At 47.4% G+C, this 144,179-nt stretch overlaps 1 long non-coding RNA gene across 1 annotated transcript; it reads left to right on the top strand.

Annotated features, from left to right (window-relative positions):
• Positions 1-31,351: 31,351 nt before the first annotated feature.
• Positions 31,352-115,648, top strand: LOC138249204 (uncharacterized). The gene is made up of 4 exons (XR_011194780.1): positions 31,352-31,450; positions 33,921-33,996; positions 114,277-114,346; positions 115,282-115,648. It is a non-coding gene; the product is annotated as an uncharacterized lncRNA (long non-coding RNA).
• Positions 115,649-144,179: the final 28,531 nt, after the last annotated feature.

Consider the following 144,179-nt stretch of genomic DNA (forward strand, 5'->3'; position numbering starts at 1 on the left):
GCCCGTAAAAGGCGCATACCGCCGTGCAGAAGACCGGCAATACACCGCCGGGGCCGCGGAATTCCGCCACAGCTATTATGACACACATCTCGGAATCCGCCGAAATTCAGACACCCACACAAGTCCGCCACACCAAAGGTCACTGTTAAACTGGCGAAAACAAAACCTTCACCTCCACGCCAACAGAAACACGCCCATGCTATTACAACCCACGAATCCACGCGGCGGTCTTTCAACCGCGGTATTCCATTGACGGTACACACCGCCGTGCTCAAAATACACACACATCTCCAAAACACTGCCACATTGGACAATTCCAAATACACACACTTGATACACATACACATACCACTCCCACACACCCAATGCAATATAAAACACACACCCACATCACCCACAAACCTCTACGACCAAAATTCATGACCGAAGGCCAGAGAGACAGAGAGCACAGCAACTGAGAACCCCATCACACACAGGCACACAACACCATCACCCATACAACATTACACTCACAATACACCACACACCACTACACATCACCACACACATCAACACTGACACCACCCCACACATCACCCACACCACCCCATGTCACGCCAAAGACACCCCCGGTTTTCCGAAGAGGAGCTCCGGGTCATGGTGGAGGAAATCCTATGGGTAGAGGCACAGCTATTTGGCTCACAGGTGCAGCACACATCCATAACCAGGAAGATGGAGCTATGGCGCAGAATAGTGGACAGGGTCAACGCTGTGGGACAGCATCCAAGAAATCAGGAGGACATCAGGAAGGGGTGGAATGACCTACGGGGGAAGGTGGGTTCAGCGGTCTCCAGGCACAACATTGCAGTTCAGCGGACTGGCGGCGGACCCCCATCTCCTCCCCCACAACTAACAACATGGGAGGAGCAAGTCTTGACCATCATGCATCCTGAGGGCCTCAGAGGAGTTGTTGTTGGAATGGACACTGGTAAGTCAAATCTTAACTATCATATCCCCCACCCTACCTGCATGGTATCACACCCCCCCACCCTCACCCCCTCCCCATCACTCAAACTCCTCACTAATGTACTAATAACACAAACCACCCATCCCAACACCAAGCCCTGCATGACACAACTAAGAATGGTCACCCCTCACTAAAGCATGCTCACTGCACATACCCATAACAACCCCCTAACCATCATCACACAAACCCACACACAGGAATGCTTGCACTGGGGTACACGGTGAGCCACCCATTGCACACCATGACACACACACATGCAATAATCATGCTCTTATGCCCCTGCAGGATCACGAAGGACTGTCACCACACCGGAGGGTCCAGACAACTCCACTCCACCCACAGAAGAGGCCCACAGTGACAATAGCAGCTCTGCCCTACTGGATCCTGAGGACCAGCCCGGACCATCGTAGGCCTCGGGACGGCCGGTTCCCCTTGCACAGGCACAGCCCAACACTGACCTTCCACCCTCTGGTAACACCAGCACAGCACCTACCCAGCGGGCCCATACCTCCGTACCCAGGACACGTCAATCAGCGGTGTGTCCACCACTACAGGGAACCCAGGAGAACCCACCACCCCACGAAAATCAGGGACCTGGGGCAGTGGTAGTGGGTACATGGTCCAGGGGATGGAGGCACAGGAACACAGGGGAACTGGGAGGACTGCTGTGCGACAGGGGGGGACAGGCCAAGAGAACCCACTCTCCACGAGGCCCTATCCTCCATCATGGGAGCATACCACCACTCCCAGGAGACGATGGCCACGGTCCTGGACAAGTTTCAGGAGATCCAGCGCCTGCAGGAGGAGCAGTATTTGGGGTTCAGGGAGGAGCTCAGGACCATCAGCTCCGCCCTGGGCACCATCGTAGGGGTGCTGAAGGACATACAGCAGACCTTGAGGGACACCGTGGCACTCCAAGGGGCCCTTGACACTAGCCTGGACGATGAACTGCCCACCACCTCCGCCGGCGCTAGTGGACAGGCCGCCCTGCCACAGGACCACCACACCAGCACCCCGCCCCCTGCAGACGGACAACCACCACGCAAGCGGTCCCTGAGATCCAAGAACAGGACAGAGCAAGATGGCAAGACCACGCCAGGAAATGAGACCACCCTGATTGTCCTCCCACTGTCCCACTTTGTTACCCTGTCCATACTTTAACTGCCCCAGCTCCACTTCCTATGCCCATATGGCCAGTGCACCTGGTGACCAATGGACTGGACTCTGCCATGGACATTCCTCCACCGTCCCCCATCACCATATTACAACCCCCCTCCATTTTTGAGCACTTCAATAAACACCCTTGAACCACAAAACAATCTGGAGTCAGTCTGTGATTTGGTAAATATGTATTATCAATGACAGTGTCATAATGCGTTTCCAATAGTAAAGCCAACATACCTATGTCACACATCACAAGTCCTTGAAGGATACAAGCAGATGACACACGTTGGTAACCACACCTGTGAAACCGTAATGGACAGGTACAACTCAGTTACCAAATACTGCTATGAGATGGCACACAGGATAGAGAAAGACGTGTGAAAGTGAATGTAATGGTAAAAATGAAAATGTTCTCACCTGTGTGTCACTGGAAATATTGCTGTATGACTGACTCCCTGTTGTCTATGTCTTCTTCCTCAGCTTCCTCCTCATCACTGTCCACAGGGTCCACAGGCTCCACAGCTGCCACAACACCGTCATCTGGACCATCCTCCTGCAGAAAAGGCACCTGGCGTCTCAAAGCAAGATTGTGAAGCATTGAGCAGGCGATGATGATCTGGCACACCTTCTTCGGTGAGTAGAATAGGGAACTACCTGTCATATGGAGGCACCTGAACCTGGCCTCCAGGAGGCCGAAGGTGCGTTCGATCACCCTCCTAGTCCACCCATGGGCCTCATTGAAGCGTTCCTCTGCCCTGGTCCTGGGATTCCTCACTGGGGTCAATAGCCAGGACAGGTTGGGGTAACCAGAGTCCCCTAATAGCCACACACTGTGCCTCTGGAGTTGACCCATCATATAAGGGATGCTGCTATTCCGCAGGATGTAGGCGTCATGCACTGAGCCAAGGAACATAGCATTTACCTGAGATATGTACTGGTCTGCCAAACATACCATCTGTACATTCATGGAATGATAACTCTTCCGGTTCCTGTACACCTGTTCACTCCTGTGGGGGGGGACCAGAGCTACATGGGTCCAATCAATGGCACCTATGATGTTGGGGATATGTCCAAGGGCATAGAAGCCACCTTTCACTGTAGCCAAATCCTACACCTCAGGGAAAATGATGTATCTCCTTACGTGTTTCAGCAGGGCAGCCAACACTCTGGACAACACGTTGCAAAACATAGGCTGGGACATCCCTGATGCCATGGCCACTGTTGTCTGAAAAGACCCACTTGCAAGGAAATGGAGCACTGACAGCACCTGCACGTCAGGGTGGATTCCAGTGGAATGGCGGATTGGTGACATCAGGTCTGGCTCCAACTGGGTACATAGTTCTTGGATAGTGGCACAGTCAAACCTGTAGGTCATGATTAAATGTCGCTCCTCCATTGTCAACAGGTCCACCAGTGGTCGGTACACCGGAGGAGTCCGCCATCTTCTCAATTGTCCCAGCTGACGGTGCCTAGGAAGGACAACAGCGACCACAGAGTCAACTGATTTCCAGGTATGTACCCACAGATACACAGAACACGACACCAAACACAAAACCCTTCCTGTATGTGTGTTGAGTGTAGGCCTAGCTATGTGTGACGCAGTAGTAAATAAAGCCATGTGGGCCCCTGAAATGGCGGCTGCCTGACCTCTAAACTGGGACAATGGGAATGTGAGGTCACTGCGCTGGCGTTGTACCCCGTCGTGGTAGGCGGTCGTAGACCGCGGCACAATGCTGCATTGGTTAACATTGGACCCTATGGGTCCCAGGAGCCAATGAGTGTGCTGGCGGTGATGATACACACCGCCGCGGACGTGACCGCCGCGGACATGACCGCCATTTTCTATCTGTTCAATCACTCAATACCTGATCTTCGACAGGAGAGGGCCTACACTGCAAGTGCTGCTGTGACCTCGGTCTGGAAGCGACGATGGCTGCTGCGTCTGGGGAAAGGGCCCCTGCCTTCACTGCTCAGGAGTTGGAGAAACTAGTAGACGGGGTCCTCCCCCAGTACACGCTACTCTACGGTCCTCCAGACCAACAGGTAAGTACACAGGGAGCATGTTGTATGGGCTATGACTGGGTGGAGAGAGCTGGTTGTAAGAGGGAAGGGGGCAGAGTTCAGGGAACATGAATGCATGTGAATGCATGTGCCACATGGCAAGGGTAGGGATGGGGGCCACTCACATCGACTGTGCAGTTGGTAATGACTTCTCTTTTTCCCTTGTGCATGTCATGTAGGTCAGCGCCCACCAGAAGAAGGACATTTGGCGTGCCATCGCCAAGGAAGTCCGGACCCTGGGGTTCCACCAGAGACGGGGCACCCACTGCCGGAAAAGATGGGAGGACATTCGCCGCTGGAGCAAGAAGACGGCGGAGGCTCAGCTGAGAATGGCCTCCCAACGTGGGAGGGGTGCCCGTCGCACCATGACCCCCCTGATGTTCCGGATCCTGGCGGTGGCCTACCCGGAGTTGGATGGGCGCTTGAGGGCATCACAGCAGACACAAGGGGGTGAGTACAACCTCATTCTGGATACTTGGCGCGCAGGTGAGGGGTCTGGCTGGGGGAGGAGGGCTGTGGGTGTACCTAGGCCAGGCAGAAATACGTAGGCTAGGCCCCTCCGTAATTCAGGGCATGTGGCACTCCACCCCACCTCAGTAGTGGGCCAAGTACAGGTATAGATGCCCCTGTGGCATCCATGTGTGCAGATGTCCACCATAGGCATGTAGGCCATATCCCAGCGATTGCATCTGTAGAGGCCAAGAGCACGGCATAGTGCAGGGGGCTGCTGTGCCTGTATTGTCCGTCAACGGTAGCAGTAAGCCATGCACTCAACCTGTCTTTCTTCTGTCGTCCCCTCCCCCTTTTTCTGCTCTCCCTGTTCTTTTGTGCATCAGCATCATCAGGCGGAGGTACAGTGGCACCGGGGCACGAGGGAGCTGCATCCCACATGGCCATGGAGGGCCACACCACGGACTCAGAATGCACCAGTGGGACGGAGGGCGAGGGGAGCTACACATCGGTCACCGGATCACCAACCAGTGACACAGACTCGTCCGCCGATGGGAGCTTCCTTGTGGTGGCGACACCATCTGTGCCCCCCACTTCTACAGGTACAGCCGCCACCTCCCCATTGTAGATTGTTTATGTGCAGGAAGGGATACTTTTCTGCACATAAACAATCACTCCCCTCAGTGCAGACACCCTTGCACTATTGTGCAAGGATGCCTGCTTTGGCGCAGGCAGCGTAATTTAGCGCTGGCGTAGGGGGAAACGTATATGATATGAATAAGGTGCAGCGCTGCATTTCAAAGCTGGCGCAGTGCGGCACTGCTGATTTTGGCACAGCACCGCGCTGCACCAGTTTCTTGTAAATCTGGCCCATTGGGCCTCATTTACAAGCCCCTAGCGGCACACTGTGCCACAGTGCATCATTTTTTTCACACTCCCGTGGCACAGTCTGTCAGCCCATATTTATAAGGCTGTGCAAAGCCACCTTGCATGGCTTTTCATGGCCTTGTAAATATGCTCCCCTTTCACGAATAATTCTGCGCTAAAGCTACATTCCATGGGTGTTAATGTGAGTGTTCCCATGCAACACCCATGGAATAGGACGTGTTCCCAGATTTACAAAGCTGGGAACGCATCAGGTTCCTATGCCACTTCAGAGGTGGCGTTAAAGTGGCAGCAAATAACATTATTTCTACCTGTTTTTCCTGTTTCTATGTGTACTGTATTCTGCAGCACACATAGAAAGAGGAAACACAATTAATGGTTGTTTATGTTCAGGAAGGTGTCCCTTCCAGCACATAAGCAATCATCTCTGCAACGCAGACACCCTTGCACCATGGCCCAAGGGTGCCTGCGCTGGTGCTAGGCAGCAGTTTCTGCACCACAGCAGAGGAAAGTACAGGGATGCGTTGCATTTCTGTAAATACGACACATCCCTGCAGTTTCAAAATGAAGCACAGTGCAACAAGTTGGCTTGTAGTGCCACACTGCATCATTTCTTTGTAGCTTGACCCAAGGGTAGGTCGCTCCCCCTGCCGCTGCAGCTCCTCCAAGTTCCAGAGTTCCTGTGTTCCTGAGACCCACCTAACTGTAAGTACCCCCCTCCTCCCAGCCCCTCGCCCTGCCCCGCGCCACTCACCTTCTCTCCTGCTCCTGCTTCTTTTCCTCCTCTCTGTCTCTTCCTCCTCGCCCCCCCTCTGCAATCTTCTTCTGTGTTCTTCTGTTCTTCTCTTCTGTTCTTCTGTTCTTCCCTTCTGTTCTTCTGTGTTCTTCCGGTCTTCTGTGTTCTTCTTCTCTGTTCTTCTCGGTGCTTCTGTGTTCTTCTTCTCGGTTCTTCTGTGTTCTTCTGTGTTCTTCTCTGTTCTTCTGTGTTCTTCTCTGTTCTTCTCTGTTCTTCTGCTCTTCCGATCTTCTGTGCTTCTGTCTTCTGTTCTTCTGCTCTTCCGGTCTTCTGTTCTTCTGTTCTTCTGTTCTTCTGTTCTTCTGTTCTTCTGCTCTACCGGTCTTCTGTTCTTCTGTTCTTCTGTTCTTCTGTTCTTCTGTCTTCTGCTCTTCCGGTCTTCTGTTCTTCTGTCTTCTGCTCTCCTGTCTTCGGCTCTTCTACCTCCTCCGTCTTCTTCCCCCGAGCCTGCCCTCCTGCTCCTTCCTCATCCCCCTCCCTCACTCGCCTCCCCCTCTCTCACCCCTAGCTAACCCGTTCGCTATCTACCTCCCTCACTCCTCCTATCTTCCTATCTCTCTAGCTCCCTATCTCACTATCTAACTCCCCCACTCTCCACCTCCTCCTACCTACCTATCTGTCTATCTATCTATTTCCCTATCTATCGACTTCTCTATCTATTTTCTCTATCTATTTCTCTATCTCTCCCCCCCTCCCGCCACCCCCTCTACTACCTATCTCCCTATCCTCTCACTCTACCTCTCTCCCTCACCCACCTCTACAACCCCCCCTCCCCTATCTTCACAACCCTACTCCTATCTCTCTCCCTAATCTCCAAACCTCCTAACACTCACCCTCCTCCACCCTAAACCCCCTCCCCCAGCTCCTCTCACTCTACCTGTCCCCCCCTCCCTCGCGCTTTCCCGCCGCGACCTCCTGCACGCCCCCGCCCCCCAGCTCCCATTCGCCCCCAGCTGACCCCTCCCCCCCCTTCCTACCTCTTATGGCGGCCGCTGCGCCCGTCTGCGCCCGTCTGCGCCCGTCCGCGCCTGGCCCGCACCCAGCGCCACGACCCCTGGTCCCCAGCTCCCCCAAGCCCCGCTGATCCGCTACGACCCCACCACCCTCCACGCCCTCAACCCAGGGCGCTCCAAAACCTGCTTCCTAGCTCACCCCAAACGCACCCATGGTCCCTTCGCGTGCAACTCCTGCAAACGCATCTTCCACCACGCAACTACCACGACCACAAGCCCACGCGCCATCAACCACCTCAAGTGCATCCTGATCAACGCTCGTTCCGTCCACAAGCACGCCGTTGAACTTTGGGACCTCCTGGACTCCACAGCCCCGGACGTCGCCTTCATCACGGAGACATGGATGAACGCCTCCTCTGCTCCAGACATCGCTACCCGCCATCCCCGAAGGCTACAAGATCTCCAGAAAAGACCGCACCAACCAAGTAGGAGGAGGTGTCGCCATCATCTTCAAAGACTCCATCAGCGTCACCACCTCCACCGAAGACCCCCCCCTCGCCGCTGAACACCTGCATTTTCAGATTCGCACCGACCCAAGGACCACCCTCAGAGGATCCCTCGTCTACCGTCCTCCCGGACCTCGCGCCTCTTTCAGCGACGCCATCGCCGACTTCATCTCCCCGCACGCCCTCGCCTCACCGGACTACATCCTCCTAGGCGACCTCAACTTCCATCTGGAACAAAACAACGACCCCAACACCACCACCCTGCTCGACAACCTCGCCAACCTCGGCCTCAAACAACTGGTGAACACCGCCACCCACATCGCCGGACACACGCTCGACCCTATCTTCTCCGCCAGCAAACACGTCTTCTTCAGCCACACCTCTGCCCTACACTGGACCGACCACAGCTGCGTCCACTTCACATTCCGACGCGAGACCTCCCACCTCCGCACTCAACCCATCCCTCATCGACAGTGGAACAAGATCCCTGAAGAGCAACTCTTCTCCGCTCTCGCCGCCAACCAACCCACCCTCACCACCGACCCCAACGACGCAGCTCTCAACCTCACAAACTGGATCTCCAACTGCGCTGACAACCTTGCTCCCCTCAAACGCACGCATCGACAGACCAACACCAAAAAACCTCTCTGGTTCTCTGACACCCTCAAAGAATCAAAGAAAACTTGTCGTGCCCTTGAGAAGGCCTGGCGCAAGGACCACACCGCTGACAACATGACCGCCCTCAAGAACGCTACACGCGAACACCACCACCTGATCCGCACTGCCAAAAGGAACTTTTTCACCGACAGACTAGACAAAAACAGCCACAACAGCAGAGAACTCTTCAGCATCGTCAAAGAGTTCTCCAACCCCAGCGCCAGCGCCAACGCCGTCACGCCCTCACAGGATTTGTGCGAATCCCTCGCCACTTTCTTCCATCGCAAGATCAGCGACCTCCACGACAGCTTCGGACACCAGACCCAACCATACACCACTGAACCCGCTTCCCCGGACATCACCCTCAACAACTGGACCCACATCAACACGGAAGAAACCAAATCCATCATGAACTCTATCCACTCCGGCGCCCCTTCGGACCCCTGCCCGCACTTCATCTTTAACAAAGCCGACGACATCATCGCCCCGCACCTCCAGACCGTCATCAACTCTTCTTTTTCTTCTGCTACCTTCCCCGAATGCTGGAAGCACGCTGAAGTCAACGCCCTACTAAAGAAACCTACGGCTGACCCAAGCGACCTGAAAAACTTCCGCCCCATCTCTCTTCTACCTTTCCCAGCCAAGGTAATAGAAAAGACCGTCAACAAACAGCTGACCACCTTCCTGGAAGACAACAACCTGCTCGACCCTTCACAAACCGGATTCCGAACCAACCACAGCACGGAAACCGCCCTCATCTCAGTCACAGACGACATCAGAACCCTGATGGACAACGGTGAAACAGTCGCCCTCATTCTCCTCGACCTCTCGGCTGCCTTTGACACCGTCTGTCACCGCACCCTAATCACCCGCCTACGCTCCACCGGGATCCAAGGCCAGGCCCTGGACTGGATCGCCTCCTTCCTCGCTAACCGCTCCCAAAGAGTTTACCTCCCTCCGTTTCGCTCAGAACCCACCAAGATCATCTGCGGCGTACCTCAAGGCTCATCGCTCAGCCCGACACTCTTCAATGTCTACATGAGCCCCCTCGCCGACATCGTACGCAAGCATGACATCATCATCACCTCCTACGCCGACGACACCCAACTTGTACTCTCCCTCACCAAGGACCCCGCCAGCGCCAAGACCAACCTACAAGAGGGTATGAAGGACGTCGCAGATTGGATGAGGCTCAGCCGCCTAAAGCTGAACTCTGAAAAAACGGAAGTCCTCATCCTCGGCAACACCCCGTCCGCCTGGGACGACTCCTGGTGGCCCACGGCCCTCGGCACCGCACCGACCCCCGCAGACCACGCCCGCAACCTCGGCTTCATCTTGGACCCTCTTCTCACCATGACCAAGCAAGTCAACGCCGTGTCCTCCGCCTGCTTCCTCACTCTCCGCATGCTCCGTAAGATCTTCCGCTGGATCCCCGCCGACACCAGAAAAACCGTGACCCACGCCCTCGTCACGAGCCGCCTGGACTACGGCAACACCCTCTACGCCGGGACCACAGCCAAACTCCAAAACCGCCTGCAACGCATCCAAAACGCCTCGGCCCGCCTCATCCTCGACGTACCCCGCAACAGCCACATCTCCGCACACCTGAGACACCTGCATTGGCTCCCAGTCAGCAAAAGGATCACCTTCCGTCTTCTCACCCACGCACACAAAGCCCTCCACAACAAGGGACCGGAATACCTCAACAGACGCCTCAGCTTCTACGTCCCCACCCGCCCCCTCCGCTCCGCTGGCCTCGCACTTGCTGCCGTCCCTCGCACCCGCCGCTCCACGGCAGGTGGGAGATCTTTCTCCTTCCTGGCGGCCAAGACCTGGAACTCCCTCCCCACCAGCCTCAGGACCACCCAGGACCACTCCGCTTTCCGGAGACTCCTAAAGACTTGGCTGTTCGAGCAGCGATAACCCCCCCTCTCCCCCCTAGCGCCTTGAGACCCGCACGGGTGAGTAGCGCGCTTTATAAATGTTAATGATTTGATTATATGAGAAGCAGAGGGTGCTTAAGGGGCAGTGGAAAGAGAGGAATGCAATTGTTAGGGGTACTTAAACAATATTTTTCAAACAAATCAACATTTTTCAATGCCTTCAAAACATGGACAAAACAGCATGTGTTTTTGGCAGTTTGGGCATGTAAAAATCCGACATACACTTCACATCACCGGACTGAAAGCACTTGTACCCAACTATTTACTGCAGAATACATTTTTAGGAGTTGGAACACCCCACAAACGCCCCTCTGGAGCTACTTCTCTAGGGAGAGAGTGTCACAGAACAATATCTACTATGAAGTAGCGCTGCTGCTCTTTTACCCAGCAAAAGGAACACAAGTAAAATGCCTATCCCCACAAACTAACCACAAAGGGCTTGATTTCCTAGAATTTTCAGGAGGGGAAAGGGAGCTGATGGAAAACAAAAAGGTTCTAAAATGGACTTCACATCCTGTCGTCGTTTAACAATGTTGATGTACCACAAAACCTTGCAAATTCAGCTTTACACATTGCATAACTGATTTTTTGGAAACACATTTAGCAGGAGTTTTGACAGGGGTGGCATATTTTTGGTTTTGCATTTACATGGCAGGAATCTCATGGCCTCACTTACCAAACTGTGCATGGAAGTACCACCATCTTGTGTTATGGCACTGGTGTTGTGCATGCCGGGTTTCTTTTAGGGTGACCACCCATCTCTAATTTTCATGACTCTTCGTGAATTAACCCTAATGTTCATTGTCCGTGATTGAGATTGCAACAGATGGCATTAGTCCATGATTCTAGCCTGAATCTAGCCAGACCAATGCTAAGGTTTAATGCCTCGGCTGAAAATGAAAGGTCTCCTGTGCTCTAATCGCAACGAATCATCAGACACACAAACAAGAAATGTGCCTTCTCACCTGGGTGCCAGCTGCCTGGAAAGAAATGTAGATATGTGCAGTTAATCTGTAAGTGTAAAAGCTGCTTGGGATTCAGTAGAGGTGGTGTTAATTTCTGCAGACATTTTAAGATTCCTGAAGGCAAAGTTTTATTCTTTTTGAGAGGTATTGTAGGGGTGTTCCAAGCTGAGGTGTGGAGTGTGTGGACATTTGTAAAACTGTTTTCATTTTACTAAAATCCACATTTTTGTCACGTGTTTTGTCTTTAACCTACATATATGTCCACATTTTGTGGCAGCCTTTATTATACTGTGTGTAATGCAAATTTAAAATAATGACTTACACATTCACAACGCCTTGTGTGATGGGCAGGGCCCTGCTAGCACAAAAAATACACAAGTCACTATTCACTGCTGAACCAAACATAAAAACAAACAAAGTTCTGTGTGCTTTTGGTTGCACACACATACATCTGCAGTAATCACAGTAATCAAAAGAAGTTTCATCAAATAAAATTGTGTATTTGCCACTGTTTTTTTTAACTTGCATTTATTTTCATTTAAGGTGAGCATTATCTTATATGCAGTTACCTGATGGTGAAAGATAGAAAAATAGTCACAAAAAGTATTTTTACATACGGTTTTGATTCCACCTCCATGCTCACTCTCCCCATCCCCATTGCACTCGGGGTCACAGTATCCATACTTTTTAAAATCCTTCCTCCACTGGGAAAGCCAGTGATGTTACCATATGGTGTCCTGCAGTCCTTCCCCTTCAATATGTACCTTTTTTAGGCCCTGTGTCAAATTAAAGTGTGACCTGTATTGACTTAACACAGTATACTATTCATCTTACAGAATTGTACAAAATACTGCCCTATGGTGATAAGAAAAGTCAGTTGCTTAAATGTACTATATGTTACCAGGACAACTGTGTTCAAGTCTCAGCTCACCCACATGACTGAATTGTGTGATTTAAATTGTCAAGTTACTTCATGTGTCTAGTTTACTTGATAGTAACATTTCAGAGCACATTCAAGTAATTGAGTTCAAGATGGACCCTGTGTAAAAACCTCACAGGTAAATGCTTTCATGGCCTGTATTATTCCACCATCCATAAAAATAATAGTGGCCATGACATAAGGGACATCTGACAATTTGTACGCTTTGTTCACTCATGTCTTTGTCAGGTGGGAGGGTCAGTAAATGTTTTAGGGTTCTTGCTTAGAAACTTCAAATTCACATAAATTTCAGTACAATGTAGCGATCTAACATATTAAATTGAAACACGTCCGTGTGTTAAAGAAACACACTTACATTTTAAAGTATTTATCATGGTCTTATATTTTGTTTGTTTTGTAATTTGCATAAATCAAATCAAATCAAATCATTAACATTTATAAAGCGCGCTACTCACCCGTGCGGGTCTCAAGGCGCTAGGGGGAAGGGGGTTACTGCTGCTCGAAGAGCCAGGTCTTGAGGAGTCTCCAGAATGCGGAGTGGTCCTGGGTGGTCCTGAGGCTGGTGGGGAGGGTGTTCCAGGTCTTGGCTGCCAGGTAGGAGAAAGACCTCCCACCCGCCGTGGAGCGGCGGATGCGAGGGACGGCAGCGAGCGCGAGGCCGGTGGAACGGAGGAGACGGGTGGGGGCGTAGAAGCTGAGGCGTCGGTTGAGGTATTCAGGTACCTTGTCGTGGAGGGCTTTGTGTGCGTGGGTGAGCAGTCGGAAGGTGATCCTTTTGCTGACTGGGAGCCAATGCAGGTGTCTCAGGTGTGCGGAGATGTGGCTGTTGCGGGGTACGTCGAGGATGAGGCGGGCGGAGGCGTTTTGAGTACGTTGCAGACGTTTTTGGAGTTTTGCAGTGGTCCCAGCATAAAGGGTGTTGCCGTAGTCCAGGCGGCTAGTGACTAGGGCGTGGGTCACAATTTTTCTAGTGTCAATGGGGATCCAGCGGAAGATCTTGCGGAGCATGCGGAGGGTGAGGAAGCAGGAGGAGGACACGGCGTTGACTTGTTTGGTCATGGTGAGAAGAGGGACCAAGATGAAGCCGAGGTTGCGGGCGTGGTCTGAGGGGGTCGGTGCGGTGCCAAGGGCCGTGGGCCACCAGGAGTCGTCCCATGCGGTCAGGGTGTTGCCGAGGATGAGGACTTCCGTTTTGTCTGAGTTCAGTTTTAGACGGCTGAGCCTCATCCAATCTGCGACGTCCTTCATGCCATCTTGAAGGTTGGTCTTAGCGCTGGCGGGGTCCTTGGTGAGGAAAAGTATAAGTTGAGTGTTGTCGGCGTAGGAGGTGATGAGGATGTTGTGATTGCGTACGATGTCGCCGAGGGGGCTCATGTAGACATTGAAGAGTGTCGAGCTGAGCGAGGAGCCTTGAGGGATGCCGCAGATGATCTCGTGGGGTCTGAGCGAAAAGGTGGGAGGTAGACTTTTTGAGAGCGGTTGGAGAGGAAGGAGTCGATCCAGTCCAGGGCCTGGCCTTGGATCCCGGTGGAGCAGAGGCGGGTTATTAGGGTGCGGTGACAGACGGTGTCGAAGGCAGCCGAGAGGTTGAGGAGGATGAGGGCGACTGTTTCACCGTTGTCCATCAGGGTTCTGATGTCGTCTGTGACTGAGATGAGGGCAGTTTCAGTGCTGTGGTTGGTTCGGAATCCGGATTGTGAAGGGTCAAGAAGGTTGTTGTCTTCCAGGAAGTTGCTAAGCTGTTTGTTGATGGTCTTCTCTATTACCTTGGCAGGGAAGGGGAGGAGCGTGATGGGGTGGAAGTTCTTCAGGTCGGTTGGGTCAGCCGTAGGTTTCTTTAGTAGGGTGTTGACTTCGGCGTGTTTCCAGCTTTCGGGGAAGGTAGCAGAGGAAAATGAGGAGTTGATGATGGTCTGGAGGTGCGGGGCGATGATGTCGTCGGCTTTATTGAAGATGAAGTGAGGGCAGGGGTCCGAGGGGGCGCCGGAGTGGATAGGGTTCATGGTGGTTTTGGTCTCTTCAGTGTTGATATGGGTCCAGGCGTTGAGGGTGATGGCAGGGGGTGTGGGTTCGGTGTTGCTTGGCTGTGTCTGGTGTCCGAAGCTGTCGTGGAGGTCGGTGATCTTGCGATGGAAGAAGGTGGCGAGGGAGTTGCACAGGTCTTGTGAGGGCGTGATGGCGTTGGCGTTGGGGTTGGAGAACTCTTTAACGATGCTGAAGAGTTCTCTGCTGTTGTGGCTGTTTTTGTCCAGTCTGTCGGTGAAGAAATTCCTTTTGGCTGCGCGGATCAGGTGGTGGTGTTCGCGGGTCGCGTTCTTGAGGGCGGTCATGTTGTCAGCGGTGTGGTCCTTGCGCCAGGCTTTCTCGAGGGCGTGACAGGTTTTCTTCGATTCCTTAAGGGTGTCAGAGAACCAGAGAGGTTTTTTGGTGTTGGCCTGTCGATGCGTGCGTCTGAGGGGAGCAAGGTTGTCTGCGCAGTTGGTGATCCAGTTCGTGAGGCTGAGGGCTGCGTCGTTGGGGTCGGTGGTGAGGGTAGGTTGGTTGACGGTGAGCGTGGAGAAGAGCTGTTCTTCGGGGATTTTGTTCCATTGTCGACGAGGGATGGGTTGAGTGCGGAGGTGGCGGGTCTAGCATCGGAATGAGAAGTGGACACAGCTGTGGTCGGTCCAGTGTAGAGCGGAGGCGTGGCTGATGGAGACGTGTTTGCTGGCGGAGAAGATGGGGTCAAGCATGTGTCCGGCGATGTGGGTGGGGGTGTTCACCAGTTGCTTGAGGCCGAGGTTGGCGAGGTTGTCGAGCAGGGCGGTGGTGTTGGGGTCGTTGTTGTGTTCCAGATGGAAGTTCAGGTCGCCTAGGAGGATGTAGTCTGGCGAGACGAAGTCGGTGATGGAGTCGCTGAAAGGGGCGCGCGGTCTGGGGGGACGGTAGATGAGGGATCCTCTGAGGGTGGTCCTGGGGTCAGTGCGAATCTGGAAATGCAGGTGTTCTGCGGCGAGGGGGGTGTCTTCGGTGGAGGTGGTGACGCTGATGGAGTCTTTGAAGACGATGGCGATTCCTCCTCCTACTTGGTTGGTGCGGTCTTTCCTGGAAATCTTGTAGCCTTCGGGGATGGCTATGGCGATGTCTGGGGCCGAAGAGGCGTTCATCCAGGTCTCCGTGATGAAGGCGACGTCCGGTGCTGTGGAGTCCAGGAGGTCCAAGAGTTCAATGGCGTGCTTGTGGACGGATCGAGCGTTGACCAGGATGCATTTGAGGTGGTTGATGGCGCGTGGGCTGGTGGTCATGGTAGTTGCGTGGTGGAAGATACGTTTGCAGGAGTGACAGGCGAAAGGTCCATGGGTATGTTTTGGGTTAGCTTGGAAGCAGGTGTTGGAGCGTCCTGGGTTGAGGGCATGGAGGGTGGTGGGGTCGTAGCGGAGCAGAGGTGTTTGGGAGTGCTGAGGACCAGGGGTCGTGGCGCTGGGCGCGGGCCAGGCGCAGACAGGCGCAGACGGGCTTGCTTCTGGCGTGCCTTCGGCGCGCCAGCGGCGCGGTCGCGCAGCTGCCACCATAAGAGCGAGGGGCTGGGAGGTGGGGGGGTACTTACTGCGAGGTAGCTGGGCTTGCTGGGAGGTCTCAGGAACCTGGGCTGGAGGAGCTGCAGCGGCAGGGGGAGCGACCTACCCTTGGGCTACCCCCATCTCTATCTACCTATCTCTCTATCTCTCTCTCTGTCTCCCTCACTCACCACCTCCTCCTATCTACCTATCTCCCTATCTTTCCCCCCCACTCGCCACCCCCTCTGTTACCACCACTATCTTCCTATCCTTTCACTCTACCTCTCACCCTCACCCACCTCAAAAACTCCCCCTCCCCTATCTTCCCAACCTTACTCCTATCTCTCTCCCTAAACTCGTAAACTTCCTAAAACTCACACCCCACCACCGTTAACCCCCCTCCCCCAGCTCTTCTCCCCTCTACCTGTCCCCCCCTCCCTCCGCTTTCCCGCCGCCACCTCCTGCACGCCCCCGCCCCCCAGCTCCCATTCGCCCCCACCTGACCCCTCCCCCCTCTTATGGCGGCCGATGCGCGACAGTGGTAGGAGCCCTTGACCCAAGGGTAGGTCGCTCCCCCTGTCGCTGCAGCTCCTCCAACTCCTCCAGCCCAGGTTCCTGAGACCTCTCAGCAAGCCCAGCTACCTCGCAGTAAGTACCCCCCCACCTCCCAGCCCCTCGCCCTGCCCCGCGCTACTCACCCTCTCTCCTGCTTCTTTTCTTCTTCTCTGTTCTTCCTCTGCGCTCTCCTTCTGTAGTCTTCTTCTGTACTCTTCTCCCCCTCCTGCTCCCCGTCTTCTCTCTTCATCTGTGTGCTTCTCTCCCTCTCCTCTGCACCGCGACCCGCGTGTGCCTCCTCTTCTCTGTCCCTCTTCTTGGCTCCTTCCTCTGCTGCTCGCCGCTCCTCTTCTTCTTCACCTTCATCTGTATTCTTCTGTCTTCTGTGCTCCTCTTCTTCACCTTCATCTGTATTCTTCTGTATTCTGCGCTCCTCTTCTTCACCTTCATCTGTACTTTTCTGTTCTCTACGCTCCTCTTCTTCTGTAGCTTCTTCTGTGGCCTTCTGTCTTCTGTGTATTCGGCTCCTCTTCTTCAGTGGTCTTCTGTCTTCTGTTCTTCGGCTCCTCTTCTTCTGTGGTCTTCTGTCTTCTGTTCTTCGGCTCTTCGGTCTTCTGTTCTTCTTCTGTGGTCTTCTGTCTTCTGTCTTCTGTTCTTCTGTCTTCTGTTCCTCCTGTTCTCTTCTTTCCCTCCTGCTCCCCGCTCCTCTTCCTCTGTTAGCTCTGTTTCCCAACAGAGCTAACTGCTACCTACTCCCTGGTTCTTCCCGCTCCTGACTCGTCTCTCCCCCGCTCTTGTCCCCTCTACCTGTCCCCCCTCCCTCCATTTCCCGCTGCCACCTTCTGCACTCCCCCCAGCTCCCATTCGCCCCCAGCTGACCCCTCCCCCCCCTCCTCCCTCTTATGGCGGCCGCTGCGCGACAGTGGTAGCGACGCTTGACCCAACGGTGGGTCGCTCCCCCTGCAGCTCCTCCAGCTCCTCCAGCCCAGGTTCCTGAGACCTCCCAGCAAGCAGAGCTACCTCGCAGTAAGTACCCCCCACCTCCCAGCCCCTCGCCCTGCCCCGCGCTACTCACCCTCTCTCCTGCTTCTTTTCTTCTTCTCTGTTCTTCCTCTGCGCTCTCCTTCTGTAGTCTTCTTCTGTACTCTTCTTTCCCTCCTGCTCCCCCACCTTCTCTCTTCATCTGTGTGCTTCTCTCCCTCTCCTCTGCACAGCGACCCGCGTGTGCCTCCTTTTCTCTGTCCCTCTTCTTGGCTCCTTCCTCTGCTGCTCGCCGCTCCTCTTCTTCTTCACCTTCATCTGTATTCTTCTGTCTTCTGTGCTCCTCTTCTTCACCTTCATCTGTATTCTTCTGTCTTCTGCGCTCCTCTTCTTCACCTTCATCTGTACTTTTCTGTCCTCTGCGCTCCTCTTCTTCTGTAGCTTCTTCTGTGGCCTTCTGTCTTCTGTGTATTCGGCTCCTCTTCTTCTGTGGTCTTCTGTTCTTCGGCTCCTCTTCTTCTGTGGTCTTCTGTCTTCTGTTCTTCGGCTCTTCTGTCTTCTGTTCTTTTTCTGTGGTCTTCTGTCTTCTGTTCTTCTGTCTTCTGTTCCTCCTGTTCTCTTCTTTCCCTCTTGCTCCCCGCTCCTCTTCCTCTGTTAGCTCTATTTCCCAAAAGAGCTAACTGCTACCTACTCCCTGGTTCTTCCCGCTCCTGACTTGTCTCTCCCCCTCTCTATCACCCCTATCTAACCCCATCTCTATCTACCTATTTCTCTATCTCTCTCTCTGTCTCCCTCACTCACCACCTCCTCCTATCTACCTATCTCTCTATCTTCCCCCCCACTCGCCACCCCCTCTGTTACCACCCCTATCTTCCTATCCTTTCACTCTACCTCTCACCCTCACCCACCTCTACAACCCCCCCTCCCCTATCTTCCCTATCTTCCCAACCTTACTCCTTTCTCTCTCCCTAAGCTCCTAAACTTCCTAAAACTCACCCTGCACCACCCTTAACCCCCCTCCCCCAGCTCTTCTCCCCTCTACCTGTCCCCCCCTCCCTCCGCTTTCCCGCCGCCACCTCCTGCACGCCCCCGCCCCCCAGCTCCCATTCGCCCCCAGCTGACCCCTCCCCCCCCTCCTCCCTCTTATGGCGGCCGCTGCGCGACAGTGGTAGCGACCCTTGGCCCAAGGGTGGGTCGCTCCCCCTGCCGCTGCAGCTCCTCCAGCTGCTCCAGCCCAAGTTCCTGAGACCTCCCAGCAAGCCCAGCTACCTCGCAGTAAGTACCCCCCCCACCTCCCAGCCCCTTGCCCTGCCCCGCGCTACTCACCCTCTCTCCTGCTTCTTTTCTTCATCTCTGTTCTTCCTCTGCGCTCTCCTTCTGTAGTCTTCTTCCGTACTCTTCTTTCCCTCCTGCTCCCCGTCTTCTCTCTTCATCTGTGTGCTTCTCTCCCTCTCCTCTGCACCGCGACCCACGTGTGCCTCCTCTTCTCTGTCCCTCTTCTTGGCTCCTTCCTCTGCTGCTCGCCGCCCTTCTTCTTCTTCACCTTCATCTGTATTCTTCTGTCTTCTGTGCTCCTCTTCTTCACCTTCATCTGTATTCTTCTGTATTCTTCTGTCTTCTGTGCTCCTCTTCTTCACCTTCATCTGTACTTTTCTGTCCTCTGCGCTCCTCTTCTTCTGTAGCTTCTTCTGTTGCCTTCTGTCTTCTGTGTATTCGGCTCCTCTTCTTCTGTGGTCTTCTGTCTTCTGTTCTTCGGCTCCTCTTCTTCTGTGGTCTTCTGTCTTCTGTTCTTCGGCTCTTCGGTCTTCTGTTCTTCTTCTGTGGTCTTCTGTTTTCTGTCTTCTGTTCTTCTGTCTTCTGTTCCTCCTGTTCTCTTCTTTCCCTCCTGCTCCCCGCTCCTCCTCCTCTGTTAGCTCTGTTTCCCAACAGAGCTAACTGCTACCTACTCCCTGGTTCTTCCCGCTCCTGACTCGTCTCTCCCCCTCTCTATCACCCCTATTTACCCCCATCTCTATCTACCTTTCTCTCTATCTCTGTCTCCCTCACTCACCACCTCCTCCTATCTACCTATCTCTCTATCTTTCCCCCCCACTCGCCACCCCCTCTGTTACCACCCCTATCTTCCTATCCATTCAGTCTACCTCTCACCCTCACCCACCTCTACAACCCCCCTCCCCTATCTTCCCAACCTTACTCCTATCTCTCTCCCTAAACTCCTAAACTTCCTAAAACTCACCCCCCACCACCGTTAACCCCCCCTCCCCCAGCTCTTCTCCCCTCTACCTGTCCCCCCCTCCCTCCGCTTTCCCGCCGCCACCTCCTGCACGCCCCCCAGCTCCCATTCGCCCCCAGCTGACCCCTCCCCCTCCTCCCTCTTATGGCGGCCGCTGCGCGACAGTGGTAGGAGCCCTTGACCCAAGGGTAGGTCGCTGCCGCTGCAGCTCCTCCAACTCCTCCAGCCCAGGTTCCTGAGACCTCCCAGCAAGCCCAGCTACCTCGCAGTAAGTACCCCCCCACCTCCCAGCCCCTCGCCCTGCCCCGCGCTACTCACCCTCTCTCCTGCTTCTTTTCTTCTTCTCTGTTCTTCCTCTGCGCTCTCCTTCTGTAGTCTTCTTCTGTACTCTTCTTTCCCTCCTGCTTCCCGTCTTCTCTCTTCATCTGTGTGCTTCTCTCCCTCTCCTCTGCACCGCGACCCGCGTGTGCCTCCTCTTCTCTGTCCCTCTTCTTGGCTCCTTCCTCTGCTGCTCGCCGCTCCTCTTCTTCTTCACCTTCATCTGTATTCTTCTGTCTTCTGTGCTCCTCTTCTTCACCTTCATCTGTATTCTTCTGTCTTCTGTGCTCCTCTTCTTCACCTTCATCTGTACTATTCTGTCCTCTGCGCTCCTCTTCTTCTGTAGCTTCTTCTGTGGCCTTCTGTCTTCTGTGTATTCGGCTCCTCTTCTTCTGTGGTCTTCTGTCTTCTGTTCTTCGGCTCCTCTTCTTCTGTGGTCTTCTGTCTTCTGTTCTTCGGCTCTTCGGTCTTCTGTTCTTCTTCTGTGGTCTTCTGTCTTCTGTCTTCTGTTCTTCTGTCTTCTGTTCCTCCTGTTCTCTTCTTTCCCTCCTGCTCCCCGCTCCGCTTCCTCTGTTAGCTCTGTTTCCCAACAGAGCTAACTGCTACTTACTCCCTGGTTCTTCCCGCTCCTGACTCATCTCTCCCCCTCTCTATCACCCCTATCTACCCCCATCTCTATCTACCTATCTCTCTATCTCTCTCTCTGTCTCCCTCACTCACCACCTCCTCCTATCTACCTATCTCTCTATCTTCCCCCCCACTCACCACCCCCTCTGTTACCACCCCTATCTTCCTATCCTTTCACTCTACCTCTCACCCTCACCCACCTCTACAACCCCCCCTCCCCTATCTTCCCTATCTTCCCAACCTTACTCCTTTCTCTCTCCCTAAACTCCTAAACTTCCTAAAACTCACCCTGCACCACCCTTAACCCCCCTCCCCCAGCTCTTCTCCCCTCTACCTGTCCCCCTCCCTCCGCTTTCCCGCCGCCACCTCCTGCACGCCCCCGCCCCCCAGCTCCCATTCGCCCCCAGCTGACCCCTCCCCCCCTCCTCCCTCTTATGGCGGCCGCTGCGCGACAGTGGTACCGACCCTTGACCCAAGGGTGGGTCGCTCCCCCTGCCGCTGCAGCTCCTCCAGCTCCTCCAGCCCAGGTTCCTGAGACCTCCCAGCAAGCCCAGCTACCTCGCAGTAAGTACCCCCCCACCTCCCAGCCCCTCGCCCTGCCCCGTGCTACTCACCCTCTCTCCTGCTTCTTTTCTTCTTCTCTGTTCTTTCTCTGCGCTCTCCTTCTGTACTCTTCTTCTGTACTCTTCTTTCCCTCCTCCTCCCTGTCTTCTCTCTTCATCTGTGTGCTTCTCTCCCTCTCCTCTGCACCGCGACCCGCGTGTGCCTCCTCTTCTCTGTCCCTCTTCTTGGCTCCTTCCTCTGCTGCTCGCCGCTCCTCTTCTTCTTCACCTTCATCTGTATTCTTCTGTCTTCTGTGCTCCTCTTCTTCACCTTCATCTGTATTCTTCTGTCTTCTGCGCTCCTCTTCTTCACCTTCATCTGTACTTTTCTGTCCTCTGCGCTCCTCTTCTTCTGTGGCCTTCTGTCTTCTGTGTATTCGGCTCCTCTTCTTCTGTGGTCTTCTGTTCTTCTGTTCTTCGGCTCCTCTTCTTCTGTGGTCTTCTGTCTTCTGTTCTTCGGCTCTTCGGTCTTCTGTTCTTCTTCTGTGGTCTTCTGCTTTCTGTCTTCTGTCTTCTGTTCCTCCTGTTCTCTTCTTTCCCTCCTGCTCCCCGCTCCTCTTCCTCTGTTAGCTCTGTTTCCCAACAGAGCTAACTGCTTCCTACTCCCTGGTTCTTCCCGCTCCTGACTCCTCTCTCCCCCTCTCTATCACCCCTATCTACCCCATCTCTATCTACCTATCTCTCTATCTCTGTCTCCCTCACTCACCACCTCCTCCTATCTACCTATCTCTCTATCTTTCCCCCCCATTCGCCACCACCTCTGTTACCACCCCTATCTTCCTATCCTTTCACTCTACCTCTCACCCTCACCCACCTCTACAACCCCCCCTCCCCTATCTTCCCAACCTTACTCCTATCTCTCTCCCTAAACTCCTAAAAACTTCCTAAAACTCACCCCCACCACCCTTAACCCCCCCTCCCCCAGCTCTTCTCCCCTCTACCTGTCCCCCCTCCCTCCGCTTTCCCGCCCCCCAGCTCCCATTCGCCTCCAGCTGACCCCTCCCCCCCTCCTCCCTCTTATGGCGGCCGCTGCGCGACAGTGGTAGGAGCCCTTGACCCAAGGGTAGGTCGCTCCCCCTGCCGCTGCAGCTCCTCCAACTCCTCCAGCCAAGGTTCCTGAGACCTCCCAGCAAGCCCAGCTACCTCGCAGTAAGTACCCCCCCACCTCCCAGCCCCTCGCCCTGCCCCGCGCTACTCACCCTCTCTCCTGCTTCTTTTCTTCTTCTCTGTTCTTCCTCTGCGCTCTCCTTCTGTAGTCTTCTTCTGTAGTCTTCTTCTGTAGTCTTCTTTCCCTCCTGCTCCCCGTCTTCTCTCTTCATCTGTGTGCTTCTCTCCCTCTCCTCTGCACCGCGACCCGCGTGTGCCTCCTCTTCTCTGTCCCTCTTCTTGGCTCCTTCCTCTGCTGCTCGCCGCCCCTCTTCTTCTTCACCTTCATCTGTATTCTTCTGTCTTCTGTGCTCCTCTTCTTCACCTTCATCTGTATTCTTCTGTCTTCTGCGCTCCTCTTCTTCACCTTCATCTGTACTTTTCTGTCCTCTGCGCCCCTCTTCTTCTGTAGCTTCTTCTGTGGCCTTCTGTCTTCTGTGTATTCGGCTCCTCTTCTTCTGTGGTCTTCTGTCTTCTGTTCTTCGGCTCCTCTTCTTCTGTGGTCTTCTGTCTTCTGTTCTTCGGCTCTTCGGCCTTCTGTTCTTCTTCTGTGGTCTTCTGTCTTCTGTTCTTCTGTCTTCTGTTCCTCCTGTTCTCTTCTTTCCCTCCTGCTCCCCGCTCCTCTTCCTCTGTTAGCTCTGTTTCCCAACAGAGCTAACTGCTACCTACTCCCTGGTTCTTCCCGCTCCTGACTCGTCTCTCCCCCTCTCTATCACCCCTATCTACCCCCATCTCTATCTACCTATCTCTCTATCTCTCTCTCTGTCTCCCTCACTCACCACCTCCTCCTATCTACCAATCTCTCTATCTTCCCCCCCACTCGCCACCCCCTCTGTTACCACCCCATCTTCCTATCCTTTCACTCTACCTCTCACCCTCCACCACCTCTACAACCCCCCCATCTTCCCAACCTTACTCCTATCTCTCTCCCTAACCTTCCTAAAACTCACCCCCACCACCCTTAACCCCCCTCCCCGAGCTCTTCTCCCCTCTACCTGTCCCCCGTCCCTCCGCTTTCCCGCCACCACCTCCTGCACGCCCCGCCCCCCAGCTCCCATTCGCCCCCAGCTGACCCCTCCCCCCCCTCCTCCCTCTTATGGCGGCCGCTGCGCAACAGTGGTAGCGACCCTTGACCCAAGGGTGGGTTGCTCCCCCTGCCGCTGCAGCTCCTCCAGCTCCTCCAGCCCAGGTTCCTGAGACCTCCCAGCAAGCCCAGCTACCTCGCAGTAAGTACCCCCCCACCTCCCAGCCCCTCGCCCTGCCCCGCGCTACTCACCCTCTCTCCTGCTTCTTTTCTTCTTCTCTGTTCTTCCTCTGCGCTCTCCTTCTGTAGTCTTCTTCTGTACTCTTCTTTCCCTCCTGCTCCCCGTCTTCTCTCTTCATCTGTGTGCTTCTCTCCCTCTCCTCTACACCGCGATCCGCGTGTGCCTCCTCTTCTCTGTCCCTCTTCTTGGCTCCTTCCTCTGCTGCTCGCCGCCCTTCTTCTTCTTCACCTTCATCTGTATTCTTCTGTCTTCTGTGCTCCTCTTCTTCACCTTCATCTGTATTCTTCTGTATTCTTCTGTCTTCTGCGCTCCTCTTCTTCACCTTCATCTGTACTTTTCTGTCCTCTGCGCTCCTCTTCTTCTGTTCTTCTTCTGTGGTCTTCTGTCTTCTGTCTTCTGTTCTTCTGTCTTCTGTTCCTCCTCTTCTCTTCTTTCCCTCCTGCTCCCCGCTCCTCTTCCTCTGTTAGCTCTGTTTCCCAACAGAGCTAACTGCTACCTACTCCCTGGTTCTTCCCGCTCCTGACTCGTCTCTCCCCCTCTCTATCACCCCTATCTACCCCCATCTCTATCTACCTATCTCTCTATCTCTCTCTCTGTCTCCCTCACTCACCACCTCCTTCTATCTACCTATCTCTCTATCTTCCCCCCCACTCGCCACCCCCTCTGTTACCACCCCTATCTTCCTATCCTTTCACTCTACCTCTCACCCTCACCCACCTCTACAACCCCCCCTCCCCTATCTTCCCTATCTACCCAACCTTACTCCTTTCTCTCTCCCTAAACTCCTAAACTTCCTAAAACTCACCCTGCACCACCCTTAACCCCTCTCCCCCAGCTCTTCTGCCCTCTACCTGTCCCCCCTCCCTCCGCTTTCCCGCCACCACCTCCTGCACGCCCCCGCCCCCCAGCTCCCATTCGCCCCCAGCTGACCCCTCCCCCCCCTCCTCCCTCTTATGGCGGCCGCTGCGCGACAGTGGTAGTGACCCTTGACCCAAGGGTGGGTCGCTCCCCCTGCCGCTGCAGCTCCTCCAGCTCCTCCAGCCCAGGTTCCTGAGACCTCCCAGCAAGCCCAGCTACCTCGCAGTAAGTACCCCCCCACCTCCCAGCCCCTCGCCCTGCCCCGCGCTACTCACCCTCTCTCCTGCTTCTTTTCTTCTTCTCTGTTCTTCCTCTGCGCTCTCCTTCTGTAGTCTTCTTCTGTACTCTTGTTTCCCTCCTGCTCCCCGTCTTCTCTCTTCATCTGTGTGCTTCTCTCCCTCTCCTCTGCACCGCGACCCGCGTGTGCCTCCTCTTCTCTGTCCCTCTTCTTGGCTCCTTCCTCTGCTGCTCGCCGCCCTTCTTCTTCTTCACCTTCATCTGTATTCTTCTGTCTTCTGTGCTCCTCTTCTTCACCTTCATCTGTATTCTTCTGTATTCTTCTGTCTTCTGCGCTCCTCTTCTTCACCTTCATCTGTACTTTTCTGTCCTCTGCGCTCCTCTTCTTCTGTAGCTTCTTCTGTGGCCTTCTGTCTTCTGTGTATTCGGCTCCTCTTCTTCTGTGGTCTTCTGTCTTCTGTTCTTCGGCTCCTCTTCTTCTGTGGTCTTCTGTCTTCTGTTCTTCGGCTCTTCGGTCTTCTGTTCTTCTTCCGTGGTCTTCTGTTTTCTGTCTTCTGTTCTTCTGTCTTCTGTTCCTCCTGTTCCTCCTGTTCTCTTCTTTCCCTCCTGCTCCCCGCTCCTCTTCCTCTGTTAGCTCTGTTTCCCAACAGAGCTAACTGCTACCTACTCCCTGGTTCTTCCCGCTCCTGACTCCTCTCTCCCCCTCTCTATCACCCCTATCTACACCATCTCTATCTACCTATCTCTCTATCTCTGTCTCCCTCACTCACCACCTCCTCCTATCTACCTATCTCTCTATCTTTCCCCCCCATTCGCCACCCCCTCTGTTACCACCCCTATCTTCCTATCCTTTCACTCTACCTCTCACCCTCACCCACCTCTACAACCCCCCCTCCCCTATCTTCCCAACCTTACTCCTATCTCTCTCCCTAAACTCCTAAAAACTTCCTAAAACTCACCCCCACCACCCTTAACCTCCCTCCCCCAGCTCTTCTCCCCTCTACCTGTCCACCCTCCCTCCGCTTTCCCGCCGCCACCTCCTGCACACCCCCGCCCCCCAGCTCCCATTCGCCCCCAGCTGACCCCTCCCCCCCTCCTCCCTCTTATGGCGGCCGCTGCGCGACAGTGGTAGGAGCCCTTGACCCAAGGGTAGGTCGCTCCCCCTGCCGCTGCAGCTCCTCCAACTCCTCCAGCCCAGGTTCCTGAGACCTCCCAGCAAGCCCAGCTACCTCGCAGTAAGTACCCCCCCCACCTCCCAGCCCCTCGCCCTGCCCCGCGCTACTCACCCTCTCTCCTGCTTCTTTTCTTCTTCTCTGTTCTTCCTCTGCGCTCTCCTTCTGTAGTCTCCTTCTGTAGTCTTCTTTCCCTCCTGCTCCCCGTCTTCTCTCTTCATCTGTGTGCTTCTCTCCCTCTCCTCTGCACCGCGACCCGCGTGTGCCTCCTCTTCTCTGTCCCTCTTCTTGGCTCCTTCCTCTGCTGCTCGCCGCCCCTCTTCTTCTTCACCTTCATCTGTATTCTTCTGTATTCTGTGCTCCTCTTCTTCACCTTCATCTGTATTCTTCTGTCTTCTGTATGTATGTATGTATGTATTGCGTATTTATAAAGCGCATTCCAACCCGTGGGCATCGAAGCGCTGACTGAGGTGGGGCAGAATCCATGTACCAAGGGACTCCCCAGTTATTGCGGGAAGAGCCACGTTTTAACCAATCTCCTAAATCTTAAATGGTTATGTTCTTGCCTCAAATTCAACGGGAGTGAATTCCAGATCTTGGCGGCCGCAATGGTAAACGCTTTATCTCCCCATTTCGCCTTCTTAGTACGGAAGGTTTGAATTCGATAGGCAGAAGCAGATCGCAGCGGCCTATTAGGCCTATAGAATTGTAGCTTGGAGGTCAAAGCGTTGGGCCCAATCCCATGGACAGCTTTATGAGTGATGCAGAGTGCCTTGAAGGAAAGCCGCTGGGCTACCGGAAGCCAATGAAGGCTTCTGAGGGAGCTCTTAGCAGAGGCCCCACGAGGTAACTTCAATACAAGCCTAGCCGCGGTGTTCTGCATCACCTGTAACTTGTTGAGGGATGCTTTATCCAGGTTAAGCAGCAGCGCATTTCCATAGTCCAGTCTAGAAATGACTAGAGCCAGAGTAGCGGCAATTTTGCAGGAGGGTGGAATAAAAGGGAAAACTTTCTTTAATTTCTTCAGCATCCACATACAGGACTTAACTATCAGATTAACCTGTGGTTTAAATGACAGTTGGTCATCAAACAGTAACCCTAAGTTTTTCGAGGTGGATCCTGGCTCCGGGAGGGTGCCGCATTCTTTCGGCCACCACATGGAAGACCAGAGATCCCTTTTCACCCCGAAACACAGGATTTCCGTTTTTTCACAATTGAGTTTTAGCCAATTGGCTCTCATCCAATTGTTTACTGCAATCATACAAGCATTAAAGCGGGTAGCCACTTTCTCCAAATCATTATCGATGGGGATGATGATCTGAGTGTCATCAGCATACAAGGTGGGAATGAAGCCGAAAGTACGAATTAATTCTGCCAGCGGTGCCACGTACACATTAAACAGCGTAGGGCTGAGTGACGAGCCCTGAGGGACCCCACACGGCAGCAGATAAGCTGGGGATCTGAAATCACCACTACTAACCGTAGCCCACCTGTCGGACAGAAAGGATTCAATCAGTTTGAGAGCTTGATCTCTTACACCAGCCTGGTGCAGACGATCTAATAGAATATGGGGGGCGATGGTATCGAATGCTGCAGACAAATCTAGCAAAACCAAAAAGACCCCTTGGCCCTCATCAACCAATCTGCGTATGGTGTCGGAAGATGCAATGAGAGCCGATTCCGTGCTATGCAATTTCCGAAAACCATGTTGCGCACTGTCTAAGCCCTTAGTGGCTGACAGGAAATCAACTAATCCTTTATTGAGATGTTTTTCTAACATTTTAGCCGCAAAGGGAAGAAGGGCTATAGGGCGTAGATTAGTCAAATCGTCAGGTTTGCCAGTTTCCTTCTTTTTTAAAGGAAGGATCGTAGTTTCTTTCCATGCCTTGGGGTACACACCTGTTATAAGAACTTCCTGAAAAATAGGGGTCAACATAGGTACCACTAAGTCGGGTACAAGTCGCAGGATAGCAGGAGGACAAGGATCCGTAGGGGAGCCAGATTTGCATTCAAGTAAAAGCTTGTACATGTCCTCTTTAGATGGCAATTTAAACCTAGATAATAAATGAGGCTCATCCAGCGACCCATGGGGTGTCAATCCCTGGCATGGGGGCACAATTGACCGTAAAGATAGGTTAACATATTCATCGTCCGATTCAAAACTAGAGTAGATGTTATGAATTTTACGTTCGAAAAAATTGGCCACTTTGTTGCAAAAGTCTTGGGAATTTTCACCTTTAGAAGTATCTAGGGGGGTGGTGAGGGCAGTGATAGTTTTAAATAGTTCCTTAGAGGAATTGGCCGCCTCACTAATTTTAAGTGTGAAATAATCCGATTTAGCTGTCAAACAAGCTTCTTTGTAAATTTTTAGAGCTGATTTAAGTTTCGCTCTCTCCTCATCTGCGCTCCTCTTCTTCACCTTCATCTGTACTTTTCTGTCCTCTGCGCCCCTCTTCTTCTGTAGCTTCTTCTGTGGCCTTCTGTCTTCTGTGTATTCGGCTCCTCTTCTTCTGTGGTCTTCTGTCTTCTGTTCTTCGGCTCCTCTTCTTCTGTGGTCTTCTGTCTTCTGTTCTTCGGCTCTTCGGCCTTCTGTTCTTCTTCTGTGGTCTTCTGTCTTCTGTTCTTCTGTCTTCTGTTCCTCCTGTTCTCTTCTTTCCCTCCTGCTCCCCGCTCCTCTTCCTCTGTTAGCTCTGTTTCCCAACAGAGCTAACTGCTACCTACTCCCTGGTTCTTCCCGCTCCTGACTCGTCTCTCCCCCTCTCTATCACCCCTATCTACCTCCATCTCTATCTACCTATCTCTCTATCTCTCTCTCTGTCTCCCTCACTCACCACCTCCTCCTATCTACTAATCTCTCTATCTTCCCCCCCACTCGCCACCCCCTCTGTTACCACCCCTATCTTCCTATCCTTTCACTCTACCTCTCACCCTCACCCACCTCTACAACACCCCCTATCTTCCCAACCTTACTCCTATCTCTCTCCCTAACCTTCCTAAAACTCACCCCCACCACCCTTAACCCCCCTCCCCCAGCTCTTCTCCCCTCTACCTGTCCCCCCTCCCTCCGCTTTCCCGCCGCCACCTCCTGCACGCCCCCACCCCCCAGCTCCTATTCGCCCCCAGCTGACCCCTCCCCCCCTCCCTCTTATGGCGGCCGCTGCACGACAGTGGTAGCGACCCTTGACCCAAGGGTAGGTCTCTCCCCCTGCCGCTGCAGCTCCTCCAGCTCCTCCAGCTAAGGTTCCTGAGACCTCCCAGCAAGCCCAGCTACCTCGCAGTAAGTACCTCCCCACCTCCCAGCCCCTCGCCCTGCCCCGCCCTACTCACCCTCTCTCCTGCTTCTTTTCTTCTTCTCTGTTCTTCCTCTGCGCTCTCCTTCTGCAGTCTTCTTCTGTACTCTTCTTTCCCTCCTGCTCCCCGTCTTCTCTCTTCATCTGTGTGCTTCTCTCCCTCTCCTCTGCACTGCGACCCGCGTGTGCCTCCTCTTCTCTGTCCCTCTTCTTGGCTCCTTCCTCTGCTGCTCGCCGCCCCTCTTCTTCTTCACCTTCATCTGTATTCTTCTGTCTTCTGTGCTCCTCTTCTTCACCTTCATCTGTATTCTTCTGTCTTCTGCGCTCCTCTTCTTCACCTTCATCTGTACTTTTCTGTCCTCTGCGCTCCTCCTCTTCTGTAGCTTCTTCTGTGGCCTTCTGTCTTCTGTGTATTCAGCTCCTCTTCTTCTGTGGTCTTCTGTCTTCTGTTCTTCGGCTCTTCGGTCTTCTGTTCTTCTTCTGTGGTCTTCTGTCTTCTGTTCTTCTGTTTTCTGTTCCTCCTGTTCTCTTCTTTCCCTCCTGCTCCCGCTCCTCTTCCTCTGTTAGCTCTGTTTCCCAACAGAGCTAACTGCTACCTACTCCCTGGTTCTTCCCGCTCCTGACTCATCTCTTCCCCTCTCTATCACCCCTATCACCCCTATCAGCATACCAACATTTTGGAATGCTCTGTGTATTTCTTCACATTTAGGGATGAGCCAGACCACTGGTTCAGGGTTGGCTTGCTGCAGTGCCATTTTGAGACAAGGACAGAGAGCAGAGAGGGAAAGTACCCAGGCCCCAACATTCCAAGCGGTCCAGGACCCAATCGCCCTCCAAAAGTACTACCAATGAACTATTGCACTGGCACAGTTTTCCAGGGTGCTGTCTATTCAACCTCTCGACAGTGCCTCTTCTGTTTCTGGCATCTTTTCTGAGACTAGTCGCTAAGTACACAGTATTTTCCAGTACTCATGGAAGGCATCTCTGATATTAGTTGTCCTACATTGTTCTGCTCTTTCTTAGTTGTTCGGTTCTTATCAATGACCCTTTGAATCAGTTGCTGGGAATGTCCCATCTGATCTTGACTTCATCCTGCTCCTTAATTCTCTGTCTGTATGGTGGACAAGCTCCCAGTTCTGAGATAAATAGTCTGTGACGCACACTCTAATCGAGCAGTCTGGCTTTCTTGGTGCTGTGAGAATACAGAAAAGTTGTATGTACCTAAAATTCTGACATTTGATTTGAGACTGTCACCCACACCATCTGCTCTGCCTCATTATTTTTTTTAAGTTTGAAGTCTAGTGGAGAGTCAGGTGAGACCGATGTGTTTGTTCAACTTGTCTAAACTAGCAGAATGTGAATATGTCACTTAACTTAATGTTTCTGAAACTGTTTGCCATAGGTATTGAAATGTTTAGAAACATAATCAAAATGTTACTGTTGCTTTCTCTTTAAGAAAAATTGGGTATATCTGGGCAGGAGTGATGCCATTGACACCGTGCTCAAGGGCATCAATTTAGTATTGAACAAGGACATAATGCACCATCATAACGTAGCATACCTAGAGGCAGTCTCATACACTGCACAGTGAATAAATAGTGCAATGTAAAAAATAGTAAATACATGGATCGATAAACCAGTGGGGTATGACCTCTCCTCCTTTTGTCCTGATTTTAAGTCTTGTAGTTTGCCCCTTTGGCCTTACTTTTTACTGTCTCATCCTGAAGTTGCCTCCATGCCAGGTGGTCACCCTAGCTTCTTTGCTTTCTCTTATTTTGAAGGTTTGCTTTTCTCATAATACGTCACTCCAATAGATTAGAACTGATGCTGCTGATTACAGTGCAAGCAGTTGTTCCAGTAAATTTTATGATTTGTTTGGGATTACGATGATGTGTATTTTATATGTTAAAATTTAAAACCAAACAAAGGGCTATTTGAAAAGCAATTGCTTTTTGTTTTTAATCTGGGCAGAACTACTTGGGTTCGGGTCTCTATCAATAGTTTTGTAGATCATAAACCGTAACCTAGGTGTCAGATTACCAAAGGGCTCATGGTCAAGAATGCTGGGGGGGGGGGGGGGACAGGCCTGTGCTTGTCTTTTACGCAGTTCTCAGGCTGAATTGAGTCAGCTGAAGCTAATTAGGTTTGCAAACTCCAGAATGCATTAGACTATTAAACAAAAACCCAGGACTGGAGTCCCACATTTTCCTTTTGCGAGAATCATCTGGCAGGTTTACCTAGGTGGTGTCATATCACTACACATTAGAGAGATCGCAGGGGTTTACAAAACACGGCAAAACAAAGGTAAGGTTCCTCCTTAGTCAGTGCCATTAAGTAGGGTGAAAGAATAATCGTACTTTGTCGTATACATAGCTTAAAAAGGCAGTTGTAAAATGAAGTGCTATAGCACTTCCTTTTTATTATTATTAAAGTTTTACCTCATAGTTTCATGTTCTGCGTTTTCATTTTTGAATTGCTGCAGTTTGTGTTTTACGGAGAACGAATATTTACTTCATGGCTATATTATCATATGTACTTGTTTTTAGTGGACATGGCATTTAAAATAGTTTGAAGCCAGTTTTACAAACCTTCTCCTCAGCGCGCAGCGTGCGAGATAAAATACATTGTTCTCGGCGATTTCATTACGATTACGTGCTAAATAAATGTAGTTTGGGGCATAAGGAGAAAGGTTAGAAGTCGGGTGGTTTTACATATTTTATGGCAAGTAATTTAGTGGAAAAAGGGTAGATAAAAAAACGTTGTTTTGATAATACTTTTAATGTTTATGAGTTTCCAAGCCTACCACATCTGCGCAACACATGAACAATTAAACGAATTAAATCGCTCATTATCAAAGGAGTGAATTCAAATGTGTTACGCTGAGGCCATCTTCTGGCAGGTTTTAAAATCTACATCTAAAATTCTGTGTAACACACTTAAATCACGCCCAAACGAATCATTCACCTCTAATGCCATTACATTCGTTGAATCTTGTTCCCTTGTAGTCTCTTAAGATCCTCTCAATCGTTTTCAGATGTTTGATGGGAGACAATCTAATGGATACTAATGGCCGAAATAAGTGTATTAGGAAAGGCCAGATCAAGGAGCCCCAAAAGACAAGCCAGATTTCTAACAGCATAATTTTACCCTGCTTGATGCCGTTGTCTCCAAAAAGTGTGACTTATTTGAAGACTTGAAGAAGAACTTTATTGTCTAATATTTGTCCAGCAATGCATCTCCTTTAACATGCACATATATGTATGTGATTAGTCTATATTTCAAATCTACCCACAATCTAGCGGGGCGCTGTAGAGAGTGTGAACGCTGAATTTTTACTAATAAATATTCATGTATTCTGAATGTTGAATCTGCATAGAAAATGAATTAATATAGAAAATAATGCACAACTTGAAAGATGTGCATACTCGAGTGGCCTCCAGTAATCATGAAGTGTCCTTATTAATTGTTTATTAATATGAAATGACGTGCTCCTGTTTAGATTAATGTAGTAGTATGTTATATTAATGATTACGTATTATGTATTTGCTGTATTAATTGTAGGCCTTAAGTTAGCGAGTTCATGGGCTTAGTTGCACAGCCTCATGTTAAGTTGCACTGTTTAAATAATTCACATAAAATGGTTGGTTAGAGAAATTAATACTTGTATTATTCCACTGCGTTGACCAAATACTAGTAAGTAAATGCTCCCTTTTTTCTTGAGAACTACTTACTAGAAAATGCTGTTTTAGCTATCGTTACAATGTAGAGTTTAGTGTGTGTGAAAGCGATGTTCCCAGGAGCTAACAATGGATGCACTGATTGACGGAAATAGAGATAAAAAATTGTTACCTGACGAGTCTGACGATGGGAACAGGAGAAGAGGAGCCAATCATTGACATGTGAAAGACAGTTTAGTTGTATCTTAGATTTGAAGTTCTACTTTCGTTGGACTAAGTGTAAACGTACGATTCTTTGACCAAGAGCAACGTGTGAAGAGTCTTGGAGGATTTTAACTTATCCTGACTGCATGTAAAACCCACATCGCGATGCCCAATTTCTAGTTTGCGAGTCGGTAACCTGGTTACCGACTCGCAAATGGGACTGCGAGTCGCAATTAGGAAGGGGTGTTCCCCTTCCTAATTGCGAGTCGCAGCGCGATGCTGCATTGCTTTGTGACCGCGAATGCCGTTGCAAAGCAATTGCATTTACCACCAGTGTCACACCAGTGGTAACCCATTCGCAAAAGGGAAGGGGGACTCCTTCCCCTTTGTGAATGGCATGGAAATTTTTTTTTCAGAGCAGGCAGTGGTCCTATGGACCACTGCCTGCTCTGAAAAAATGAAACAAAAACATTACATTTTTTTGTTTTGTATTGCATCTCATTTTTCTTTAAGGAAAACGAGCTGCATTAAAAAAAAAAACTGCTTTATTTAAAAGCAGTCACAGACATGGTGGTCTGCTGTCTCCAGCAGGCCACCATCCTTGTGAGTGCTGCAAGTCGCAAGGGGGTTGCAAATGGCGACCCACCTCATTAATATTAATGAGGTAGGCCTTTGCGACACCCTTGTCAGGGACACCATCCTGCATCCTGAATTGCGACTCGCAAATTGCGAGTCTCTCTGACACGCAATTTGCGAGTCACAATTCAGGATTTTCCTACATCTGGACCTCAATTTGGTTAGATTTTTGATGCTGAATGCTGATCCTTAAACTATGCTTTACCAATTGTTCGATAGCTTAGAGTCCCCTGTTCTGAACCATTCTCCTTTCTTAGCCCGATGCTGATGCTGACTGAATAGATGTCCAATTGACGAAGACAGTCGCAGCTTGCTTATCCATACGGAGGAGAGGTACTAATCAAATGTTATTGTTTGATGTAATTTGTCTTTTGTTTTCTAGGTAGCCACCGCTAATTTTGATAGAGCTATAGCTAGATGTTTTTCCAAATTGGTGTTGACTAAATTGTTTTGCATGAAGCCCAAAAATGGTGTTCTAATCAGAAGGTTTGCTAGGATACTCACAGAAATGTTTGCTAATTATTAACAACAGTTGATGTTTCTTTGCTGAAATCTAAATGTATGCTATTTCTATTGCGCAGTTATTTTTGCTATTGATTTGCACTGTGATTCTAGAGTGCATAACAATATATGCTTTGAATACATTGAGATTCTCTAGGGGATTTGGTCAACCAGTGTTTTTTCTGTATGTTTATTATTTGATTTTGAGATTAAGTTATGTGATATTAGCATTGTTAATAGAGGGAAAAAAGCTCTTACCTAAACGTGTGGCTATTCATGGCCAAAGTGGTGTGGAAATTACTGATTCCCAAGATTATTGATTTTGTTATTGATTGGTATTGAAATTGAGTCCTATCGTGGGATTTACTCTAAGTGCAGTCAAAAGGTCCATCAAACCTCTAAGGTATCCCCTTATAAATTATAGATAAGAAACCAAATAATGTCAGACGCGCTAACAGAGAGTCAAAGAAAAAAAAAAGAGAACGAGTGATAGGAATGGGAGCTGGTTCATAAATTAGTAATACATTGTGATGTAGATTTCTTAGAGAGTGCGTCTTCAAGACTTTCCTGAATTGGAGAAGGGCAGGGGTGGACCTGCTGGATGTAGAGTTGTTGTTTAGGAGCCTGTGTTTATGGTCTGCAGTCTGAGGGCATCCTGACTGTGAGTGTGCAGTGAACATCCGGAGATGGTGTTTCTCTGCAAGATAAGTAGAGGTGCTGTTTGTGATGGCTTTGTAGATGATGCAGCTAGTTTTGAAGATGGTACAGGCTAGCAAGAACAGCCAATCTGATACCTCCAGGATGATGTTTTCATGTTTCTACAGGTCCTGCATAAGACAAGCTATGGCATGAAGAGTATCCTAAATGGTGCCAGTGTAGAGTTTAGAGGTTGCCCCAACATGTCTCTCTGTTGCATGTGACAATGCCCTATAGGAGGTCAACAAATGATTTCAGTCATCCGGAGGTAAGAGGCAAATTTGGGCACAGAAAAACTTTTCACAAAACAACAAACATTATTCAATTCAGTATGACCTATGTGTCCACACAAGGAAAACCAAGTTGTTATAAACGTTCAAGGGGCTTTATAACAGATTAATGCACAGGTTAATGTAAATAATCTTCAAGAACAAACTGTAAAGATACTGGACAACTATAGGGTGACCAAAACGATCAAAGAAATGCAATTTAATCAACATTAAGCATACCAGGCACTCTATGACAACGACGCAAAACAATAATATAACCTGGTGGTTAATAAATACCTGTGAACCACCCGACATGAAGATAATTATTATTCATCAAGTTAATCACACAAGGGGTGATCCCTACAAGAATGTCGCTAGCTGACATTTACCGATCAAGTCAGATTTGGGGACAAAATGTAAAAAGTTAAAATAGGGCAAAGACAATTTGGAAGAGTGACACCTGGGTCAACCTCAAACTAACTATAATTGGCAACAAGTAAGGAAAAAGAGACAATGTGAGCATTTAAAACTCTGTCAAGAATCTTCATACAGATTCTGAAAAATCCTAAATCTAAGCTTGAGCTTAAGGATATTTTAGAAAATCAAACAATTAACATTTAACTCTAAACCTAGGAAAAACACTGGGGAATTCAGTCCATGCAGAAAAGACTCACCAGCAATAGCAATAAGTGGCAACATCAGTAAAGTCTTTGGACATCGACATTAGGGAAATGCGGCAATGTGTCAATGGGCTGGTGCAATAGGTTTAAGACTTAAGCTGTCAAAAAGACAAGGTATCTTGTCTCAAGCAGGTCCAATGAAGAGTGGTGAAAGTTAATCAGGGAATGATAAATTAAAAGACATAAATTGTTCTGATTCATAAAAAATTCTACATTTTTGGATCGAACAGTTCCATTATCCAATCAAAAGACATCACATGTTGGGCATCCAATACAGTCTACCATCACTGTCATGGGCAAGGGGTCCAACTTCATCTCCAGTACATAGTTTGAAACAAATTATCACAATGTTCCTGTTCCAAGGACATCCTCCCAACACCCACAGGACATAATACAATAGGACATTTGAAATCTCACTGGAATGCAGTGAGAATGGATGTATATAAAACATTATTAACATCTAGTATGAATGCAACCTGAAGGAAATGTCTCACTAGCAAGTTGAAAAGGCATTTTCAAACAGGTTCTGCACAGTCATGGGCCTAAATAACTACTGTGGCTAAGCTAAGCAATAAATCAAATGCGTCCTTTAATAAACCAAATAACTTCATTTAGCATTTAATTAATTTACTTTGTCATTAATAATCATTGTCAACGTTATGTAAAATACACTTTGAAAGACAAATGTACTTTATTTTTTACAAGTGGAATTATAATAGGGAACAGCAATATTAAAACAACACTTAAGTGACACTATGGTGTTAAATCGAAGGAAATAGATTTGTTTAATGAAAATCTAATAATTAACATACGTAGGAAACATAATCCAGCAAAACAAATTTCTTTGCATTGATTGTTCAGGTTATGTTATCTAGGTTAAATAAAATGATTACATTGTGAATGTACATTACTATGGTTCTCAAGTGCATCACTTCACTACTGTGCTGTTAAACAATAGTACACTCAAATGAATATATGGTCACGCTTAAGAATATATTGTGACAAAATATGTGCAGTCATTATATCAGCTGCTCAAGGTTATGAATCACAATGTTACCACCATTCGGATGTGAGAGAGCGAGGACTTGAACAGCAGATCTGGAGTTGTATTTTGGTAATGTGTCCCTTGAAAGTGAAGTTGATGTCTGTGATGACTCCAAGTGAAACTTAATGTTCAATTTAATCAAGGTTAATGACATCAAGCTAGGGTTGTACTATTTGTACTATTTCGTGTTTGTTGTTCTTAGCAAATAACAGGAATTTTGGCTGGATTGGGTTAAGCTTCCGGTAGGTACTTCCATTAAGATCTGGTTGATTTGCAAGCACTGTTTGGAGCATTGGATTTCTGAAGGAGAGACTTACCACTTCATGCAGTTGAGTAAAAACTCAGCCCAAATGCATTGAATGTGGTCAGGGTTTCCTGTTCTCAGTGTTTATTCTTTGTGGCTGTCAGTGGTGTTTTCACATTGCTTTCTAAACTTTTTTAAATCAGTGTTTATTCTGCTACCTAACCCTGAAAATAGACACAAATTGCGGTTTCCACTGTTTATAATATACGTTGTTTTTGGAGTTTATTGTTATAACATATATTTGTTTTAAAAGACGGGTATTGCAGATTATAGAGTGTTTTCCCACCAGTAGCGTGTCCAATATAGTAGACTTTCCAATGCAAAAAAAGTCTGTTTATTACACTCTGTCTTACACTCACAGACTCTCACACGCCTCATTACCTCTAACACTCACTCTACCTGGATTCTATCTGGCCTGCAGGACAATAATGAATTAAGTAACTAAGAAAGTATTATTTAAATGTTTTTATTAAACACATTCCTGGACACAGTCTGTGCCATTCACTTGCTCCTTACTGAATATTTTGACATTGGAGGGGTGCACATCCCTATCAACAGCATAGTACCTTGCAGAACCTTTAAAATTTGAATTACACTATATTAGGTTCTAGCCTGCTGTTGGACTTTTGCTTATGCAGGGTCATCCCCAGTCTTTTTGCCTCCTGCCTCCTATTTTTTTCTGACCTGTTGCTGTTGGCTTTTCAACTCTGATCACTTTACTACTGCTAACCAGTGCTAAAGTGCATATGCTCTCCGTGTAAATTGTATGTAATTGGTTTATCCATGATTGGCCTATTTGATTTACTAGTAAGTCCCTAGTAAGGTGCACTAGAGGTGCCAGGGCCTGTAAATCAAATGCTACCAGTGGGCCTGCAGCACTGATTGTGCCACCCACATAAGTAGCTCTGTAATCATGTCTCCGACCTGCCACTGCAGTGTCTGTAAGTGTATTTTTACACTGTGAATTCGACTTGGCAAGTGTACCCACTTGCCAGGCCTAAACCTTCCCTTTTCTTACATGTAAGGCACCCCTAAGGTAGGCCCTAGGTAGCCCCAAGGGCAGGGTGCAGTGTATGGATAAGGTAGGTCATATAGTAATGTAGTTTATATGTCCTGACAGTGAAATACTGCCAACTTCGTTTTTCACTGTTGCAAGGCCTGTCTCTCTCATAGGATAACATGGGGGCTACCTTTAAATATGATTAAAGTGTAGATTCCCCTAGAGAGTAGATGGACATGTGGAGTTTGGGGTCCCTGAACTCACAATTTAAAAATACATCTTTTAGTAAAGTTGATTTTAAGATTGTGCGTTTGAAAATGCCACTTTTAGAAAGTGAGCATTTTCTTGCTTAAACCATTCTGTGACTCTGCCGTGTTTGTGGATTCCCTGTCTGGGTCAGTTTGACAGTTGGGTTGTTTTTCACCTCACACCAGACAGTGACACAAAGGGGGCTGGGGTGTAACCTGCATTTCCTGATTAGCCATCTCTGCTAGGAGGGAGGGGTGGAGTGGTCACTCTCATCTGAAAGGACTGTGCCTGCCTCTGACAATGCCGGCTCCAACCCCCTGCTGTGTGTCTGATGACTTGCCTGGGCAAGGCAGGATTTCACAAGTAGGTGTGAGTCCCCTTTGAAGAAAGGTGACTTCAAAGACTAAACTGGGTATAAGAAGGGCACCCAAATCTACAGACTTTAGAAACACTTCTGGAACCAAGAGGAACCTCTGCCTGGAGAAGAGCTGATAGCTGAGGAAGAAGTGCTGCCCTGCCTGTGACTGTGCTTTGTGGAGCTTTCCTGCAGTGCTGCTTCTGCCAGAGTAAGAGGGCAAAGACTGGACTTTGTGTGCCTTCCATCTTGTGAAGAAATCTCCAAGGGCTTGATTTAGAGCTTGCCTCCTGTTGTTTGAAGTCTCAGGGACAGCAAAGACTTCTCTCTGCCAGCACCTGGAGTCTCTGGAGAGACTCCTGCTCTGACAAGTGGTGCCCTATCCAGTTCCTGGGCCCTTGAAAGGAAAGCTGGTGGAATCCAAGGAAATCGACTTCGGACCGACGCCGCTGCTGAATCCGGTAACGCCGCCTGCACCTGACGCCGTGACCTTCGCTGGAACGCGACACTCTTCGCAGGCCCGACGCCGCAGCAGTCCCACTGAAGTCCGCGACTCCGTGGAAGTCACCGCACCACGTCGTGACCGACGCCGCTCGAAGTGCACGGATTCAACGTTTCGCACAGACATCGCGATTCCCGACTTCGCGCATCGGCTTGTTTTCACTCTTCACCAAAGGTACTGTACTTGGGGGTCTACACGACTCCGTGTCCGGCGCCGCTGGTGTCGGCTTGTTGGGAACGACTCCATCACGACGCCGTGTTAACATCTCATTGAAGCATTTTTGTTTCTAAGCGCTATTTTTGAGTTTAATCTTTAAAAATTCATAACTTGACTTGTGTATGTCGGATTTTTGTCGTTTTGGTCTTGTTTTGTTTAGATAAATATTTCCTATTTTTCTAAACCGGTGTTGTGTCATTTTGTAGTGTTGTCATGAAGTTACTGTGTGTGTTGGTACAAATACTTTACACCTAGCACTCTGAGGTTAAGCCTACTGCTCTGCCAAGCTACCAAGGGGGTAAGCAGGGGTTAGCTGAGGGTGATTCTCTTTTACCCTGACTAGAGTGAGGGTCCTTGCTTGAACAGGGGGTAACCTGACTGTCAACCAAAGACCCCATTTCTAACACCTGCAATTTCAAAACACCTAAAACATGGAGCTTTCAGTATCCTTGCACTGTTTTATACACCCATTGCCTGACTACATGAAAGTGAGGCTACTATCATTGTGTGGACATTTACAGTTGTTGAGTGTAAGGAAATGCCTCCTTGGCATGGTTGCCCCCTGACTTTTTGCCTTTGCTGATGCTATGTTTACAATTGAAAGTGTGCTGAGGCCTGCTAACCAGGCCCCAGCACCAGTGTTCTTTCCCTAACCTGTACTTTTGTATCCACAATTGGCAGACCCTGGCATCCAGATAAGTCCCTTGTAACTGGTACTTCTAGTACCAAGGGCCCTGATGCCAAGGAAGGTCTCTAAGGGCTGCAGCATGTCTTATGCCACCCTGGAGACCCCTCACTCAGCACAGACACCCTGCTTGCCAGCTTGTGTGTGCTAGTGAGGACAAAACGAGTAAGTCGACATGGCACTCCCCTCAGGGTGCCATGCCAGCCTCTCACTGCCTATGCAGTATAGGTAAGACACCCCTCTAGCAGGCCTTACAGCCCTAAGGCAGGGTGCACTATACCATAGGTGAGGGTACCAGTGCATGAGCATGGTACCCCTACAGTGTCTAAACAAAACCTTAGACATTGTAAGTGCAGGGTAGCCATAAGAGTATATGGTCTGGGAGTCTGTCAAACACGAACTCCACAGCACCATAATGGCTACACTGAAAACTGGGAAGTTTGGTATCAAACTTCTCAGCACAATAAATGCACACTGATGCCAGTGTACATTTTATTGTAAAATACACCACAGAGGGCACCTTAGAGGTGCCCCCTGAAACTTAACCGACTATCTGTGTAGGCTGACTAGTTTTAGCAGCCTGCCACAAACCGAGACATGTTGCTGGCCCCATGGGGAGAGTGCCTTTGTCACTCTGAGGCCAGTAACAAAGCCTGCACTGGGTGGAGATGCTAACACCTCTCCCAGGCAGGAATTGTCACACCTGGCGGTGAGCCTCAAAGGCTCACCTCCTTTGTGCCAACCCAGCAGGACACTCCAGCTAGTGGAGTTGCCCGCCCCCTCCGGCCAGGCCCCACTTTTGGCGGCAAGGCCGGAGAAAATAATGAGAATAACAAGGAGGAGTCACTGGCCAGTCAGGACAGCCCCTAAGGTGTCCTGAGCTGAGGTGACTCTAACTTTTAGAAATCCTCCATCTTGCAGATGGAGGATTCCCCCAATAGGATTAGGGATGTGACCCCCTCCCCTTGGGAGGAGGCACAAAGAGGGTGTACCCACCCTCAGGGCTAGTAGCCATTGGCTACTAACCCCCCAGACCTAAACACGCCCTTAAATTTAGTATTTAAGGGCTACCCTGAACCCTAGAAAATTAGATTCCTGCAACTACAAGAAGAAGGACTGCCCAGCTGAAAACCCCTGCAGCGGAAGACCAGAAGACGACAACTGCCTTGGCTCCAGAAACTCACCGGCCTGTCTCCTGCCTTCCAAAGATCCTGCTCCAGCGACGCCTTCCAAAGGGACCAGCGACCTCGACATCCTCTGAGGACTGCCCCTGCTTCGAAAAGACAAGGAACTCCAGAGGACAGCGGACCTGCTCCAAGAAAAGCTGCAACTTTGTTTCCAGCAACTTTAAAGAACCCTGCAAGCTCCCCGCAAGAAGCGTGAGACTTGCAACACTGCACCCGGCGACCCCGACTCGGCTGGTGGCGATCCAACACCTCAGGAGGGACCCCAGGACTACTCTGATACTGTGAGTACCAAAACCTGTCCCCCCTGAGCCCCCACAGCGCCGCCTGCAGAGGGAATCCCGAGGCTTCCCCTGACCGCGACTCTTTGAACCTAAAGTCCCGACGCCTGGGAGAGACCCTGCACCCGCAGCCCCCAGGACCTGAAGGACCGGACTTTCACTGGAGAAGTGACCCCCAGGAGTCCCTCTCCCTTGCCCAAGTGGAGGTTTCCCCGAGGAATCCCCCCCTTGCCTGCCTGCAGCGCTGAAGAGATCCCGAGATCTCTCATAGACTAACATTGCGAACCCGACGCTTGTTTCTACACTGCACCCGCGGGCCCCGCGCCGCTGAGGGTGAAATTTCTGTGTGGACTTGTGTCCCCCCCGGTGCCCTACAAAACCCACCTGGTCTGCCCTCCGAAGACGCGGGTACTTACCTGCAAGCAGACCGGAACCGGGGCACCCCCTTCTCTCCATTCTAGCCTATGTGTTTTGGGCACCACTTTGAACTCTGCACCTGACCGGCCCTGAGCTGCTGGTGTGGTGACTTTGGGGTTGCTCTGAACCCCCAACGGTGGGCTACCTTGGACCAAGAACTAAGCCCTGTAAGTGTCTTACTTACCTGGTTAACCTAACAAATACTTACCTCCCCTAGGAACTGTGAAAATTGCACTGTGTCCACTTTTAAAACAGCTATTTGTGAATAACTTGAAAAGTATACATGCAATTTTGATGATTTGAAGTTCCTAAAGTACTTACCTGCAATACCTTTCGAATGAGATATTACATGTAGAATTTGAACCTGTGGTTCTTAAAATAAACTAAGAAAAGATATTTTTCTATATAAAAACCTATTGGCTGGATTTGTCTCTGAGTGTGTGTACCTCATTTATTGTCTATGTGTATGTACAACAAATGCTTAACACTACTCCTTGGATAAGCCTACTGCTCGACCACACTACCACAAAATAGAGCATTAGTATTATCTATTTTTTACCACTATTTTACCTCTAAGGGGAACCCTTGGACTCTGTGCATGCTATTCCTTACTTTGAAATAGCACATACAGAGCCAACTTCCTACATTGGTGGATCAGCGGTGGGGTACAAGACTTTGCATTTGCTGGACTACTCAGCCAATACCTGATCACACGACAAATTCCAAAATTGTCATTAGAAATTCATTTTTGCAATTTGAAATTTTTCTAAATTCTTAAAAGTCCTGCTAGGGCCTTGTGTGTTAAGTCCCTGTTTAGCATTGTCTTTTAGAGTTTAAAAGTTTGTTAAAAGTTTGAAATTAGATTCTAGAAACAGTTTTAGATTCTTTAAAAAGTATTCCAACTCTTAGCAGAATAATGTCTGATACAGAGATGCAGGTGGTGGAACTCGACACCACACCTTACCTCCATCTTAAGATGAGGGAGCTAAGGTCTCTCTGTAATATCAAAAAAATAACCATTGGCTCCAGACCTACCAAAATTCAGCTCCAGGAGCTGTTGGCAGAGTTTGAAAAAGCCAACCCCTCTGATGATGACATCACAGAGGAAGAAATTAGTGACTTGGAGGCCAATGTCCCTCCTCCAGTCCTAAATAGGGAGAACAGGACCCCTCAAGTCCTGTCTCCAACTGTGTTAGTCAGAAATAGTGAGTCCCTCACAGGAGGGTCCCACATTTCTGAAATCACTGAGGATGCTCTCAGTGAAGATGACCTCCTGTTAGCCAGGATGGCCAAAAGATTGGCTTTAGAGAGACAGCTCCTAGCCATAGAAAGGGAAAGACAAGAGATGGGCCTAGGACCCATCAATGGTGGCAGCAATATAAATAGGGTCAGAGATTCTCCTGACATGTTAAAAATCCCCAAAGGGATTGTGACAAAATTTGAAGATGGTGATGACATCACCAAGTGGTTCACAGCTTTTGAGAGGGCTTGTGTAACCAGAAAAGTGAACAGATCTCACTGGGGTGCTCTCCTTTGGGAAATGTTCACTGGAAAGTGTAGGGATAGACTCCTCACACTCTCTGGAAAAGATGCAGAATCTTATGACCTCATGAAGGGTACCCTGATTGAGGGCTTTGGATTCTCCACTGAGGAGTACAGGATTAGGTTCAGGGGGGCTCAAAAATCCTCGAGCCAGACCTGGGTTGACTTTGTTGACTACTCAGTGAAAACACTAGATGGTTGGATTCAAGGCAGTGGTGTAAGTAATTATGATGGGCTGTACAATTTATTTGTGAAAGAACACCTGTTAAGTAATTGTTTCAATGATAAACTGCATCAGCATCTGGTAGACCTAGGACCAATTTCTCCCCAAGAATTGGGAAAGAAGGCGGACCATTGGGTCAAGACAAGGGTGTCCAAGACTTCAACAGGGGGTGACCAAAAGAAAGGGGTCACAAAGACTCCCCAGGGGAAGGGTGATGAGACAACCAAAACTAAAAATAGTAAAGAGTCTTCTACAGGCCCCCAAAAACCTGCACAGGAGGGTGGGCCCAGAACCTCTTCACAAAACAATGGGTACAAGGGTAAAAACTTTGATCCCAAAAAGGCCTGGTGTCATAGCTGTAAACAGCATGGACACCAAACTGGAGACAAGGCCTGTCCCAAGAAAGGTTCCACTCCAAACTCCCATCCAGGTAACACTGGTATGGCTAGTCTCCAAGTGGGATCAACAGTGTGCCCAGAGCAAATCAGGGTCCACACTGAAGCTACTCTAGTTTCTGAGGGTGGGGTGGATTTAGCCACACTAGCTGTCTGGCCGCCTAACATGCAAAAATACAGACAGCAACTCTTAATTAATGGGACTAGAATAGAGGGCCTGAGGGATACAGGTGCCAGTGTCACCATGGTGACAGAGAAACTGGTTTCCCCTGGCCAATACCTGACTGGAAAAACTTACACAGTCACCAACGCTGACAATCAGAGAAAAGTACATCCCATGGCAATGGTTACTTTAGAATGGGGAGGGGTCAATGGCCTGAAACAGGTGGTGGTCTCCTCAAATATCCCAGTGGACTGTCTGCTTGGAAATGACCTGGAGTCCTCAGCATGGGCTGAGGTAGAACTAAAAACCCATGCAGCAATGCTGGGCATCCCTGAACTGGTGTGTGTGAAAACCAGAGCACAATGCAAGGCACAGGGTGAACAAGTAGAGCTGGAGTCTGGAAGAATGGCCCAGCCTACCAAGAGAACAGGAAAGTCAGTTGGGAAACCAACTGCAACACAGCAAAAGAAAGGGAACCTCTCTTCTCAGGAAGAAGTTCTGCCCTCTGAGGGAACTGAGCCTTTGGAGCTTGAACCTTATCAGGTTGAGCTCTTAGGCCCAGGGGGACCCTCAAGGGAAGAGCTGTGTAAGGGACAAGAAACCTGTCCCTCTCTTGAAGGCCTTAGGCAGCAAGCTGCTGAAGAGTCCAAAGGCAAGAAAAATGGAACACATAGGGTCTATTGGGAAGATGGGCTCCTGTACACTGAGGCCAGAGACCCCAAACCTGGTGCCACTAGGAGAGTGGTAGTGCCTCAACTGTTCAGAGAGTTCATCCTAACATTGGCCCATGACATTCCCCTTGCTGGACATTTGGGACAAACCAAGACGTGGGAGAGGTTAGTCAACCACTTCTACTGGCCCAATATGTCCAACATGGTTAAGGAGTTTTGCCTCTCCTGCCCCACCTGTCAAGCCAGTGGTAAGACAGGTGGGCATCCAAAGGCCCCCCTCATTCCACTTCCAGTGGTGGGGGTGCCCTTTGAAAGAGTGGGTGTGGACATAGTTGGTCCACTGGAACCTCCCACAGCCTCAGGAAATATGTATATCCTGGTAGTAGTGGATCATGCTACCAGGTATCCTGAAGCTATCCCCCTTAGGTCGACTACTGCCCCTGCAGTAGCCAAGGCCCTCATTGGTATCTTTACCAGAGTGGGTTTCCCTAAGGAGGTGGTGTCTGACAGAGGTACCAACTTCATGTCAGCATACCTAAAGCACATGTGGAATGAGTGTGGAGTGACTTATAAATTCACTACACCATACCATCCACAAACTAATGGCTTGGTTGAGAGATTCAACAAGACATTAAAAGGCATGATCATGGGGCTCCCAGAAAAGCTCAAAAGGAGATGGGATGTCCTCTTGCCATGTCTGCTTTTCGCCTACAGAGAGGTGCCACAGAAGGGAGTAGGATTCTCACCCTTTGAACTTCTGTTTGGTCATCCTGTAAGGGGACCACTTGCCCTTGTTAAAGAAGGCTGGGAGAGACCTCTCCATGAGCCTAAACAGGACATAGTGGACTATGTACTTGGCCTTCGCTCTAGAATGGCAGAGTACATGGAAAAGGCAACCAAAAACCTTGAGGCCAGCCAACAGCTCCAGAAGTTTTGGTATGACCAAAAGGCTGCACTGGTTGAGTTCCAACCAGGGCAGAAAGTCTGGGTTCTGGAGCCTGTGGCTCCCAGGGCACTCCAGGACAAATGGAGTGGCCCTTACCCAGTACTAGAGAGGAAGAGTCAGGTCACCTACTTGGTGGACCTGGGCACAAGCAGGAGCCCCAAGAGGGTGATCCATGTGAACCGCCTTAAGCTCTTCCATGACAGGGCTGATGTGAATCTGTTGATGGTAACAGATGAGGATCAGGAAGCAGAGAGTGAACCTCTCCCTGATCTTCTGTCATCAGACCCAAAAGATGGGACAGTAGATGGAGTGATCTACTCAGACACCCTCTCTGGCCAACAGCAAGCTGATTGTAGGAGAGTCCTACAACAGTTTCCTGAACTCTTCTCCTTAACCCCTGGTCAGACACACCTGTGTACCCATGATGTGGACACAGGAGACAGCATGCCTGTCAAGAACAAAATCTTTAGACAGTCGGACCATGTTAAGGAAAGCATCAAGGTGGAAGTCCACAAGATGCTGGAATTGGGAGTAATTGAGCGCTCTGACAGCCCCTGGGCTAGCCCAGTGGTCTTAGTCCCCAAACCTCACACCAAAGATGGAAAGAAAGAGATGAGGTTTTGTGTGGACTACAGAGGGCTCAATTCTGTCACCAAGACAGATGCCCATCCAATTCCAAGAGCTGATGAGCTCATTGATAAATTAGGTGCTGCCAAATTTCTAAGTACCTTTGACTTGACAGCGGGGTACTGGCAAATAAAAATGGCACCTGGAGCAAAAGAAAAGACAGCATTCTCCACACCTGATGGGCATTATCAGTTTACTGTTATGCCCTTTGGTTTAAAGAATGCCCCTGCCACCTTCCAAAGGTTGGTGAATCAAGTCCTTGCTGGCTTGGAGTCCTTTAGCACAGCTTATCTTGATGATATTGCTGTCTTTAGCTCCACCTGGCAGGATCACCTGGTCCACCTGAGGAAGGTTTTGAAGGCTCTGCAATCTGCAGGCCTCTCTATCAAGGCATCCAAATGCCAGATAGGGCAGGGAACTGTGGTTTACTTGGGACACCTTGTAGGTGGAGGCCAAGTTCAGCCACTCCAACCCAAGATCCAGACTATTCTGGACTGGGTAGCTCCAAAAACCCAGACTCAAGTCAGGGCATTCCTTGGCTTGACTGGGTATTACAGGAGGTTTGTGAAGGGATATGGATCCATTGTGACAGCCCTCACTGAACTCACCTCCAAGAAAATGCCCAAGAAAGTAAACTGGACTGTGGAATGCCAACAGGCCTTTGACACCCTGAAACAGGCAATGTGCTCAGCACCAGTTCTCAAAGCTCCAGATTATTCTAAGCAGTTCATTGTGCAGACTGATGCCTCTGAACATGGGATAGGGGCAGTTTTGTCCCAAACAAATGATGATGGCCTTGACCAGCCTGTTGCTTTCATTAGCAGGAGGTTACTCCCCAGGGAGCAGCGTTGGAGTGCCATTGAGAGGGAGGCCTTTGCTGTGGTTTGGTCCCTGAAGAAGCTGAGACCATACCTCTTTGGGACTCACTTCCTAGTTCAAACTGACCACAGACCTCTCAAATGGCTGATGCAAATGAAAGGTGAAAATCCTAAACTGTTGAGGTGGTCCATCTCCCTACAGGGAATGGACTTTATAGTGGAACACAGACCTGGGACTGCCCATGCCAATGCAGATGGCCTTTCCAGGTTCTTCCACTTAGAAAATGAAGACTCTCTTGGGAAAGGTTAGTCTCATCCTCTTTCGTTTGGGGGGGGGTTGTGTAAGGAAATGCCTCCTTGGCATGGTTGCCCCCTGACTTTTTGCCTTTGCTGATGCTATGTTTACAATTGAAAGTGTGCTGAGGCCTGCTAACCAGGCCCCAGCACCAGTGTTCTTTCCCTAACCTGTACTTTTGTATCCACAATTGGCAGACCCTGGCATCCAGATAAGTCCCTTGTAACTGGTACTTCTAGTACCAAGGGCCCTGATGCCAAGGAAGGTCTCTAAGGGCTGCAGCATGTCTTATGCCACCCTGGAGACCCCTCACTCAGCACAGACACCCTGCTTGCCAGCTTGTGTGTGCTAGTGAGGACAAAACGAGTAAGTCGACATGGCACTCCCCTCAGGGTGCCATGCCAGCCTCTCACTGCCTATGCAGTATAGGTAAGACACCCCTCTAGCAGGCCTTACAGCCCTAAGGCAGGGTGCACTATACCATAGGTGAGGGTACCAGTGCATGAGCATGGTACCCCTACAGTGTCTAAACAAAACCTTAGACATTGTAAGTGCAGGGTAGCCATAAGAGTATATGGTCTGGGAGTCTGTCAAACACGAACTCCACAGCACCATAATGGCTACACTGAAAACTGGGAAGTTTGGTATCAAACTTCTCAGCACAATAAATGCACACTGATGCCAGTGTACATTTTATTGTAAAATACACCACAGAGGGCACCTTAGAGGTGCCCCCTGAAACTTAACCGACTATCTGTGTAGGCTGACTAGTTTTAGCAGCCTGCCACAAACCGAGACATGTTGCTGGCCCCATGGGGAGAGTGCCTTTGTCACTCTGAGGCCAGTAACAAAGCCTGCACTGGGTGGAGATGCTAACACCTCTCCCAGGCAGGAATTGTCACACCTGGCGGTGAGCCTCAAAGGCTCACCTCCTTTGTGCCAACCCAGCAGGACACTCCAGCTAGTGGAGTTGCCCGCCCCCTCCGGCCAGGCCCCACTTTTGGCGGCAAGGCCGGAGAAAATAATGAGAATAACAAGGAGGAGTCACTGGCCAGTCAGGACAGCCCCTAAGGTGTCCTGAGCTGAGGTGACTCTAACTTTTAGAAATCCTCCATCTTGCAGATGGAGGATTCCCCCAATAGGATTAGGGATGTGACCCCCTCCCCTTGGGAGGAGGCACAAAGAGGGTGTACCCACCCTCAGGGCTAGTAGCCATTGGCTACTAACCCCCCAGACCTAAACACGCCCTTAAATTTAGTATTTAAGGGCTACCCTGAACCCTAGAAAATTAGATTCCTGCAACTACAAGAAGAAGGACTGCCCAGCTGAAAACCCCTGCAGCGGAAGACCAGAAGACGACAACTGCCTTGGCTCCAGAAACTCACCGGCCTGTCTCCTGCCTTCCAAAGATCCTGCTCCAGCGACGCCTTCCAAAGGGACCAGCGACCTCGACATCCTCTGAGGACTGCCCCTGCTTCGAAAAGACAAGGAACTCCCGAGGACAGCGGACCTGCTCCAAGAAAAGCTGCAACTTTGTTTCCAGCAACTTTAAAGAACCCTGCAAGCTCCCCGCAAGAAGCGTGAGACTTGCAACACTGCACCCGGCGACCCCGACTCGGCTGGTGGCGATCCAACACCTCAGGAGGGACCCCAGGACTACTCTGATACTGTGAGTACCAAAACCTGTCCCCCCTGAGCCCCCACAGCGCCGCCTGCAGAGGGAATCCCGAGGCTTCCCCTGACCGCGACTCTTTGAACCTAAAGTCCCGACGCCTGGGAGAGACCCTGCACCCGCAGCCCCCAGGACCTGAAGGACCGGACTTTCACTGGAGAAGTGACCCCCAGGAGTCCCTCTCCCTTGCCCAAGTGGAGGTTTCCCCGAGGAATCCCCCCCTTGCCTGCCTGCAGCGCTGAAGAGATCCCGAGATCTCTCATAGACTAACATTGCGAACCCGACGCTTGTTTCTACACTGCACCCGGCCGCCCCCGCGCCGCTGAGGGTGAAATTTCTGTGTGGACTTGTGTCCCCCCCGGTGCCCTACAAAACCCCCCTGGTCTGCCCTCCGAAGACGCGGGTACTTACCTGCAAGCAGACCGGAACCGGGGCACCCCCTTCTCTCCATTCTAGCCTATGTGTTTTGGGCACCACTTTGAACTCTGCACCTGACCGGCCCTGAGCTGCTGGTGTGGTGACTTTGGGGTTGCTCTGAACCCCCAACGGTGGGCTACCTTGGACCAAGAACTGAACCCTGTAAGTGTCTTACTTACCTGGTAAAACTAACAAAAACTTACCTCCCCCAGGAACTGTGAAAATTGCACTAAGTGTCCACTTTTAAAACAGCTATTTGTGAATAACTTGAAAAGTATACATGCAATTTTGATGATTTGAAGTTCCTAAAGTACTTACCTGCAATACCTTTCGAATGAGATATTACATGTAGAATTTGAACCTGTGGTTCTTAAAATAAACTAAGAAAAGATATTTTTCTATATAAAAACCTATTGGCTGGATTTGTCTCTGAGTGTGTGTACCTCATTTATTGTCTATGTGTATGTACAACAAATGCTTAACACTACTCCTTGGATAAGCCTACTGCTCGACCACACTACCACAAAATAGAGCATTAGTATTATCTATTTTTTACCACTATTTTACCTCTAAGGGGAACCCTTGGACTCTGTGCATGCTATTCCTTACTTTGAAATAGCACATACAGAGCCAACTTCCTACATTGAGTATTCCCACGTCAATATCACGTAGAAAGTATCCTCTTCCTAGCATGGTTACCCCCACTTTTGGCCTGTTTGTGAGTGTGTGTCAGTGTGTTTTTACTGTGTTTTTACTGTGTCACTGGGATCCTGCTAGCCAGGACCCCAATACTCATAGATAAAAAAATTGTATTTCAGTGTGTTTTGCCTGTCTCACTAAGATCCTGCTAGCCAGGACCCCAGTGCTCATAGGTAATGGCCTAATGTGTGTGTTGTCAGTAGTGCTTAACTGCGTCACTAAGGCTCTGATAATCAGAACCTCAGTGTTTATGCTCTCTCTGCTTTTAAATTTGTCACTATAGGCTAGTGACTTCATTTACCAATTTCAATTAGCACACTGGACCCCTCCTTATAAGTCCCTAGTATGTGGTACCTAGGCACTGTAGGAAAGTACCATCTTGCCTGGCATGTTACCCCCATTTTTCACTGTATATATGTTGTTTTAGTTGTATGTGTCACTGGGACCCTGGTAACCCAGGGCCCCAGTGCTCATAAGTGTGCCTGAATGTGTTACCTGTGTAGTGACTAACTGTCTCACTGAGGCTCTGCTAATCAGAACCTCAGTGGTTATGCTCTCTCATTTCTTTCCAAATTGTCACTAACAGGCTAGTGACCATTTTTACCAATTTACATTGGCTTACTGGAACACCCTTATAATTCCCTAGTATATGGTACTGAGGTACCCAGGGTATTGGGGTTCCAGGAGATCCCTATGGGCTGCAGCATTTCTTTTGCCACCCATAGGGAGCTCTGACAATTCTTACACAGGCCTGCCACTGCAGCCTGAGTGAAATAACGTCCATGTTATTTCACAGCCATTTTACACTGCACTTAAGTAACTTATAAGTCACCTATATGTCTAACCTTTACCTGGTAAAGGTTAGGTGCAAAGTTACTTAGTGTGTGGGCACCCTGGCACTAGCCAAGGTGCCCCCACATTGTTCAGAGCCAATTCCCTGAACTTTGTGAGTGCGGGGACACCATTACACGCGTGCACTACATATAGGTCACTACCTATATGTAGCTTCACAATGGTAACTCCGAATATGGCCATGTAACATGTCTATGATCATGGAATTTCCCCCTCTATGCCATCCTGGCATAGTTGGCACAATCCCATGATCCCAGTGGTCTGTAGCACAGACCCTGGTACTGCCAAACTGCCCTTCCTGGGGTTTCACTGCAGCTGCTGCTGCTGCCAACCCCTCAGACAGGCAGCTGCCCTCCTGGGGTCCAGCCAGGCCTGGCCCAGGATGGCAGAACAAAGAACTTCCTCTGAGAGAGGGTGTGACACCCTCTCCCTTTGGAAAATGGTGTGAAGGCAGGGGAGGAGTAGCCTCCCCCAGCCTCTGGAAATGCTTTGTTGGGCACAGATGTGCCCAATTCTGCATAAGCCAGTCTACACCGGTTCAGGGACCCCTTAGCCCCTGCTCTGGCGCGAAACTGGACAAAGGAAAGGGGAGTGACCACTCCCCTGACCTGCACCTCCCCTGGGAGGTGTCCAGAGCTCCTCCAGTGTGCTCCAGACCTCTGCCATCTTGGAAACAGAGGTGCTGCTGGCACACTGGACTGCTCTGAGTGGCCAGTGCCACCAGGTGACGTCAGAGACTCCTGCTGATAGGCTCCTTCAGGTGTTAGTAGCCTATCCTCTCTCCTAGGTAGCCAAACCCTCTTTTCTGGCTATTTAGGGTCTCTGTCTCTGGGGAAACTTCAGATAACGAATGCAAGAGCTCATCCGAGTTCCTCTGCATCTCTCTCTTCACCTTCTGATAAGGAAACGACTGCTGACCGCGCTGGAAGCCTGCAAACCTGCAACATAGTAGCAAAGACGACTACTGCAACTCTGTAACGCTGATCCTGCCGCCTTCTCGACTGTTTTCCTGCTTGTGCATGCTGTGGGGGTAGCCTGCCTCCTCTCTGCACCAGAAGCTCCGAAGAAATCTCCCGTGGGTCAACGGAATCTTACCCCTGCAACCGCAGGGACCAAAAAGCTGCATTACCGGTCCCTTGGGTCTCCTCTCAGCACGACGAGCGAGGTCCCTCGAATCCAGCGACTCTCTCCAAGTGACCCCCACAGTCCAGTGACTCTTCAGTCCAAGTTTGGTGGAGGTAAGTCCTTGCCTCACCTCGCTGGGCTGCATTGCTGGGAACCGCAACTTTGCAGCTACTCCGGCCCCTGTGCACTTCCGGCAGAAATCCTTTGTGCACAGCCAAGCCTGGGTCCACGGCACTCTAACCTGCATTGCACGACTTTCTAAGTTGGTCTCCGGCGACGTGGGACTCCTTTGTGCAACTTCGGCGAGCACTGTTTCACGCATCCTTGTAGTGCCTGTTTCTGGCACTTCTCCAGGTGCTACCTGCTTCAGTGAGGGCTCTTTGTCTTGCACGACGTCTCCTCTCTCTTTAGGTCCAATTTGCGACCTCCTGGTCCCTCCTGGGCCCCAGCAGCATCCAAAAATGCCAAACGCACGATTTGCGCATAGCAAGGCTTGTTGGCGTCCTTTCGGCGGGAAAACACTTCTGCACAACTCTACACGGCGAGAGGGATCCGTCCACCAAAGGAGAAGTCTCTAGCCCTTTTCGTTCCTGCAGAAACCTCAGCTTCTTCTGTCCAGTAGAAGCTTCTTTGCACCCACAGCTGGCATTTCCTGGGCATCTGCCCATCTCCGACTTGCTTGTGACTTTTGGACTTGGTCCTCTTGTTCCACAGGTACCCTAGATTGGAAATCCACAGTTGTTGCATTGCTGGTTTGTGTCTTTCCTGCATTATTCCTCTAACACGACTTCTTTGTCCTTAGGGGAACTTTAGTGCACTTTGCACTCACTTTTCAGGGTCTTGGGGAGGGTTATTTTTCTAACTCTCACTATTTTCTAATAGTCCCAGCGACCCTCTACAAGGTCACATAGGTTTGGGGTCCATTCGTGGTTCGCATTCCACTTTTGGAGTATATGGTTTGTGTTGCCCCTATCCCTATGTTTCCCCATTGCATCCTATTGTAACTATACATTGTTTGCACTGTTTTCTAAGACTATACTGCATATTTTTGCTATTGTGTATATATATCTTGTGTATATTTCCTATCCTCTCACTGAGGGTACACTCTAAGATACTTTGGCATATTGTCATAAAAATAAAGTACCTTTATTTTTAGTATAATTGTGTATTGTGTTTTCTTATGATATTGTGCATATGACACTAAGTGGTACTGTAGTAGCTTCACACGTCTCCTAGTTCAGCCTAAGCTGCTCTGCTAAGCTACCATTATCTATCAGCCTAAGCTGCTAGACACCCTATACACTAATAAGGGATAACTGGGCCTGGTGCAAGGTGCAAGTACCCCTTGGTACTCACTACAAGCCAGTCCAGCCTCCTACATTGGTTGTGCAGTGGTGGGATAAGTGCTTGAGACTACTTACCACTCTTGTCATTGTACTTTTCATAAGAGAAAAATATACAAAACAAGGTCAGTGTATATACACATAGCCAAAAAGTTTTGCATTTCCTCTTTTCACTCTTTTCTAAGTGCTGAAAAGTACTTCTAAACTTTCAAAAAGTTCTTAAAAGTTTAAAAAGTTTTTTTCTGTCTTTCCAAAAAGTTCTGAAAACTTTTTTCTCTTTTTCTATCACTTTAACTCTCTCTAAAAAATGTCTGGCACAGGCCAAAGTGTTGATCTGTCCAAACTTGCATATGACAACCTTAGCTGGAAAAGAGCAAGGAGTCTCTGTATAGAGAGAGGGTTGAGTGTAGGGAAGAATCCTTCCTTGGAACTGTTAGTTAACATGCTTAGAGAACAGTATAAGGCCATAGGTGCCCCATCTGTTGAAAAAGTACCTAATAGTTCTCAATCTGATTCAGGGACTCCCCCAGGAAAAGATTCAGGAAAGAAACTTCCTAGCCTGCCCATTACTAGACAGTCTAGCATAGATGGTAATGATGAAGAGCCACACCATAGAAATAGTGTTGTCTCACATCATAGCAAAAGCATTTATTCTCACCATACTGGTAGTAATGTTTCTGTTAACCAAGCTGTTAGGGTGGCTTCTGTAAGGGACAGGTCTCCTTCTGTTCATTCCCATCATAGCTCTGTTTCTAGGAATGTCCCTCCCACCAACCCTGATGACAGAATGTTAGAGAGGGAACTCAATAAGTTGAGGGTGGAACAAACCAGACTGAAGCTTAAAAAGCAACAGCTGGATTTGGATAGACAGTCTTTTGAATTAGAGAAGGAAAGACAGAAGTTGGGTTTAGAAACCCATGGTGGCAGCAGCAGTATTCCCCATAGTCATCCTGCAAAAGAGCATGATTCCAGGAATCTGCACAAGATAGTTCCCCCTTATAAGGAGGGGGATGACATTAACAAGTGGTTTGCTGCACTTGAGAGGGCCTGTGTTGTACAGGATGTCCCTCAAAGGCAGTGGGCTGCTATCCTATGGCTATCATTTAGTGGAAAAGGTAGGGATAGGCTCCTTACTGTGAAAGAAAATGATGCTAATAATTTCCAAGTTCTTAAGAATGCACTCCTGGATGGTTATGGCTTAACCACTGAACAGTACAGGATAAAGTTCAGAGAGACCAAAAAGGAGTCTTCACAAGACTGGGTTGATTTAATTGACCATTCAGTGAAGGCCTTGGAGGGGTGGTTACATGGCAGTAAAGTTACTGATTATGACAGCCTGTATAACCTAATCCTGAGAGAGCATATTCTTAATAATTGTGTGTCTGATTTGTTGCACCAGTACTTGGTGGACTCTGATCTGACCTCTCCCCAAGAATTGGGAAAGAAGGCAGACAAATGGGTCAGAACAAGAGTGAACAGAAAAGTTCATACAGGGGGTGACAAAGATGGCAACAAAAAGAAGGATGGTAAGTCTTCAGACAAGGGTGGGGACAAATCTAAAAATGAGTCTTCATCAGGCCCACAAAAACACTCTGGTGGGGGTGGTGGGTCCAAATCCTCCTTTAATCAGAACAAGGAAAAGAAACCATGGTGCTATTTATGTAAAATAAAAGGCCATTGGACAACAGATCCCAGTTGTCCAAAGAAAGGCACCACTGCTCCTACCACTACAACCCCTACTGCTACACCTAGTGTCCCTACTAATAGCAGTGGTGGTGGGAGCAAACCTACTAGTAGCCAATCCAAGGGAGTAGCTGGGCTCACTTTTGGTAACTTAGTTGGGGTTGGTCTGATTAGGGAGACCACAGAGGCTACTTTAGTCTCTGAAGGGGCTATTGATTTAGCCACTTTGGTTGCTTGCCCCCATAACTTGGAGAAGTACAAGCAACTAACCCTAATAAATGGTGTTGAGGTCCAGGCCTACAGGGACACAGGTGCCAGTGTCACAATGGTGATTGAGAAACTGGTGCACCCTGAACAACACATACTTGGACACCAGTACCAAGTAACCAATGCTCACAACATAACACAAAGCCACCCCATGGCTGTTGTAAATCTCAACTGGGGGGGGGTAACTGGTCCAAAGAAAGTTGTGGTAGCTTCAGATTTACCTGTAGACTGTCTATTAGGGAATGATTTGGAGACATCAGCTTGGTCAGATGTGGAGTTGGAGGCCCATGCAGCAATGCTGGGCATCCCAGGGCCTATTTTTGCTTTGACAAGGGCTCAGGCCAAAAAGCAAAAAGGACAGGGAAGCTTGGATCCTGGGACAATGGACCAAGTGCTCCCTAAAGCTAGGGTAGTAGAAGCAAACCACTTCCTACTATCCCTCCCTCTACAGTGGATTCTACTTCTGAGGAAGAAGAATTCCCTCCCTGTGCAGAACCTACACCAGAGGAGCTGGAAGCAGACACTGCTGAGCTTTTGGGTGAAGGGGGGCCTGCCAGAGAGGAGCTGAGTGTGGCACAGCAAACCTGTCCCACATTAGAGGGTCTCAGACAGCAAGCTGCCAAACAGGCTAATGGGGATGTCAGTGACTCTCACAGAGTTTACTGGGAGGACAACCTCTTGTACACTGAGCATAGGGATCCTAAACCTGGAGCTGCCAGGAGATTAGTGATTCCTCAGGAGTACAGAAAGTTCCTCCTAACACTGGCACATGACATTCACTTAGCTGGGCATCTAGGACAAATGAAAACTTGGGACAGGCTTGTTCCCCTGTTTCATTGGCCTAGGATGTCTGAGGACACAAAGGAATTTTGTAAGTCCTGTGAAACCTGTCAAGCCAGTGGCAAGACAGGTGGCACCCCAAAGGCACCCCTTATCCCACTGCCTGTGGTTGGGGTTCCCTTTGAAAGGGTAGGGGTTGACATAGTTGGCCCTCTTGACCCTCCTACTGCTTCAGGCAATAGGTTTATCTTAGTGGTAGTGGACCATGCCACAAGATATCCTGAAGCAATTCCTTTAAGGACCACTACAGCTCCTGCAGTGGCAAAGGCCCTCCTGGGAATATTTTCCAGGGTGGGCTTCCCAAAGGAAGTGGTATCAGACAGAGGAAGCAATTTCATGTCTGCATACTTAAAGGCCATGTGGAAGGAGTGTGGTGTAACGTACAAGTTCACAACACCCTATCATCCACAAACAAATGGACTGGTGGAGAGATTTAATAAAACTCTCAAGGGCATGATTATGGGTCTCCCTGAAAAACTCCGCAGGAGATGGGATATCCTTCTACCATGCCTCCTTTTTGCCTACAGGGAGGTACCCCAGAAAGGAGTGGGCTTCAGCCCCTTTGAACTTCTTTTTGGACACCCTGTTAGGGGTCCACTCACACTTGTAAAGGAGGGTTGGGAACAACCTTTAAAAGCTCCTAAGCAGGATATTGTGGATTATGTACTTGGCCTCAGATCAAGGATGGCTGAGTACATGAAAAAGGCCAGTAAAAACCTTCAGGCCAGCCAAGAGCTCCAGAAGCAATGGCATGATCAGAAGGCTGTTTTGGTTCAGTACCAACCAGGGCAGAAAGTGTGGGTCTTGGAGCCTGTGGCCCCAAGAGCACTCCAAGATAAATGGAGTGGACCCCACACAATTGTTGAAAAGAAGGGTGAAGTCACCTACTTGGTTGACTTAGGCACTGCCAGGAGTCCCCTTAGGGTGCTCCATGTCAACCGCCTGAAACCCTACTATGACAGGGCTGATCTCACCCTGCTCATGGCAACTGATGAGGGACAGGAAGAAGACAGTGATCCTCTACCTGATCTCTTCTCTTCCACAGAACAAGATGCTCTGGTGGAAGGTGTAGTTTTGGCTGATTGTCTTACTGCTGAGCAGAAAGACAATTGCATAAATCTCCTAGATCAATTCTCTGAACTCTTCTCTACTGTGCCAGGTACCACTTCTTGGTGTGAGCACACTATAGATACTGGAGACAGTTTACCTGTCAAAAGTAAGATCTATAGGCAGCCTGACCATGTCAGGGACTGCATAAAGCAAGAGGTCCAGAAAATGTTAGAACTAGGAGTAGTTGAGCACTCTGACAGTCCATGGGCTTCTCCTGTGGTACTGGTACCAAAACCCAATTCTAAAGATGGAAAGAAGGAAATGCGGTTTTGTGTAGACTATAGAGGTCTCAACTTGGTAACCAAAACTGATGCTCACCCTATACCCAGGGCAGATGAGCTCATAGATACACTGGCATCTGCCAAGTATCTAAGCACTTTTGATTTGACTGCAGGGTATTGGCAGATCAAATTGTCAGAAGATGCTAAACCTAAGACTGCATTTTCTACCATTGGAGGACATTACCAGTTTACTGTAATGCCTTTTGGTTTGAAAAATGCACCTGCCACTTTTCAGAGGTTGGTGAACACAGTCCTGCAAGGGCTGGAAGCTTTCAGTGCAGCATATTTGGACGATATAGCTGTCTTTAGCTCCAGCTGGGATGATCACCTGGTCCACCTATGGAAAGTTTTGGAGGCCCTGCAAAAGGCAGGCCTCACTATCAAGGCTTCAAAGTGCCAGATAAGGCAGGGTAAGGTGGTTTATCTGGGACACCTTGTTGGTGGGGAACAGATTGCACCACTTCAGGGGAAAATCCAAACTATTATTGATTGGGTTCCCCCTACCACTCAGACTCAGGTGAGAGCCTTCCTAGGCCTCACTGGGTATTACAGGAGGTTCATTAAGAACTATGGCTCCATTGCAGCCCCTCTTAATGACCTCACATCCAAGAAAATGCCTAAAAAGGTATTATGGACAGCAAACTGTCAGAAAGCTTTTGAGGAGCTGAAGCAGGCCATGTGCTCTGCACCTGTCCTGAAAAGCCCTTGTTACTCTAAAAAATTCTATGTCCAAACTGATGCATCTGAATTAGGAGTAGGGGCAGTCCTATCACAACTTAATTCTGAGGGCCAGGATCAACCTGTTGCTTTTATTAGTAGAAGGTTGACCCCTAGAGAAAAGCGTTGGTCTGCCATTGAGAGGGAGGCCTTTGCTGTGGTCTGGGCTCTGAAGAAGTTGAGGCCATACCTGTTTGGCACTCACTTCATTGTTCAGACAGACCACAAACCTCTACTTTGGCTAAAACAAATGAAAGGTGAAAATCCTAAATTGTTGAGGTGGTCCATATCCCTACAGGGAATGGACTATACAGTGGAACATAGACCTGGGAGTAGCCACTCCAATGCAGATGGACTCTCCAGATATTTCCACTTAGACAATGAAGACTCATCAGGTCATGGCTAGTCTTATTGTCCTTCGTTTGGGGGGGGTTGTGTAGGAAAGTACCATCTTGCCTGGCATGTTACCCCCATTTTTTACTGTATATATGTTGTTTTAGTTGTATGTGTCACTGGGACCCTGGTAACCCAGGGCCCCAGTGCTCATAAGTGTGCCTGAATATGTTACCTGTGTAGTGACTAACTGTCTCACTGAGGCTCTGCTAATCAGAACCTCAGTGGTTATGCTCTCTCATTTCTTTCCAAATTGTCACTAACAGGCTAGTGACCATTTTTACCAATTTACATTGGCTTACTGGAACACCCTTATAATTCCCTAGTATATGGTACTGAGGTACCCAGGGTATTGGGGTTCCAGGAGATCCCTATGGGCTGCAGCATTTCTTTTGCCACCCATAGGGAGCTCTGACAATTCTTACACAGGCCTGCCACTCCACCCTGAGTGAAATAACGTCCACGTTATTTCACAGCCATTTTACACTGCACTTAAGTAACTTATAAGTCACCTATATGTCTAACCTTTACCTGGTAAAGGTTAGGTGCTAAGTTACTTAGTGTGTGGGCACCCTGGTACTAGCCAAGGTGCCCCCACATTGTTCAGAGCCAATTCCCTGAACTTTGTGAGTGCGGGACACCATTACATGCGTGCACTACATATAGGTCACTACCTATATGTAGCTTCACAATGGTAACTCCGAATATGGCCATGTAACATGTCTATGATCATGGAATTGCCCCCTCTATGCCATCCTGACATAGTTGGCACAATCCCATGATCCCAGTGGTCTGTAGCACAGACCCTGGTACTGCCAAACTGCCCTTCCTGGGGTTTCACTGCAGCTGCTGCTGCTGCCAACCCCTCAGACAGGCAGCTGCCCTCCTGGGGTCCAGCCAGGCCTGGCCCAGGATGGCAGAACAAAGAACTTCCTCTGAGAGAGGGTGTGACACCCTCTCCCTTTGGAAAATGGTGTGAAGGCAGGGGAGGAGTAGCCTCCCCCAGCCTCTGGAAATGCTTTGTTGGGCACAGATGTGCCCAATTCTGCATAAGCCAGTCTACACCGGTTCAGGGACCCCTTAGCCCCTGCTCTGGCGCGAAACTGGACAAAGGAAAGGGGAGTGACCACTCCCCTGACCTGCACCTCCCCTGGGAGGTGTCCAGAGCTCCTCCAGTGTGCTCCAGACCTCTGCCATCTTGGAAACAGAGGTGCTGCTGGCACACTGGACTGCTCTGAGTGGCCAGTGCCACCAGGTGACGTCAGAGACTCCTGCTGATAGGCTCCTTCAGGTGTTAGTAGCCTATCCTCTCTCCTAGGTAGCCAAACCCTCTTTTCTGGCTATTTAGGGTCTCTGTCTCTGGGGAAACTTCAGATAACGAATGCAAGAGCTCATCCGAGTTCCTCTGCATCTCTCTCTTCACCTTCTGATAAGGAAACGACTGCTGACCGCGCTGGAAGCCTGCAAACCTGCAACATAGTAGCAAAGACGACTACTGCAACTCTGTAACGCTGATCCTGCCGCCTTCTCAACTGTTTTCCTGCTTGTGCATGCTGTGGGGGTAGCCTGCCTCCTCTCTGCACCAGAAGCTCCGAAGAAATCTCCCGTGGGTCGACGGAATCTTCCCCCTGCAACCGCAGGCACCAAAAAGCTGCATTACCGGTCCCTTGGGTCTCCTCTCAGCACGACGAGCGAGGTCCCTTGAATCCAGCGACTCTGTCCAAGTGACCCCCACAGTCCAGTGACTCTTCAGTCCAAGTTTGGTGGAGGTAAGTCCTTGCCTCACCTCGCTGGACTGCATTGCTGGGAACCGCAACTTTGCAGCTACTCCGGCCCCTGTGCACTTCCGGCGGAAATCCTTTGTGCACAGCCAAGCCTGGGTCCACGGCACTCTAACCTGCATTGCACGACTTTCTAAGTTGGTCTCCGGCGACGTGGGACTCCTTTGTGCAACTTCGGCGAGCACCATTTCACGCATCCTCGTAGTGCCTGTTTCTGGCACTTCTCCGGGACCTACCTGCTTCAGTGAGGGCTCTTTGTCTTGCTCGACGTCTCCTCTCTCTTCAGGTCCAATTTGCGACCTCCTGGTCCCTCCTGGGCCCCAGTAGCGTCCAAAAACGCCAAACACACGATTTGCGCCTAGCAAGGCTTGTTGGCGTCCTTTCGGCAGGAAAACACTTCTGCACGACTCTCCACGGCGAGAGGGATCCGTCCACCAAAGGGGAAGTCTCTAGCCCTTTTCGTTCCTGCAGAAACCTCAGCTTCTTCTGTCCAGTAGAAGCTTCTTTGCACCCGCAGCTGGCATTTCCTGGGCATCTGCCCATCTCCGACTTGCTTGTGACTTTTGGACTTGGTCCCCTTGTTCCACAGGTACCCTAGATTGGAAATCCACAGTTGTTGCATTGCTGGTTTGTGTCTTTCCTGCATTATTCCTCTAACACGACTTCTTTGTCCTTAGGGGAACTTTAGTGCACTTTGCACTCACTTTTCAGGGTCTTGGGGAGGGTTATTTTTCTAACTCTCACTATTTTCTAATAGTCCCAGCGACCCTCTACAAGGTCACATAGGTTTGGGGTCCATTCATGGTTCGCATTCCACTTTTGGAGTATATGGTTTGTGTTGCCCCTATCCCTATGTTTCCCCATTGCATCCTATTGTAACTATACATTGTTTGCACTGTTTTCTAAGACTATACTGCATATTTTTGCTATTGTGTATATATATCTTGTGTATATTTCCTATCCTCTCACTGAGGGTACACTCTAAGATACTTTGGCATATTGTCATAAAAATAAAGTACCTTTATTTTTAGTATAATTGTGTATTGTGTTTTCTTATGATATTGTGCATATGACACTAAGTGGTACTGTAGTAGCTTCACACGTCTCCTAGTTCAGCCTAAGCTGTTCTGCTAAGCTACCATTATCTATCAGCCTAAGCTGCTAGACACCCTATACACTAATAAGGGATAACTGGGCCTGGTGCAAGGTGCAAGTACCCCTTGGTACTCACTACAAGCCAGTCCAGCCTCCTACAGGCACCCAGGGCATTGAGGTTCCAGGGGATCTTTATGGGCTGCAGCATTTCTTTTTCCACCCATAAGGAGCTCAGACAAACTCTTTCACAGGACTGCCACTGCAGTCTGCATGAAATAACGCACATGTTATTTCACAGCCATTTTCACTGCACTTAAGTAACTTATAAGTCACATATATGTCTAACCTTCACTTGCTGAAGGTTAGGTGCAAAGTTACTAACTGTGAGGGCACCCTTGCACTAGCAAAGGTGCCCCCACATAGGTCAGGGCAATTTCCTGGGACTTTGTGAGTGCGGGGACGCCATTACACTCATGCACTACATATAGGTCAATACCTATATGTAGCTTCACAATGGTAACTCCGAATATGGCCATGTAAGGTTTCTAAGATCATGGATTTGTCCACCCATTCCAAATGTGGTATGGGGGAGCCAATTCCATGCATCCTGGGGGGCTCCACCATGGACCTCCCAATACTGCCAAACAGCTCTCTAAGGCTTGCACTGCAGCTACAGATGCTGCCACCTCACAGACAGGGTTCTGCCCTCCTGGTGTCTGAGCAGCCCAGTCCCAGAAAGGCAGAATAAAGCATTTCCTTTGGAAGCAGGGTGTTACACCCTCTCCCTTTCAAAATAGGTGTTACAGGCTGGGGAGGGGTGGCCTCCCCCAGCCTCTGGAAATGCTTTGAAGGGCACAGATGGTGCCCTTCTTGCATAAGCCACCCTACACCGGTTCAGGGACCCCTTATCCCCTGCTCTGGCACAAAATTGGATAAAGGAAAGGGGAGTGACCACTCCCCTGTCCATCACCCCCCCTAGGGGTGGTGCCCAGAGCTCCTCCAGTGTGTCCCAGACTTCAGCCATCTTGCTTTGCAAGGTGTGGGGGCACTCTGGAGGGCTGAGTGGCCAGTGCCAGCAGGTGACGTCTGTGACCCCCCTGATAGGTCCTTATCTGATAAGGTAGCCAATCTCACTCCCAGGCCTATTTAGGGTCTCTCCTGTGCTTCTCTTCAGTTTCTACTTGCAGGTTTTTAGCAGGAATCCTCTGCAACTACTACTTCATCCTCTGACCTTGGATCAACCGCAGCCTGCTCCAGGAACCACTGTAACAGCAACAATGTATCCACAAGGGAATCTTTTCTTCTGCAACTTCAGCTCCAGCCAACAACTGCAACAGTTTCCATGGTGTGCATGCTCTGAGGACTCCCTGTCTTCACCCTGCACCAGAAGGACAGAAGAAATCTCCCCTGGTGTGACAGAGTCATTCCCCTGCTCACGCAGGCACCTTCTAAGTCAACGACTGGTTCTCTTGGACTCCTGACAAGCGTGCTCCTCGGAACACAGAGGGTGGATCCCATCGAGACAGACTGTCCTGAGGTTCTGCTGTTGCAATTTGGAGGAGGTAAGACCTCGCCTTCCCCCAGAACGACAGTACCCCTGTGCGCCGCATCTTCTTCACCTCCTGAGGCCTCTGTGCACTATTTGCAAAATTCCTTTGTACACAGTCTGGCCCAGGTCCCCAGCACTCTTTTCTGTGATGCTCAACTCGCTGAGTTGATCTCCAGCGGCGTGGGACCTGCTTTTGTGGTGCTACACCAACTGCATTTTTCACCTCCTTTGTCCCCATGTTTTGGGACACCCGTGGGTGCTATCTGGTGCTCTGAGGGCTCTCTAAAGTGCTCCCTCTTCCTCCTCACACAGAGTTGAGGCCCCCAGGTCCCTCCTGGGTCCAGATAACGCCTAGTTGATGCAAAACACGACTTTGCCGGAACCAAGGCTTGTTGGTGGAATCCAGTGCCAAAACTCACCTGCATCTAACTTCATGACGTGGGATATCCTTTGCATCATGCAGGAACCCGCTGGCATCTTCCTAGAGTGCATTTCTGCAATCTTCATCCAACCTGGGACTCTTCTTTTGCACCCTCTTCTGGGTTGGCAGGGGCTCCTGTCCTTCCTGGAACTTCTTTCGACTTCTGGACTTGGTCTCATTCTTTTGCAGGTCTTCAGGTCCCAGAATCCACTGTTTGTTGTTTGCAGACATGGTTGGTTCTTGCAATAATTCCAATCATGAGGTGTAGTGTGTCCTAAGGAAACTTGCAGTACTTTACTCCTGCTCTTCTGGGCTCTGGGGTGGTGTACTTTACTTACCTTTACTGTATTTTTGGTCTCCCAGTGATTCTGCACACACTACACTTGTCTAGGGGGGAATTTGTGATTCACATTCCACTTTCTTAGTATATGGTTTTTGTTGCCCTAGACCTATTTTCTCATTGCATTCTATAGCATTTCCTATTGTTTGCACTGTCCTATGACTAATTACTTGCCTTATTTTGGTGTCTAGTGTATATGTTGTGTGTAATACTTACCTCCAGAAGGAGTATTGTGTCTAAGATATTTTTGGTACTGTGTCACCCAAATAAATACCTTTATTTTTGGTAACACTGAGTATTGTCCTTACTTGTGCATAAGTATTGTATAACTATAAGTGGTATTTCCAGATGCTTTGCATGTCTCCTAGTTCAGCCTGAGCAGCTCTGCTATAGCTACCTCTATCAGCCTAAGCTGCTGGAACACTACTACATTTCACTAATAAGGGATAACTGGAACTGGTATAAGGTGTAAGTACCCAAGGTACCCACTACAAACCAGGCCAGCCTCCTGCATTGGTGGTGCAGCGGTGGGATAAGTACTTGCAATTGCTTTAACACTTTGTTACTTGTGCTTTTCACAAGAAAAGCTTGCTCCAATACTTAGAGCATACATAGTATATACCTAGAAGTAATTTTCTAACATTCTCAAAAGTTCTTTAAACTTTGCAAAAGTTTTAACAAAGTTCTGAAAAGTTTTCTTCTTTTCTCTAAAAAGTTAGCTCTGTTATTCTACTAACTTTTTACTCACTTTGCTAAACTTTTTCACTTTCAATATGCCTTCTGTAGAAGCTACCCCTAGAGTTGTCAAGACTACCTATGAGAATCTAAACTTTAAAAGTTTGAGGGGTCTCTGTACTGAAAGAAGTTTAGGGATTGGGAAGAACCCCAACAAGGAGTTCCTCTTAAATCTTCTCCTCCAAGATGACCAGGTACTCATCACTGGTCCAGATCAGACAGGGGAAGAGGTAGAGGATGATGCCAAGCAGGAAGGCTCAGAGGAGCACACTGACAATCCTGGGAAGGGTACTTCCACAGATGTATCTGTTAACAAGCCCCTTGGTACAATGTGGGAGTGAAAAGGGTTCACACACTATTAGGGCTCCCTTCACCCCTAGAGGCCAGGTCACTAGGGTGGCCCCTGTTAGAGACAGATCTGCCTCTGCCCACTCCAATGTTACCTCTGTTTCGGAGGCATCCCACACAACTAACCCTGAGGACCAGCCCCTAGATAGGGAACTCAGAAAGCTGAGGTTAGAGGAGGCCAGAATGAGGCTAATGCCGCAACAGTTGGCCTTAGCCAGGGAATCCCTGACTGTGGAAAAGGAAAGGCAGGGTTTGGGGTTAGTTTCTCATGGTTGCAGCAGCAGTTTCAGAAATTCAAATGTTAGGGAACTTTCATTTGACTCTAGGAATCTGCATAAAGTTGTCCCTCCTTACAAGGATGGTGATGACATCTATAAGTGGTTTGCTGCACTTGAAAGGGCCTGTAAAGTTCAGAGGGTCTCTCATGTACAGTGGGCTGCTATCCTGTGGTTATCCTTCGCTGGTAAGGGGAGATACAGACTCTTTATTGTCAGAGAGGATGATGCAGATAATTACCAAATTCTTAAAAGTGCACTCTTGGATGGTCTGGGCTTAACCACAGAGCACTACAAGTTCAGAGAGACCAGAAAGGCGTCATCACAGGACTGGACAGACTTTGTAGACCATTTGTTGAAGGCCCTAGAAGGTTGGTTAAATGGCAGTAAAGTGACTGACTATGAAAGGCTATATAACTTGATTCTAGGAGAGCATATTTTGAATAACTGTGTGTCTGACTTGTTGCATAAGTATCTTGTGGAATCAGATCTGACTTCTCCCCAAGAATTAGGAAAGAAGGCAGACAAATAGGTCAGAACAAGGGTGAACAGAAAAGTTCATAAAGGGGGTGACAAAGACAGCAAAAAAGATAGCAAAAAGAAAGATGGTGAAAAATCTCAGGACAAGCATGGGGATAAAAAGAAAAACAAAGATCCTTCTCCAGGTCAAAAACACTCCTCTGGGGGTGGGGACAAAACTACTTCATCTTCATCAAACTCTTCACACAACAAGAAAAAGCCTTGGTGCTATGTGTGCAGAGGAAAATGCCATTGGCCAGGGATTACGTCCCACACAGGTAAAGCCCCTGAGCCTACCACCACTAATACATCAAACTCTAGTGCCCTTAGCTGTAGTGTTAATACTACTGGCAATAGTCAAACTAAAGGTTTAGTTGGGTTCACTTTTGGAACCATAATAGAAACTGGGGTAGACAGTCCCAAGGCAGCTTCTGTCACACCTGGTAGCATTGGCCTTGCCACCTTGGCTGCTTGTCCCCTTAACATGGATAAGTACAGGCAGTCAATCTTAATAAATGGTGTTGAGGCCCAGGCCTACAGGGACACAGGTGCCAGTATCGCTCTGGTGACTGAAAACCTAGATGTCACCTGCCCAACACATCCTTGGACAGAAGTACCAAGTTACTGATGTCAATAACTCCACTCAGTCTCTCTCCTTAGCTGTTGTTCAACTTAGTTGGGGTGAAGTTACTGGCCCTAAGCAGGTAGTGGCATCACCTAGCTTACCTGTAGATTGTAGCTTAGAGAATGACCTAGAGGCCTCACGTTGGGCTGAGGTAAAGTTTAGGACCCAGTTATCCATGCTGGGTATCCCTGAGGAATTGCTCCCTTTCATTTCTGGTGAAATGAAAAAGCACAGGAGAGAAAAAGGCCTGAAATCTCAAGGTCCCTCTCCACCAACAGGTAAAAAGGATATCAAAGTATACCTTCCCCACCCTACCACTAAGGATACCATTCCTGTGGTAGGAGAAACCTCTCCTGGAGTGGAACCTGTACCAAAGGAGCCCTCAGCTACCATAGCTAGACTCCCTGAGGTAAAAGTACCCCTCTGTGAAACTACTAAGCCAGATGTGCAAAATTGTACCATTGCAGTAAATGTGGAGCATCCTCCAGCCCTCCTAGATAAACATTGGTGCAGCAGCCTTGCACTGCTTCTAGACACTTAGGACAACAGCCCTGCCCCAGTGTGGAGCTTATAGGACAGCAGCCCTGCCCTGCTCCAACTCAAGAGAAACAGCAACCCTGTTCTCTCTTACAGCCATATGGACAACGTTTTTGCCCAGCTATGGCTTTATTAAGACAGCATCCCTGTCTAGCATTTACTGCATTTGACATAGGCCCAGTGGACCAATCCCACTGCCCAACTTTAAAACATACTAATAGGAACTCTGAAAATGTACAATCACACTGTTGGGTAAAAAAGGTAAAAATGTTTACATCTCCACTGGGAAGTAACCATGTAGTGGATGATAAAGGGAGTAACCACTCCATTGCAAATCTACTCTCCACTTATCACCACTTAGACGATAAAGTCTCACCTGGCCAAGGTTAGCCTTATTGTCCTTTGTTTGGGGGGGTTATGTGAGAAAGTAGCCTTTTTCTAACATAGTTACCCCCACGTTTGGCCTGTTTGTCGATGTTTGTCAGTGTGTTTTTACTGTGTCACTGGGATCCTGCTCGCCAGACCTATTTTCTCCCATTGCATTCTATAGCATTTCCTATTGTTTGCACTGTCCTATGACAAATTACTTGCCTTATTTTGGTGTCTAGTGTATATGTTGTGTGTAATACTTACCTCCAGAAGGAGTATTGTGTCTAAGGTATTTTTAGTACTGTGTCACCCAAATAAATACATTTATTTTTTGTAACACTGAGTATTGTCTCTACTTGTGTATAAGTACTGTGTAACTGTAAGTGGTATTGCATGAGCTTTGCATATCTCCTAGTTCAACCTAAGCAGCTCTGCTATAGCTACCTCTATCAGCCTAAGCTGCTAGAACACTACTACATTTCACTAATAATGGATAACTGGGCCTGGTATAAGGTGTAAGTACCAAAGGTACCTACTACAAACCAGGACAGCCTTCTACACGCTTTAAGTAATCCGTAGCCTTTTAACCAATGTCACATTGAGTATTTACTGTTAACATAGTAAGTATAGGCTAAACAGCCCTGGCACTAAAAGGACAAAGAAATCCAGCTTTATCTGATGGTATCCCAGATGACACAAAGATACCCTGCAACTGTGATTTTCTGTTGTTATTTTATTTGGATATTCTGAAGGTTTGCATTTTGCTTTCACCACAATCTCATGCAAGGTTTTCACAGGTACCTCCCACTACTCTTTGCAGTGAATGTTTAAAGCTAGGGTGTTTGGCAATTGACCCGCTAGCAATATAGATCTGTGAGCAAAGGAGGCTGCTATGTCAAAGTGTTTATTCATTCTGGGCCAGATGTATCAAACCGTTTTGCCCATTTTGTGTCTATGGGAAAATGTGTTCGTACATATGGCCCTCTGTATCTACGGGACAATACTATAGTGCTTACTGTCAAAGATTCTAATGAGCCAGCCGTTTTACCAACCAGTGACATAATTAAACATTCCAAAATAGCAAATATAATCTTAATACTCATAGATTCTCCACAGTGTATAAAATGATTAGATCATATGCCTGAAATAGCATTTAATCCATGCACCTTTAATCCAAGCACAAAACTGCCAAAACAAAAGGAAGAAAAATATTTTATTGAGGCCCCTAAGTAACAAAATGCAACAGATTTTTCTTAGACCAGTCCTTCCTGCTGCTTCCTTGTCTGATAAAGCCACATTGCGTTGGACCCTTCAGGAAAAAATATAAAACAACAATTTCTCTCTCAATTTACATTCTTTGATTGGCATTTTAGTTTATCAACATCCACATATTTATCAGTGTTTATATGTTTACACTGATGAGATGGGGATTTATCAGTAATCTTAGATTTAAACCTACAATTGGAATGTCTAACTGATTTATGTTTGGGCACATAGGGGAGGATAAAAGGATGGAATAACTGCCCTGTTTCCTGGTGCGGTGTGTACCTGCTTCGGCCAGCCCTAGATTTGTAGCTTCTCATCCCAGCAGCTTTATTAGTTTCAGTAAATAATGAGGTGCTGGCTAAAAAGTCAGGTCTGAGTGATTGTGATTTACAGCATGAAGCTACTGAGCATATTACCTCATAATGCCTGTGTAAACACTACTGCTCCTATCTTTGATAAATGAGTACACTGTATAAAACATTTGGGAGTTAATATTTCTATGGGGTTCAGATTCCATTGTAACATGCCATGTTAGAACAGGTGCAAGTGATAAGACTACACAAACCAAGTAACAGGCACATGCTTTGTGAATATTGATATTCTATCATTAGCACAGTGCTCCATTGCTGATTGGTCAAATTAACTGTACACAAAGAGCATTTGAATAACACGTGAAAGTGGGGTTGCTCACTGCTTTAGATTTTCCAGGTCTATTTTTCCAGCAGCACATACCATACTGGGATTGTAAGATCATACTGACAATTTTGGCATACTAGAGCACTTAATGTGCTGCCTGGCCTCTTCTGTGTCATGGCTTTTGACAGCACTAAATCTTCACCAGTCTGATAACAGCAGGGCGTTTCCTCACTTGAATGGGATCCCATGCTTTTATGCCTGTGGCACATGACAAATGCAGATACAAAACGTTTGTGAAATGTCATATTGACTGGGTACCCCAGATAGTTTTTTTTCATGTGGGGCATGGGAGGCCTAGGAATCCCAACATAGACGGTGATAGTCACTTGCTGCACCCACCTGCAAGGAGATAATTGCCTCCATTTCAATTGAGACACCCTCCTGCAGGCTGCATTTTCAGAGAATAAGAGGTGAATTCACAAGAATGTGGAGCATCGGTCCTGATGTGCCACTATTCTTGTGTTCCCCCGTGCCCCCCTAACGACACCATGATTGTGCTGTATTTAAAATACCGCACACCATGGAAGTTGTTACCACAACAGCATCAAAATATTTGGCTCTGTTGTGGTGCTTTGCTGCACTAGCACCAAAAATCCTCGTGCTTGTGCAGCAAAACATAGTGAAGGCCCATAGGCCACTACAGGAGTGTCACTTTAACGCCTTCCTTGGGCAGGCGTTAAAAATTATGAAAAAAATGTCAAAGTGAAATCTTGTAAATTTCACTGCACCATTTCTTCAGGCCTGCCTGCCTGCGGGGGAATGCCCCTCTTGCATACATTATGCGTGGGGAAGGCATATTGTGGCGCAAGGGGTTACAAAGTGGCACAATGCATGCATTGTGCCACTTTGTAAATATTGAGCGTGGGAATGGCCTCCTTAACACTACTTTAGAGTGAAAAAATGATACTAGGATGGCACAAGGTGGCAGTAGGGGCTTGTAAATGTGCACCTAAATGTGTAAGGTTTACATTAGTATGACTTCATTTATCTGATTTCAGATTGTAATTAAGACTTAAGGATTGTAATTAAAACTGGGCTGACAGGGGGACCCCCCTATCAGCACAGTCATCGGCACAAAGGTGCTTGACCATGGCTTTCCCCACTGGCAATGCGTTGGGATCCAAGAACCTGACAGTGGTGGCGGTCTTTTGGCGGTCTGACTGCCAGCATCCTAACCTGGTGGTCAGACTACCAAAGATGTACTGGTCGAACCACCACTGTGGGTATGGCAGTCCTAGGACCACCATACTCATACTCCGACCCTTAGTGCTTGAAAACTGAAGATTTCGTTAGCTGCATTATTGTCATTACTGTAACTGTAAAAACAGGGCACATTAGTATTTCCTAATTTTATCATGTCATGGGTTGCTCTAGTAAATCAAATCAGAACAAACGTTTTTAAATTCTCTTGCTTCATCTGTGAGACAGGATTCTTAATCAATTTAACACTTCAATTATTAATGAGTTAAGAAGGAGCAATTTTGATCACGTTAAAGAGTGGGATGCAAGTGTTTTGCTTGTCTTAATTCATTATTCACCATGAAAAACTCTAATTCCTGTGAAATGGCGTGGAAGAAAAGTAAGAAATTGTACCAAAGGAACGGCCGCTAATCATTAGTAAGAAGAGCATACAAGAACCGCCTCTGCAGCGAGCGATTTCTATTTTTTGAAGATCAAAGGAATACGAAATCCTGAAATTAAACAACAACCACATCAATTCCAAAAGGTAAGAAAGTTCTGTAGGCCAAGATTAAAAATGTCTGCAGGCAGATGAATCCGAAAATGACACAGCAAAAAAACAGAAATAACATCCATAATATTAAGAACACAGTACTGCAAACGTTTATGAAAGAGGTAATCTTTGATTCCGTTAATGAAATAAACACTTCCTTACATAACAGGTAAGAACATTTGAATTTCACAGCAAGACTGGAGATTATTATTCTTTCCAAGTATATTCTTATTGACTTTTGGAAGAAAAAACTCTTTTTGCATGCTCACTCTCATTCTTTTTACTGAATTGTATTCAATTTTATTGCTGTTTTTTTAGGCTCCACGCACTGGGGCAATGCTTTCCAATGTATGTGCACTGACCACTAAAATGTCTATCTAGAAAGTGGCTAACCAGTGCTTGGTGTATTTAACTTTCTAATGAGGGCATAGCATATAATGCAGAAAATACACATATGGCATAGAATATCAAGTGACACCTGTAGGCAGCAGCACTTATTGTGTCATCCATTAGTGTGACAAGAAAAACATAGCTTCAGGCCTGTCAGTATAGCCTGACTGCTGCAGTTTAATCCTGCATCCTGACCTGTCAAAATAACCCTTGGTTAATAAAATGAATTCTATATCTTGGGTTTCAGACAGCTACAATAATAATTCAACCATTTGTTTTAATATTGAATAAAATCCTAATTCAATGGTAAAGTTGGATCTTTAATAAATATTTAGGAAATGTAACCCGACCTTAAGCTCCTGGGGGCTAATTAGTTCCCACTACAGCAGCTACCAATCAAGTGCTAGTCCTTAATAGGGTGTGAAAACTGCCCCCAGAGCCAAGAGAACAACAAGGCCTGGAGTTGGGGAGGTGTCTTTCTTCCGCTAGCCGGAAGACCACTTTGGGTCTTTTTAGGAACCTAATTCAAAGGGGCCTGCCCAGTCACAGGTGAGTGTTAGGTTACACCTGGAAAGGCCCAGGCCTTGATCCCCATAGTCAGGCTGGCAGCAAAACTAGTGGAAGGAAATATATACCCCCAGAGCCAGTTTTGAGTGACCCAGAGGAGAGGATTACTCATTACCCTGGCCACACCTCTAGATGGGTACCCAGACTCTGCATAAGGGGGACAAGTTCTCCAGGAATAAGGTGCACTATGTGATTGTTTGTTTGCAGTGGAGTAAACAGGAACTTCTGCAAAAGTGGATAGAGTTGCCTCTGGAAAACTTGTATCCCAATGGTTAGGAAAGAGCCAGGAGTAAACCCCATGCACCGGCTAGTGCCAAGCATAAATGTTGCCCGCAAGGCCCCTTCCTCAGACCAGAACACTCTCCAAAACTTTAGAAAAACAGAAAAATGTCTGTCTCTGCTGTTTGAGACTTGTGAGGGGACCTGAAGGGCTTGACTTGCCCCCACGTTTACCCAGGACAAAGTGGACTCCAAGGGCCCAAGAGGCTGCATGAGGCTTTTCCCCTGATCTGGGCAGCTTACAAATAAGAATTGGTTCTGGACTAGACCATTCAGTTGGCCTATGCCTGAAAATCTGAGAGTTTCTAAATGCTTCCCTTGATGTCCTGAGGCCCTTAGAAACCACCTCCTGTGGCTGTTCGCACATTGAATGAAAGTTTGGAAACTTTTGAAAACGTTTCTGCCAGAGCTTCAGAGCTTAAGCAGGACCTGCTAGAAAAGTACACATTTGGCAGTTCCACAACATTAGATTGGATTTCAGCTTCACTCCACTCACTGATCCTCACACCAGCAGAACCATCCTGCTACTGTTCTCCAGCCTTAAATTCAGTTTCAAAGCTGACCAATGTAGAAAGATTTTTTCTTCTTAAGAAGGGACAAAGATACGTTCTGCAGTGGGACTTAGAAGAAATGTCAACGTTTTCCTTATGGCAAGTGATTAGTCAGACTTAGAAACCTTTCTGAACTTTTATATTTTCAGACTTTCACCAGGGCCAAATCACTTGATGTAGCTGACCTGAGATCCATTGTGATTGGCCTAAAATGTCACCTTGGTCTCTGTCCAAATTGTGCATAGACCTATATTGCTTAATTTATTTTTCTTAGTCTTTTCTCAACATAAATCTTTAAAAATCACTAACTCCAGTTCCCCATATTGGATTTTTGCTGTGTTTGTATCATATTGTTTGTTACACTTATCTCCATTATTATAAAGTGGAGTCTATTTTTTATTGTGTTGGGCCCTTGACGTTTTAGCTGTTTTGTTACTTTTAAATGTTTTACACATTTTCCTTAAGTGAAGGATGTCTGCTTTTTGCCATAGCTTTCAGGGGTTGAGTCGGGTTTAAAATATTGAATTCTTTGATTGGAACTCACAGGTTAATTAATGTATTATTTGTTATGAACTTCCATCCACCCCCAGTTTTAATTAACATGTTTGCAAATTTCAATTCAGAGGGTTAAATAATAGCATACAAATTACCCTTTATCAGTTACAGCTGCCAAAACCCACTATCTCATCAACTCTTATGATTTCCTGATGTAGTCAAACGTTTTCTAGGCATCTAAGGATACACAAATTGAGGCAATGATTCCCTTTTTAGTATGGATCAGCCAGCTGGGGGTCCCATCAGCATTTAGGTATAATTGATAATACAGCTTCTCCCGTACAGTGGGTAAACTTGCAGAGTTCAACTATATAATTTCCTGTGTTTTAGTGTCAGAAGGGTTCCGTTAGTCTTATGGAAGTAGTTATTGGATCTGTCCACTCCTGCTGCTTTGTTTCTTTTTAAGGATCTTAGAATTTGCCGAATTTTGCAACGAGATACTGGAGTGTCAAGAATCCCTTTATATTCTTTACCTGAAGTAGAAAGAGATACTTGATTGATATAGCAGTATGAAAATCATAGGGTTGTTGTCTCTGAAATATAGTAGAGTATAATATTTTGGAATTCCTTTACTTTATCACAATCTCTATGGTGCTTTCCCCTGTATGGAATTTAAGTTCCAAAATCTGTTCCCTTTCACTTTTCAGTCAGAGATGCCTTACCATGTTGAGTCCTACTTTATTCTCTGCTATGTGAGAGTGTCTTTTCAAGCTGGAGAGATTCAATTCTTTCATAATAATGTGAATGATTCTTAACTGTCCTCTAACATTTGCCAGCTTGCTCATGTTGTTAATGGAGATATTGTCTCTAAACTCATTCTCCTTTTCCTTTAATCCTTGCTCTCGGTTCTGCGTTTCTAGGGTCCAGAGTTTATTTTCACAGCCTTTGAGGCGGTCAGACTCCAGGGGAGGGTCCAACCATGAAGGAGTGCTCCTTTGGGCCAGTGCTGGCATTCTCAATGAAAGGACCAGGGGATTATTCACAAGAATGAGATCAGTGTAAGAGCAACTGCTTTAGACGTGGGAAAAGTAAGTGTATTTGTTATCATTTGGGGACATTTTTCACCAAGTGTCTTGCAGGCTTAGGGCTTTCAGTAAACCGTAGAATTTCTTTTAGCACATATGTCATCCCCCTTGCTGGCTTGGTCATGTGACCATCCCACATCAAATTCAAATTTCTCATCAGGATAATCAGGACACTATTCCTCATGTCAATTTCCATATGTACTGACAGACTCTAACAAGGTTGTTTCTTGCACTGTATTCAGGGACGGTACCATGGCTACAGTGAGGGGATGGCTTAAAAAAGACAAGTATTCAAGAATATGCTTGCTTTGTCAGATTTAGTGTTAGTAATTATCACCAGGGAAGCTTCCACTAAGACGTTGCTGTCCCTGCTATGGAGGAGGAATTGAGGACTGTCAGATAACCCTTGTGTTTCATCCTGCCTGGTCCCTCCTAATAAAGTGAGTTTCCTGCATATATAATTTGTTGGGTGATTAGTTTTTAAGTGATTTCCAAACTTCTTCCCTTTTCACCAAAGTGTTAGATCCTTAACATTGTGAAACAGTCATTTCACCATGGTGGTATAAACTTGTTGAGGATGCCTTGGGTACAACTATACATATTCTGTAGACCATTCTAAATAGCTGGTTGATCTACCTGAAATGCAGGTAGACTGACTGTAAGGGTTAATAAGTAATTTTCTCTCATAAATCCTTCCCCATGTCCCATCCTAACAAACATTGAAGCAAGCAACAAAGAAAAGTCTGTCGACAGCAGAGCTAACAAAGTTCAGTGAAACCTGTGGAACCACCTCAAATTTCAGGTACTTCAAATAATAAGTGACACTTTATTTGGAGATCACTCCCTCGAACACTTCCCCATCCAGCAAAACAGAATAAGGTCTACTGCCTTGATTGTACCTCAACGAGTGGGTGCACCCTTTCCTACTTAACCCTCCCTCTCCATCTGTTGGTGCACCAAAAAGCTTACTTATCACCCAAAGTTCCTGCTAATTTTGAGAAAGGCGTAATAACAAATACTCATCATCAGCGAAACTGGCAACCTCCTCATACGCGGTCAGATGCAAGGCTCATGTCCACTGCTGTCTATATTATATTTTTTTGTTGCAATATAACTGTCTCTGGCCCCTCCTAATCTTATCTTCTGCTATTGTCTACATGAATCCCCTCTTGAGAGATGGAACAGTGGTCACCCCTGACTCCTCTTTTCCTCTTTTGTTATCCTCTAAGTCCACTTTCGGGATTTTTGAATTCTGTAGTCTATCTGATGTGAAATGCGTAGACCTATGTGAGAAAGTAGTCTCTTTCTAGCATGGTTACCACCATTTTGGCCTTTTGCTTATGGGTTGTGGCCTATTTGTCAGTTTCTTTCACTGTTTTCGTCAGTATGCTTTACTGTGTCACTGGGATCCTGCTAACAAGGACCCCAGTGCTTATGCTCTCTCTGGTTCCAAATTTGTCCTTACATACTGGTAACCCAGTATTTTACTCCAAATTGGCACACTGGAATCCCCTTATAAGTCTCTAGTATAGGGTACCTAGGTACCCAGGGCATTGGGGCTCCAGGGGATCATTATGGGCTGAAACATTTCTTTTGCCACACATAAGAAGCCCATACAAAGGGTTCTGCAGGACTGCCATTGCAGCCTATGTGAAAAAGTGTATGCACTACTTCACAGCCATTTTCACTGCACCAGGTCACTTATAAGTCACCTATATATCAGGTCTTCCAACCCTGAAGGCTGGGTGCAAGGTACCTGTGTGTGAGGGCACCCCTGCACTAACAGAGGTGCCCCCACATCATCCAGACCCATTTCCTCGGACTTTGTGAGTGCAGGGACGCCATTTTAAGTGTGCACTGTACATAGGTCAATACCTATGTACAACTTCACAATGGTAACTCCAAATATGTCTAAGTAAAGTGTCTAACAACTGGGAATTGCACCACAATACTGATTCCAGTATTGGTTGCACAATCACATGCACTCTGGGGGCTCCATAGTGGTCCCCCAGTACTGCCATACCAGCCTTCTGAGGTTTTCACTGCTGCCACCTCACAGACAGGCTTCTGCCCTCCTGGGGCTTGAGCAGCTCTATCCCAGGAAGGCAGAACAAACATTTCCTCTGGGAGAGGGATGTTACACCCTCTCCCTTTGGAAATAGATGTTACAGGCATTGGAGGGCTATCCTCCCAGAGCCTCTGGAAATGCTTTGAAGTGCACAGTTAGAGCCCTCCTTGCATAATCCAGTCTACACCGGTTCAGGGACCCCCAGTCCCTGCTCTGGCACAAAACTGGACAATGGAGGGTGCGTGTCTCCTTCGCCCCAGGCTCCTCATCCCCTGCCCCAGTCAGCCCTGCTGCCCTCACGGAGGAGGCTATTGACCTCCTGAGAACCATCTCTATAGGGCAGACAACCTTCGTGAATGCCATCCAGGAGCTAGCATCCCAGATGCAGCGATGCAATGCATACCTGGAAGGCATTCACGGTGCCATGTCTGGCCTACAGAGATATTTTCAGGCTCTGGCCTCCTCTTTGATGGCAGCCAGTGTCCCTGGTATTTCTGTCCCCCCTCCCACCACCTCTACCCCTTCCAGCACCTGACTCCCTTTCCCCATCCCAAGCACACATACAGACAGCCATGCACACAAATCACCACACAAGAAGCACACTGAGAAACACAAGCACTACACTTCCCACCACAGGCAGGCACACACCCAACATACCAAAGCACACACAACAACATCCACCTCCCTCACTGTGTCAACCTCCCCTGCCACTCTGTCTGTCACCTCACCATGCACACCCATATGCACTGCACCCTCAGTCACTGCTGCTGCCCCCATTCTTGCAGTCACCACAACAGCTAACATCCAGTCATGCACCCCAGACACCACACCTGCACTCACCATGACTACATTCACGTACACTTGCAGCACAATCACCAGACCTGCAGACACCCACACAACATCCATCTACACTGGCAGCCTGTCTTCTCCCACTGTGTACACCCCCCCTCCCAAAACACTCAAATGTTCACACACATCCACCATACATAAGCATATTAAACCAGCACCTGCATCCACGTACAGCACACCTGCACCTCGTACGGCCCCTCCCTCAACCTCCACTCCCAGGCCTGGCTCCAGATCCCCTCCAAATGCACCTAAGAAGCTTTTCCTCTCTTGTGTTGACCTGTTTGAACCCACTGACTCACCCCGTCTTGTCCCTAAACATTCCCATGCCCTTAGCCAGTCCACTCCTTCCTCGTCTATGTCCGCCCCAGTCCGCCTTTCCCATTCCTGTGACCCTTCCCCAGGGAGGAAGAAGCCCAGTGTTGCTCCAAGTCCCTCTGCCAACCCCCTGTCCAGGCCCACTCCCCCTCCTTTCAAGGGCAACCCCAAAACCCCTCTACCTCCTAAACCTAAGCCCAAGAGCCCCCCTTCAAGACCTGAGTCCCCACCCCCACCACCCCCTGCCAATGTTCCCTGAGGTGCCTGGCTGCCCCATTGATGCCCCTTCCCAGTGGAGTTTCCTTTACACACATGGGCGTCAAGTTTGGGCATATTTGCCCTTCAGGAACTTTATGATGGACTGTCCAATGGCCTTATTTTGACATTCCTGTTATTTCTTCCAATAAAATTTGATTGCCCGGCAGTGCTTTTGGCACAATGTTGATCCGTTGTGCAGCGTTTCAGTGTGGGGGGGGGGGTGTTATGCAGGTGTGTGAATTGGTGAAGGTATCTGTTGGCTTGTGTCTGGTAAGTACATCTTGTTATGGTATGTATGGCTTGGGATGGTGGGAGGGTTGGGAGTGCGTTGTGGGGTGGGTGGGGTGGGTGTGTAACTGTACCCTTTCTTCCCATGAGTACTAGGCTGCTGTTCTCACCGTCATTGTTTTCGGCGTCGGTCACAGTCCTGGAGGAATATGGCAAGGAGAAGCACTGGGATTATTTCCAACTCTTGATCCATATCTGCGGCGGCGTGTTCTGTGTACCTCCAGTGAGTGTTTCCTTTATATTGTTTGTTTCTGCCACGCTTTATGTGGCGGTGGTTCCCACCCCGGAACTGATGGAGGTGTGGTGTTTCATTATTTGATGGGCAGGTAGGGCCTTTCCGCCGTCCCTGCGGTGGCCTCCTCAGTCATCGGCGGGACTACAAAAATGGTGGTGTGTGGTTGGACCGCTACTTGTTTTTCATTGGCTTCATTATTTGGCAGTCCGGACCGCCAGCCTGTTGGCGGTAGTTACAGCCACCGCTAGTGGTGCAGTGTTTCCTGCCATGTTCATAATGACCGCCTTGTTTCTGTATTGTTCAGTGATGAGACCAAAACCATGTAAGAGTGCTGTTTTTAGAATATTGTAGTTGTCTGCATCTTCTTCTCTGACAGTGAGAAGTCTATTCCTCCCCTTGTCAGAGAAGGACAACCAGAGAATAGCAGCCCACTGCCTTTGAGGGACCCTCGGAACTTTACAGGCCATCTCAAGTGCAGCAAACCACTGGTAGATGTCATCACCCACCTTGTATGATGGAACAATTTTGTGCAAGTTTCTGGAATCTATGGAGTCCTCTCTGACTCCATAATCCCTGAATCTGTTGCTGCTGCCACCATGGGGTGCTAACCCTAACCCCTGCCTCTCCCTCCCTACTGCCAAGGCCTCCCTATCTAGAGCTAGATGTTGCTGCTGCATCCTCAGCCTGGCCTCCTCCAGTCTCAGCTTTCTGAGCTCTCTATCTATAGAGTCATCCCCTAGAGTTGTGCAGTGTGACCCCTCAGACACAGAAGTGACATGAGAGTGGGCAGAAGTGGATCTTTCCCTAGTCTCAGTGACCCTAGCTACCTGTCCTCTGGGTGTAAAGGGAGCCCTACCTGAGTGACTTCCCCTCCCACTACCAGCTATACTAGTTGGTCTGCTACGAGCAAGATCCTTTGAAGAACCCTCCCCTGGGCCTAAATGATTATCTTCTGACTCAGTGGGGTTAGACTCTCCCCCCTCTTCCTCCTGGCTACCAGCATGTTCTTGGTCATCCTGAAGAAGGAGGCTCAAAAGTAGACTCTTGTTAGGTTTCTTCCCCATGTCTAGCTTCCTCTCTGAACACAGCCCATTCAATTCCTTGAAGGTCATGCCCTCATAAGGAGAGACCATGACCTCAGAGCTAGGTCTGTAGTGAATCCGGCTTTGTTTTAATGGGAAACAGAAGTTAGCTTAGCATTTGGCTTGTAGACTTGTGCCCCGACACCTAGTGACTTTTACCCTACTTAGCTTGCTCTGTTTTATTGCATTTATTTATTTATATCTTTTAAGATGGCTGTTTTGTTTTTAGTTAGGCCTATGTTTTAGTTTCACATTATCAGTGCCACCACGCTGAGTTGTCAATATCAAGCGACAAAGATAAACAAACAGTAGGTGTTCACATTAGGTACTTTCCCTCCTGATGCCTTTGAGGGATTTGTTTACAAAAGCATGCCTTGTTATCTATTGTTTGGAAACAGACCTACGTCAGAGGTCCAAGCTGATATGTACAAATGCACCTCACTTAAACAGATAGTCAGAGGGATTCCAACCAGATGCCATCGTTGCTATCAATGCTGCCTTGACGCTGACCCAGTCTTCATGTCCCTACGAGTCTGAGCTAGAGACCTTATTCCAAGGTAACAAGGGTTGGGGTGCTCTTCTTATGGACATGGCATTGGCAGATTAGGTTTAACACACCCAGCTCTCTTTTAGGTTAGAGCTTAGGTACATCATATTAGTGTATTAGGACATATTTCATACTTCATGTCACTCCATGTCATTGCAAGATGGTGGGGGTCTTTGTACTAATGCCTCTTGTTTTTACCATTCTGTTCCTTGCATTATTCGTTATCCTAATCATTGCAGCCCATGCAACTTATCATAGACTGCAGTTTTGTTAAAATAAAACCTATTGAAACCTTACTGCATCTGCTTCATTGTCTGTGTTTGATTGAGACATATTGTTCATGTGAGAAAGAGGTAATCTATGTTTAACCACAACACTCCCAAGCAGTGGAGGATAAAAGGATCAAGGAAAGGTGTTTGGCAAATAGAGCTGCCCACTTTGAGTATGGGGAGAATTGTGGGGAATTGTTGGCCTGGAAAATAAGGACAAATCTAGGCAGGAATAATGTGGTTAGGATTCAGGATAAAGAGTCAGGCCTCGTTTCTAATAGTAATGATGAGATCTGGGAGATCTTTCGAAACCACTTTAAGGAGCTGTATACAGAAGATTTAGAAGTGTCACCAGACAAAGTTAAAAAATGGTTGAGGGATCTGGACTTAGTGGCCCTGGAGGAGGAGGATAATAAAGTTTTGAATGATCCTATTGGGCAAGAAGATGTGGAGCAGTGAATACAGACAGGGAAGCTGGCGAAAGCCCCAGGGCCAGATGGATTACCTTTTGAAATTTACAGAGCTCTAGGAGGTAGTATAACAACCGCTTCTTGGAAGGAGGCCATTATTACCCTGATTTTAAAACCAGGAAAGGACCCCAAAAGTTGTGATTCGTATAGGCCGATCTCCCTATTAAACTGTGATTATAAACTATTTACAAAAGTTCTGGCAAAGAGACTGGGGGGAGCTTTAGGTAAATTGATTCAGGAAGATCAAAAAGGTTTCATAAAGGGGAGATACATGCAAGAGCTGACTCAGTGCCTGATAGGCTCCATAGATATAGCTAAAGTATACATGGAGCCATTGGCCTTAGTGATGATCGATGCCACAAAAGCCTTTGACAGAGTTAATTGGGCGTATTTGGGTACCCTCTGTGAGGCTTTTAATTTGGGAGAGAAATTTACTAGGGCATTGCAGATAATATATCAGAATGCGGAGGTAAAAATCTTGGTCAATGGTACTTTAACGCGCCCCTTTAAAATTGAGAGGAGAACTAGACAGGATTGTCCACTATCACCATGTATATTTAACCCTTGGCTTGCAAGATTAGAAGAGAACAGAAGATAATCCCGTTTAGTGGTGGGGCTTGGAGTAGGAAAATTGCTTTGTATGCAGATGACCTGATAATGTATACAGCGAATCTACAGCAAACCCTACCGGTTTCGGAAAAACTGACAAGGGAATTTGGGGAAATTGCTGGATATGCGGTTAATAAGGAAAAGACTGAAATTATGACCTGGAATATGCGAGAGGAGAGTGTTTTAATTAAGAAGCAATTGAAATATTTGGGCATTGTGATCACACAAGATATAGACAAAATAGCAGAGGCTAATTTCATGAGAGTTATGTCAGATGTCAGCAAATTAATGAAGAGTTGGGCTAATCTACCTCTTACTATTCATGGGAGGGTTAATTTAGTGAAGATGACGATATTACCAAAGTTATTATTTATTTTCAATGTGGTCCCTTTGAAATATAAGAAAGAATGGTTGGGTAAATTACAAGGTAGAATCAGCAGCTTTATTTGGGCCTCCAAAGGCGTGCAAATTGCATAGAAGAAATTGAGACGGAGGAAGGAGAAGGGAGGGTTAGCACTGCCGGACCTTCAATATTATGCCTGGGCGGTCTTCATTAAGAACATGAGGGGGGCATTGAATGTGTCAAAGATTTCAGAGCTGGTGCAGGTCCTTAAAGTTATGATGGAATCCAATTATGATACACAGTCAGGGTTCCTCTATAAATTTGGTGATCCTAAATGTTTCAAAAAGGTGAGGTTTAAAATATTGCAAGACTCCGCTAACGTTTGGTATGACCTAAGGAGGACTACCAAGTTACAGTTTTATAGTAAATATGCGCCTCTTTGGGATGCTCCGGGCTCACCGGAATGGACAAGAGACATCTTGGCTAAACCTTTGAGGGAGGCTGGGCTGGTGCAATGGGGACAGCTTTGTATTGACGGGGAGTTACTCCCCTATGAGGACCTTAATATAAAGGTAGATGGATTTCTTTCCAAATTTAAATACTTGCAAATATGGAGTTGGGTGAAGAGCGTCAAGGAAGAAGTGGGTGGTTCTAATGAATTGGAAGAATTATTATATCAAGACCCTGCGGGAAAGAAAGAAGTTGCAAGATGGTATTGGACATTGATTGAAACGGTGGATGGAGAATTTCACTTGCCTGAAGAAATCTGGGGAGAATGCTTGCCAGGAGTACAGATAAGAGAATTATGGCAAGTATCTATTACATTATTGTATTCTACAGTCAAACCTGCTCGTCTAAGATGAAATCATTTGTTTTCCATTCAGAGGGCCTTCTGGTCCCCAGGGAAACTGTCTAAACTGATGGAAGGCACCCCGGTTAGCTGCAAAAAGTGCGGCATGGATCTAGCAGGCGACATTCACATGTTTTGGGATTGTCCCCAGCTCAGTTTGTTCTGAAAAGAGGTTGGTGAGATAGTGAACAGAATTCTACCCCTAGAGTACCAGGTAAGCCCCTCCTTAGTTATTTTTGGTTGTCAATTGGATTCCAGGAATGAAACAAAAGATAATGCCAAATTACTTTTCTATATGATGCTGTTAGCAAGGCGGGAGATATGTAAGAAATGGATAAGTGCTTCTCCCCCGACGGCGCTTGAGTGGAAGGATACACTAATATATAATTTAACTTTAGATGTAAGGGATAAAGAAGCAAATAAAAAGTAAAAGTTTTGGGACCCACTGAAAAGATGGTTGGAATCGCAAGAATGAGGTTTTGTCCTGTGATTATGCCAAGGCGGGTTTCCGGCAGCTTTGAAGGCGGGCCGGTAAGGCTTTGCTAATCAGATATGCGGGCTGTCCTGGAGAGGAGTCTCTAGGGGGAGATTGATTGTTATTTGAACTGATCTCCCTCATCGAGAGGCTGGACAAGTGAATGAGGACATTTAAAAAAAAAAAAAAAAACACTCCCTGAGATGTCACACTCTTGAATCCATGCATAAAGGCTGCCACAAATCACCTTTTACTGTTTGGGTTTTTTGTGAGGTGCTGCTTGTGAGCCGAGAGGGTTAGGACATCAGTTGCGACTTGTTTTCAGATTGGCATACTTGCCTACAATGCTTAAGTACTGTCATCCTTAAACCAGCAGTCTTGCCTAGAGCAAGAATCAAACTATGACAGGTCCAACTGTGTGTGTTAGGGTGGCTTAGGGTGTACCTAACCTACTTAAACTCTAGTCTCTCAGAAAGATGTTAAGAGACTAGATTCTTGCACTAGGTGCTATGTACTGTCTCTAGTTATGGAATAGTCTTTCCTGTGGAAAGCACCAGGTGAAAGAGTGATAAGGCAATTGCAAGTACTTCTCCCACCGCTACCACCAATGTTGGAAGCTGGACTGATGTGTAGTAGGTACCGATGGTACTTACACCTTATACCAGGTCCAGTTATCCCTTATTAGTGTAGTGTAGGCACTGTTTAGAAGCCAGCCTCTCTAGAGTCAGCTGTGGATGAGCAGCAAAGGCTTATCTAGGAGACATGCAAAGCTCATGCAATACCACTGTAGTCACACAGTACTCACACACATGAAAGAAAATACTCAGTGTTACAAAAATAAAGTTACTTTATTTCAGTGACACAAATATCAAATGTACAATAGAGACTATACTTCCTTAGAATGTAAGCATTACACAAATTATATACACTAGTTTGCAGAAATAGGCATAAAACAGTTAGAAAACAGTGCAGTTAGTGAAAATCACACTAGTTAGAAATGGGCATAGGGTGAACACAAACCATATAATAAGAAAGAAAAGAATGCGAAAGTCAGCCCCCCACCTAGGCAAATGTAGTGTGTAGAGGGGAGCTGAGAGTACTAGAAAAGCCCAAAGTTAAGTACCACAATCCACACCAGCGACCAGGAAAACAGGAGTAAATCACAGAAAATTTCCTAGAACACACAAAGAAACGAAAAGAAGAATTATGCAATACCCAGAAAGCACTGAAAGACTCCAACAGTAGATTCCTGGACAAGAAGACCTATGGAAGACGGGGAACAAGTCCAAGAAGCACAGAAGAGTCCAAGAAGAGCAGGAGCCCCTGCTAACCTGGATTAAGGTGCAAAAGGAGAACCACTGGTGGAGAAGAGAAGTCAGTCCTGCACCCAAGAAGACGAAGTCGGGTTCCTGGGGGGTGCAAGTGATTTCCCATGCCAGATGGAGGATTGCAGTTGGCTTTGTGTTGGAGTCCGCCAACAAGCCTTGGCACATGCAAAGCTTGCAGTTAGCGGAAAATGGCGCAGCCCGGAACCAGGAAGGACCAGGTGGACTGTACCCAGGAAGGGGAGTCAGAGGGACCCTCAGCCTCTCAGAGAGCCCTCAGAAGACCAGACAGCACACACAAGAGTCCCACAGCATGAGGACAAGAAAGTTGCAGAAGAGGCCCATCCAGCACTACAACAAATGCTGCCACGCCGCCGGAGAATCACTGAGGAGGCTATGTGTTGCAGGATAGAGTGCTAGGGGCCAGAGGTTCGAAGTGCATGAAGGACTTGGAGGAAGGATGCGAATAAGCCTTGGCAGCTGCAAAATACGTGGTACACGGGGAACTGTCTTGCGAGGGGAGGCAAGGTCTTACTTTAACCAAAGTGGGACAGCTGGAAGAAAGGACCATCAGGACCACTTCAGTCTATGACCGTGATGCAGTATCCACGCAGCTCAGTAGGAGAGGGGATCATTGCAGCCAGTCATCATTGCAGTTGGTGTCTACAGAAGCAGGGGAGTGACTTCTTCACCCCAAGGGAGATTCATTCTTCCTGATGCAGGCTGAAGTTAGGCTGTCCCCAGAGGATGCAAAACTGGGAAACTGTTGCAGTTGCTGTCAGGAACCGGAGATACAATGTTGCAGGAGGCGTCTTGCTTCTTTGCTGCAGCTTGTAGATTCCTGGAGGGTCCAGATGCAGTTTCCTTAGTGAGAAGTCAAAGTAAAGGATGCAAAGGAGTCCTGCTACAGTCTTGCAATCTGAATCTGAGGAACCACCCAAAGGAGAGACTCTAGATAGCCCTGAAAGGGGGACTGGTCACCTAACATGGTAAGCACCTATTAGGAAAGGGCTCTGACGTCACCCCCTGACACTGGCCACTCAGGTGCTCCCAGAGTTCCCTGCCAACATTGAAATCCAAGATGGCAAAACCTAGAGACCCTCTGTAGGAGCTCTGAGCACCACCCATGGGGTGGTGATGGAAAGGGGAGTGGTCACTCCCCTTTCCTTTGTCCACTTTCGTGCCAGAGCAGGGACTGGGGGCCCCTGAACCGGGGTAGACTGGCTTATGCAAGGAGGGCACCAAATATGCCCTTCTAAGCATTTCCAGTGGTTTAGGGAGGCTACCCCTCCCCAGCCTGTAACACCTATTTCCAAAGGGAGAGGGTGTAACACCCCTCTCGAAAAGGACATCCTTTGTTCCTCCTTCCTGGGCTTGAGCTTCTCAGGCAACAGGAGGGCAGAAACCTGTCTGTGAGGTTGCAGCAGCTGGGGCTGCCTGGGAAATCTCAGAAGGCTGAAATGGCAATACTAGGGGTCCTCTAAGGAGCCCCCAGAGTGCATGGAATCATACAACCAATGCTTGAAAAAGCCTTGGGGTATGATTCCAACATGTTTGATACCAAACATGCCTATGTTTCGGAGTTACCATTATGTATCTGGACATAGGTAGTGACCTACATGTGTAAGAAGGCGTCCCCACACTCACAAAGTCTGGGAAAATGGGTCTGGAGTTCATGTGGGCACCTCTGCTAGTGCAGGGGTGGCCTCACATACAGGGACTTTACACCCTGCCCTCAGGGCTGGAGGGCCTGCTATAGGGGCAACTTATAAGTGACCTGGTGCAGTGAAAATGGTAGTGAAAGGGTGCTTGCACCTTTTCACGCAGGTTGCAATGACAGTCCCGCAGAAGCCTTTGCATGGGCTCCCTATTGGGGGCAAAATATATGCAGCAGCCAATAGGGATTCCCTGGGACCCCAGTGCCCTGGGTACGTAGGTACCATATACTAGGGATTTATAAGGGGGCATCAGTACGCCAATTGTGAGTGAAATACAGACTTTTGGGAGAGAGAGAGCATAATCACTGGGGTCCTGGTTAGCAGGATCCCAGTGAATACAGTCAAACACACTGACATTAAGCAGAACATGGGTGTAACCATGCCAAGAAAGAGGGTACTTTCCTACACCAGGCCAGAAATTGTTGCCTTACAAGCTAAAATGTTGTATGCAAGCAGACTGACTCACAAAAATAACCTTTATAGCTTGTGTCTGTAACTCAGAGAGACATGTCTCAGTGGAACTCATTCATTATCTGGACGACCCTTTGAGGCCTGGGTTAGATACAGTTTTGCTTTCATAATAATACTAATGTATTCTGTTCTGCTCAAGTTAAACAGTGTAAAGTTAAATCATTTTAATATTTGTATTAGTGTTAAAACAAGGACTTTAAACTGCACAAAAATGACTCCAGTACATGTAAATCAACACTACTGCACAATGAAACAGCGAGATGTAAGTAATGTGGAAGCAGAGCAGCTTGGACATGCTAGCCCACCAAGAGAAATAATGGGACGGTTCAACCAAAGTGAACACTGCAAGTACAAAGTTGAGAGTCTCTGCCACAGTTTTGGGCTGACAGATGTCTTATGTGGTGATAGGGCTAGAGCAACACTATGTTCTCACACATATGGTGATAAATGGATCTGCATTTGTTGATATATCCAAAGTAATCAGCAGAACATAACACAATAACAATCACAAAGCAACATAACATAATTATAACATAAAAGGGCACAACAAGGCATTCAACACAGAATGTAACACAAGATGCATAGTATGACACAACAAGATCACAATGCAATAATGAAGCACACAAACAAACAGTTGCAGCTGGCAAAGGGGCAAAGTGGCAGGACGGGTGAGGGGGAACAAAATAAAAGCACAAAAATATACTTTAAAAAACTTACCTTGACCACACCACCGTTCTCCACTGCACTGCAAGCACCGGCACCTAGCCTGCACTGCGGCCAATCCTGAGGCTGCTCAGAGCAGAATTATGAGTGGCTGGAGCGCCAATGCTCCCTTAAATGCCTGACAAGACATGAAAAAGCACCAGTCAAAAATGTTTTATGATCCAGACTGCTCGTGCCCTCTGTTGGGCTCTAAAAAAGAGTAAATGTTCGAGCACGATAGCCAAGCACAGTATGAGGTTAAAAGAAGAGCATCTGCAAGCTTAGGGCCTGATTTAGATGTTGGCGGTATTACCGCCAATCAGCCGTGGACCCTAGAACACTGTCAAGTCGACGATTTTCTGCCTGCTGTATTTAGATGGTACAGTCCTGCAGGTGGTGTACTGGCAGAGGATTGCTGACAGAGGGAGCCCGTCCCTGGAGCCAATGGACATTGTGCAATAGCAGTGGGTATGGAATAAAGGTTAGTAACACACGCACTGTACCTTAGCCATATTTGTCCATCTGCACAACACACAACACACCACATACATCCAATTATCCATTGCCATTCCAACACAACATACACACAATTTATACTACACCCACACACAACACAACAACCAACACAACTACACACATCTATACAAATATACTCACACAGAGGCACCACCCACTCCAGCTCCATCCACCTCAACCAGCCAATCCAATCTCTCACACACACATACACCTACATACACAACTGGCATCACAACATTACAGGTTCAGGTCCACTTGCAATGTCCACAAAAGGACATAGTTGATAAGTGTTATTGTTATGTCATTGTGGTGCCAGCATCCATTTGGAAATGAATACTTACACCAGAATTACAGTTGTGAATGTGTGCAATATGTGTCTAGTACTAGTATGCCCACATCCATGTTGGTCACAATTATTTCCCTGACATATGCATGTCACATTAATTATTAAAAAATTACTGTGACCACACAGCGGGCACTGGCAATGCCGGTTCCTTATCTTCGATACCAGTGATAGGGGGTTGTTTTTTCTCCGTGGTCTAGTAGCATCAGCAACGGAAGGTCTTGGGTACTCGTGTCCATTCGAAAATGGAAGGAGAATTGGTAAAAAAGAAACGTTTTTTCCTCATTTGCCTCCCAATCGGCCAAATCAAATGTGGAGGTCGGTACGCCAACGTTGGGTTTGCGGTAAGGCATCGCCAAAGCTTCATGGCGGAAAGGATGGCTGGAGTCCAGCCATCAGCCACTATTTCCAATGGCGGTGTTGACGTGGATGCGAATTTTTGGCAGAGACGGCTTGACTCAGGAGTTATTTTGTCTATGGGACTGCGAACATCTAAATTGGGCGGGTGGACCTCCAGGCTGATGGCCGGGTTCTCAGTGAAAAAGTGGAGGCATACCCGTTAGCACCAGGGTATAAATCAGGCCCTAAATTTGGTAGTTCCAAGGTCAAAGGGAATGAATAGCAATCGTTGTAAACTGGTAATGGCCTTAAATGAGGGTCTGATGGTACACTGATAGGTAATGTTTACAGTAGCATATACTTTGTGATAAGATAATACAGGCCGCAAATGAAAATCACATCATGAACATAAGATCCAATACGTGTCATTATGTTTATGAAGAGAGAGAAAAAAAGAACAAACGTAGGCCCTGATTTAAGAGGGCCTCGTGCCTCCTTGCGCCACATTTGTCTCATTTATTTGTACGCTAATGTGGCCCAACAAGACCAATGCATGCCTTGCACCACTTGTACCACCTTGGCCCCACATCATATCTGCGTCAGGCATAATGTATGCAAGGGGAGCGTTCCCTTGTTAGGGAGGCTGAAAAAACGCCTCAAAAGTTTTGACCCTAGTTACCTAACTACCCCTATGATGCGCCATATGTTAAATGAGGCGCACACATGGTGGTGTTAGGAGGCTCTAAGGGGCGCAAGAAAAGTGACGCTTCATTGGCTGTAGCGTCACTTTTCTTAAATCAGGCCATTAAAGTTTTAAAAAAACAAAACTATTAAATTACCACAATAGTTACTTATTAATGACTTGTCAATGAGTTGCAAATGTAGAACAATGTTTGTGGAATGTTAGCCGAACATGGAAAAAGAGGAAGAAATGAGGTGATGTGTCCTTTTATCTTCTTTCCCAGCAGAATACACCATATGGTAAAACATGACTTGCTGGCCATAGACACATTGCAAGAGATATATGGTTCCTGGTGGAAAGAACTATGTTTAGGAGATTTTGCAGTTCACTGTGGAAAAAGTTGTAAACATTTTTGGAAGATGCATCTGAGTTATTTCTTATAAAAATCACATATCATCTAACTTATTCTAGAGACAATTAAATTGCCAAAAGGGTGGACAGATTAAGCAGGTGACACACCTAACACCCTACGACTTACCTGTGTCTGGTCCACCATTCATACAAGGCCCTTTTGGACCCTGCTACTGTGCATTGAGGTGCCCACCTTACACCTCCCCTTCCTGTCACTCTCTATCTCTTTCTCTGTATTCTTCTCTCTCAGGTCTGCCAGTTTTTACAATGTCATTCTTCGTTTTGACTTTTCATTGTGTATTTTTACTATTTGTGTTGCCATTATTTGTTTTGCCATTGTCTGCTTTGCATTTCAATGTGACTTCTGTTTTTACACCTTTCTCTCTGTCTTTCCTTTTGTTATGACCTGTTATATCTGTTTTGATTCTGCCTCAGCTAGCCATTTTTGCGACTGTGCCTCCTGTCTTTTCCTTTACACCTTTTTGCCTTTGGCCTTTGCACCTTATCTCGTCATTGCAACCTATTACTTTTTGCATCCCTTCCTGCTATTCAATTCACCACTTTAATGTTTTTCACAATTTCTCCACTTCTGGGGCCACAATGACATGGGGCTGATGCTGCTGTTTGCCACTCTTTCTGCTCCCACCAATCCTTACCTCCTTCTGGCATTCCTCCTGCGCTTCACCCATTTTCTGCTTTCCTGACTTCCATACAATGTGATTCTCCCTGCCCACGCCCACCCCTTTGCTCCTCCTTCCACCCAGGACCTGTAGTGAAGAAATCCTTTCAGCAGCCATCTCTGCCTGAAGTCAGAAATCCCAGTCCTTTTCCCACAAATGATTCCGCGTCGTACACATCCAGGCACTCAAACCCTCACCTTAGCTAAATGATCTGCTGCAGCACCACATATCACCCAGGAGTGATCTCCTGCATCTCCTGTAAATATCCAATGCCTTTCCCACACCACACCCTCACCATCACCAACCAATGATACCCAACATCCTGCATGCACGCAAATCAACCATCTCACACACTCACACGGACCAGCTACCCCACACACTCACACAGACCAACCACCTCCTGTGCACTGCACTGCACCACACTCACCTGAATGCTCCTCAATACCTGTTTGCTCACCAATCATACCACTAGTAGGTGGAACCTACTACATGACAATGCTCTGGGCCTGCTTTTCCTCACAGAAACATGGCTGAAGCCAAATTCTATACCGGCTCCCCTTGGTTACAAGATCGCTAGACAGGCCCATCAGCACAAGCCCAGAAACAGAGTCAACATCAATTTTTAAAGACACCATCAGATGCACCACCTGCACTACTGCCAGCTCCATGGAGCACCTCAGCTTCAAGCTGAACATCACAGTCACCTTTGCCCTGTACTGCAACCATTGTCTACAAATTAGGCCTGGGCAGAATTTGCTGCATTTTGCTCAACGTAATTCTATGGAGTTTAAAAAAAAACCTCAGAGATTCTGTGGATTTTCGCGAATGGGTGGAAGAATGATCGTCCAGCTCTTCTTACTGCTTTTCATGCTGTTAGCACATTTCACACTGAAAATCAGCTCAAAGGGCACCACGTGGTGTGCACTGGTGTGGCCATTTTGTTTTACTCTTCTTTCTGCTTCTCTGCATGCTGTGCCTTTTTCTCTCTCAATCCATCTTCTCTTTCTACCACTCATCCACCCCTGATTTACTTATTTATTATCACTGTATGTCTTTTTGTATGTGTATTTTATGGGTTTGGCTTTTTTTTTTTTACGTTGTTTTCCCTTTACCTGTGTGACTGTCCTCCTCCTCCTGTTCCACTTCCTTTTTTCTTTCCGCTTTACTTGTCCTACTTCTTCTTCCCCCAGCCCCTATGGCAGAAGCAGGCAGCAGTGGTAGCACCAGTGCCACACACACACACACACACCCTGTGGGAGCCGGTGCTGTTCAGGCATGCATGCCTTCCCCATTTTTACTGAGGCAGAGGTTATCACACTGTTTTGCGGGTTCAGCACCACCTCCCCCCTCATACAGACAGCAAGCGGCCGACCTGGGAAAGGGTACACCATGCAAGAGCATCAGCTGCTGCGGAGCAGAGTCTGTTGGTACGTGTGCATCAGCACAGGGGGTCAGTGCACCACAGCAGTTGACGTACTACTGGGTAGACCTATTGACTGTGAATTGGACCTGCTCAGCCTGCTAGGTGTCGAGTTTCCAGGGCTCAGTTATTAATAAATATTTTTTGTTTCCTAATATTTTTTTTTTCAAATCACATGCAGCTCACACTCAGAGATAACTTAAGTTTACATTACCAATAATATCTGGTGCTCGCTTGGGCTGAATAGTTGGAAGTGATGCAGACTCCTCTGTCCTGTCACTATTGAGATGGTAGTATATCATGGAGTTAGCATTCTTTGTGCCTTTATTTATATTATGTAGCTCTTACATTTCTAATCTCTCTGATATGTAGTTTACATTGGAAAGAGACTGAGTTGGCCCACTTAATTGGGCAGAGAAGCAAAGTTGTGATGCATTTTTAACAAGCGAGTAAAAGAAATGTAGTTTAGCAAATTAGGAACAGGGCAATAAGCTAGCTGATTTAGAAAATACAATGCTATGTGTGTGCCTGTCAAAATATTTTTTAGAGAGCAACTATAAGTCTAATTTTTTATTTTCATCTTCTTTATTTCTTACATCATCACCCAAGGGCAAGACGACATCAGAGCAAGGCGAAGGGGCTGCTACCACCAGCACTGCAATAGGTGGCACCACCACCACCAGTGCCACAGCTGATGGTTCTGGTGGCCCCAGTAAGTCCTGTTTATTATTCTTTCCTACCACTTTCTGCCCCCAATACTGTTTTTATTTTTAAATATTTTATTTATTTTGGCAATTTTGTATGGTGCGGAGATGGCCGAAGGCATCAGAGCCCTTTCCAATACACAGAATACAGGTTATAGCGGGTTACATTATTAGTAGTTAAATTCAGACGTTTGCCGCAGTGTATTTATACAGGAGTTACTACAAGTGACAGATACAACAATGGGGCAGACGACATCAACAGTTAAAGAAAGGTAGATCAGGGCACAGTGGAGAAAGTAAATAACTCTGTTCGAGGATGAATTAACCAGGATGTCTGTCAAAAAGGAAGGGCTTGAGGTCCTTTCTGAAGGTTGCTAGGCAGGTGGTTAGATGGAGTGAGGGAGGCAGAGGGTTCCAGATTATTGTGGCACTACCAGAGAAAAACTGGTTCATGACTCTGTTAGTGCACTGGAAGCCTGCTAACCAGGCCCCAGTGCCTGTGCTCCTTCCCTTAATTGTTATGTTGATTTGGTGAATTCCTGATTAGCAAGCCTTTACTCCCTTACAAGGCCCTAGTAGGTGGTGCCCAGGGTACCCAGGGCCAAGGTCATAAAGGGGTCCCCAGGGCTGCAACATAAGCTTGTGTCACCCTAGGTGACTCTCCAAAATTGCTGGTGGCAGGCCTGCGATTGCAGACTCCCAGAGCAGTGCAAACTGATCGCATTCGACTGTGCCCTCACCACAGTACCATGCACTACCTTATATATGTTAGACACCCCTAAGAAAGTCCTCTACAAGCGAGGAAGAAGGGTGCATTATATTTAAGGTGCAGGCAGATGAGCATAAGCGTCTATAGGCCTCATTATGACCGTTGCGGTCACCAAACTGCCAGGGTCAATGTCGCCGTGGGACCGCCGCCAAAGTGGCAGTCCCACCACATTTCAACTGTGGGGAAAGTGCCACGGTCGGACCGCCGTGCCTGCCGTTCTTGATGGTTGTAATCCACCAGGGCAGTGCTGCTTGCAGCGCTGCCCTGGGGATTACAAGTCCCTTTCCACCAACCAACTCTGTTTCCGCCCGCAGCCCTTGCAGTGAACTCCTAATAGGGCTGGTGGTGTTCTGGCCGCACAGGCGGTCGGATGGTGGTACAGGTTTGGCGGGCGGGGGTGAGGGTCTATGTCTCTATAGCATCCCTTCTATTAAGGTACATAGGATAAAATGGCACTTATGCCCCAGCGGACCAGGGCTGCTAGCATCATTATGTTAGAGCCTAGATATGTTGAGTTTGGTGTCAAACAATATTCTTTCTCTCCCACAACATGGATATGGTATAGAGGGATGGCCACCTGTTTGCCACCTTTCTTTGTGCTCTGGCTGAGCAGCCAACACTTTATCCACGTGTCTACTGCTATCAAGGCAGGTTTCTGACCTCCTGTCAGGCAGCCTGGGCACTTTCAGAGGTCAGGAACAAAGGCTGAGACAGGAAGGAGGTCACACCTCCCTCTCCCAGCCCAGCTAGTAAATACAACTATCAGGGTGGTGAGCTTCAAAGGCTTCACCTCTTCTGATAACCATCTGTGCTGTCCCCCAGTGGAAGAAACAGCCCTCCCAATGCCCCCAGGCACCCAGGCACATTTCACAGACAGGTGGGAAATTAGGTGTGCAGGAATGTGCACCCCCCCAGCAGGCTGACCATACCTCTAGGGTGAGCAGCCCAGTCTGTGCACTAAATTTTGATTTGTGCCATCTTGGTAATGGCAGAATAGAGGGTTCTGAGTTGCTAAAGGTGATTTGTCCCACTGGGCATGGTCACTTCAGGAGAGGATTAGCTGTAGGAGCTAGGGTGCCTATTGGCCACTAGTCTCCACACTCCTAAATCAAGGATTTAAGGAACACCTCTGACACCAGAACCTCAGATCTGATCTACAACTTCTAAGAAGGATCAAGAGGAGCCCTGAGTCACCGGCAACCGGACTATGCCCACTGTACCAAGTAAAAGAGAAATACTCTGTCACTGAGGCAACAGACTGGGAACCGCATGAAGGAACCTCATTGTTGACTGAAACTTATCACTTCCAACCAGAGGGACCCCAATGGAATCCAGAAGCACCTTCACTCTCCCGTGGACTATTGCCACTAGTCCCTTGCAAACTTCAGGAAAAAGCAGCCTTAGATCCAGAACCTTAACAGGCCATTTGGCACACCATCGCATCATCAAACACCAGGTGGTGCAGTGTCTTCTGGGAGTTGTAGTCTAGTCTGCCTCCAAGTTTCAAGCTCCTACACCACTCCCTCAGACTCCAAGAAATTCCCAAACGATTTCTGCACCCTTACAACTGTCATGGCTTGTTGCTTGCCAGTCCAGTAACTAACCCCTACACTTGATGCTGCAAGCACAGGGCACAGTGTGCAACCTTCATCAGACCTCTACAACTCGGTCCCCCTTCAGGACTTTGCATCCCTTTGTCAGCGACATAATGTAAGCTGTAAAACGAGAACCACTGTGTGTCTTGTTCAGCACCACAGACACCTAGGACAACTCTGCACCTGTACCTCATGGGCCAGGTAGAAGTGAACTGACTGCTGTGGCCTAGTCCCAGGACTCGCACAACCCTAACCCTGCAAGGGTTCCCCACAGCACGACCTCCAAGTGATTGTTTGTCACCAGTGCCTTCCTGCCAATGACTTCAGCATAAGTCCCATTCAGCACTACGGACAGCCAGGATAACTCTGTACCCGGATGCCACAGGCCAGGCAAAAATGCACTGACTGTTGTGATATGTTCCTAGGGACTGTACAACCTTAACCCCAAAAGGTTCTATACAACTCACTTTCTAAGTGCATTTTTGCAACCAGTGACATGTCTTTCATAGACTTCAATGCAACATTTAAATACCAGTTCCTCTATGATTTCATTTTGTTTGTAAAATCTATAATTCCGCTTATACTTATCCAATTCTGTTCATTTTGGTGTCTACATTTACATAAAAATGAGCTCCATTTTTATGATTTTTGTTGGATTTCTTTTGAGTCGTGTCAGTTATCATCCATGTATGTGCTGTGAATTGCTTAACACATGTTCCTCTAAGTAAAGCATGACGGCTCTTTGCAACACTACCAGGACTGAGCTAAGGATTTACTAGTGTGACTCCAAGGACCATCTCTGGGATATTGTAAGATCATTACAAGGTGAGGAATCACTCCTACACCACATAATACTACATTTTCCTCCAACTTGCACCTCTTCCCGCTAGTAAAATAATGTGACTTTGTTCTGTTTTATACTGTTTACTTTTTACAACTTCTCTATCTTGTTTGTTACTGTTATCCCTGCAGTTTCCTTTTTTGTATGTTTCCTGTTTCTGTAGCTGACTTTCTCCTGTCTTTAGCGTTCTTCTGCTCTTTTAGTAAACATTCCCTCTCCCCTCTGTTATATGTCTTGTGGTACTGTAAGAGACAGAGAACAGATTTTTGGTAGTGTTAAGAAGATTGCAGGCCCTAGTAAGCTTTTACCCCCCACATGTTTGTCGAGATGGCTTTCTTGCTCACACATTCAAAAGAAGAGAGTGGCCAGAGTCATAGCCCCCCTTTTTTTATCTTACCATTTTTACAGTATACCAGCAGTTTCCATGACAGTGCAGCATGGCAGGAAAGGAATGGGATTTCTTTGCATTTTCTAACCAAGAACATATGCCCTTCATTGACCATTCCACCCCTTCATTATGTTTCTCTCTCATCAAAGCTCTGTTCCTCCATTAGGGACAAGGGACCTACCCTGGCAAGTTCGCCCTGGACTAGGGGAACCTACAGCCCACATCCCCCACCCAGACACCTCGTAAAGCACGCAGAGTCAGCTGAATGAGACTGTACTCACACCCTTGTGGCTGCTGTTATGTCCTCAAGCGCCCATCCAACTCCGGATATGCCACCGCCAGGATCCAGAATATCAGGGGGGTCATGGTGCGACGTGAACCCCTTCCACGTTGGGAGGCCAGCCCCAGATGGGCCTCCGCCATCTTCTTGGTCCAGCAGCGCAGGTCCTCCCATCGCTTGCGGCAGTGGGTGCTCTGTCTATGATGGACCCCCAGGGTCTGCACTTCCTTGGCGATGGCATGCCAAGTACCCTTCTTCGGGTGGGCGCTGACCTAGAGGAAAGGTACAGGAGGAAAGGAAATGACTCCCCCATCCGGTTCATCATACCCATTGGCCACCATTTCCCACCCATGCCCTGACACGCATACACTCACCATCCTCACATGCAGGCCTCACCCCCCAACATGTCTCTTACATCCACACCACTCCATACATTCATGTCCCACACATCATGCTCACAGTGTACTCACCTGTTTGTCTGGAGGACCGTAGAGTAGCATGTACTGGAGGAGGACCCCATCCACTAGTTTCTCCAACCCCTCCACAGTGAAGGCAGGGGCCCTTTCCCCAGACACATGAGCCATTGCCACTTCCAGACTGAGGTCACAGCAGCACTTGCAGTGTAGGTCCTCTCCTGTTGAAGGTCAGGTATCAAGTGAGCCAACAGATAGAAAATGTCGGTTACGTCCGCGGCGGTGCGTACCATCACCGCCGGCGTACATCGTCATTGGCTCCTGGAACCCATATGGCCCAATGATAACCAAAGCTGAATTGTGCGGCCGTATTCGACCGCCTACCGCGAAGCAGCAAAACGCTAGTGCAGTTACCTCATTTCCCCTGGTCCCTCCTTACAGGTCAGGCAGCCGCCATTTCAGGGTGGCACATGGCAGGGCACCTAACTGCGTCACAGCACATTTGGGCACAAATACGGAGAGACAACGCCACACGCACCAATTTTATCACATCAGTGCAAAAACCCTTGTGCAACCTATATGGGATATGACCCTCTGCTCACCATTCTCCTCCATTAGTCCCACCCGCTGGGGCAGATGATGAGATGGCGTCATCCTCTGGTGTCCCGACCCCTGGTGGACCTGTTGACAATGGAAGACAATCACATCATTATCACCTATAGACTTGATCGTGCCACAATCCAAGAACTGTGTGCCCAATTGGAGCCAGACCTGATGTCAGCTATCCGCCATCCCACTGGTATCACCCCTCTAGTGCAGGTCCTGTCAGTGCTCCTTTTCCTGGCCAGTGGTTCCTTTCAAACAACAGTGGCCATGGCATCTGGGATGTCTCAGCCAATGTTTTCCAATGTTTTGAGCAGAGTGTTGTCTGCCCTGCTGAAACACATGTGCAGCTACATCGTGTTTCACCAGGTGGAGGATTTGCCAACAGTGAAAGCTGTCTTCTATGCCCTGGGACATATCCCCAACATAATTGGTGCCATTGATGGTACACATGTGGCATTTGTCCCCCCCAGCAGAACTGAACAAGTGTACAGAAACCGAAAAAGCTACCATTCAATGAATGTGCAGATGGTGTGTTTGGCAGACCAGTACATCTCTCATGTGAATGCCAAGTATCCTGGCTCTGTGTATGATGCTTACATTTTGAGGAATAGCAGCAGCCCATATATGATGGTCCAACTCCGGAGGCACTGTGTGTGGCTAATAGGTAAGCCCAAGGTCCCCACACGATATGAATAGGTGTCTGGGTATGGGGTAGTCCCTAAGGGTTGGTGAATGTCTAACAGATATCTCTCAACATTTGCAGGTGACTCTGATTAGCCCAACCTGTCATGGCTACTAACCCCAGTGAGGAAGGCCAGGACAAGGGCAGCGTAACGCTACAATGAGGCACGTGGGCGAACTAGGAGGATTATAGAGCGGACTTTCGGCCTCCTGAAGGCCAGATTGTGGTGCCTCCATCTAACAGGTGGCTCCCTATACTACTCACCGAAGAAGGTGTGCCAGATAATCGTGGCATGCTGCATGTTGCACAACCTGGCATTGCGACACCAGGTGCCTTTTCTCCAGGAGGATGGGCCTGATGCAGGTCTTGTGGCAGCGGTGGAGCCTGTGGACAGTGAGAAAGAGAAGGCAGAGGAAGAAGAGAATGACAACAGAAACAACATCATCATGCAGTACTTCCAGTGAGACACAGGTAGGAGACTGGCACAGCTCATCTCATATGTGACTTTGTATAAGTCTGCCTTTTTACCTCTTTGTATGGACCCCGACAGTTCCCTTTGGCTCTCCTTTTCACAGATCTGGGTATCACATTCTGCCTTCTGCTATGTTTACTGCTGCCCAACAACTGTCATTCTTTGGTATGTGCAAAGAAACATATACATTGATATTTGACTACAAGGTTGTAATAATACTTTGGTGAAAGTACAGACTGACTCCAGATTGTTCTGTGATTTAAAGGTGTTTATTTAGGTGCTAATGATTGGAGGGGGATGTGCAATGGGCTGGGGTGATGGTGGAGGAATATCCATGGTAGAGTCCAGTCTCTTGGTATCACAGGTGCATTGTCCAATGGGGCATAGGAAGGGGAATAATGGCAGTTCAATGTGGACAGGGTGACATAGTGGGACAGAAGGGTGACAATCAGGAGGGTTACATTTCTGGAGGGGTTCTTGGCAGTGTTCTCTGCCTTGTGCCTAGATCGCAGGGACCGTTTGCGGGGTGGTTCTCCTTCTGCAGGGGGGTGGGGTGCTGGTGTCCTGTTGGTCCTCTGGCGGGGCCTCCTGTCCACTAGCGCCGGCAGAGGTGGAAGGCTGTTCATTGGTTTGGCTAGTGTCAGGGGCCCTTTGTTGTGCCACTGCCTTCCTCATGGTGGTGGCTATGTCAGCCAGCACCCCTGCAATGGAGACCAGGGTGGTGTTCATGTCCTTCAAGTCCTCCCTGATCCTCAGGTACTGCCCCTCCTGCAGCTGCTGCAGCTTGGCCAGTATCGTGCCCATGGTCTCCTGGGAATGGTGATATGCTCCCATGATGTTTGATAGTGCCTTGTAGAGGGTCGGTTCCCTGGGCCTGTCTTCCCCCTGTCGCACAGCAGTCCTCCTAGTTTCCCTGTTGTCCTGTGCCTCTGTCCTCTGAACCGTGTGCCCACTGCCACTGACCTCAGGTCCCTGATGGTCCTGTGTTAGTGGGGTTGCCTGGGGTCCCTGTAGTTGTGGACACACTGCTGATTGACGTGTCCTGGGGAAAGTGGCATGGGCCTGCTGGGTGGGTGCTGTGCTGGTGTTTCCTAAGGGGGGAGGTTCTGTGTTGGTTTGGGACTGTGGCAGGGTAACCGACTGTCCAGGGGTCCCTGATGGGCCAGGCTGGTCATCTTGATCCAGGCGTGCAGAGCTTCCGTCATCACTGTAGGCCTCTTCTGTGGGGGGACTGGATATAGCTGGCACCTCCTGTCCGGTGACGTTGGGTAGGGGTCCTGCTGGGGTGTAAATGCATTGTTATTTGTTCTGTGTGTGGCATCTTGTGCAATAGGTGTGTTTTCCTCTATTACCGTGCTTGCACGATCGCGTTTGCCCTTGTGTGAGTAGTGATTGTGTGGCCTGGGTGAGTCTCTCTATTGGACATGCTTTGGTGATGGATGTCCATGCATGTCTGTGATGGATGTCCATGCATTGTTGTTGCATGCAGTGCTTGGTTGTGGGAGTGGTGGGGCATGATGGTGGGGTGTGTGGGAGATGGCAAAGTGATGGGGTGAGGGTGAGGGTGGGAGTATGTGATGCATGCAGGTAGGGTGGGGGATAAAATAGTAAAGATTTGCCTTACCAGAGTCCATTCCTCCTGCTACTCCTGCGAGGCCCTCAGGATGCATTATTGCCAAGACTTGCTCCTCCCATGTTGCTAGTTGTGGGGGAGGAGGTGGGGGTTCACGGCCAGTCCTCTGTACAGCTACCTGGTGTCTGGATACCACAGAACGCACCTTCCCCTGTAGGTCGTTCCACCTCTTCCTGATGTCATCCTGTGTTCTTGAATGCTGTCCCACTGCGTTGACCCTGTCGACAATTCTCTGCCATAGCTCAATCTTACTTGCAATGGACGTCTACTGCACCTGTGATCCGAATAGTTGTGGCTCTACCCGGATGATTTCTTCCACCATGACCCTTAGCTCCTCCTCAGAAAACCTGGGGTGTCTTTGAGGTGCCATAGATGTGCAGTGGGTGATATGTGTGAGGTAATGTGTTTGGTGATGTGTTGTGATATATACTGTGATGTGCGTGGATGGTGTATGAGTGATGGTGTTCTGTGCCTCTGATTGGGTGTGTGCTCTCTGCTTGTCTCTCTGTGCTTGGTCTCTTATTTTGGTTGTAAGGGGCTGTGGGTATTGTGGGTGTGTGATTTATAGTGGTGTGAGTGTGTGGGTGTGGTGTGTGTATGTGTGTCAGGTGTGTGTTGTTTGAATTGTCCAATGTGGTGTTGTTTTGTAAATGTGTGTGTATTTTGAGACTTGCGGTGTGTACCGCCAATGGTTTACCGCGGTTGAAAGACTGCCGCGTTCATTCGTGCGTCGTGATAGTGTGGGCATACTTCTGTTGCCGTAACGGTGTGGGTTTTGGTACCAACAGTTTATCACTGACCTTTGGTGTGGCGGACTTGTGTGGGTGTCTGTATTGTGGCGGATTTCGCGGATTTTCGCCATGGACACAGTATTTTGCCGGCCGTCACGACGGCGGTCAGCGGGATTTACCGCCAGGGTTGTAATGAGGGCATAAGTCTCTTTGTATGTGTTTTTAACTAATATTTTTTAACTACTACTTTTTAACATGTTTTTAAAGCTGACTTTTAAGCTAGTTTTTATGCTTTTAGCTTTTTGGTCCAGAGCAATTTTAGCGTTTGGATTCATTCACCTTCGGTAGCATTCAGTTATGGCGTCATACTTGTTACGGCAATGGGGAGGGTATAGTGAATACTAGTTCGTTTTAATGGGATTACAGGAGTTTGCTTAGCCTTTGGCTTGCAGAGTCGTGCCCCCATCACCTAGTGACATTTAACCTACTTAGCTTGCTCTGTCTTAGCCCATTTAATTATTTAATTCTTCTAAGATGGCTGCCTTGTTTATGGTTAGGCAATTTGTTATGAGTTACATTATCAGTGCCACCACGTTAAGGTGTCAAGATCAAGTGACAAAGACAAACAAACTGTAGGTGTTCACAGTTAGGGATTTTCCCTCTTCATGCTTTCGAGGGAATTGTTTATATTAATTGCTGCCCCAAGCATGCCTGTTATCTATTGTTTGGGAACACACCTACGTCAGGGGTCCAAGTGGAGCTGTATAAAAACATCACACTTTAGACAGATAATCAGAGGGATTCCGACCAGAGGGCATCACCACCATCAATGATATCGATGCTGCACGTTGTCTTGATGCAGACCCAGTCTTCGTGTCCCTACGGAGTCTGAGGTAGAGACCTCATTCCAAGGTAACGAGGGTTGGGGGATCCTCTCATAGACATGGCATTGGCAGATTAGGTTTAACATACCCAGCTCTCCTTTAGGTAGGAGGTTAGGCCTATCATGATAGGGTATTAGGACATATTACAAACTTTGGGCCTCATTCCGACCCTGGCGGTTTCAAACCGCCAGGGTGGAGGCCAACGGAAGCACCGCCAACAGGCTGGCGGTGCTTCCTGGGCTATTCTGACCGCGGCAGTAAAGCTGCGGTCAGAAAAGGGGAACCAGCGGTTTCCCGCCGGTTTTCCCCTGGCCCAGGGAATCCTCCATGGCGGCACTGCATGCAGCGCCGCCATGGGGATTCCGACCCCCTTCCCGCCAGCCTGTTCTTGGCGGTTTACACCGCCAGGAAGAGGCTGGCGGGAACGGGTGTCGTGGGGCCCCTGGGGGCCCCCTGCACTGCCCATGCCACTGGCATGGGCAGTGCAGGGGCCCCCTAACAGGGCCCCACAAAGATTTTCACTGTCTGCGTAGCAGACAGTGAAAATCGCGACGGGTGCCACTGCACCCGTCGCACCACTGCAAATCCGCCGGCTCCATTCGGAGCCGGCTTCCACTTTGCAGGGGCTTTCCTGCTGGGCCGGCGGGCGATCTTTTGGAGATCGCCCGCCGGCCCAGCGGGAAAGTTGTAATGACCCCCGTGGTCATTTGACTGCGGTGCGGTCTTTGGGCAGTTTCCGCCCGGCGGGCGGCACCCGCCGCCCGCCGGGGTCGGAATGACCCCCTTTATGTCTTTTTCATATGATTGCAAGATGGTGGGGGTCTTTTTAATAATGACTCTTGTCTTTACAATTCTGTCTCTTGCACTGTTCATTATCCTAATCATTGCAGCCCATGTAACTTATCGCAGAATGCCGTTGTATTAAATAAAAACTATTGAAACTTCACTGTATCTTCTATTATTGCCTTGTTTGGTTGAGACATGATATATCTGTGAGAAAGGGGTAATCTCCGTTTAACTACGACACTCCCTGAGATGTCTCGAGTCCATGCATAAAGGCTGCCACAAATCACCTTTTACTATTTGGGTTTTTGGTGAGGTGCTGCTGGTGAGCTGGAAAGGTTGGGACGACAGTTGCAACTTGTTGTAGGACAGGCATAGTCACCTACAAACATAAGTACTGTCATCCTTCAACCAGCAGTTTTGCCTAGAGAAGGATTCCAAACTACGACATTACCTAGAGATCACCCTCATTGTGACAGTCTTTTTAAGATGCTACCTGTCCTTGATCACTTTGCAGATCGGTTTTCAGAGATCTATGTTTCAGGAAAAGAAATAGCTGCAGACAAGTCATTTTTTAGGAAGTACATTCCTAGCAAGAGGGCTTGTTATGAAATTACCATGTATATGCTGTCTGAGAGTAAGACTGGATATATCTATATTTTCACGGTGTACACTCGTAGGGATTCAAGAATTGGCACCCTTGGTTGCCTGCCAGCTTTTGGAGTTAGTGAGAAGATTGTGTGGGAACTTGGTGGAGGGCTTTTTAACAAAGGTCCACACTGGTGTGCAATTGTTCAGTGAATTGGTCAAAGAGGACGGTGCTGCTTGTTGTACAATCGGCTCTACCCATAAAGGTCACCCCAGAGAGCTTGTTTGTAAAAAACTTGAGAGAGGATAATGCAGTGCTTTGCATAGTGATGAACTTCTAACTGTGAAATTTTCAGACAGGAGAGTTGTCTTTATGCTTTCTAACATCCATGTATTTCACCTGTGACTGTTTGAGTTCAAACTGCTGAAGTGTGCAAACCTGTGTGCATTTTAGACTATAATAGGCACAAGGGTGGTGTTGATGGAGTAGATCAGAGTTTGGAACCTTACACTGCTGTTCGTTAGGCTTATATGTGGTATAAGAAGTTTGCGATCCATCTTTTGCACTTAGCAACCTTTAATACTTTTGATGCATTTAACGAATGTTCTCCATGGTCTAAGATGACATTGGTTCAATTTCAGGAGTTTGTAATAGACAGACTTGTTGTAGTAGAACAGGCAACTTTTCTTGGAGTTGGAGTGATGTGGCTAGATTGAAAGATTGCCACTTTCCTGATCACATTCCCCCCACACCCAAAAATGACTTTCTGAGTAGGAGATGTAGAGTCTGTATGCAAAGAGGTGCACTGAAGGAGAGTCTTATGTACTACCCTTCCAAACCTGGGCTGTGTGTGCCCACTTGTTTCCGAATGTACCACACACAAAATAATTTTTGAAAACTGTCATGCTCATAAAAGTGAACTGCCTGTTCCATATTGTATTATATTTTTATGTTCATTTTCACGGCTGGCATTAGTGTCATGTATTTAGTTAGAGCTTTTGTGCTTGTAGTTTTGCATTTACTCATAATAAGTGTTTTCTCTTTTGTTAAAAAAATGTGTATGTGCCAGTGCAGTGGCGCTTGGATGGCGGTGTGCGTAGAGTATTGCTTGGCTGGCGGTAAACATGGAGTGGCGCTTGGGTGGCAGTTTGCATGGAGTGGTGCTTGGTGGCAGTATGTGTGAGCTTGCACTTGGCTTGCAGTGTGTGAGTAGTGACTTGCTGCTGGTCACTACACACACTGCTAGCCAAACCCCAATCCACACACTCCATCAGCCAGTGTGATTGCTATTTCAGGCATGTGGGGGTATGAAAGTGATGGGCCCTTGAATGGCGCTATCTGTTGTTTGAGTGATGTAATGTGCTGGGCCCTCAGCTGGTGGCATGAATGATGTGTGAATGGACTGGAAAACGGTTGGTGCCTTGACGCAGCTTTACAGCTCACAAGCTGTGAGTCATTGGTTGCGTTTTTTAAAACTTTCACTTATAACAGAGCATTTCACTTTTGTGAAATCCCTTGTTAATAAAATTAGATCTATTGAACCATCACTCACCCTTGTGCCAAATCCAACCAGTATGTGTGTATACTCAATGAATATATGGCTGTACAGAAATAATTGTCTTTTCTGTATTTCTCTGCCAGGGTGTAAATTGCCTCTATATTGTCTCTTGTCCTGAACTTTGTAATGTGCTGGGCCCTCAACTAGTGGTGTGAATGATCTTGTATGTGTCATGTATGAAAGGAGTGTGAATGACCTGTACAGCGGTTGGTGCCTTTTTGTAGCTTTAGAGTTCACAAGCTGATAGTCAATGGTTTAGTTTTTCGGCCATTCAGTTGTTAACAGTGTATTTAATTTTTGTGAAGTCTCTTGTTACTGACATTTGATCTACTGGACCATCACTCACCCTCATGCCAAATCCAACCAGTATGTCTGCCTTAATGAAAAAAAACCTCTCTGCTTCAATCAGGCATCAAAGCACTCCCCTTACACGCTAGGTGTCTCAGGTGGGAACCCAATGATGAAGCATGCCACCAACTAGGTTGGTGGGTGATGGGTCTTTTTAACAAAGCCTAAAGGTGTTTTCTTAACAATTTGAGTGTTTAGGACATCACAGAAGTAAGATATTTGGTTGCATACTCGCTTCTTGTCTAGGGAAACTCGACCAACTCTGGATATGTTTGAAAGCTAGAAACCCAGGGGAGAACAGGGTGATATTTTTCTTGCTTTTCTCTGCCATATTCTTCCGGAAACAGAAATAAACCAGAAACTTCCTACCATTCCGTGTTCCCCCCAGTCTCCAGATAAAAATGCTACCTCACTTGTGTGGGTGGACCAAGTCCCCACAATAGAGAAGGGACCGAAAACGCAATCTGGACACATCAAAATTATTTATCATAAAACAACCTGGTTTTGGATGGGCATCTGTGTTTCTGGTCCTGGGGTCTGCAGTCATCTAGGGAAACTGACCAAACCCAGACAATTTTTAAAACTAGACACCTGGGGGAGGTGGGAGGTGTGGCTTGAGTAGACACCCCAACATTTTCTCACCCATAATACCCTTAAAACCTCAAATTTACCAAACAAATCATATTTTCCTCACATTTCTGTGTGGGATCAGCATGTCAGCACAGATTTCCTAGCATTCCCCTCGGTCTCCCAATAAAAATGATACCTCACTTGTGTGGGTGGCCCAAGTTCCTGCAACAGGGAAGGGCAAAACACATGTGGAGATTGAGGGGATATCACAATTGTTTTGTGCATTTTAAGGCTGGCTCTGCTATGGGGACCCACACAAGTGAGGCATCATTTTGCTTTGGAGACTGAGGGGAATGCTGGGCGGTAGGACCGTTGTGCCTACACTGTGATCCTACACAGAAATCTGAGGAAAATGTGTTTTGTTTTCTTCTAAATTTGACGTTTGCACGATATTCTGGGTTAGAAAACATTGGTGCATCCACATAAGCCGCATCTCCATGGACTCCCCTAGGTGTCTAGTTTTCAGAAATGTCTGGGTTTAGTAGGTTTCCCTAGACAAAACAAGCAGGTGCAAAAACAGGTACTTTCGTAATAGATAATTTTGATTTGTCCATATTATGTTTTGGGCCATTCCCTGCCCTGGGCATTTGGCTCACCTACACAAGTGAGGTACCATTTTAATAGGGAGACTTGGGGAAATGCTGGGTAGAAGGAAGTTTGGGGCTCCAAACCGAAACAATTCACACCAAAATGTGAGGACAAAAGTGTTTTTTAGCCATATTTTGAGGTTTACAAAGGATTCTGGGTGACAGAACCTGGTGTAAGACCCACAAGTCACTCCATCCTCGATTCCCCTAGGTGTCTAGTTTTTAAAAAAGTACAAGTTTGCCAGGTTTCTACGTGTCCATTTTTAGTGTAAATATGTGATGTGCCCATGTTCTGTTTTTGAGGCATTTCCTGTCATGGGCACTAGTCCAACCAACACAAGTGAGGTACCATTTTAATAGGAAGACTTTAGGGAATGCTGGGTGGAAGGACCTTTGTGGCTCTCCTCAGATTCCAGAAGTTTCATCACCAAAATGTGAGGAAAATTTTTTTTTAGTCAAATGTTGAGGTTTGCTAAGGATTCTGTGTGAAAGAACCAGATGAGAGCCCCACAAGTCAACTCATCCTGGATTTCTATAGGTGTCTAGCTTTAAAAAATATACATGTTTACTAGGTTTGCCTAAGTGCCGGCTGAGCTAGAGCCCAAAATCCACAGGTGGGCACTTTGCAAAAAACATGTCAGTTTTCAGTGTAAAAATGTGATGTGTCAACCTTGTGTTTTGGGGCATTTTTTTCGGGGGTACTAGGCCTACCCTCACTAGTGAGGTACCATTTTAATCAGAAGACGTGAGGGAATGTTGGGTAGAAGGAATGTTGTGGCTCCTCTCAGATTCCAGAATTTTTCACCACCAAAATATGAGGACAAAGTGTTTTTTAGCCAGATTTTGAGGTGTGCAAAGGACTCTAGGTAACAGAACCTTGTGAAAACCCCTACAAGTCACCTCATCCTAAATTCCACTAGGTATCTAGTTTTAATGTACAGGTTTGCTGGGTTTCCCCAAGTGTCGGCTTAGCTAGAGCCCAAAATCCACAGCCAGGCACTTTGCAAAAAACATGTTTTGGTGTAAAAATTTGATGTGTCCAAATTGTGTTCTTGTGCATTTCTTGTTGTGGGCACTAGGCCTACCCACACAAGTGAGGTATAATTTTAATCAGAAGGCTTAGCAAAATGCTGGGTAGAAGGACGTTTTTGGCTCCCCTCAGATTCCAGTAGTTTCCATCAACAAAACATGAGAAAATTTATTTTTTAACCACATTTTGAGGTTTGCAAAGGATTCTGGGTGACAGAACCTGGTGAGAGCCTCACAAGTCACCACACACTGGATTTTCCTAGATGTCTAGTTTTAAAAAAGGTAGAGGTTTGGTAGGTTTCCCTGAGTGCCGGCTGAGCTGGAGCCCAAAATCCACAACTAAGCACTTTGCAAAAAACATGTCAGTTTTCAGTGTAAAACGGTGATATGTCCTTGTTGCGCTTTGTGGCGTTTACTATTATGGGCACTAGACCTACTGAAACAAGTGAGGTACCATTTTATTTGGGAGACTTGGGGGAATGCTAGGTGGAAGGAAATTAATCTCCCCCAGATTCCAGAGGTTTCCATCACCAAAATATGAGGAAAACATTATTGGGTGGAAAGAGGTTTATAGCTCTCCTTAGATTCCAGAAATTTCCATCACCGAAATATGAGGAAAAACTGTTTTTTGACCAAATTTTAAGGTTTGCAAAGGATTCTGAGTGACAGAACTCAGTGAGAGCCCTACAAGTCACCCCATCCTGGATTTCCCTAGGCATCTACTTTTCAAAAATGTACAGGTTTGCTATTCTTTCCTAAGTGCTGGCTGAGTTAGAGCCCAAAATCCACAGCTAGGAACTTTGCAAAAAACACATCAGTTTTCAGTAAAAATTTGATGTGTCCATGTTGTATTTTGGGGCATTACCTGTTGTAAGCAGTTCCTGCAGACACAAGTGAGGTACTATTTTAATAGGGAGACATGGGGAATACAGAATAGAAGAACAAGTGTTATTGTCCATTGTCTTTCACTACATTTGTGTCTTTCAAATGTAAGACAGTGTGTAAGAAAGAAGTCATTTTGAGAAATACCCTGCGACTTACATGCTAGTATGGGTACTCCTGAATTCAGAGATGTGCAAATAACCACTGCCTCTAAACTCCTAATCTTGTGCCCATTTCCTAAATACATAGGTTTCCTTGATATCTATTGTTCACTCTTTATATATTGCCAAATGAATTGCTGCATACCTGGTACACAGTGAAAACCCATTGTACGGTGCAGCTCATTTATTGGCTCTGGGTACCTCAGGTTCTTGATGAACCTACAAGCCCTATATATCCCCATAATCATAACAGTTCCGCAGACATAACTGTATATTACTTTTAAAAATCTATCATAGTTGGAAAAAGTTACAGAAGAAGATGTAGACAGAAATGGCTGTTTTTACAACTCAATTTCATTTTTTTTCAACTGTTACTTTCTATAGGAAAACCTTGCAGGATCTACACAAATGACCTCTTTCTGACTTCAGAAATGTGTCTACTTTTTAGAAATGTTTAGCTGTCCTGGGTCCACCATTTGCTTCACACACTTTTCTGTCACTAACTGTAGGGACGCTGAAAGCACACAAAAAATAGTACAAATCGGGTATGTCCCAGTAAAATGCCTAAACTGTGTTGATAAAGGTGGTTTTCAAATTCAAGCTTGCCTGTTCCTGAGAGCTTGGAAGATGGTGATTTAAGCGCCACAAGTCCTTTATTGATGCCATTTGAAGGGAAAAAAACAGATGCAGCACTTTTTCCCATTGTTCCCCTAAAAAACGTTTTAACTGTATTTTGGCTAATTGTTTAGTCTCCTGTAGGTTAACCCACAAACTCTGGGTACCTTTAGAATCTACAAGATGTTTCAAAAAAGGAAGCAAATTTGGCTTGGGTAGCTTATGTGGACAAAACGTTATGGGGACCTAAGCATGAACTACACCAAATAGCCAAAAAAGGGCTTGCCACAGGAGGGGGAAAAGGCCTGGCAGCGAAGGGGTTAAACATGTCATGGTACCATATATGGGGAAAGGTATTTAATGTGCTACCAGTCTAAATGACCCCGGCTTATACAAGTATGTCTCATTACAACACACACTTGTTCATACATCACCCAAGACCATAACCTCATAGACACATGGCAGCCCTCCCACACTGCCCTTAGTTACTGTATGTGGTGCAAACCAGAGTAGCAGACTCTTAGACAGTTAGGCATGAAGAAAATGTAGATGTTTGTGTGGTTATGTGCATATAATGTACAGGTTATTTGGCCTTTAGTAGCTCATATTGAGTTGGACTAATCTGGAGTAGGGCTCTCTACATAAAAAGTTTAATATCTTTGGCTTAGATGATATTTGTGTCTTGGACTGGTAAGATGAGGAGAAAGAATGTGTTGAGGCTACTACACAGATCGCTGCAAATTAGTGTTTCTTAGGAACATTGAAATGTTTGTTAATAATCTGTTCTGGGAATGCACGTGAGAGATGGCAAACAATTGCATGACTGCACTACAGACAAACAAATACACTCAAAACATCTTTTGTAGTAATATGCTCTCATCCATAGAGGTTGACGCCCATCAGAAGCGGGATTTATAGAAGGCCATTGTGAAGAAGGTGTGGACTCTGGAGGTCGTTAAGAGGCGCAGCCTGCATTGCAGGAAGAGGTTGGAGGACCTCCGATGATGGACCAGGAAGTCAGCAGAAGTCCAGCTCGGCTAGGCCTCAAAATGATGCAAGCACATGCACCACATCCTGGCCCTCCTAATGGCCCTCATCCTTGATGTGGCCTACCCAGAGCTTGATGGGCAGTTGAGGGCCGAACGGAAGCAGCAACGGAATGAGTTATAATATATGTAGCTAATCATGTTGTTTAATCTTTTTTATTTACAGCATTGTTGTTTGGTATCAATATGACTGTTGACACACATCCAATGCAGGAGAGGATTTCTGGGGGTGTACATTTTTCAGATGGTGTCTGATACTCTGTTTGGTGTATTGTTTTGTGCTAAAAGTTGTCACTAGATTCCTCATCACAAGGCAAGTACAGTTTTGAGCAGACACATGGCTTCATGCACAAAAAGGGGCACTTGCATTTTCTCTGGGTTATGAGGGACATTTATATTAAATATGCCTCAGTTGAAGATTGGGTCAGGAGTGATGCTACATCACAAAATTGAGTATGCAATGTAGGTCCTATTCCTGCTGACACAGCAAAGTAAGCACTTATGAGACGGTTCATGTTTCAAACTTTATATTGGTAGGTTGGTAAATGAAAATATGATCATGAGCAGGTGCACCAAAAGTAATATTAACATGAGTACAATTGCATCATTACTTATCTAAAATACGTTTCAATAGCAAAATTCAATTAATTTCATGCAGACAGTAGTAGATTGGCATGAACCCTTAGTACTTCACAAATGTGCATGTAAGCCAGTCTGTGTCAACCAACATGAATTTTCATGCCACGCTGTATTAATTGAAACAGACAGGAATGTGTCCACATTGGTAACAGAGTTACATGTACCTCTAATTACATGTAGGTGTCCTTAGTTATGCCCAGATGAGAAAGCAATTATGTTGAGAAGAGTGATACTTAAAAGGACAATTACAGATGGAAGGTTTCTTCACATAGGTGATGTAGCCATCTTGATAAGTCAATATCATGCCTAAAAACATGCCTCTTTTGGATATGTCGAAATGCTTGTGCTTTGTACTGAAGTGGTTTAAGAATGTATCCATGCCTATGTATTTACTAATGCTGTCAACATCATTTGTCATGCAGAGAAATACAAGTGGATTAGAGAACAAATACATACATGATATGGGAGCTAGCATTGTGAATTTCTACACTATGTGAGCAAATGGTTTGTGAACTTCTTCCCTACAGACATGAGATACTGGTGAATAAGAAGCCACGTTTAAGTGCCTTGAAGCTGGTTTAATATGTAGACTTGGCAAATGTTTAGTGAGCAAAGTTCATGTTCAAATCCCCAGCATCATCTGGGCAAGACAAAGGTGACAGAAGCCATGTTGGCAGGGAAGAGGCTGGGCAGGGTGATCCTGGTGCTGACACCACTGACACCGAGGGACCCAGTGTCATGGAGGGTGAGCGAACTGGCACAGAAGCCTTGAGTGACTCAACATCATCTTTGTAGGCCTCCATATATGACCAATCCCTAGTGGTGGCAGACCCTAGTGGGAGTATTTCACCTGCACTTTCATCCACCACCCATCTTTCCATTTCCCCTCTCACTCTTGCTCTCCCCCAGTTGGTCATAGCCGCTCTTCTAAAAAGTGTGGCATCACCTTTGCTGCATGCATCTCTCCCCCTGCCCCTGTCTCCCAAGCTGCGCCCAATGAAGAGGCTATTGATCTTTTGCAGACTATCTCTGAAGTCCAGACTGCCATCCAGGGACTTAGGGGTCAGATGATGTACATGCTGGCTTACGTGGATGGCAGTCACAGTGTCATGCATCCGTGACTGGGAGTGAGTTTTTGAAAAGTTTTAGCACTCCATCCATCATACGTTTTGTGTTGCTAAAGTTGCCCTAAGTGGCCAGGTATGCCCAGGTGTGGGTCCCTTGCTCACTAAGCCACTGGATTTGAGCTAGCCTGGCTGATGAAGGGTGTTACCCCAAAACCGGTCCCAGAATGCTTGACTCTAGTCCAGGGAGGACCTGTCCTGGCAGTTCGGGCTGGCCTGTTCCCATGGGGAACAGGATCAAGACTGATTTGCATATGGCTGGTCCAAACTGGGGTGGCATGGTGAACAAAAGAACAATGGATTTAACCCAGATATGTGACTGAGGGTGAGTATTTGAAAGGGTTTTGCACTCCTTCCATCATTCTTTTGTCTTGCCAAAGTCACAGTGCCATGGTTGGCATTCAGCGGTCATTCCTGGGTCCGGCCTCCTCATTGACCAGCAGCCTCCCACCCAACCACTTGTCCCAACTCCCACCTTTTCCTCGACCCAAAACCCTCTTCCTTGCCATATCCAGAGCACACAAACACCTTTACAGCCCTGTAAACTAACACACAAAAGCAACACATCCTCACATAAACACAAACACAGCAAGAAACACACACACACACGTGCAGACACCACACACCCCATCACTACCACAACCACAAGCATACCCACAGACACAGCTCCTGCCCCAACACATACATCCACACTTACCATCAGCACACCCACAGATACCACACCACCAAAACACAGACAGCCACACTCAATACTAGCACACCAATAGACACAATACCCAGCACAACACACATGCACCAGAACATCCACAGGCACCACAACCCCACACAGCACGTCCACAGCAGACACATCCACACATGCACACATACTGTGCACAAATGCCAACTCTCAACCACACAACAGACACCCAGTAAAAAAAAAAAACCAAAACATACCTCACATACAGCAGACCCTCAGATACCCAGACCACATTTGACTCTGCAACTCCCTCTACCTCCCAACCCCTGCTCCTTCCTGAACACCCTATCCATTTTCTAAAGGATGATATTATGATTGCCCTGGACCTGACCCCTTTCCCATCCCATACCACCCATCCCAAAGGTGTTGACACCCCTTCCACATCCAGACCCACCCCTTTCAAAGCCAAACCCACCCCTCCTAAACCCAAACCCACCCCTCCAAAAAGCCCAAGGACCCATCCCCCACAAATAAGATAATTGTGGTGCCTACTCTCTGTCTCATAGATGCCCCCGGCAGGGGAGGTTTATTTTGGCAGTGGAAAAGGAGGCAAGTTATGAGCATGCAACCCAGACTTTTAACTTTCTAGCCTAGTGCCTTTGCTGTTTTATTGTTTTGAGTAAATCTTTCAAAAGTTATGAGAGAGTTACCTCATACTTATAAAAATTTGATTTGAGAACAACTTTGTAATGGCCTTATTTCTGGATTGTTGCTAATTGTTTGCCGATTATGTTATTTCTGCTAATGTATTTGTCGTGCACTTACTGTCATTTGTGACATTGACAAGCACAGGTTGGATATTTTAGGTCTTTATTGAAATGCATATGTTAGTGTTGAACATTTGTTATGGAAATGTAAATTCCGGTGCAAGCATTCATCATGTTACTGGACACATTTTAACCAAACTTATTTGTGTTTCTGTTATTGTGACTGGAGAATACATGTGTGTTTATTTTAACATGATGTGTCAATATGCGTATATGCATTACACAGACAACCTGGCACTTTACAGTTAAATGCAATCTAATGTTTGTCATTAATTGCACAAACCAAGGACACGTGACCTTCATACATTTCTGACATCTTTGCAGTTTGTAGCATTTTGTAGTGCAATTGCTACATTATCAGGGATTTGAGTACTTCCCATTGGGTATACTGTCCATGTATAGGATATGGTTGTTTAGGGAAAAGTATTACACACACCTGCACAGACGCATTTCTTTTTTGGGATTTCTGTTACTTTTTATATAGATATACATTGCCATGAAAGCAGTTAGAACCAAATTGATGAGTGTGACTAATATCTTGAGGTGTGTTTTTAGACACTTTTTAAGTAGAACATTACAGACATATGCATTGCACATCATTGTAGTATTGCCTGCAAATATTTGTTAAACATGCTTGAGTCCAGTGCTAATGTACACCAACAATTCCGAGGATGACAGGTAAAACACTGACTTATCTTCTGTTCTGGCGACGACATGTTGATTTTCATCTTGTTCCAGGAACATCAGTAACAGCAAGACTTGTATGATCTGATTCATGGCGGCAGGAAGTGGGAAAATTGGAAAACAGGTAATTTTTATGCTTATATCCCTCCCAATCCCTCAACTCAGGTGCTTGGCTATCACAGTTACGTTGGTGGGAAAGCACATCATGTTTGGCTCGGAGACAAAAGGGGCTGAAGTCCTACCACCAGCTGCTTTCTCTATAGCACAGTCAATGTGGGTGGTAATTTATGGTGGTGATGGTGGTTCATTGGCGGTCTATTGTCTATGGGATTGCCAACATCTAAATCGGGTGGGTAGACTGTCAAGTCAACGAACAGGAAATCATATGGTAAATCAAGGTGGGACCATTAGTGCCAAGATCTAAATCAGGTCCTCTGCGACAAACGTGGCAAAAAAAATATATCCTGTTCCCTTCCCTGTACTGCAGTGCACTGTTTTTCCACTGTTTACTTACAGCAGACACGATATCCATTGTATGTGACTTGTGTGACATATTATTATTATTATTATTCATCTCTTCTTAGTTTGGACTCTTTTGGACTCAGGGAATTGAAAAGGCAGTCAAAAAACACCAGGGCCATTAGAATTAAAGTAAGTTAATAAGCTATTGATTACAGCTGCCCCAAAAACATCTGTGCTGCAGACTGCATAATGTTGCACATCAAGGATAATACTATTAATTGTGCTGCACATGCACCTTACTCATTAATTAGCAGTACATTTTAAACTCAAAGTGCCTGTTTAGCTTTACATCAAAATATTTTAAACAAAGAAAGTCACTTTTATTATAGTTGTTATTCTGGCATAATTCCTTGCAGCCAGTGCTACTGGTACGTGATGTAATGCATATTTGGGGAAAACTTGACCCTGTGACTAATTACATGAAAACTTCCAATGACCTTACGGGACAAACAATTTTCTGCCACTGTGCCACTATTAACAGCTGTTTGGAATGAGCGTTATAATTTGTGTTTTTCATTTTTTTCTTTCTTGATATAGCTACTCCTGCTGCTTGAGCTCCACCATAACAGCAGGAGGTAGCACCCAGATGAGGCACCACATGATGGAAGCCATCCAGGAAGAATATTGCCGGCCAGTGGCTTTGGAGGAGGAGAGAAGGAGGCATGCCTCTAGTCCCTCTTGCCAGCTGACCCTGCCTCCATCCCAGCCATATCACCAGCAGTCAGGATATACCACTGCTACCAACCCTCCCCTTCTCATCAACAACAGACTGCCTCCTCTGCGATGCCCTAGGTGAGCAGGAGCAGATTCATGTAGGCCAGCAGAACTTGGCTTTAGAAGTGGCACTCCTTCATGCTCTCCTAAATGCTCTTTGAAAACCTTTTTGTAATATACTTTTATTGGTGGGAGGGATTTTTGTTGTGGGTGGGGAGGGTGGGAATTGCGATGGGCAGTTGGGGAAAGAACTTTAGACTTAATTTTGAACATTGATACTTGGGACATTGAGATTACATTTATGCTTTTGATGAGAGGAGCGGGCATGCTGTGGGTGGCAACTAGATTGAAAGAAAACACAGAGTTAGTTGGTTATTTATTATTATAACTTATCAAAGATTGACCACCACCATGACACAAAGTAATGATATTACAATAAATAGCAGTAGTAACTTCTGAGCAACAGGAGTTAGCATTTTATTTATTAAAGAAATGTATGAAATCCTCGAGCCAGGAGTGGACTTAAGCATTTAAGCATTACAAGGCCTGAAATATGATGTTAATTAATCATGAGTGATGTTATATCTTGGGTGAGTAAGGTGGGCTGGCGTGAGCTATCGCTCAGGTATGAAGATCCTGCAGCGAGTTGGTGTCGCTTTCACATCTGCCCCACCAAGTGTGTGATCCATTTATGGTGCAAATTCATAAGTTGCACCTCCATATATCACACAGTCTGGGTGAAAAGGGTTAAGAATTTGATGAATGGATGGACACAGAAAGTTAGAGGAAAGATGTGATAAACACAAACACTATACGATTACAGTATTTATCAGATCGATGAGCAGCACATCGTCAGCAAATCTGTGGAAGGAAATGAGAGAATGTTATTATAATATACATCTAAATAGTCTGTCATCTAGTTTTGAAAAATACAAATTATGGAGAAGTTAAGTGAACCCACACAGTTCTAAAAACATTATGATTGTTAAAAGAAAAATGGTACGGTATAGGGCAGTGATCTGCATTCTTCTTGGAATGTCCTCTTGGGTGCCTGCTGAATCAGCCCTGCAAGGTAAGCGGGAATGTTTTGGAGCTTTTGCCTTTTCCGTGCAGAAGAAAAAAAGGCCTGTGAATTGTAAAACAGTAAATGTTGATATTTTAGAGTCAAGGAGAAGGTAAGCTTCATGATGAGTGGACCAAGATGCAGAACAAGATTAACTGAGAAGTGAGAACAATTTTAGAACCAATCCCACACAAGTAGCTGCATGTACCTGGCTGATCAATCTCACAACAGTCATAACATTTAGCTGAGTGTATCCATCATGTGACATCACATTTCTGCCTCAAGTTAGAGCCCCCGATCACAACCAGTTCATTAGAGGAGTCATTTTAGTCAGCACACTACTGTGAGAAGGTAGCCTCTTTCTAGCCTTGTTACCCCCACTTTTGGCCTGTTTGTGAGTGTATGTCAGGGTGTTTGTCACTGTTTTCACTGTCTCACTGGGATCCTGATAGCCAGGCCTCAGTGCTCATAGTGAAAACACTATGGCCCTCATTCTGACCTTGGCGGGCGGCGGAGGCCGCCCGCCAAAGTCCCGCCGTCAGGTTACCGTTCCGCGGTCGAAAGACCGCGGCGGTAATTCTGACTTTCCCGCTGGGCTGGCGGGCGGTCGCCTTCAGACCGCCAGCCAGCCCAGCGGGAAAGAGGCTTCCACGATGAAGCCGGCTCGGAATCGAGCCGGCGGAGTGGAAGCTGTGCGACGGGTGCAGTTGCACCCGTCGCGTATTTCACTGTCTGCGCAGCAGACAGTGAAATACATGTAGGGGCCCTCTTACGGGGGCCCCGCGACCCCCCCTACCGCCATCCGGATCTCGGCGGTCCGACCGCCGGGATCTGGATGGCGGTAGGGGGGGTCGGAATCCCCGCGGCGGTGCAGCAAGCTGCGCCGCCGCGGAGGATTCAATCGGGCCGCGGTACACTGGCGGGACCCCGCCAGTGGTGCCGGTCAGACCGCGGCTTTACCGCCGCGGTCGGAATCCCCATTGGAGCACCGCCGGCCTGTCGGCGGTGCTCCCGCGGTCCTCCGCCCTGGCGGTCAAAGACCGCCAGGGTCAGAATGACCACCTATGTTTTCAGTATGGTTGTTATGTGTCACTGGGATCCTGCTGGTCAGGACCCCAGTGCTCATAGGTTTGTGGCCTATATATATGTGTCACTGGGACCCTGTCACACAGGGCCCCAGTGCTCATAGGTGTGCATGTATATGTTCCCTGTGTGGTGCCTAACTGTCTCACTGAGGCTCTGCTAACCAGAACCTCAGTGGTTATGCTCTCTCATTACTTTCAAATTGTCACTAACAGGCTAGTGACCAATTTTACCAATTCACATTGGCTTACTGGAACACCCTTATAATTCCCTAGTATATGGTACTGAGGTACCCAGGGTATTGGGGTTCCAGGAGATCCCTATGGGCTGCAGCATTTATTTTGCCACCCATAGGGAGCTCTGACAATCCTTACACAGGCCTGCCACTGCAGCCTGAGTGAAATAACGTCCACGTTATTTCACAGCCATTTTACACTGCACTTAAGTAACTTATAAGTCACCTATATGTCTAACCTTTACCTGGTAAAGGTTAGGTGCAAAGTTACTTAGTGTGAGGGCACCCTGGCACTAGCCAAGGTGCCCCCACATTGTTCAGAGCCAATTCCCTGAACTTTGTGAGTGCGGGGACACCATTACACGCGTGCACTACATATAGGTCACTAACTATATGTAGCTTCACAATGGTAACTCCGAATATGGCCATGTAACATGTCTATGATCATGGAATTGCCCCCTCTATGCCATCCTGGCATAGTTGGCACAATCCCATGATCCCAGTGGTCTGTAGCACAGACCCTGGTACTGCCAAACTGCCCTTCCTGGGGTTTCACTGCAGCTGCTGCTGCTGCCAACCCCTCAGACAGGCAGCTGCCCTCCTGGGGTCCAGCCAGGCCTGGCCCAGGATGGCAGAACAAAGAACTTCCTCTGAGAGAGGGTGTGACACCCTCTCCCTTTGGAAAATGGTGTGAAGGCAGGGGAGGAGTAGCCTCCCCCAGCCTCTGGAAATGCTTTGTTGGGCACAGATGTGCCCAACTCTGCATAAGCCAGTCTACACCGGTTCAGGGACCCCTTAGCCCCTGCTCTGGCGCGAAACTGGACAAAGGAAAGTGGAGTGACCACTCCCCTGACCTGCACCTCCCCTGGGAGGTGTCCAGAGCTCCTCCAGTGTGCTCCAGACCTCTGCCATCTTGGAAACAGAGGTGCTGCTGGCACACTGGACTGCTCTGAGTGGCCAGTGCCACCAGGTGACGTCAGAGACTCCTGCTGATAGGCTCCTTCAGGTGTTAGTAGCCTATCCTCTCTCCTAGGTAGCCAAACCCTCTTTTCTGGCTATTTAGGGTCTCTGTCTCTGGGGAAACTTCAGATAACGAATGCAAGAGCTCATCCGAGTTCCTCTGCATCTCTCTCTTCACCTTCTGATAAGGAATCGACTGCTGACCGCGCTGGAAGCCTGCAAACCTGCAACATAGTAGCAAAGACGACTACTGCAACTCTGTAACGCTGATCCTGCCGCCTTCTCGACTGTTTTCCTGCTTGTGCATGCTGTGGGGGTAGTCTGCCTCCTCTCTGCACCAGAAGCTCCGAAGAAATCTCCCGTGGGTCGACGGAATCTTCCCCCTGCAACCGCAGGCACCAAAAAGCTGCATTACCGGTCCCTTGGGTCTCCTCTCAGCACGACGAGCGAGGTCCCTCGAATCCAGAAACTCTGTCCAAGTGACCCCCACAGTCCAGTGACTCTTCAGCCCAAGTGTGGTGGAGGTAAGTCCTTGCCTCACCTCGCTGGGCTGCATTGCTGGGAACCGCGACTTTGCAGCTACTCCGGCCCCTGTGCACTTCCGGCGGAAATCCTTTGTGCACAGCCAAGCCTGGGTCCACGGCACTCTAACCTGCATTGCACGACTTCCTAAGTTGGTCTCCGGCGACGTGGGACTCCTTTGTGCAACTTCGGCAAGCACCGTTTCACGCATCCTCTTAGTGCCTGTTTCTGGCACTTCTCCGGGTGCTACCTGCTTCAATGAGGGCTCTTTGTCTTGCTCGACGTCCCCTCTCTCTTCAGATCCAATTTGCGACCTCCTGGTCCCTCCTGGGCCCCAGCAGCGTCCAAAAACGCTAACCGCAAGATTTGCAGCTAGCAAGGCTTGTTGGCGTTCTTTTGGCGGGAAAACACTTCTGCACGACTCTCCACGGCAAGAGGGATCCGTCCACCAAAGGGAAAGTCTCTAGCCCTTTTCGTTCCTGCAGAAACCTCAGCTTCTTCTGTCCAGTCGAAGCTTCTTTGCACCCGCAGCTGGCATTTCCTGGGCATCTGCCCATCTCCGACTTGCTTGTGACTTTTGGACTTGGTCCCCTTGTTCCACAGGTACCCTAGATTGGAAATCCACAGTTGTTGCATTGCTGGTTTGTGTCTTTCCTGCATTATTCCTCTAACACGACTTCTTTGTCCTTAGGGGAAATTTAGTGCACTTTGCACTCACTTTTCAGGGTCTTGGGGAGGGTTATTTTTCTAACTCTCACTATTTTCTAATAGTCCCAGCGACCCTCTACAAGGTCACATAGGTTTGGGGTCCATTCGTGGTTCGCATTCCACTTTTGGAGTATATGGTTTGTGTTGCCCCTATCCCTATGTTTCCCCATTGCATCCTATGTAACTATACATTGTTTGCACTGTTTTCTAAGACTATACTGCATATTTTTGCTATTGTGTATATATATCTTGTGTATATTTCCTATCCTCTCACTGAGGGTACACTCTAAGATACTTTGGCATATTGTCATAAAAATAAAGTACCTTTATTTTTAGTATAACTGTGTATTGTGTTTTCTTATGATATTGTGCATATGACACTAAGTGGTACTGTAGTAGCTTCACACGTCTCCTAGTTCAGCCTAAGCTGCTCTGCTAAGCTACCATTATCTATCAGCCTAAGCTGCTAGACACCCTATACACTAATAAGGGATAACTGGGCCTGGTGCAAGGTGCAAGTACCCCTTGGTACTCACTACAAGCCAGTCCAGCCTCCTACAACTACTCAGCATTTCCCAAGTCAACACACCTCCCTCCAGTGAAGCCCACAGGGCTGAGTAGGCCTCATTGAGTCATGTTGGTTTCCCTTTGAACGTGACTTCATTGCTCCCCTCGTCATCAACTTTAGCACCTTCATTCTTCCTGGAGACCTCAACATCAACATAGAATACCACACTGACCCAAACTATACAGCTCTCATTGAGAACCACAGAAAACTACGCCTCCCCAGCACACTACTGGACCACCCCTCATGCTGCCAGACACAACCTGGACTCAATCTTCATCTTTCTCAGAGGCATCACAGTGGACAATCCAGCTCCAGTTACCTGGACAGTCAAGTGTGATAGCCTGCTCCACAAATGCACATAAGATTACAAAACAGAAAATGTGGGAAACTAATTATTTCATCCTTTAACATTATGCTTACCTCTGCAGCTTGCCAGTTCACACTTACAGGTGTTAGGTGAACGATGCTTGGACTACTTAGGAATACAGAGGGAAAGAGGCAAGGGAGATGAGGTAAGATTCTACCCCCTGCAGTAGCACAGAGATCTGCAACGCACATGTGATGAATACATATGATTACATTAGCACATCATTAACTTATGAGCTGAAACGTTTTAATCAAAGCTGAGCCATTTTGAAGAAATCAAACATGTTTAACTTTTTTATAGTGGGGACACAGAAAGAACAATACATCTAGGCACATATCGATATAAATCACATATGGTATTTGCACATATGTAGTAAGATCAGCATATGAACAAGCATCCATGGACACTCATATCAATATAAACACCACATAGACTGATCACCTGACATATCGGTATACAGTCTTCCACACACCTTAGTATAGATGACAGCAGACATGTACTCATTCATGTACACAAACTATGGTAAAAATATAACAATATTGATACAATAAAATGTGTTGGAAATCTGCAGCATTGTGATGCACAAACTAAAAAGAATTGCACTGTCTCCATCTTTTTCAACAATCATCAGTGATATTGTCATTGTTCATGCTTCCCCAAAAAATGCAATGCATATGTGATGCTCAGCAGAGATTGGCATTGCACATGGAAAAAAGTGAGCGCAGAGATTGGCATTGCACATGGAAAAAAGTGAGCGAGAGAGGTCTAACTTCAGTTTTGTACTTTAAGTACTTGATGCAGAACAAATCTCTCTGTACAAGCAACCCCTAAATGGCAAGTCACATACTATTTGTAATTTCACACAGAGTACATATTTTACACCAGGAAATATCATGCAATGTACCTTTTACCCGTTGTTTGTACCCGTTTGTATTGGGTTCTAGGATTCCATGCAAAGGCCGGTTGTTCTACTTTGCATAACTTATGTTGATCTAACTTTGCATAGAATCTGAAGTAAGGGTGTTTGCATTGCTCCTACCCTGTTACTGCTAAAGGTGATAAAGGAGCTCCGTAAGCCAAAACCTGAAACTTGGGACTCAGAAACACTTTTGCAAAAATGTGACCTGAGAGCTGACAGTTGACTAGAACCTATCTGCTTGCCAGTTGTGCCCGCTGTGCATTGCGAGTTGGCCTGATTTTACAGTACCTCCTGCTACGTTCTTCTCCACTGCAGCAAATCATATTCAGTGGGACCTCTGAGCAATGGTATCATGACTCATTAAGCTCTCACCATCTACAGCCTACAGCTTTACAGATTTGTCCTGCTGGAGATCTCTGATGTCCACAAAAGTAACAAAGTCGGAAAGTACAAATCTCCATTGTCACTTCATTCAAAACTCTGGTTCTACTGATTGATTTTAAATTTTTTTGGTAACATTTTATTTCTTAGATTGCATTTGATTTTTCTAATTAGGTTTCGTATTTTAATTGTGTTGTGTTTTCACTTTATTAGTATTTGTGTGCTGAATAAATACTTAACAAAGTGCCTTTAAGACATGCAGACTGCTTTCATATCAGAGGTATAACAATAGGTTAAGTTAGTGAATTTTGTGGCTCACCCTGACAGGAACTGTTGTTTTGCTTGAGAAGGGTCTTCATCCCCTCAGTCAAAAAAACAGTTTCCTACATTGAGCATAACATATTTTTTGTAAATGGATTGCAGTAGATTTCAAGTCACCTCTTGAGTAGATGACATGGTGTACTTTTTTTTTTGGTTGCCGCTATAAGGAGTTTAACTCGATCATCTTAAACAAATCGGCCAAAATTTACTACGATTTTGTGTGAAGGTTGATTCAATTTTGTAGTGCAGTCCAGATGCAAAATCCATTTTGGCATGTACTAAACCATGCAGAGTCAAATTGTGTGGCTTTCCAGGGTTTCCTCAATATAAATAATGCAAAGCAGCCCATAGTGCTGCCTTGCATTACTTTGCATCGGATAGGCTTTACATTGGTTGAGCATAGGCATTCTGGTGCATCCATCCATCTGTTTTGAAACAAACCCAGATTTACAAACACCTGTAAACATGAGTTTGTGCCAAAATGGTGCACCTATCCAACAGAGACATAGGCCCTCATTACAACATTGGCGGTAAATCCCGCTTACCGCCGCGCAGAAGACCGCCAACACACCGCTGCAGTGGCGGAATACCGCTACAGCTATTACAACCCACAGCTCGGAATCCGCCAAAATCCAGACACCCACACAAGTCCGCCGCACCAAAGGTCAGTGATAAACTGGCGATAACAAAACCGACACCGTCATGCCAACAGGAATACGCCCACACTATCACGACCCATGAATCCACGCGGTGGTCTTTCAACCGTGATAAACCATTGGCGGTACACACCGCTGCGCTCAAAATACACACATATTTACAAAACACAACCACATTTGACAATTCGAAAAACACACACCTGATACACATACACACACCACTCCCACACACCCAATCCAATATAAAATACACACCCACATCACCCACAAACCCTTATGACCAAAATTGAGAAAGAAGCCCAGAGAGAGACACCACCAGAAACAACACTAGTATCCACAGGCACACAACACCATCACTCACAACATCCATGCACCTCAGACAACACACACAAACACATCCCCTCACACATCACAACCAACACCACCTCACACATCACCCACACCATATCTTGGCACCTCAAAGACACCCCAGGTTCTCTGAGGAGGAGCTCAGGGTCATGGTGGAGGAAATTGTCCGGGTAGAGCCATAGCTATTCGGATAACAGGTGCAGAACACCTCCATAGCTAGGAAGATGGAGCTATGGTGCAGAATCGTAGACAGGGTCAATGCAGTGGGACAGCATCCAAGAACACGAGATGACATCAGGAAGAGGTGGAACGACCTACGGGGGAAGGTGCGTTCCGTGGTCTCAAGACACCAGATTGTAGTACAGAGGACTGGCTGTGGACCCCCACCTCCACCCCCACAACTAACAACATGGGAGGAGCAAGTCTTGGCTATACTGCATCCTGAGGGCCTCGAAGGAGTAGCAGGAGGAATGGACTCTGGTAAGTCAAATCTTAACTATTACATCCCCCACCCTACCTCCATGCTATCACATACCCACCCTCACCACCATCACTCCAACACCTCACAAATGTCCCACTATCACAACCCACCCATCCAAACACCAAGCCCTGCATGCAACACCAAATCATGGACACCCATCACCAAAGCATGTCCACTACAGATACCAATACAGACCCCAAACCAATTATCACACAAGGTCCTAGACAAGAATGCAAGCACTGGAGTACAGGGTCACCCACCCATTGCACACGATGGCACACACAGATGCAATAATCATGCCTTTACACCCCTGCAGGACCCCTACCCAACGTCACCGGACAGGAGGTTCCAGACATGTCCACTCCCCCCAAAGAAGAGGCCCACAATGATGACAACAGCTCTGTCCTACTGGATCAAGATGACCAGCTCGGCCCATCTGGGACCTCGGGACTGTCGGTTCCCCTGACACTGGCACATGCCACTACAGAGTCTCCCCCCTCAGGAAACACCAGCACAACACCCACCCAGCGGGCCCATCCCTCTGACCCCAGGACACGTCAAGCAGTAGTGTGTCCACCACTACAGGGAACCCAGGCAAATCCACCACCCCAAGAAAATCAGGGGGCAGTGGCAGTGGGCACACGGTTCAGCGGACAGAGGAAGAGGAAAACAGGGGAACTGGGAGGACTGCTGTGTGACAGGGGGAAGACAGGCCCAGGGAACCCACTCTCCACGAGGCCCTCTCCAACATCATGGGAGCGTACATCATTCCCAGGAGACGATGGCAACGGTACTGGCCAACTTTCAGGAGACCCAGCGACTGGAGGAGGAACAGTATCTGGGGATCAGGGAGGAACTCAAGTCCATCATCATCACCCTGGTCCCCATTGTAGGGGTGCTGAAGGACCTTGTCAACACCAGGGACACTGTGGCACAACAAGGGGCCCCTGACACTAGCCTGGATGATGAACAGCCCACCACCTCCGCCGGCGCTAGTGGACAGGAGGCACTGCCACAGGACCATGACACCAGCACCCCACCCCCTGCAGATGGTGAACCACCCCGCAAACGGACCCTGAGATCCAGGACAAAGACAGAGAACAATGCCTTGACCCTTGCCAGCAAATGAGACCCCCCTGAATGTCATCCTTTTGTCCCACTTCGTCACCCTGTCCATCCATCAACTGCCCTAGCTCCTCTTCCTATGCCCCTTTGGACAATGCACCTGTGAAACACATTGACTGGACTCTGCCATGGACAATCCTCCACCATCACCCCTGCCCATTTTACAACCCCCTCCACTAATTTGCACTGAAATAAACACCCTTGAATCACAAAACAATCTGGAGTCAGTCTGTGCTTTCACAAATGTGTACTTGCAATAACTATGGAAAATAGCAATGTCGATTGTATTGTCAACATACCGATGTAACACAGCTCTAGTCCATGAGGTAATATAGCAGAGGTCACACAGTGGGACCCACATCTGTGAAATGGAAAAGGCAAAGTGACAAGTCAGGGTCCATACACTGGGTGAAAGTGACAGACATATGATAGGTCTAACAGTTGTATTAGATGTGTGAGGCAGTGACATCTTCTTACCTGTGTCTCACTGGAAGTATTGCTGGATAACGTTGTTCCTGTTGTCGATATCCTCTTCTTCTGCCACCTCTTCTTCACTGTCCGCAGGCTTCACAGCTGCCACAAGACCTCCTTCTGGCCCATCCTCCTACAGTAAAGGCACCTCTCGTCACAAAGCCAGGTTGTGCAGCATATAGCAGGCCACGATGATCTGGCACACATTCTTTGGTGAGTAGTAGAGAGAACTACCTGTCATATGGAGGCACCAGAACCTGGCCTTCAGGAGGCCGAAGGTCCTTTCAATCACTCTCCTAGTTTGCCCATGTGCCTCATTGCAGCGTTCCTCTGCCCTGGTCCTGGGATTTCTCACTGGGGTCAGTAGCCATGACAGGTTGTGGTAACCAGAGTCACCTGCAAATGTCGAGGGACAACTGTTAGACACACACTAACCCTTAGGGACAACCCCAGACAACTATTCACAGGGTATAGGGTCCTTGTCCTCACCTATTAGCCACACCCGGTGCCTCTGGAGTTGCCCCATTATATAAGGGATGCTGCTATTCCTCAGAATGTAAGCGGCATGCACTGAGCCTGGAAACTTGGCATTCACATGGGAGATGTACTGGTCAGCCAAACACACCATCTGCACATTCATCGAATGGTAGCTCTTCCGGTTTCTGTACACCTTCTGCGGGGGGGGGTACCAAGGCCACATGTGTCCCATCAATGGCACCTATGATGTTGGGGATATGTCCCAGGGCATAGAAGTCACCTTTCACTGTAGGAAAGTCCTCCACCTGAGGGAAAACAATGTAGCTGCGCATGTGTTTCAGCAGGGCAGACAACACTCTGGACAACACGTTAGAGAAAATTGGCTGGGACATCCCTGATGCAATGGCCACTGTTGTTTGAAAAGACCCACTTGCCAGGAAATGGAGTACTGACAGGACCTACACTAGAGGGGGGATCCCTGTGGGATGGCGGATTGCTGACATCAGGTCTGGCTCCAACTTGGCACACAGTTCATGGATTGTTGCACTATCAAGTCTGTAGGTGACTATTACGTGTCTCACTTCCATTGTCAACAGGTACACCAGCGGTCTGTACACCGGAGGATGCCTCCATCTCATCACCCGCCCCAGCGGACGTGCCCTAAGGAGGAGAACAGCGAGCAGAGAGTCAGCCAACACTGAGGTATTATAAAAATGTCATTAGCACACATTTGTAAATCCACAATGTGCATATTACTGTGTGTATGCAAGGCCTAGATAGGTGTGACACAGTTATTATTACTCACTTAGTTAGTGGATGGGGTCCTCCCCAGTACACTCTACTCTACGGTCCTCCAGACAAACAGGTCAGTACACTGTGAGCATGCTGCATGGGCAATGCCTGTTTGGAGTGGTGTGGATGGAAGATACAGGGGGGACTGAGCCCTGCCTGAGCGGACGGTGAGTGTATGTGCGTCAGGGCAAGGGTGGAAACGTGGGCCAATGACTGTGACGGTCTGGACGGTTAAAGTTTTTCCTTTTCCCCTGTACTATTCCTGTAGGTCAGCGCACATCAGAAGAAGGTTATTTGGGGTGCCATCGCCAAGGACATTAGGACCCTGAGGATACACCACAGACAGAACACCCACTGCCGTAAAAGATGGGAGGGCATTCGCTGCTGGAGCAAGAAGACGACGGAGGCCCAGCTGGGGATGGCCTCCCAATGTGGGAGGAGTGCCTGTCGCACCATGACCCCCCTGATGTTCCGGATCCTAGTGGTGGCGTATCCGGAGTTGGATGGGAGCTTGAGGGCATTACAGCAGCCACAAGAGGGTGAGTACTGTTACATCCATCTGACTCTGAGCGCATTACGAGGTGTCTACGTGGGGGAGGTGAGCAGTGGGTTAATCTAGGACAGGGCGAGCTTTGTAGGCAAGGACCCTTTGTGATACAGGCTATGTGGCACCCCAACCCCACCAGTGGTAAGAGCCATCTACACCTAGTCAGGCTCTTGTGACTCCCATGTGTGCAGCAATTGGGCATAGGCCTTGTACCCCATGGGCATGTGATTAATGTAGGAACTATAAATGCATGGCATAGTGCAGAGGGCTGCTGTGTCTGTAGTGTCCGCCAACGGTAGTGGTATTGCATGCACTGAACATGTCTTTTTTCTGTCTCCCCCCCCCCTTTTTGTGGTCTCCCTGTTCTTGTGTGCAAAAGCATCATCAGGCAGAGGAGCAGTGGCACCGGAGCAGGAGGGAGCGGCATCCCACTTGGCCCCTGAGTGTGAGACAACAGAGTCTGAAGCCACCAGTGGGACGGAAGTTGAGGGGAGCTCCACAGCGGGGACAGGAGGTGACATCAGCTACAGCGACTCCTCCTCTGATTGGAGCTCTCTTGCGGTGGCGGGCCCCTCTGTTCCCCCCGCATCAACAGGTACAGCCGCCACCCCCCCCTTTCAGCACCTCCCTCCCAGCAGCCCCTCAGCGTGTGTCCCGTGGCTGCTCACCCAGGAGGGTGGGCATCTCTTTTACGCCAGGCATCTTAGGCCTTGCCCCAGTCAGCCCTGCTGCCCTCAGGGACGAGGCTATTGACCCCCTGAAATCCCTCACTGTTGGGCAATCTACCATTGTGAATGCCATCCAGGGTGTCGCGAGGCATTTGCAACAAACAAATGCATACCTGGAGGGCATTCATTCTGGGCAGGCAGCCCAACAGAGAGCATTTCAGGCTCTGGCCTCAGCACTGATGGCAGCCATTGTCCCTGTGTCCAGCCTTCCCCCTCCCAGACCCAATCCCCTGTACCTCAGCCTATCCCAAGCACACTATCAGACCAGCAAGCACATACCTCAACACACAAGGGTGGCTCTGGCAAACATAAGTACCACATATCCCACAGGCTTTCCAGGTCCCAACCCAGCACCTCAGCCACCACATCACCGGGCACAGTGGTGCCAGCAACTGCGGGCTTTTAGAGTACGCCAAGCATCAGAGCTGCCAGTGTGCCACAGAGTGAGGGCAAGTACATTCTGCCACCTGCAAATGTAAAAAAGTTGCCCACATCCCGGAGGGAGAAGGCGAAAACACCTGCCACCAAGGGCTCAGGGAAAACTAAAGGGGATAGTGGCAAGACTGCTGTGCCACCATCCAAGGTGGGGAAGGGCCAGAAAATCAAGGGCAGGTCAGGAGAGGGCATGGTGGCACCGACAATGGGACCAGTGTCACACCTTCTGTCCACGTCGACACCAACCTATACGGCGGAGAAGACCGCCACCTGCACCGCAGTCACTGAGCCTGCCACCAGCACCGCAGTCACTGAGCCCGCCACCAGCACTGCAGTCACCGAGCCTGCCACCAGCACCGCCGCCACAGAGCCCGCCACCAGCACTGCCACCACAGAGCCCGCCACCAGCACCGCCGCCGCAAGCACTGCCGCAACAGAGTCCGCCGCCAGCATCAATGCCACAGAGTCCACCACCAGTACTGCTGCCACAGAGTCCGCCGCCAGCACTGTTGCCACAGAGTCTGCCGCCAGCACTGCTGCCACAGAGTCTGCCGCCAGCACCGCTGCCACAGAGTCCGCCGCCAGCACCGATGCCACAGAGCCCGCCGCCAGCACCGCCGCTACTGACACCACCGCAAGCACCGCCAGCGGCCCGCGACATCCTGAGCCAGTGGCACCAACGCAGACATGGCTGCCATCCCCAGTGGTCAGTCGTCCGAGGCTGGTGGTCAGTTCCAGGAGCCTGGCCAGTTTCCATGATGCACCACCTTCAGTGGAGAAAGGCATCCACTACCTCAGTCCTTGGCTGGATGAAGCACTCTGGGCACAAAGCCCCCTCCAGAACCAGTGGGATATCACATCCACTACCTCAGGCCTTGGCAGGATGAAGCACTGTGGGCAAAAAGCCCCCTCCAGAACCAGTGGAGTATCACATTCACAACCTCTGTCCTTGGCAGTATGAAGCACTCTGGGCACAAAGCCCCTCCAGAACCAGTGGAGAAAGGCATCCACTACTTCAGCCCTTGGCAGGATGAAGCACTCTGGGCAGAAAGCCCCCTCCAGAGCCAGTGGAGAAAGGCATCCACCTGAGAGACTGTGGCTTTGCAGTTCCCAGGATAAAGCAGTGGGCAAACCACCCACTGGAAAGACTTGAGAGACTGTGGCTTTGCAATCCCCAGGATAAAGCAGTCGGCAAACCACCCACTGGAAAGACTTGAGAGACTGTGGCTTTGCACTCCCCAGGATAAAGCAGTGGGCAAGCCACCCACTGGAGAGACTTGAGAGACTGTGGCTTTTCAGGATACAGCAGTGGGCATGGAGCCCCCTCGTAGAGCAGTGGCGTCGTGCACTCATTCGGCAGAGGTGCTTCCCCTTGCCTTACCCCTGAGGTGTCTGTTTCATTTCGATCTGATGCATCTGCAGTGTTCTCTCCGTTTGAAGTCCGGTATCGAGTGTGGGCGTCACCCATGCATTTTGGGCCCAGTGGTACACATACAATAATTGGTGCACTATCCGGACTTGTGTAGTTGGTGTACATAATTGTATATACTGTATTTCGAGTTTTGACTACTTTTTTTTCATGATTACAATTGTTCAACTCATTTCCTTTTATCCTTGTGTTCTTCCGTTGGGGGAGGGTGTGGGGGGTGTAAATGTAATGTTGCAGCATGTATTTGTGTGTATGTTGTTGTGGGTGAGGGTGGGGGTGTGGGTTTTGCATGTTGCGTGTGTGTGTCACTCTCTTTTCTCTCCCCCCTCCTCTGTGTTGTAGGTGCAGTACTCACCGTGGTCGTTGCCGCCGTCTTTGGTGGTCCTGATAGAGGAGCAGGAATACCATCACTGGAAGTATTTGGAGTTCTGACTCCATGGCGTCCTGGTTCCTCGTGGGGGGTGGAGAGGTGAGTGTTTTCCCTTCCAAGTCCTGTTTCCGACGTGTTTTTCTTCGCGTTGGTTCCGCCCCGGAAAAGGTGGCGGATTGGCTTCTCATAATAATGTGGGTGGTACATTGTCTTCCGCCTGTCTGTTGCCAGTTACCGCCGCGCTGTTTGTTTGTACCGCAGTGGCGGTCAGAGTGTTAAAGTGGCTGTCTATGTTGGCGGTTTCCGCCACGGTCGTGATTTTTTTTCCGTCGGCCTGTTGGCGGTATTACCGCTGCTTTAACACCGACCGCCAGGGTTGTAATGAGGGCCATAATGAGGAGCAATATCTTAATTGCTCCTCCTTACTTTCTCTTTCCATGTGTGATGCTCACAGAAGCATACATTGAAAGAGGAACATTCCTCTGAGGGTTGTTTTTGAGCAGGAAGGTATCCTTTCTTCACAAAAACAATCCTGCCTCTAACAGAGACACCCTTGCACCATGGGATACGAATACCTGTGTTACCACTAAGCAGCCAAATGTGGGACAGCGCATAGAGGGAGCTGAGCAGTGTCATATCTTGGTCAATATCATGCTGTTGAACTCACTGCTACGCAAGTAATGTGGTGCAGCAACTTTTCCTGCTGCACTGAATTGTGTGAAATATTAGTAAATATGCCCCATAGAATTTGGGTGTGAAGGGTCTCGTATATATCTCTACTGCCACAATTTGCAGAAGTTACATTCAGATGACTCGCTCATATCCTCAAAATATTTTACTATATTTGTTTATTAGGTAGTAGTTCATAAAATTAATACTAAAAGGAACCTTATTTTTAAGTTCCAGAAGGCAACATTTGAGAGTAGGGCTTTGATGGGAAAGTACTGAGGTGTCAGTTTTTAAGATAGAAAATGTGTTCATATTAACTTTGGAGTCGAAAAGGAAATATTTCAAATTGTGCAAATGGTTTTGTGTCCGTGTTTGCGATATTACATAAATTATAATAGAAGTAATAATATTTTCATGGAGAAATGATAAATCTTTTTGGATGTAAATTTGTTTGGATAAGCATTTATTTGGAACATAATGTAATGAGACACTGGATACAGTGGCTACAAAAATAAAATAAAGTAAAAAGAATATCATCTAAAGAACTGTCTAAATGATGTTCAACAGACAGGAATGAAGAAAATATGGGCCTGATTTAAGAGGCCCTAGCGCCACATTAGCACTGCCATACCGACATTTTTTTAATGCTAAATCGGTGCTAAGGTGGCTTTTTACAGGCGCAATATTTACAAAAGTGCGCAATACTTTGTAAACCCTTGCGCCACATTATGCCTGCCCCAGGCATAATGTATGCAAGCGGGGCGTGCCCATGTTAAGGGGGCTAAAACAATGGCAACATTTTTTTCAGCACTTTTAATGCCTGCCCAAAGCAGGTGTTAAAAGGCAGCATAGAGCTAAATAAGGAAAAACCCACCTCCTAAAAGGGGGCATGCCATTGAATACAATGAGCCGCTATATACTCTGCAGGAGTAGCGCCAACATTTTGGTGCTACTCCTACAGAGTACATCAATAGCCTCAGGAATTCTTACGCTATTGCCCCCTACTGTGCTACTCCTACAGAGTACATAAATAGCCTCAGGAATTCTTATGCTATGGCCCCCTAGCCTACACCATGGTGTACCGTATTGTAAATACGGTGCACACATGGTGGCAGTAGGGGGCACTATGGGATGCATTGCCCCTTTTCTTAAATCACCCCTTAAGTATCACAAAGGTATACAGCACCACTTGTGAAAAAATGGCTTCTTCTGTGATTTTAGCAGAATAAAGAGTGCAAAAGATCAAAACAACTTATTTTGAAAGCCACACCCTCCTCCTTCAGAAAGGCAATGGATCAGGAACAGCCTAAAAAGCATATAGATAGCGAAGAATTCCACACTACATCGCTTAAAGGGAAACGCTTGGCTAAAGAAAAAATGTTAGACACTCTTCCACTCATTTGATGGCAGAGCAAAACAAACATTGGCAAAACCTGCATGTCTCACCTTTTTGCTTTGCCAGTCATTTGTAGTCATTCCTCACAGCATGACAGTGTGCAGAATGACTGAAAACTATTTGAAAAAATGACACAACCATCACATCAGCCCGCCAACACAGATGCATATGACAAAAAATGAGACGAGCATTTTTTTCTTTTTATTTAACAATCGTAGATAGATTAGTAAATAAAATATTTCACAAAATGTGTTTTTATATGGTGCTAAAGAATAAAAAAAAAACATGTCAATTGATTGTTGTGGGAAGCGGGTGGGGAAGAGGCCTCTGAAACTTCCAATAAGGGGGCCTCCATGCTGTAACTCGCTGTGATGAGTTCAATGGAAAAAATTAGTCACATGTATGTCAGTTAAGGTGGTTTTGACCTTTGTAGGTAAAGGTCTAGTTTATTCCAAAGCCATTTGGAGTATGTGGCTGATGAGTTGTTAATCGATATTGTGCTATCCATGCTTCTCATAAAACATACCAAGTCTCAACCCGATTTGTCAGATATGTTTTAAAAATCCTTCCATTCACAAAGGGTTATTTTGTTACCAAGTGCAAGAAGTAGGTGTAAGGTCTTCCAGTTTAAGCAGTGGAGACATGTGACAAGGACTCAGTATAATATTACATGTTTTAGGAAAAGATTTGAATTGAAGATATCATTTACTGTACGTTCAATTTGTGTCCAAATGAGTTTAACATTTTCACAGTAAAAGAGAATATGCTCTAAATTTGCTGACTCATCTGAGCGCCTCTAGCAAGTCAATGAGACCTTTTTTAAACAGTCATTCATGCAACTGTATAATTTTAGGACATCTCAGAATGAATAGTGGGACAATAAAGGTGATATTGTATATTCCAATCCCTGAGCCAGATGTTATGATACTCTGCTCTGATTTTAATTTGTGATATCCTTATCAATATCTTTCAGAATAATGTTTAAATGATGAGCGATTTGGTGTTAACATTTGTAAACCTTTGTCAAGGTTCATAGTGACCTCGACAATATCTTTCAAAATATTGTTTGGATGAAGAATATTTAGGTGTGTGGTGGTTACTGTGCTAATGAAAAACGAAATTGAATAAGATCTGCTTTTATTTCTAACAACGGATGTGTAGAGTATTTAGATAGGACAAGCCACCAGCCTGCTTGTCTCAGTAGGGAAACTGTTTGGTAGTTAGAGAAGTTGTGGAGGTTAAGTCTTCCTCTAGTTAATTTCAGTGTGTGATACTGTAGCCTGCTTGCTTTGCCATATTCATTTTGATACAGTTCTGTCTATTTGTTTGTAAAATATTCATTGAGAGAGATTGAGTGAACATGCTAGTAGTAAAAGTGATTTGCACGAAAACCATTATATTGACACATTCTATCCTACCCCACCATGTGATGAAATTGGTGACCAAGAGACAGTTATATTTTTAATTTCTGTGATCAGTTTGTATCCGGATGATCTCTGGCGTCTTCTAAAGTCTTTTTGAGCTCTGTTTCATGATATTTTAATTGATTAGCTTGTCATTTGAGGGCTGATTCACCAATAGTTATTGGATAACATTGATTATATAAAGGGAATATATCCATCTTGTCACAATTAAATGAGTAACCTGAAACGTCGGTATAGCTGTTGATTGTTGTCAGAATTACACGATCTGTGACTAAAGTAAAAATCAGCATATCCACAGAAAAAGCAGCTACCTTTTGTCTGATGGCTATAACGCGGGTACCATTCAACTTTTGGATTGTTTTTTTGTTGAATTGGTCAGGGTTCAATAGAGTTTGTGAATAAAAGGGGAGATAAAGGGCAACTGTTGCAAATTACCCTCGCCTGCATGGTATTCTCCCAGATGTTTGCCTTCACTACCTAATTATTTTCCTCAATCCATTTTTGCTGCCTATAGGACTTCTTCACACTTTACTCCTGCTAATCAGCAGTAAAATGCTTTTGCTCTCCCTTTTAAACATGGTAAAACTGGCATACACCTGATTGGTACAGGTAAGTTGACTATAAGCCCCTACTAAATGGTAGCACCTGTTCTCAGGGCCTGTAAATTAAATGCTACAAGTGGGCTTCCACTCTTATTCCACCACCCACTAAATTAGGACTGTAAAACCTGTATCAGGCCTGCCACTGCAGCTGAAGGGCAGTTCGTACTGCCATTACCACTTGGTAAAATAAATCTCTCTCCATGCCCAAATCTTCCTTTTTTAATATTTCGAAGTCACCCCTAGGCTAGGCATAAATGCGCATTTGGGTTGCGTGCATGGTATTTAAAAAGTAGGACAAGAATATTTCATGTTTTACATGTCCTGGTAGCAAAAGACCCCCAAAGTCTTGTTTCACTGTGGCAAGGCTAGCCTCCCATAGACTAACACTGGTTTGCCTTATTAAATTCTAGAAGCGCTAAATTCAGTTTGGGAACAGCTTGGAAATTACTTCTTCCAATCATTTTAATTGCAATTTAAAATTGTCTTTAATAGTAAAGTCAGATTTCAAATTACTGTTTTGGAAATGCAACTGTTAGAAAGTTGGCATTTTCTTGCTTAAGTCAATTGTGACTTTCCACCAGAGTCCATAGTCATGTGACAGTTAATGATTCTCCTATGGTGTGATGTGTATTCCTCCTTAACAGTGGATAAACGACCTGGGTTTAGAGGGGAATGGTTTTGCCTGACAGGATGGCTGGAAAGGGGCTGTGCCCTTGCCCTGATTGCACTTCAAAGTGTAGTCTGGGGGCTGTATCCATCCCTTACTGACTTCAGAAGATGCCTACCCTGTCACTGGCAGGTGGCTGGAGCCAGACCAAGAAGAAACAGAGGAACTGACCAGAACCAGTTTAGGATTAGACAAAACGCGTGTGCTCCACTCACAGGCAGGCACTGAGCATAAAGGTTGCATCCCCTGAACCTGAAATTAGAACCTTCCTGGACCTGTGAAGATTCAGAAAAAGAACTGCTCTGCTGTCTAAAGAAGGAAAAGTCGACCTGTTTGCCTTGAATCCAAGACCCCCAAAGTTACTTTAAAGGTCAACTGGCTGAGTGGCTACAGGGACAAACACAAGTTTCCAGAGGACTGATATTTTCTCCTTCCTGCTTAGCTAAAGGTTTCACTGGATCTGGCATAGAGTGACTCTGTGTGAAACAGGATCTCGCAATGCAGCACCCTGATTGGTAGCTTCCCCCGATCTGAATCAGAGCTGCACAGCTTCCTACTAAAAGTCTCACCAGATCCAACACAGCATGATTCAGCGTAACACAGGGCCTTGTTTCCCAGCACTGAGCAGTTCCTGACTGACAGCTTCACCACATCCGATGCAGAGCAATCCACAGAATGGCAGGACTGCTCATCTGCTTATCAGCAGCTTACCAGATCATACCCAGAGTGAGACAGAGCCCTGCATCTCAGGACCTCAATGCACCATAGAGCCCCCTGCACTAAAGACACAAAGTGCAACTCCTATTGGGTCGATACCTCATACCTGGCTCACATTTCATTGCAGATGGCCTGAACATGTGGCTTTGTCCCGGTCTGGTAGGAAAAGATGCCAGCAGTTGGTGTTTCGCAACTCTTAGCTGTATTTTTACCTAAAACTTAAAAACCTCATAACTCTGGTTCTACGGATTGGATGCTTGTCATTTCTATGTCCTTTTATTTATTGAGAAACTATTTTTCAGAATTGTTTGGGGATTTTCCTTGTGTTGTGTTTTACTTTATTACTGTTTGAGTACTGCATACATATTTTACACTTTTCCTATAAGTTAAGCCTGACTGCTTTTGTGTCAAGCGACCAGATGGTTATTTAGTGACTTTTGTGGGTCACACTGGCAAGGATTTTTATAATTCTATGAAGTTAGTTCTCACCCCCTTCAACAAATAATCCAATTTCTTACAGGATCCTTGTCTTGTTCCTTGGACTAACCTAAAGTTTCTAGATTTTCCACCATTGATTCTATTATGGGCAGAGGTTTCAGTGCATAATACAATAGCCAATGTTCAGTATCAAGGCCCTTATTACATTTCCAAAACACTGCTTACAAAAGGGTCCATAAAACCTTAGCAAAGGCCTATTTGGCATTTAGGGGCGTATTTATGCTCTATTTGTGCCACATTTGCGTCATTTGTTTTTACACAAATTCTGCGCAAAACTAACTCCATATTTATATTTTGACGTTAGACCCGTCTAACGTCAAAATATTGGAGTTTGCACCATTTTTTAAATGTGTGAACTTACCTTGCATCAATGAGGTGCAAGATAGGCGTTCCCATCTAAAAATGTGTGCTAACCCCATAGCCCTATATTTATTCCCCCATGCTAAAATGACGCACGGGTGGGAGGAGGGGCTAAATAATTGTGCAAACCTTGCTTTGCACCATTATTTAACGCCTGGGTCAGACCATGCGTTAGGGGACCTGTGGACCCATTTCCATGGTTAAACACCATGGAATGGGTCCACAGGTGCCCTCCTCAAGCCCCAGGAACACCCCCACCCTCACCAGAGGGATACCGGAGGATGGGGGACCCCATCCCAGGTAAGTAGAGAAAGTATATATTTTTTTAATTAAAGTGCCATCGGGGGCCCAACTTGGGTCCCCCTGCATGTCTCAGGGTGCAATGGCCATGGCCAGGGGACACTTGTCCCCTGTGCTTGCCATTGAGGTGGTGGGCATGACTCTTGTCTTTTCTAAGACAGGATGTGAAAAAGTAGCCTCTTTCTAGCCTTGTTACCCCCACTTTTGGCCTCTTTGTGAGTGTATGTCAGGGTGTTTTCACTGTCTCACTGGGATCCTGCTAGCCAGGGCCCATTGTTCATAGTGAAAACCTCATGTTTTCAGTATGTTTGTTATGTGTCACTGGGACCCTGCTAGCCAGGACCCCAGTGCTCATAAGTTTGTGGCCTATATGTATGTGTTCCCATTTGTGATGCCTAACTGTCTCACTAAGGCTCTGCTAACCAGAACCTCAGTGGTTATGCTCTCTGCTTTCTAAATTTTCACTAACAGGCTAGTGACCAATTTCACCAATTCACGTTGGCATACTGGTACACCCATATAATTCCCTAGTATATGGTACTGAGGTTCTCAGGGTATTGGGGTTCCAGGAGATCCCTATGGGCTGCAGCATTTCTTTTGCCACCCATAGGGAGCCCTGACAATTCTTACACAGGCTTGCCACTGCAGCCTGAGTGAAATAACGTCCACATTATTTCACAGACATTTACCACTGCACTTAAGTAACTTCTAAGTCACCTATATGTCTAACCTTCACCTGGTGAAGGTTGGGTGCTAAGTTACTTAGTGTGTGGGCACCCTGGCACAAGCCAAGGTGCCCCCATATTGTTCTGGGCAAATTCTCCGGACTTTGTGAGTGCGGGGACACCATTACACGCGTGCACTATACATAGGTCATTACCTATGTATAGTGTCACAATGGTAACTCCGAACATGACCATGTAACATGTCTAAGATCATGGAATTGTCACCCCAATGCCATTCTGGTATTTGGGAGACAATTCCATGATCCCCCGAGTCTCTAGCACAGAACTGGGTACTGCCAAACTGCCTTTCCCGGGGTTTCACTGCAGCTCCTGCTGCTGCCAACCCCTCAGACAGGTTTCTGCCCTCCCGGGGTCCAGCCAGGCTTGGCGCGAAACTGGACAAAGGAAAGGGGAGTGACCACTCCCCTGACCTGCACCTCCCAGGGGAGGTGCCCAGAGCTTCTCCAGTGTGCTCCAGACCTCTGCCATCTTAGAAACAGAGGTGCTGCTGGCACACTGGACTGCTCTGAGTGGCCAGTGCCAGCAGGTGATGTCAGAGACTCCTTCTGATAGGCTCTTACCTGTGTTACTAGCCTATCCTCCTTCCTAGGTAGCCAAACCTCCTTTTCTGGCTATTTAGGGTCTCTGCTTTGGGGAATTCTTTAGATAACGAATTCAAGAGCTCAACAGAGTTCCTCTGCATCTCCCTCTTCACCTTCTGCCAAAGGATCGACCGCTGACTGCTCAGGACGCCTGCAAAACCGCAACAAAGTAGCAAGACGACTTCTAGCAACCTTGTATCGCTTCATCCTGCCGGCTTTCTCGACTGTTTCCAGGTGGTGCATGCTCTGGGGGTAGCCTGCCTCCTCTCTGCACCAGGAGCTCTGAAGAAATCTCCCGTGGGTCAACGGAATCTTCCCCCTGCAATCGCAGGCATCAAAAGACTGCATCACCGGTCCTCTGGGTCCCCTCTCAGCATGATGAGCATGGTCCCTGGAACTCAGCAACTCTGTCCAAGTGACTCCCACAGTCCAGTGACTCTTCAGTCTAAGTTTGGTGGAGGTAAGTCCTTGCCTCCCCACGCTAGACTGCATTGCTGGGTACCGCGTCATTTGCAGCGGCTCCAGCTCCTGTGCACTCTTCCAGGAGTTCCTTTGTGCCCAGCCAAGCCTGGCTCCCAGACACTCTAATCTGCAGTGCACAACTTTCTGAGTTGTCCTCCGGCGTCGTGTGGACTCCCTTTTGTGACTTCGGGTGGACTCCAGTTCACTTTTCTTCTAAGTGCCTGTTCTGGTACTTCTTCAGGTGCTGCCTGCTTCTGTGAGGGCTCCCTGACTTGCTGGGTGCCCCCTCTGTCTCTTCATCCAAGTGGCGACATCCTGGTCCCTCCTGGGCCACAGCAGCATCCAAAAACCCTAACCGCAACCCTTGCAGCTAGCAAGGCTTGTTTGCGGTCTTTCTGCGTGGGAACACCTCTGCAAGCTTCTTCACAATGTGGGACATCCATCCTCCAAAGGGGAAGTTTCTAGCCCTCTTTGTTCTTGCAGAACATCAAGCTTCTTCCACCCAGTGGCAGCTTCCTTGCACCCTCAGCTGGAATTTCCTGGGCTCCTGCTGTGGTTCTAAAAATTCTGGACCCATGTAATTTACTTTGCCACAGCAGTACGATTTTAGTATCAAAAGACCGATAATGACTAGTACACTAAGCATGAGCATTTTCGCTCAATTCCAGCAGCGTTTTCACCTCGAAATCGCCATTTTCGTCCTGCACTCGTGGCTCCCATTTTATACACGGCAGCCATTTTTAAAAGTTGCCCTCACATAGGCTTATAATACAGTCAGATTTGATTCCAAGGACATGTACACCTTGATTGACTTTTCTCTGACCTGGGCAAGCTGGAACCATTGCCTCAGGCCAAACCTGTTTGGTCAGTCCCTCTCCCAGTGGCCGAATCAGATAGCATCAAGGCACACCATGCCATAACACCCTTATTATCGCTCACACACCCTGCCTAATCTTGCTCACACCTGCACCTGCTCTTTTCTTCTTCTTACTTTACGAGGGGGAGGTGCCCGTTTTTATTGGGGGTCCACACTTATCTGATGTAAAATACTAGGCCTTGCCGGGTAATTTATTATGGGTTGGATGACATGAAATATGAGGTTTCATCATGACACTGTTTTTTCCTTTGTAGTGAAAACATGTGAATGACCAACCAAAATGTCAAGAATGTTTGCCTGAAGCTTAAAAAACTGTATATAAGGAAACCCGACTTTGCATTGAAACACAGTCTCCTGAGAACATACAAACCGTGCTGTTGTACTTCTAGGATGCTTGTTACTTGGCTGCAGCCAATAAATTCGATCTTTGACTTCACCTAGAAGACTCTGAGTTTCTGTGGTCTGAATCAGGAAAGTACCCGAGGTCTTTGGGTGTACCCTGGCACCGCTGGGTTACCGGATCAGTACCGGTTCTGAAAAACCCAGTACCTCAGTTGGCGGCCAACGTGGGGCGATACCAGTGGTACCGGTCCAAGCCTGAGGTCCGTGGGGAGCTTCGTGTGAAAATTCTGGAGGAAGGCCGCCACTTCATCGACCCCTGCATGTCGACGTGGTCCGAAAGTCTTTGCTGCGAGGTTCCCCGCTTCCCGACGGCTACGAAAGACTGCTGCCCTGGCTATCGCCCTGATTTGGACCCTTGATGTTTGGAGAGCGAAACGATAAGACGAGTCTTCTGGTGACGTCATCGATATTTTCAGTTAAGTATAAGTGGAGCGTCTCCCAGTCCTTAGTTGGACACTTGGTTTGGTCCTTAGTTGGACATTTGGTTTGGTATCCCTTCGGGATCACTTTGATTTGGAGCTTGCAAGTACCAAAGCCGAAGGACTCGTGTATTCACGAGACTATCGTAAACGATAATCCTTTGAAGTTTGAAGCTAGACTAGTGAGCGAAGATGCCTGGTCTTAGCAGACTTGGAAATTTGTTTTGTCTTGGTTGTAAAAGGGACTCCCGGTTGGAGGACTCATGTCCGGTTCCTCCGATTGGAACTCCAACCTATGAACTATATGTGAAGCAAGGAGTAGGCCCCATCACGTTTAATAAAGTATGGGTCCGCTATTCTTGGAAATAATTGAGAAAAGTTTTCTTTTTTTTCTTGTAAATATGACTTACAAATAGGATCTGCAAACGGTTCTGTAAGTAAATTGCGACGGCGCTATTTATGAAAAGTGCTAAAGCGCGCTGTATTGTGTGTACTGAGTGTTTTCTGTTTATATTTGAAATGAGCTCAATGTGTGTTTGTGGGTCTTCTTGATGTTTACAGTTTGTTAAGTAAAATGTTGGTTAATTTATATTAAGTAGAAACTTAGAAAAAATCCAGAAATGAACCATGTGATGTGCTAACATAGCTATATGTTGCTCTTTAATTTATAGAATGAGCAATTGTGCACATATACAAAACTGCCGTTAAATGCTTAATAAATTAGAAAACACATTCAATAGATATAAATAGGGCCCCAAAAAAAACGAAATTATCTATTTTTGCAAAGAAAAAATAAACACATTTACAGCATTTTTCTTAGATGCATTGTATTAGATGTTCACAGGCAAAATTTTCAGCTGCAGTATATTTGATAGGAATGTTCAATTCAGCCAGCACTTTCCCAGTTAAACATGGGTGGAATTTTGCATAACCTTCCTTTTAAATGAAAGTGGCGCAAAAATGTGACGCATTTCAAGTTAGGCTTATGCGCTTAGGCTTGTGAGTTAATGTATCCCAAATAATAGGCAAGGGATGCAGCTTGCTTTTATATGTGGAATTATCACAAAAAAAAGAATAATTGGGTTTTTATTTTTTTTTAAAAAGAAAATTATTAATTATGGAAAAATTATTTAAAAAAATAAGTGCCTTTCAAAATCGTTTTTTAATATTTATAAAGCTTAATACCTATACTATGACCTCCTAACATTAAAATTTAATTTAAGTTATGTTGCACCGCTAAAATGACATTTGTATGTGCAATTTTCCCTTGGCGCAGGAGCAAACAAGCTCATTTCTATAAAGTATAAATTAATATTTTCAGTGGCTGATTCATGGATTGTGTAATAGACATTCTGGTAATGCATATTATGCAAGAAAATTGTAGGATATTGATTTTTTAATGCCTAAAATATCAAAGTCGATTTTGGGCAAAAGCACTGTTTAAACTGCATTTTCTTTCATTCAGAGTACTTTTTAAAGTGTCTCAGGCTTCAGTAAATGCATACATTTAGGTTTGATATATATTTGCAGGTTGTGCCTTCTTATGATTCAATGAGTCAATGTGCCAGTACAAAGGCTTGTTTTAATATCAAGGTTGAAGGTTCTAACTTCAGCTGGGCCTACTGAGACGTTCATTCATTCGAGGTTGATGAAATATGTACCATTGCATGGGATTGCAACAAGCATTTATTCTAACAACTGGTATGTGTGTTATTAAGGTTTGTGAATTCTTCACAGTAAATATAGTTTAATAATCTGGAAATAGAGATAATTTTTTTTAGCGCCTAAAAAGGAAAAATTATTTTTTAAAATAGAGTGAATTATTGCAGGTTAGAAGGAAAATAGGAAGGCCTACTGTCTTTGACAGATTCAGAGTGGCAGAAGCTAGGAGAGCTACAGAGGCTGGCTCAAGTCACGCTGCTGAGATGCTATCTTTAGTTTTCCCATAAACAATGGAGGAGGCTGTCATGTTGACACTTGTGACCTTTTAAATTAGGGCCTTGTCTCTGTGAAATGCAGAATGACCCTACGGGCCTCTAAAAGTAGGATTTCTGGTTTCTCCAGAAGAACATCAATACAATTAAAGAACTTAGGGGGTGATTATGACCTTGGCGGACGGCGGAGGCCGTACGCCAAGGTACCGCCGCCAAATGACACTGCAGGGACACCCAGGGGCCCCGCGGCACCCCCTACCGCCATCCTGTTCCTGGCGGGAGACCCGCCAGGAACAGGATGGCGGTAGGGGGTGTCAGAATCCCCATGGCGGCGGAGCGCGCTCCGCCGCCATGGAGGATTCCCCCGAGCAGCGGGAAGTCGGCGGGAGACCGCCGACTTTCCGCTTCTGACCGCGGCTGAACCGCCGCGGTCAGAATGCTCGTGGGAGCACCGCCAGCCTGTTGGCGGTGCTCCCGTGGTCGCCAGGGTCAGAATGACCCGTTTAATTCCAAAGGGAAAATATAAAAAAAAGGGGTTTCTTCGAAAGTCCCAACATCATGTTAAATGCTCTGCAAAACTGATACATTTGTGTCTCCGCTCTAAAAAAATAAAATGATGCCTGCTAGTTGCTTTTATTTGACAGAAAACGAAGTGTTGCATTAAGTCTTAGACAGAAAATAAGATGCAGCCCTTTTCTAAAGTTTTGAAGGCTACATGCCTTAATGAGAACGATTTGCCAATTAAGACTTATTTTTCACAGTGGAAATTGTAGGTGCCAAATTAATATGGAGTGTCAGTGTAACAATTTTTACTTTTAGAAAGGTAAAACTAAGGTGGCTTGATGTTGCGAAGTAACTGACAAGAGGGTAACAGTTAAGTAATGGAAATTTATTTTCATGTATTTGGTCCTATCATGAATTGTTCTTGCTGGTCCTGTATGTTAGAAGAGAAACAGTAAAGTTATATTTGACAGCAGATTTCCATTGCCTGGTGATCTACTGTCAAAAGGAGGGTAAGGATTTTAAACCTGACAAATTAAACAGGCCCAAATATTGGGTTTTGGGCTGCAGGTTTACAGTGCATAAAGTACATGACATGGTGTTGTGTGTCACCGCTTATTCACACATGCTATTGTTTTGTCTATGCTTTTTGTGCTTGATACACAGCAAGTATATCTGATGGCTTGACGTTTTGTGCGTTTTTATTATTTTTTATTTGTTTTTTGCATGTTTGTTGCTGCTTTTGATACTATTACAAGCTCCCCTGTGTTGTGAGGGGATGGTCATGACGATGCCCATCGCTACGCAACAGTTGGTTGAACTTGTTCTGGTTACTAAATTCCACAGATAATGATATTTCATGCTGTGAACATAAGAAGACAACACTTCACCAGTGCATGTCTATTTGGCTATAATGGTATTGAAGGAAAATAAAAAGAGATATACAGGATCAAAGTGTGTCACCTGCAGTTAGTCACGTTACTGCCCCTTCCCTTAAAGGAACAGGCAGCCCTACATTTATGTAGCCTTGATTGGACCTAAGGATGAAATTATAGATCTGTGACTCAAGGTGGCCTAATTTCTATATTACATTAGTTAATGATGTTCTGTTTCCTAAGTAGCATATGGCTTTCGTTCCTTAAAAGAAAACCAGGTTTTCATTTTTTCCTGAAGAAGGAAC

This window comes from Pleurodeles waltl, chromosome 8, assembly GCF_031143425.1.
Source record: "Pleurodeles waltl isolate 20211129_DDA chromosome 8, aPleWal1.hap1.20221129, whole genome shotgun sequence".
Lineage (NCBI taxonomy): Eukaryota > Metazoa > Chordata > Amphibia > Caudata > Salamandridae > Pleurodeles > Pleurodeles waltl.